At 43.8% G+C, this 144179-nt stretch overlaps 1 protein-coding gene across 2 annotated transcripts; it reads right to left on the reverse strand.

Annotated features, from left to right (window-relative positions):
• Positions 1-28025: 28025 nt before the first annotated feature.
• Positions 28026-113573, reverse strand: LOC148529127 (uncharacterized). Of its 2 annotated transcripts, none has more exons than XM_088468882.1 (20): positions 113381-113573; positions 99159-99311; positions 93303-93427; positions 89526-89655; positions 88272-88388; positions 76169-76230; positions 74341-74487; positions 63402-63587; positions 59844-59946; positions 58914-59055; positions 56592-56775; positions 55539-55638; positions 52812-52930; positions 49352-49389; positions 48892-49004; positions 47283-47431; positions 46951-47045; positions 42222-42300; positions 38489-38597; positions 28026-29156 (listed from the first exon to the last, which is right to left on the reverse strand). In XM_088468882.1, the coding sequence occupies exons 1-20, from the start codon at positions 113433-113435 to the stop codon at positions 29083-29085; spliced, it is 2280 nt and encodes a 759-aa protein (XP_088325008.1). In that variant the 5' UTR covers positions 113436-113573; the 3' UTR covers positions 28026-29082. The 2 variants fall into 2 exon arrangements, with proteins under 2 accessions (XP_088325008.1, XP_088325009.1); XM_088468883.1 differs by having other exon boundaries at positions 89547-89655; positions 113381-113572.
• Between the last annotated feature and the right edge of the window lie 30606 nt (positions 113574-144179).

Genomic DNA, 144179 nt, shown 5'->3' on the forward strand with positions numbered 1-144179 from the left:
GTTTCTACTCTCTGGCAACTAATCCATGACCATAACACCAGTCACAGATGACCATATGCTTTCATTAGAAACTGCAAAAAGCTTATCTCTTCACAGTGTGATAAATAGAGCCAATTTACAGTCCCCATTACCTGTATAGGCTATGGGAACATTGGAAGTAAGCAATAATAGCGGGACTGCAGGAGAAATCAGTGATTTCATCACAGTTTATCTCATAGGATGAAGCAGTGACAACCCCTTCACCGGCTTTGTGGCAAGTGAAACAGGTTGTCACTTTGATAAATAGAGCACTTTATCATTCAATATTTACAGTATATCCCTCGAAAACACCCATTTTCAAGGGATATCTGCAAATATTAAGTATGAAATTATACCTCTATATCTGCCGCAGTCCCTACATTTCCGACTGCACCAGCAGCCCCTATAGGTTTCTGGTAAATCTTGGACCCTGCTGCTTTCATCACTAAACTCTCATATGACAAGTTCTTATCTCTAAGAAATTGTCACATGCAACGCTGACCTCACACAACTCCGTGACAGGACATGATCTCCCCAAAAAATCAGCACACAAACAATCTGTGCATCTGATGATATGAATAGCTACAGATTGTTCGATCCACATTCACTTAAAAGCTGGGGACATTCCAGACAAGCAGACATTGAATACTGGTTGGTCGGCTGACAGATTTCCTGTCCTCTTTAGCATCTGCAATGGCTGGCATGAGTGACCCAATGGTCACTAAGCCAGCCGATGGAAACACACATGATCCGATGCTGCGTAAAATAACGCAGTTCGAATCAGTAATGCATTCAGGAGGCATGACGCCTCCTGCATTATCATATTACAGCTATGCTGACAGTTGCGATAGCAACTACGTCTGAAGCTGTATCACCCCCTAAGCCTTGGAGAGAGATAAAATGGATGAACATAAAGTATCAACCAATCAGCTCATGTCATTTTTCAAACACAGCCTGTAAAGTGACAGTCAGGCACTGATTGGTTGGTACATTTATCTTCGTCCACTCCAGGCTTAGAACATTGACCTCATAATCTCTCGCGTAGATTTGATACATCTCCCCCATTATGATTATGGGCCGTATTCAATTTGGAGCGAAAAGCAGTTTTCAGCAAACTTTTTCGCCGATGACGTTATTTTTGCCGATTTCATTTATCCCCATATTCAATTTCAGCGTCTTTTCGCCGGTCTGAAAACGCAATGCAATGTAATAGGTGAAAAAGTTTTGCCTATGAATACCCGCCGGAAAAAAAAAAGTGCAGAATTAAGGTTTTGGGGTGCAGAGGTGCGGAAACCACCCTGTACCCTTTGTACACCCCCTTGACGCAAATTGTGTAAAAAAACCGCAAAAAAAACACTTTGAAAAAATGAGCAAAAAAATTCAAAGTGGGGGTACAGAATAAAAAACTAGCAAAATAGCCTTTGGGGGGGTCTGCAAGTATGGGGGAGGTGTATTTTTGATTGCACCTCCCTGAAGGTGAATGCTGAAGGTGCGTTTTTGGTGCTTTTTAACGCTTGACTTTAGACATTTTAAAATATACTTGCACCCATGTTCATCTACCCCAAATTTGATGGGAATACTTATTTCCCCATAAAAAAAGTTGCAAAATGCTATTCTTCACCACTTTCTGAAAGACTCAAAATAGCACCTATTGATACCATTTAAAAAACCCAAATACCTTTAGCAGGGCTATTCGGGAGTACCCATAGTGAACCCCCATGTCAGAGCATCTTTAGGGGGGTGTCAGGATGATTTCCCCAAAACTGACAGAACTTTTCACCGATTTAGATTTCGCCGGGTCCCGGTTTCGCACATTCGGAATTCAATACGGGGACACACCGGGACGCGTGCGATACTTTTTCGCTGGCAATAATTTTTGCTGACGAAAAGTCCGGCCTCTGACTTTTCGCTCCAAATTGAATACGGCCCTATATTGTACTGCCAGCAAGACACAAAGATTGCACTGACAAATCAGGCAGGTTACAGACCACTGTATTTTACTGAAGAAACTAAGAATTTACCTTAAGAGACGCCTTTTTTGCCAATTTGCTGGTGGTGGCAGCAGCAATGTCCTGTGTAGAGCTGGGGTATAATTCACACTCCAACTACAAATAATAATATAGACGGGGCACAAGAAAACAAATATAGGAGAAAAGAGATAAAAGGTTCGTTCTAATTATACTTAACACAAAAGAAAAAAAAAAAAGAGTAAATCATGTAATTAGATCCAGCAGCATTACATTTGTATCACTGCATTTGCTTAGTAAATATACAGAATTTTTCTGCACAAAATTTATTCTCACTTGTCTAGAGCTCTCCGCCCCGCACGCGACACTGTCTGACACTACCTGGTTCTACAATACACTATCTGACAATCTACCTGGTTCTACAATACACCATCTGTCAATCTACCTGACAATCTACCTGGTTCTACAATACACCTTTGTATCTTGTTTAATAGATAATTAATTTTTTTTTTCTTCATTATGTTCCTTAAACAGATTTGCCTTGTACCAGATAACTGTCTAATAGGTCTATTCATCAAGCAGTGAAATGTGTGGAGAAGTTGCCCATAGCAACCAATCAGCTCCTACCTATTATTTTATAGATTGTACTTTATAAATTGCTGCTTCAAAGCAGATTGGTTGCTATGGGCAACTTCTCCACTGGTCCACTTCTCCACACTTTTCACAGCTTCATAAATAGATCCCTAAGTCTAAGGTACCCTAAGTGACTAGTAAAGTCACCCATCAGTAGTAGGTAGGAAAAGGATTACCTTGCTCTTGGACATTACACTTGAACATTTTTCTTCCTCTTCATTATTTCCTCGGTTAAACCCTAAAGTGCAAAATAGATATATAAAAATAGATTTTAGCATTCAAAGAATAAACAAAAAAAATACAAAAAGTAGATATGTCAGCACTGGTGAAACCCAAGTGCCAGTACAAGCAAGCAGTATAAGAGGGGTACAAACAAATTGTAAGAAATTTACCTCTTTTGCGAAAAGAGAATTTGGAGCATAAGCTGTCCATGGCTGTATACACATCACATGTACAACATAAAATGCACAGCATGAACTGCACAGCATCACAATGACTGCCATTTATGAGCTCATACATGTAAAAAAAAAATTGCATAATTTATGCAAGTGTTTACTATGGTAAAAAGAATGTATATGACTGCTAAATTACTATAGGGGGTAAATATACTAAAGTGAGAGTTTTTAGAAGTGGAGATGTTGCCCATAGCAACCAGATTCTAGCTATTATCTTCTAGAACGTGCTAGTTAAAAGTAGAATCTGATTGGTTGCTATGGGCAACATCTCCACTTCTAAAAACTATAACTTTAGTAAATTTACCCCTAGGTATAACAATGAAATCATTAAACAAGCAAGAAGTGGTCTACCTGTGGATAAAGGCAAAAAAAAGGTTCACAAAACACCCCAAGGCATATTTTTTTAATAAAATATTTATATATTTTTTTCAATATGTTCTGAACTAAATTATAGTTTGTTTTTTAATGACAATTTCTGATTTTGATCAATTCCTAAAAACAAATGTAGCCAGTTTTGTTAAGAAATAAGCCACATTTCACACCACAAATTGGCTACTAGGAGTATAGGCCAATTAGAAATTATATTGTTATTTAATTAAAATAAGCAGATAAAAAAAACCCTGTTCTCTCGGTAGTATAATGTGACAAGTAAATCCCTACTGCACCATTGGTCTGTAGGAGGTATAAACAAGTATTTTTAGGAACATTGAAGCAGTTTAGTAAGTTACTATTCTCCCTGCATGTGATGTAGAAAACGGAGCTCGTACTCCGTGTGCTGTCCTGTGCACAATACAGCTTCTTTTTGTCCATAGTTGTAATGGATTGCTGGGGACACTTTCCCAATCCCCGACATAATAGAGAAGAGATGACTGGGGTTCCTGTGGGAAGATCACATCTATAATATATAGTTGGCCGCATGCAAACCTTTCTCTGTTACAATGGGGTTGTAGCTTTATCTCCCCATTCATTTGCTGTGGTCCCTCTGACCTCTGCTCCTCCCCCCATCACAGTACTCTGCTCCCACTCACTTTGACCTATGCTCCCACCCCCTTAAAGCTCTTTGCTCTACCCCAGTACCATCTTAACATATGGGCACACTGGGCAACTGCCCAGGACCCCACGATTCTAGGGGCCTTTGAGCAGGGGTGGACAGGGCTAGGGAATCTGCCCCCTGGGATGGTGCCTCCAGAGCTTCTTGGGAGGCATGTAGGGAATGCTGCCCACCCGGCTGCTCAGGTTGTGTGTAATCCACAGTCAGAGCGGCTGGGGAGCATCTTTCTCTGCCTGCCTCTCAGCCAGCAGCACTATGCATAGAGCGAACGGCCACACGCCATGCATAGGGAAGCTGGCTGAGACAAGCAGATAAACGTGCTCCCTGGTCGCTCTGAATTACACACATAGGGCCTGATTCAGAGATGACGCAATGCTGCCATTTCCAGATCAAGCAATTGTTTGCCATTGCGTATAAGCGGCACTGCACACGCGCAGTGATTGTTTTGTGAAAACGCTCACACAGCGGATTCAACCTCAAAGTAAGTGACAGGTAGTCTGGTTTAGGGAATAGCGAATGCCTGATAATTTGAGTGACAGAAAGAGGCGTATGTGGGTGGTAACGGGGGAAGGTGCTTGAAAACGGGGAGTGGAGATCAGAACGCAGGCGTGCTTAAAGGTCAAAACGGGCGTTTTATGGGTGTGCATAATTAAAACAGCAGCGTCATTGACCACGTCACTGGGTTATTTTATAGTCGGAACTGCTCGCAAAATTGTGGTAGGAAAAACCAACCCCAAGAATAGCGAGTAGTTCATACCCTGGTCGATGTACTCGATTAATCTAATAAATAGCGGACATGACGTAGGATGCGAGCGGCCAGGGGGCGTATTTTTCCAAAAAACGACCGCAAGTTTTGTTCGCCCGTTCAGACCTAGAGGCGTGAACAGACCGCAAAGAGCGAACGGTTCATTTGAATAGCCACCCCTATTTTCTGGACGAGCGAGCGCTAATTGCGTCCGGCTCTGAATCAGGCCCTCTATTTGAGCGCCTGAAAAATTTCTGTGGACTGGATGGCACAGTCCTTAGATGGTTCAAATCATTTCTCACTAGCAGGTCACAGAGAGTTTCTTCTTGAGTAAACTCTTCATCACCAGTGTCACTTCCATGCGGTGTCCCACAGGGTTCTACACTATCTCCCATGCTTTTTGCAGTATACATGCTGCCACTGGGTGAAATAATCAGACGTCATGGCCTGGTTTACCACTGCTATGCAGATGATACACAACTGTACCTGTCCTTTGCTCCGGGTACAAATGACCCAATAACAACCCTAAATGGCTGCCTAGCTGAGCTTCAGGAGTGGATGAGTGCCAGTTGGCTGCGTCTGAACCCTGATAAAACAGAGGTTCTTATGATAGGTCACAGGACAGGGCTACAGCATAGTCAACCAACAGGACTTACGCTTGGGGGTTCAGAATTACAAAACACTAAACATGTGCGGAATCTTGGTGTTGTCCTGGATAGTGGCTTGACACTTAAACATCAGTTATTAGCCACAATGAAATCTTCATTCTTTCATCTGAGGAACATAGCCAGAATCAAGCACTTAGGGCCTGATTCAGAGCCGCTTGCTATTTGCGGTCGTTCGTTCAAAAAAAAGGGGTGGCTATTCAAATGAACCGTTCGCTCTTTGCGGTCTGTTCACGCCTCTAAGTCTGAATGAGCGAGCAAAACTTGCGATCGAAATTTTGAAAAATACTCCCCCTTGCCGTTTGCACCATACGTCATGTCCGCTATTTATTTGATTAATCGAGTACATCGAACAGCGTATGAACTGCTCGCTATTCTTGTGGTTGGTTTTTCCTACCACTATATTGCGAGCAGTTCTGACTATAAAACAACCAGGTGACGTGGTCAATGACGCTGCTGTTTTAATTATGCACACCCTTAAAACGCCCGTTTTGACCTTTAAGCACGCCTGCGTTCTGAATTCCACTCCCCGTTTTCAAGCACCTTCCCCTGTTACCACCCACATACGCGTCCTCCTGTCACTCAAAGTAGCAGGCATTCGCTATACAGCGAACAAACGATTTTCGGCCGCACAGACTGGTTCGCGCATGCGTATTACAATCCGTACGCATGCGCAGATGAGCGAACATCGGTCAGAACGAACGAGCGGCCGCTTACCAGCGGCTCTGAATCAGGCCCTTAATTCCCTCCGAAGATCTGCCTAAAGTCATACATGCATTTATATCATCACACCTAGACTACTGCAACGCCCTCTACCTCGGTCTCCCAGCAAAAGAATTACACCACTTGCAGATGGTACAAAACGCAGCTGCCAGGCTATTAACCAACCAGCCCCGTTCCAGCCACATAACACCCATTCTCTACTCCCTTCACTGGCTGCCTGTCAGATGGCGAATTGCTTTCAAGATTGGATTAATAACTTACAAAGCCCTTCATGACCATGGCCCAGGGTACCTGAAGCAGCTTCTGATTCCATACTGTCCCTCTCGATTACTGCGATCCGTTGATGAAGGACTATTAACAGTACCTAGAATCTCACGGAATTCGTCTGGGGGTCGAGCTTTCAGTTTTGTGGCTCCAACCTTATGAACTCACTTCCCCGCACAGTTCGAGAGGCCTCCACTCTAGAATCCTTCAAAAATAGACTCAAGACTCACCTATTCACCCAAGCATTTCAGTAATGTCCCTTGTTTAAGCTTGTTTGTATTTTGTACTGTAAATGTAAAGTACTTTGAGTCCTTTAGGAGAAAAGCGCTATATATATAAAATTATTATTATTACTTCCCTTAAGTGAAGCGTTGCATAGCAGGGATTACCCACATGTAAAAAGATAAACATAAGACAAATACAGTGTAACTCCGTTACACACATTTTAATGAAATAGCAGACAAAAACTGTGGACCATCTAATTTTTCCTAAAATGATAACCACATGAACAATAATGCAGATAGATGACTATGGCTCAGTCAGAGCAAACCATAAACTCACAATAAATGCATATGCAGTGGTAAAAAGGAAAGTCCAAAATAGCACCCGTACCAGAGAGCGATGTAAATAAGGCAGTGGTGTCTCCATATACTGCTCTGCATGTGTAACGATACCTCGGGCAGCTTCTGGTTACTAGATGCAGGTAGGTAGCTTGCAGTATTGTTCTGACGCGCTTTGAGCTGCTTTATGGCTAATTTATGCATACCCATGAAAGTGTGTTAATGGTCAGACACGCCTTTGTTTTCCTAGGCACCCCCCATTAGGCAGATACTAACATTTCCTACGTGTCCTATTATACAGGGGATTCAGGGGTTTCCCCAGCATCTGCACCCCGGCTGCATCTTGGGTTGTGCTAGGACGATCAGCACTTTGCACTTTCCATTGCAATCTCCTTGGCAGGATGAGAGCTCTCTGTGTGTCAGGAGAGACGCAGTGTTTGAGACAAGCAAGACTTGCCGCATATGATTCATATCTGCCTGATCTGAATCAATGTTTACGCTGGTGTGTTACATTGGACGGATATGAGAAGGCAGCAGTGGGCATACCAATGCTCAGATAAGCTTTGGAGACATTAGCATAATTTCGCTATTGTGAACCGTAAGAAATCGCAGCTGCAATTGCATTAGCGTACATCTCGGAATCATACCGGCCACGCAGCATGCTCTACCTGCCTCCCAGCCTGCAGCCAGACAGTGAATGGCTGTCAGCATGTTGACTGGTGAATGTATGTAGCTATCCACCAGTGCTGACAGCCATTCACTGTATTGAAGAACGTGGAAAGACGGCATGGGACCGAAGGAGGGGTAAGTATTGAGGGGTGGGGCAGTGGGTGTCCAATTGTAGGGTCCCCAGTGTGTTGCTTTGCCCAGGGCCTACGATGCCATTAAGAAGAACCTGCTCTCTCCAACTGATCTTTACTCCTTCCCCTCCTGTTCCTTGCTCCTTCCTTACACTGCCCTCTGCTACTTCCCCACATTTTATCACTTTTTGCCACCTTTATGGAAATGAAAGCACAGATCTGGAAAGCTTCATTCCAGTATCAGGGATACATTTTTGATAAATCAATAAATGTTTTTTTTTTTTTAAATGTAATTCTTGTGACAGTCTTTTCTTTATAATATAACAAGAAACATTAAAATATCAGACTTGCAATTAGAGATGTGCGCTGACTCCCATGTTTTGATTTTGGTTCTAATTAGTTGTCGGGTTTTGATTTTTGTTTTGCCAAAACCGCCCTCGAGTGTTTTGGATTGGTATTTAAAAAAAAAAAAAAAATTGGTAAAAACTGCTAAAATTACATAATTTGGGCCAGTTTTGTTCCTACAGTATTATTAACCTTAGCATTAATTTCCAGTCAATTTTGACCACCTCACAATACTGTTTTCACTAGATCATATAGGCCAAAGGCTGCAGCGATGAAAGAAACAGAATAAATAAACAAGCGCTGTCAGGAGTGGTTGGCTGGCTGGCTAAACTAAAACGACAGGGCAGCGGCACAAACGCACGGCAGTGTAAAAGAATATAGAACATCTATGAAATATTTCCACGCCGCAGGTGGCACACTGGATGGCAGTTTAATAAACTATAAAAATGTCAGCAATGCCCCAAACAGCGCATAATGCAAAGAAAAGAAGTGCACGATGGAATGGTCTTTGTGCCCTCCCACCCACTCTTTGTATATTAGACAGGACATGCACAGTTTAACAAACCAATCACTTTAGCGACAGGGACTGCCACAGTGGCTGAAGTGATTGGTTTGTTTGGGCCCCAACAAAACAAGCTGCAAATGGGCAGCTGACATTGCTGGCAATGATCTCTATGTACAGAGGCAAGATGTCATTACCATTATCATCCTCACCCTCATCAGTTTGTACATCATCTTCACACAATATTAATTTGTCTCCGCTGGAATCCACCATTACAGGTGCCTCTGGACTTTAACGTAGTTGCCGATGAAGGTCTTCCTGAAAACTGAGTACACACTGGAGGGTAGACAGCTAAAGTAAAGCAAAACCAGTTTGTGCAAGGGCCTCCAAATTGCCTTTTTTTCCTAATCAGCTTCCTCGCACATATAATGATGACATTTCATCCGTTCTAGCATCATTGAGCCATACAAGATGCCTATGGAGATACAAGACAATAAGGTAGTACATGCATCACACTGTGACATAAGTGAGTAGTGGCAGTATTACCTGTACAGTGAGCATATGGTATGGCCATTGTATAGTACTCTCCTTTACTAAGGAGCGTTATTCTACATTGTCCTTCCAGAAGAGCATGCAGAGAATTTGGATAGCTATAAAATGCATGCAGAAATATATAATAGAGAGAGCATACTTATTAGTTATCAAATGTATATAAATACAGTACTGTATATTAGATATAAGGGGCCTGCATCAGACTTGCACCCTGCATTACATGCACGGAAATAAATGCAGATATTAGGGGCCCATTTATTAATGATCGCATTTTGCAATGCGATCAGGGCATGCAGTATCGCCCCTGATCGCATTGCAAAATGCGATCCTATCTGCCGGATGTACTATCCGGGACATGCAGGGAGACGGGCTCCGAAAAGAGCCCGTCCCTGCGATGTCTCCGGAGGGCAGTCGGGGCTTCTGCGCATGCGCAGTCCCGCGGACTGCACATGAGCGGCGCCCATTGCCGGCGGAGGGATCTGGCAGATCCCTCCGCCGGCTGATATGCGGTAAGTGCCCATAGGAAACAGCGGCTAACGCTGTCTTTAGATAGCGTTAGCTGCTGGGGCCAATATTGGGAATGCTTCGCATTCCTGATATTGATACATTTGGCAGCGTCGCATCCCCCATAGAAACCTATGGGGGAGGCGGCTGCCGGCGGCAATGGAGGGATCGCAGCAGGTATCAGAGATACCTGCTGCGGTCCCTCCTTCATACATTCGGGGGATACTAAGTATTTGAGGTAAACCCCCGAAAACAGGTGTTTTCGGGGAATTTACCTCAAATGCACTTTGATAAATGGGCCCCTTAGTCTGTATTCTATGCAGCCCCACTGTCCCTATCCATCAGCTTGTGAACTAGCCAAGATCACTATCAGCGTCCATTTCCACCAGTCCTATACCTGGTGCAGGAGATCCATCTGATCTCAGACAGACCTTTGCGTATGCCTAATTCTGCATAGCCTGCAATTCCCCCTACACGCCCGTGACACTTCCTCAGAGCACTTAACCTATGTGCAAACGCACTGCTGTTGCCCTGTTACACCCACTCAGCTGCAGAGGGTAGTAACTAGAGATAAGCGGTCCAGTTGTACTCAGTTATAATCAGTTTTAAAAAACAGCATCTTGTGTGTCTATTTGGCTCTCACGTACTTGGATAGTCAGTAGCAGAGTACGACCCGGCGAAATACCGGGTCAAAAAACCCGGGACAGACCCGGGATTTTGGTGGAAAAGGGGTATTCGATAATTCAAAACTTGTGCTAATTTAGCAAAAAGAACCAAACTGCTCATCTTTAATAAAAACTTTGACATAACAGGGCTAAATAGCACCAAGGTAACTGACACCATGACATCATGCGAAGGGGGCTTGGCCAGCAACACCGGTAGGTGCAGCATTGATTGGAGAGTCCTTTGGACACTGTGATCAGCGCCACAGACTGCAAGGTGCCAGCCAGGAGCGCCTAAAAGATGTTCCAGTGGCACCGTAGCAGTGCCATTCCGGGCAGCCTGCTAGCCAGAAGCAAGGTGCTGCCCACAGAATCCTGCTCTCTGTGCGGTGGCATCAGTCGCATATCCCTAGTTACGGCCCTGGATAGTAGTGACATTAACTGTTTTTTTTTTTTTTTCCTTGTTTCTGTTATTCCTCTTCGGGGCACAAGTCAGACAGGTGAGTGAAGGTAAAAAAAAAAGTAAGCAGCAAGTAGAGATGCAGCTACCCGTTACCCCATCACCCACCATTCGCATATTACGCTGACATGTGCCCTCTCCGCTGTTCTATACCTGCCACATGATCCACCTAAGAGGCTAAGGAGCAGGAAGTTGGAACAGGCAGCTTGGCGACAAGAGCGATTTGCATACGGAACCGTCGGGCAGTTGGCACTGGCAGGCAGCCCCGCACAACGTCAAGCGGCAACAAGCTGCGAGCACTGTCCGCTCCTTGCTGACACCCATGAGGCACGGAACTCCTGGGTAAACAATCAACTTTGAATTCAAATGTACATAAATTTGATTATATACCCAGGAGTGCCGTGCTTGGTTTGTACTTCTAGACAGGGCCACCCAGGTGTCTGCTGATCATTCATAGGAGTGTAAATTTGTTGAATAATATATTGGTATGCTATTTTGGGTTGCGATTGTTATCCTATTGGTATGGTTGTGCTGCTGCACTTCTTGAAAAAGGTCATATACTGACAGAGGTATCAATGCACTGGGCCCCAAGATTTATTGCTGCTGGCCCTGGCCCAGTGTAAACATTTTTATAATTTAACTAAGTTAAATCACTGTAAGTTGTGTGCCCCTGGGCATATTGTATACATACACACAGGGCCTGGCGGTCCATTGCGCCAGGTACGCAGGCGCGTACGGCACCAAGCTGCAAGGGCGCCGTGTCCAGAGTCCCGTCGCTGTCCACCAAAGCAGAGCTGCTGCACTGCCCGCTGGCGCCGCCAGTGCTGCAGCCTGTACTGTTAATCACAGACAGTGTTCAGGCCGTAGCTAATCCAGCGGCACCATGATGACCACCGCCTCCTTCTAGTTCCCACTGTCTCCCAGAATGCCTGTGCGGTGCACCGCGTGATGTCATCACGGCCGCGCCTAGCATTCTGGGACGCAGGGGAGAGAACACGGAGCAGCCTGAAGAACCAAGACACGGAGGAGCTGCCTTTGCCTGGAGGGACACACTGCAGGTGAGTCACTGGGAAATGGGAGGATTAGGAGGCGGAGAATTGCTGGGGGGGAAGGATTAGGAGGCAGTGAAATGCTGAGCAGAGGGGGGGAGGCATTACATATGTGTTAATAAACAGATATTAGTTCTACCTTAGCGCTCAGACCTATGTATAATTTTCCTATAAATGATGTGATTAAAGTCAAGATATCTTAAAGAAGTTTTTTTATTTTTATTACAATCTTTGTATTATCTTAGTGTTAGAAATAGTGTTTATATATTAAAAATCAATGGTAATTAAATAAAATGTAAAAAAAAAAAAAAAAATGCATGAATGAACTGCTCTCTGAATGTCAGCCAGCAGTATGTTAATCTTAGACGCTCATTAAACAGGAAAATACTTGTGGACAAATGTATAACAGAGGGAGGGGGTGGGTGTGTGGGAATGTGCAAGGAAATACAGGGACAACTGTGATTAAGTGTTGGGGTAGGAAGGGATGAGGGGGAAACGGGATCAGATGCTGTATTTGGTCCCGGTACTTCAGTACAATATGTCCACAGATAGTCCTTCAAATGTGCAAGGGAAAGCTCTCTGATTGTAATAAAAATACAAAACTTCATTAAGATATCTTCACTACAGGGCACCAAAATCTATATCCGCTTACCAAACAAATTAGGCTTGGGCCGCCCCTGCATACATACACACACACACACATATATATATATATATATATATATATACATATACATACATATATACATATACACCCACACTACATGGGCATAACATTTAACAGAGGCAGAGATGGTACTTTTGACTAACAACAACTCTGGGGAGTTTTTATTTCTCTTGCGGTGCCGTGGTGCATGGTGTGGAAGTAGATTCTGGCTTAGTGCCAGACTCTACTGCGCATCTGTGGGTCTACGCCATTTTCTGAGGGACAGCAGTACTGCACGTCTGCCACCATTTTTCCAGTAACTTTTGCTGTTCTGAAGTGCCAGTCCGGCACTGCAGACAACGGACAGGCAAGTATAAAGAGTTAATGGGTGCAGGGTGTGCGGTGTGGGCCTGTATGCACTGCACATCCTGCACCCATTATAGATACACCCCTGCAAGATCTGCATAACACAACTACTTTTAAACCAGTCAGGTACACATCAGAACGACGTACAAAAGACGTGATTGGTTGTTCCAATTTCCCTTCATCCCAGAACAAACAATATAGAGTGTACACACTATGCAATCCTCCAAACAATAGCACCATATATTGTGTCGTTGGATCGCATAAGATTAATCGTTGCTTCTGTAAACACCATGCAGCCATCTTCTGGAAGAGCAAACACTCTTCATGATGTGCACCACATCATTTATGACATCTTCCCATCTCATGTGATGAACAAAGCAATTTAGCGTACACACTATCCGATATGAAAGCGATGTCGTTCAAATTTGCTTTAAAACAACATCATCCAATATATCGCCTAATGTGTATCCCACCTTAAAAACCCTAGCCCAATGTAAACAAAAATACACACACACACACACACACACAACTTGAATTATCTGCTGTATCTTACTCTAAAGAAATTATATCAATAAAGACAAGACAATTTTTTCTTTTCTGAAAATATAAAATAATTCACAGAAATAAAAAGGAATAGACATATATCCATAATAAAAGAGGTGGTAAACACCTCACAGCAAAGACAAAGTCAAAATAAAAAAGACTGGATAAAAGAAAAAACAAAAACACACAACCAACCCAAAATCATAATACATAATTAGAAAAACAATAAAAATCGGCAGGGAGGTGATAAAGGGGAAAACAAAGGAGAAGAAAGAGGAGGGTTGGGGCTAGTCCTCCTACATTTCAGTTGTATTACAGGTTAAGACAATTGTCTGTATAAATACCAGTTAGTTGTCTCAAATCATTTTAATATGGACACTTGGTTATGTGAATCCAACTCATCAATAAAGAAACTCACAAAACTTAATGACCCCCTTCTCTATATCAGGTAAAGTCACTCGCATATTATAGTACATCAATTGCATAAGTAAGCCTTTAACCAAGCCTAAGAAAAGGGGAGATTTCATAGTTCAATTTTGCATTAGCACCCTTTTCGCCAGCGCTATAATAGTTGTGAGCAGAGTGAGCGATGTCTTCTTATATGGGCCTAGAGACCAATTGTTGAAATTGGAGCATAACAAAGCCAAAGGATCTGCACATAATTGCAGAAATAACAAGTAATTTATAAACATTACTTTGCCCCAAAATTTACGAAATCTTACGCATTCCCATATATTATGAAAAATAGTAGTGGAAGTAAACTGACACTTAGGACATTGACCTGTTTCTTCAGCAAACATGCTTCCTCTGGGCCTGTGAAATATATATTTGATGTAATATCTTTACATGGGTTTCTTGTAGGGAAGAAGCAAAAGAAAGGTAGTGGAGTGTAGAATCAAAATATTTTAGGAGAGGATCTTGGTCCTCCAAAGAGGAGATTAAATTTTTCCAGCTACTCACTGTGGTTGACCAAAAAGAAGTTGCATTATGCTGTAATAAAAGTGAGGCGAGTCATCTAGTTATCATTTAAAGTAGCAAATGAGGAGAGTAAAGAAGCATGGTCGTCTTTATCATTAGGAAGAGACGTGCAAAGTGTCGGGCTTGTAGGTACATAAAAAAAACCTGTCCATTGGGAATTTTAGATTGGTCTTTGAGATCTTGAAAGGAAAGCATACTACCACCTAAATCAAAAATATTACAAATAGCAGCAATACCTTTGGAGCGCCATTGTACAAAAGTGGCATTGAAGTCCTGTCCTGAGGGAAAAAGTGGATTTCCCCAAAACAAGGTAAACCCAGAGTTACGGGGATTTCGTCGTAACTTACGATGTACAGCTAACCAGGAAAAATAATAGTTATGGCAGACTTACCCAAAAAATGAAGAGGGAATCAGTTACACAAAAAGAAAAGAACAGATCCCAACTGAGGCCAGGTGCATCAGGGTGGGTGCCCTGTGGACCCTATGAACCTCGAAGTAAAAGAGTTAACAAAAAGTAAGTCTACCATAACTCTTATTTTCTTCTTCAGGTTTCATAGGGTCCACAGGAACTACCTTGGGGATGTCCTAAAGCAGTTCCCTTAAAGTTGGGGACGCTCCTGAGCAGAGAGGAGAATCCGCAGCCCAAAGGAAGCATCCTGGGAAGCAAAAGTATCTAATGCTTAGAATTTGATGAAAGTGTGGAATAAAGACCAAGGCGGCGCCTTGTCTAAACGCCCACGATGGTCCCACAGACAGGCTGATCTCCCAGTTCAGTACACGGTAACAGCACATTCTACTCTGACTATACACATGAGAAATAATCATATGCAGCCACCGAGCAGAGTCTGCTTGTTAGCTGGCCAGCCTCGCTTATGAAAGCCATAGAACACAAAAAATCCGTCTGACTTCCTGATGGAGCTGGTACGATCCACTTGGATATGAAGAGCTTGAACCACATCCAGTGAAGCTTCACCTACAGAAAGGCCAGAAGATTGAAACGTTGGGACTACCATTTCTTCATTCATATGATAACAGAATACCACTTTTGGAAGGTAACCGGCCCTTGTACAAAGCTCTATTCTGGTGAAAAATCAAAAATGGAGAGTGACATGAAAGTGCTGCCAAATCAGAAACTCTGCGAGCAGAGGAGATAGCGAGTAGAAAAAAAGTGTCTTCGCTGTCAATCAATTGAGGTCCATTGTGCCCAAAGGTTCAAAGGGGGAGCCTGCACCACCCTGAGAACCAAGGATAAATCCCACAATGCCACTGGAAGGACAAGAAAGTGGCTGAAGGTGGAGAACACCCTGAAAAAAAGTTAACATCCGGCAGGAGAGTGATTTTGCACTGGAACCAAACTGACAATACAGAAACCTGAACTCTCAAAGTAGCCCGGCAAAGACGGGGTCTAGTCCAGCCTGCAGAAAAAAAAAAAAAAACTCGGGAGACCCTGAAAACCTTTAGGATCATATTTTCTGTGGGAACACTAACAAAAAAATGAATACCAAATCCTGTGATAGATGCGGGCCAAAGCAGGCTTCCTTGCCCTAAGCATCGTCTGGATCACGGAAGTAGAAAAAAACCTCAAAAAAAAGAGAGACTCAAGAGCCATGCCATCGAAGCCAGCCGAGGTAGATCCGGATATAGGCAAAGACCTTACACTAGCAAATCTGACAATAGAGAAAATGGAAGTGGACTGTCTATGGACATGTCAGATCGGTGAATCAATGTCTCCTGGGCCAGACAGGAGCTAATAGTATTATCCTGCCACCTTCTTGCCTGAATTTTCTGACGACGCTTGGGAGGAGAGAGATTGGAGGAAAAAGGTATGCAGACCTGAAGTCTCACCTCATCGCCAGAGCGTCCACAAAGGCGGTTGAGGGGTCCCTTGTTCTGGACTCGTACCTGGGGACCTTGTGGTTGTGACATGATGCCATGAGGTCTAAGTCCAGTAGTCCCCACTTGTCCACGAGGAGCTGAAAGACGTCCAGATGAAGAGCCCATTCTCAGTCGTGTATGTTGTGAGAAGTACCCAATCTGGGATCCATAAAGGGCAACCCTTGTTTAAATGAGTCATCTGCAGCCACCATGTGAGGGAGAGCCAAACCGCTGACGAGATGCGGATCGTTTGAGATCTGACTATCCCAATGAGACAGAATCCATTGTTGCAGGGACTGGGAATGGAATTGAGCATACTCAACCATGTTGAAGGTGGATACCATGGACTTCAGGACCTGTATTTCTGAGTGAACCGCCACTCTTCTATTGCGGAGCAATTTGCTAGTCCAGCTTGCTCTTGTTGACAGGCAATGGTCAGCTGGAGATGACCCAATATCAGGAAGTCATCTAAGTATGGCAGTATCCTGACTCCTTGCCGTCTGAGAAGTGGTCATGACTGCCATTATCTTGGTAAACACCCGAGGGGCTGTGGACAGACCAAAAGGGCAATAGTAATGTTGCTGACGAACAGCAAAACTCGGAAACCCATGGTGGAATAGTGCAATCAGTACATGCATATATGCATCCTGTATATCCCGGGAACCCTGAAATCCCCAGGTTCTACTGCCAGCATAATTGACTGCAGGGTCTCCATACTGAACTTGGGCACATGGATGAACCTGTTGAGAGATTTCCAATTCAGAATAGAACTCAGAATAACTCCTTCCCTGATAGCCAAAGGAACGGGATTATCCCCCCTGAACTGAGCAGGGCATGAATGGTTTACTAGAGGGCAAGGCCATAGATAGGGCATGAATGGTTTACTAGAGGGCAAGGCCATAGATAGAACCTGATGAGGGAGTTGTGCCAACAACTCTATGGATTTCACACCTAATGCACTCTCTCTGTGGGAGAGGATAAAAAGACTTTAGTCCATCTTGGAATCTGGAACAGTTTATCTGGGAGTGTTCCATGCTTCCCCCATAAACTCAGTGAGCTATTTAGATTGAGGTAAACCAGCCTAAATCACCTTCAGGTGTCTGAACACCAGGGTTATTAGGCTTTAGGAGCAGATACTTTATCGAAGATAAAGTAGGATTGAATTAACCGGCCCAGCTAGAGAGGAACATTCACTGATGAATTACGCCTCTTCTCAACTGAGATGCTGTAGGCCAAGAAGGAGAAAACCTGTGTATCCTCTGCCTCCTCAGATGACATATCAGAATCTGAAAGCAGGATGGACTGAGAGGATGATGCAGTCCATTTATGTGCTTAAACAGCTGATATCTTATTACGCCTGTAGCCTCTACAGCTAGGTAGATGCTAAAAAGCCAGATTCTGAATTGAGTGCAAATAATTCTCCATCCAGGAAGGATGTATGGGAAGAGGAAACATAACAGGCTGTAATCACTGTGGGAAAACCAAAGTGGGAGGCCGTTGTGGGGGTTTACAAAAAACAAAGAGAAAACAAAAATTTTTTTTTATTTTTTTTTTTTCAAACAGCAGAGCTATATTATATGCATTTTATGTGACATATACTAATTTGCAAAAGGGCAGTAAAATCAACTACCTAAACACACGTTTTTGGTAGGATCTACATGCATATAAATATATTTGCAAATAGGCACTAAATCGCAGTTACATTGGTAGGATACAAGTGCAATGCATACAAATGCTGGCAGATCGCTACTTGTGTATGCACAAAAAAGGTAAAGTACAATTTAACCCCTACACACATGGTAGTTAAGGGTAAAAATGGAGCATTAGCAGTTATAGTTATAACAAACAAATATATATGATACGCATAAAGGGGAACATGCAAGTTTTATAAGTACAATGGTAACAATGCACTTTTTTAGCTGGTGTACTGGATTTGGTGAGGTAGCAGTCCTATACCAGGGAGCACCAAACAATCCTATATGAAATCCTGAGAAGACAGGTCTGCTGAACAGGATTTACCTGACACCAGCCTGAGATCAAGAGGCCAAACAGGATTTACATGATGCCAGAACAGGAGGCTAAACCTTCTTTGCAGGTGCTGGAGAGGTGGCTGTTTACAGCAGACAACACACCAACCATCTTGCACAAAATCCTGCTTTGTATCACAGGAATAAAAAAGGTATAAATGCAAAGTGATAGTCTTCACAAGTAAATATGAAAAGGCAAATTAAAACCCCACACACCTGTACAGAGGGATGAGGAGAAACAGTGATGGATATATCGGACAGTTTAGAAATAAAAGGCAGTTAGCATTAAAGTCAGATACAATGCATATATACATTCAAATGGCCTCTGACTCAACTGACCAAACCCCCAGGGGTTTGGTAGGATATAGAGCACTGTATACCTGACCCAAGGGAGAGGCATACAGGAAGACTGACCCACACCTCTGAAAACAAACAGCTTTCAGAAGAGCACCATAGGTGGACTGAGTGTCTCAATACACAAGGTGGTCAGAAATAAACCAGATGTGGGAACCCTCACAGGAAGTTGCGGCCAGGGAAGCGCCTATCTTCCCTAAACTGCGTTAACGGCCCAGGCACAGTAGTAGACGCTATTAGTGCGTCTACTACCCATCCCCGGCGGTCTTAGTGACGAAGTGGCTTGCGGGTCCTCACTAGCAGCAGCCTCTGAAGAGTCTCCTGCACTGGAAGCCAGGACTGCAGGACACGATTCCCCGACAACGAGGAATCACATTACCTTGTCATCTCCTTGGATGCAGGCCGGGCCCCAGCATCGCTGCTAGCTAAGCTTCGCTGTGACCCGCCGAAATGCCCAGGGCCCATTGGAGAAGCTGGCGTTTCGGCATCAGCGGCGGTAGTAGGAGTCACAGTACATGCGTCCTATTTGGACGCCTAGTACTACCCAACCCAACAGTATAAAAAACTAAAGTAAATCAAAAAATAAAAAGCCTGGTACTGCCTAAGCAGTCCTGCTGTTATAACAGGTGTGTCTGGATACTTGCAGAGCACCAAACAAAGAAAACTGAATGCCTGTGACTGGGGGCATGGTATATAAGGAGGAGATCCTGTGCAATCTGGAGCTTGAAAACTGTAGTTGCTTGGTGCAATGTTTTACTCCAGCTACATACCCCCAAGGTAGTTCCTGTGGACCCTATGAAACCCGAAGAAGAAAATAGGTCTCCCTAAAAAGGATATTGTTCAATGTGTCATGGGGAATTAATGATCTAGGAGTATGTAATAGTGCTCATGGTGAGTACAGTGAAAAAAAAAAAAGCCAAGTCTAAAAAGGAGTAGTTCGAATAGGAGCTATGTCCTTAAATCCAATCTACAACATACCTAAAAACACTGCTCTAGTAAAGTTAACCAAATCTGGTACCCTGAACCCCCTAGAGCAGGGATGGGGAATCTCCTGCCCGGGGGCCGTATAAGGCCCTCGGAATCATTTGGTCTGGCCCTCGGAGCTTTTTTTCTGCTAGCCTCATCTGGCTAGCAGGGTGCCTAGAATGGTACACTGTAGCCAGAACCTATGCAGCAGTGCTGCCTGGAGTGTCCTTAGGACGCTTCAGATGGTCACACCGCTGCCCTTACAGCTCCCCAGGGGCTTTTAAGGTTTCTAAATAAATTTAGAGAAAAAGCATATCTCTCTATTAGAAAGACTTACCGGTAAAAGGCAGAATTAGAATTAAATAGAATAACTTGGGGAAACTTATACTCTTAAGTACCGCTACGCGATCCAGCAAAAGCAAAGGATACAATTGCCAACTATCCAATAAATGTCAGGTTTATATAAGGCTAACTTTACTCCTACAATAACTAAAATTGAACAATCAAGAAGTGATGGAGATGCCAAGGTATTTCATAGTTGCGCCCGCCCTGGAAAGCCAAGCCGCTAAAAATGGGGAAAAATCAGAAGTAGTCAAAGAACCCAGTGGCAAAAATTCGGACTTATGTAAGTTAACTTTATAATCCGCAAAGGAGCCAAAACTAATTAAAAGATTAATTATAGTAAGGACCGAAGTGGCCAGGTTGCTTACAAATAAGAGCATGTCATCCGCGAATAGAGCCAATTTAACTTCCCTTGACCCAACTTGGATTCCTGTAAAGGAGGCAGTGTGTATCAAAGCTACAGCCAGGGGTTCCAGGGCAAGCGCAAACAAAAGTGGGGAAAGGGGACATCCTTGCCTCGTTCCACCTGAAATGGAGGTGACAAATAACAATTACAGGTGATCTGAGTCGAAGGTGTAGAGTAAAAGGTTTGCAATGTTTGAATAAATGTCTCTGGGAACCCGAATCGACCCAGAACACTCCTATAAATTATCCCATGTCGAAAGTCTTTTCGGCATCGAAAGGCAAGAGGACAGCATCAGATTGGTTTCCAGCCATTGCTGTACTGCAAGCACTTTACGCATGTTAACCACAGAATGACTAGACTGGATTTGTCTGGGACTGACAATGTGAACAATGGAAGATCAATATAAGTCTGTCTGCAATAATCTTTGTGAATATTTTAAAATCTAAATTTAAAAAGATGGGATGATAAGATCCCAGGAGCTCCAAGTCACGACCAGGCTTAGGGGGGACTTTCAAAGTAGCAGAATTGAAATACAAGGGCAATACTTTCCTTTCAATAATATCATTATACATGGAAACCAATGTGTCACCTATACGGGGTTATAGGATTTTATAGTATTCCCCTGTGAAGCAGTCATGGCCCGGGGGCTTTAAATTTCTATTGCGCTTTTACAACGGCTGTGACTTCATCTAAGGATATGGGAACTGTCAAGGCCTCCGCCTGTTCCACAGTTATCTGGTAGTGTCATATCTTCCCAAGAAATTTTTTTTTATATGCTGCTGAGGCAATTGATTCAGAGGCAAAAATCAGAATAAAAATCCCGAAATATATCAGATTTGTTTACCAGAGTGAACATGAGACCCATTAGGCGTCTTTAGGGATTTGATTATTGAAGGTGAATGTGTCCCTTTTAACATGTGAGAGAGCAAGCGGCCCACTTTATTACCATGTATATGGAAACGAAAATCTCATTGAAAAGCGAACCGGTCACCAATTTGGGAGAGTACTGTATCAAATTCTAGTTTGGCATGTAAATATACATCTTTCGAAGTAGGATTAGGGCGTTGTTTATAAGCTTCATAAGCCTCTGTAAAGGATTTCTGTGCTGTAGCATAGGAAGTATTAATGTCCAAAAAAAATTGTTTTACAAAAGACAAAATAGCCCCTCGAATCACCGGCTTGGAAGCCTGTCGCAGCAATTAAGGGTTCTGCTGCTCATGGTCTATATTACCAAGAAGATATGACTGCCATGTTGCTTTCAACATGTTCCTAAATTTTAAGGAGTTAGACAAATTAGTATAAAATCGCCACTGGTGATGGGGTTCACGGTCTACAGTGGGAGTAAGTATGAACCACACTAGTGCATGGTCTGAGATGCTGATCAGTTTTATCGCCGAATCTGAAACTCTAGGTAGTAAATGCTTAGCTAATAGCAAGTAGTCAATCCGAGACAATGTACCATGCGCAGCAGAGAGACATGTAAATTCACAATCAATAGGGTGTTGCACCCCCCAAACATCAGAGATCTGTAACTATTGAGCAAAAAATGGCACACCAAATTTTGGTAGGGGAGAGCGATGACGTGGTAACCTTTGTCTATCCAAAGTACTAGAGGAGACTAAATTGAAGTCGCCCCCCATGATTAATTTTGAGGGAGAAGTAGTGGAAAGTTTGGCCAACAAACGTTTGAAAAATAACTTAGAACATACACTTGGAGCGTAAAGATTACAAATAATTATTTTGTATAGCAACATCTACGATTACAAATCTCCCTACAGAATCAGAAACAGGGGAATGAAGCACAATAGGAAGTAATTTGTTTAAAAGTATCATTACACCTCCAGCTTTGGAATTAAAAGAGGCGGAAGCAAGCAACCCTATTACACACATTTAGTTTAGCCATTTCTAAATCTGTAAGATGTGTTTCCTGTAAAAAAGCTACATCTATATTACATTTTTTAAGATATGTAAATATACCCTCTCTTTTCACCGGCGAATTAATGCCTCCTACATTCCACAAACATAGTTTTAATGAACCCATTTATCAAAGCATAGGGGAGCAAGAGACAATATCCCATTAGTAAAGGCAGAGATTAGAAAATTTTTACATAACAGACCATCAAAGTGTAATCTGCGTCGGATGGACTCAACCCCAGGGAACAAAGTGGGAAAGAAAAAGGAAAAATAAAACATTAAAAATCAAAAACATTCAAAAGTAACAAACATCAAAATAAAGTTGTTAATCCAATGAGACAATCTGGTCCAACATTACCAATCAGGAAAAAAACTTCCAATATAAATCAAAGCTATCTATCTACACAGAAATATATATATATAAGGGGTGAGCGGGTTCGGTTCTACTCGGTTCCGTTCGGTTTTAAAAACCGAATCTTATTGGCTATCCAAAACCCATGACAGTTGATAGCCAATGAGATTTGTTTTTTAAATCCGAACGGAACCGAGTAGAACCGAACCCGCTCACCCTATATATATATATATATATATATATATATATTTATATTTATATATTTATTCATATAATCTATACATATATAATACACTAACAGAACAAGGCCATAGGCTCCTAGCCGACCGCGGCTAATCTAGCTAAAATTTGCACACTAGGAGTAACACCTATACAGTTAACCAGGTATGAATATATAAAGCAAAATTACGAATAAGGCAAAAATTTTAAATGTTAATAATAGAAATATGTAAAAGTGCAAATCTCAAAAAATATCAACATTACAAATGGAAAAACATTAATGCAATATCCATATAGATAGAGCAGGGAAAATATAATAAAAAAATAAAATAAAAACGTGTCCATAAGGAAATCTCGTAACCAGGATCTGCTCAAGATGTATATATAGCGATTTGTCATCATTCAGATGAGGAATTGGAGCAATGTCCAGTTGATCGAATATCTACTTGGTAAGTCCATCATAGAATGAAGTAGTGAGCGAGTCAGGGAAGAACCGGACATCTCTGAGATAGGCAAGGGCATCATCCACTGAAGTAAAGTCCACCGGGGTGGTACAATCGAAGATTCGTAACTTAAACTGGGAAAGAAGTTTACCCTTCTATTTCCGGCTAATACGTTGAGAACAAACCGGTGAGTATTCTTTGCATGTTTTTGTCACTTCTGCAGACTAATCTTGGAAAATCAGCAATTTAGATTCTGGGTCACATCTGAGGCGCTCTCTCTGTCTGCCTCAATCATGACCCTGCTCAGGCCCAGACTCCCTTCCCCTACCTAGGCTGCTGCTAAGCAACAGGGCACATTGCTGCAAGGCTGAGGGCTGCTCTCTGAGACATTGAGAGCCAAACAGAGATGGCAATCTCTCACACAGGGCAATAGTTTTTCTGTGACTTGCTTCATTCCAAGCCCGTTTCAGATGCTCTCTTGCGGTTTCAGCATCCTGGCCAGCTCATATACAGCAGTTTGGTGCAAGATTTGTTTTTCTGTCTCTTGCTTCATTAAAATAGTCACTGCTCCCTTTTTTCATGGATGAATGGTTCATACACCTAAACCTTCCTTGCCCAATGCTGTATAGAATAGTGAAAACCCCATCAAAATCCATCCAGTTGTTCAAAAGATTAGCCCAAACAAACAGGCAGGCTTCTAAACTGGGGACATCTATTTTGAGAAACAAAATGTGCCTATCAATATTTTTCTAAGAATGTGGTATTGAAAGAAGAAGAAAAAAAAACAAAAAAAAACAAACCACCACACACACTGTTAAAGAATGTGTACACTTATAATTAATAATTAGTCTAAAAATGGTGATTATATGTAGGAATATTAAATTCTTATTTACTCAGTCACATATAGGAGTACTATATCAAAGCCCAGAAACTGGGTTGTCAGGGTCCTTACCATCTGCAAATCACATCCCACAGGTAAGGAAGGCGGGGGGTTTAGATCTCACACAAAGATCTCAGACACACAGTGACAGACACTGACCCTCAACTATAGCAGAAGGATGGGATTTCAACACTTCTCAATAGGGAAGCTGGCTCTTTTCCTCCCCAATGAAAAAGTATTTCTATCTCAACCCACACTGGGCTTACATGGACCTCGGTAATGGCATGGTTAATGGTTTGAGAAATAATACAGTAGTCTGGACAGTTGCCAACTGTATATGAGAGTCTGTAGTGATTTTTGTTATCTTACAGTAGATTATGTAATTACAATAGGTCTGTGGTGTGATCTAGGCCATATTATATACTGTATATTGCAGTTCTGTGGTGTTTTGTGTGCCAGGGGCAACATACAGGAAAGGAATTCATAGTGGAGTTTTTGTCTATTCGTATATCACAAGGTTATAATATTTTGCCCAGATATATTATATATATATTATGGATGGCTGGCTCTAGTATACATACAGTATATATTGTTGATTGTTAGATGTGTTATATAGTCAAAGATGGTCGATTCAATGTGCTCCTTCACCCCCCCCCCCCATTGAACCATGTGCTTGGGACAATAGTATAGCCTGGGATGCATAGGTTTGGTATGTGTTGTATTCTTGTGGTTTAGCTGTAATATGGTGTTATTTAGGAGATAATAAGATGGAATAATTATATTGTAATAGGCTCATAAGTACTATACACTGTACGATAGTTCAAGCCCAAAGGTATAGCTATGTGTTTGATTCAATAAGGGTTGTGTGTGTAATGTGATACCAGGGATGGATGCGATTGTATAGTTCAAATAAGTTTGTTATCCTGAGAGAGGAATATGGAATGGCATCGGTAGTTTGTTAATGTGGCCGCCACCATATGGGTTTAAATGAAGGAATCCATGCCCTCCCCTCACATTTCTTTGCATACATTTTTTTTATTATACATATACACATATATATATATATATATACACACACACATATATATATATATATATATTATATATATATACACACACACACATACACACATACATACATACACACACACACACACACACACACACACAACCCCATAAGTGTTATTTTAGATTACTGTGTCCCAACAGTCAATCATAAATATAGTCGTGCGGAAAGAACTCTTGTTCCCTGTAACACATACATCATACTCTTGACTGGACACTATTCTATTTTAAACTAGCTGGGATCCCAGCATTGCCCGGGTTGAAGACTGGACCCCGAAGTACACCTGCAGCCTTTATTTGTTTAAATTGTCCTCGCCTGTAACCCTATTCTATTGATCCTGAAGAGGACCCCACTGTTTGCCAACATGCAAACAGTGGCGTAACTGCCATGGGTGTAAGGGGCACGGCTGCTATGGTGCATGTCGGGATTCTGACTGCCGGGATCTCGAGCGCCGGCATCCCATACCCAACCCATATAGATAAGTGATGGGCTCAGAATAGCATACATGTGGCTCTTTGATAGTTTTCACCACCCTACTGTTGGACGCTTTTATAATATCCCATCAATAAATACATACACAGCGCATGTAATTACCATAAAAAGCATCCATATTATTTTGGAGACAGCTGGAAAGGGATTAAACAACAAAAATTATAAAATACAATTTTATTTTAACATTAAAAATTGGTTTAAAGGAGTAGTCATGTATAATATCTGCATCAATAATACCCTTTTTACACCATAGCAAAAACCTGGGTTATTGCTGGGTCTACCCGGGTCGCAGACCAGTGTAAAAAGGGTCCCTGAAAAAGCCCAGGTTAAGTGACCCAGCAATCCAACCCAGGTAGCTACAAGCGATGGACCTGGGTAATGGTGCAGTGTAAACGGCGCAACCCGGGTTATCCGACCTAAGTCATGCCTAAAATTAGCTGATTGGTGGTTGTGGTGCAGTCACCTCCCACTTTTTATGACCTCACAAGTTTAGCAGGGCAGACCCAGCTTTAGTGTGAACGGGGCTGACCTGAGAAAAACCCAGATTTATGGTGCTGTGTAAACGGGGTCTGATCTGGGTTGGAACCATGTCTGAAAACCCAGGTCGGACCTGGGTTTTTGGTGGAAAAGAGGTATAACCGTTCATTCACTTATTAGAGTAACCATGTAAACAGATTTCTGTAGTAATTAAATTAGACAAATAAAAATAAACATTTCACCGCCTTGTCTGGAGGTTCCTGGTCATTTTCCTCCTCTCCCCTGTTGCTTGTGGGCATCTGCTGGTGACGCAGTCTTGGTCTCAGAGTTCTTGTTAAGTCTTTGGGTGTTAAGGGATGTGACCGAATTGGTCACTGTGATGGAGGTTCTGATATTGCAGCAGGGATTGGTCTTGTAAGTACGGAAATTCTTCCCTGCTACAAATTGACCAGAAGATCCAGGCTGTTCACAATTAGTGTAAAATTTGTTGTAGATTCCTGCAAACTTGCAGCCATCTGGGATGGACTCTGCGCTTCATATTCACAGTCACCCAAGGATGCAGATCCATGCGACTTTGGACTGCTAATTTATCGCATGTTCAGAGTGATATTTCAGAAACTTACTCTCATTCCATCTGCGATATTTGTGACCGCCAGACAATATTGAGAGCATTTTAGTGACTGCCAGACGTTAAGGAGAGAGCATTTTATTGACCCTCCCTATTAGATAAAAATGCCAACCACCTAGAAAAAACACTTTTCACACCTCCACTGGCACCGATCCACAGGAGGATCTGTATCTCAGGCATGGCTCCTGTGCGCCTCTGCAGGGAGCGCCGACAGTTGCCTGGGTTCCTCCCCGTGAAGTCACAACCGACTCCGGGAAAATGGAATCAGTGGTGCGGCTGATGCATACAGATTAAGCCTGCCACCACTGGGTCAGTCAACAACCTCTGAGGACTGCCCAGCAAGTAGGTGCACTGTCTCCAGCAGATCAGTTCCGCTCTAGCTGCAGGGGCAAAGTGCAGGGGTTGCGGCAGCTTATTGTTACGGGATGGTGTTTTACCATTAGTTTGTGTGAGCATACTGAACACAATGCTTAGTGGTGGAATCGGCTGCAAGTTAAGGTGAACCTGCTAAAATCTTGCCTAGGGCTCCAAACTGTCAGGGTAGACTCTGACCTAGTGGGTCAAGCTGTGTTTTAGCAGTGGAGCCTACGTATAGACACAGGGCAGGGAAAAGCAGCAGGGATATAGGAAGAACAGCAGGGATGGAGGTCGGTGTACGTAATAGGTGGCGGGAGGGAGCAGACACCATCTTTATCAGGACATTTCCTGGGATGGATGTTGGCATACAATAGGTTCCATATATTTTGCCATTTTCCTTCTGAATTGTTCTAAAGGCTTGTTATCTATTCCATGCTCAATGCGAACCAGATAGTTAAAAATTCAAGCTCAACAGACAACACATTGTAAAAAGCATCTGCCTACACAGTGTTTATGCATGTATTCTGCACGTATTCCATACAGCAATATTTCTGGATTTATATAAGGACAAATCCCTATAAAGTTGGTTATATGATCTAATTTTTCCAGAAGGTCAATTGTTGTAAAACATTCTAGATTATTCACAAGGACCTTAGAACAGTTTTCAGCCTAGTGGCACAAGACAGCCTTTATGCAATTCTACCACATAACACAAACAAATACATTAGATAACCTCTGAGAAAGAGTGCTTTAATAATTATAACAAATCTTACATCTATTTACAGTACATATCTAGGTGACTGGATACTTTTATAAATATACACAATTTATTCTATTCAGTCATTCATCTTAGCAGGATACATAAATACCTTAAAATTCAAATATCAGGATAACATACTAAACACTAGATGTTTGTGCACTTAACTGGAATGAAAGTGTTTGTTTGTTTTTTCAAACCTTGCTCTCATGCTAAACATACCTGGAGAAATTAAGATTTAAAATCAGTCAATTTTTCAGATACATTTAACGTGACAGTTTTTAAATAAACGGAGTATATCTTATGTTAAGTTCATCTTTTCATAAAAAGACTGCCTCTAAGTGTTCTTCACTGGCACATTGCAACCCATACTGCTTTGCTGTAAAGAAAGCCGCTTAGATGCATTTAGCAGGTCCTTGTTAATCCTGTGCACCCCCACAAATAACAAAAGGTGTAGTGTAGGGAGCAAACTAGTGACTATTTCTATGTGCAGAACTTCTATAAATCCCAATGGTTGTCTTCCAAGACACACATTTTCAGCAAAGGTCAGCCAGAGTGTTGGTCCAACAAATGTATCAATTATACATGAATCTCATCTGGGACCTATAATATAGCATAACCCACAAGGGCTCAGACAGATCTGACAATGAAAGGTAGAGTAGTCCTCTCTTCAATGATTGGCACATACTAATCATTCTACTGCTGCATATAGAGGGTTATGACGTCTTGAGCAAGATTAGAAATAGAATAGTAAAAATTGCAGCATTGGATCTAAATCAATTATCACATGAAATCTGTTTAGAGACCTTCATTAGAGAGATTACTGAAGCATTAAAGTAATCTTCCAAACCGGATATTGTCATATATTGTCAGTCATTTTCATTTATAAAGAATATTTACATGGTTAATGCCAAACTAACAAGAACTGGTCATGTGCAGGAAATCAATTGCAACCGGTTCACTGGCAGTTCCAGTCTGCTAAGATTGTAAGCGCCTTTTCTCAACTGGGAGCTGAGAAGTCTGTTTCAGGAGATCCACATCAGCAGCCAACAGGAGATGGCGCAAAGAAATACATGGCAAGTAGTATGAGGTAAACCATGACCAGAACAGTTCCTGCAAAGAGAAAGTCAATGTGTTTACAGAAGTTAAAATGGGGTTTTATACAGCAACCTGGAGTTTGCTGCATAGTAATGATTTCCAATATATTGTGTATGCTTGAAAACTCAATTTAAAAACACATTTAAAACACATTAACCGCTTGCCTGGTGTGGTCGCATCTGCCAGACTGGGCACAGCCTGACATGGTCACATCTGATGCGACCAGTCAAACGCCCTGTGGACGGATGCTGGAAGGCATCTAGGCCCCCTCTGCTCCTACCGATCACTTCCAGGCTTGGTGATCTGCCAGCCCAGCAGCACCCCCCCACCCGTCGGCTGCAGAGAGCAGCAGCCACTGTGGACTGGTAATGAAAGAGCTGCTCTGCTCCTGTATACTCCCGGCAGCTGCTCCTGTCTGCAGCTGCCGAGGTTATGTAATGAAATGAGCTGCACTGCCTATCTATATACCCGGCGGCTGCTCTACTCGGCAGCCTCCAGGGAAATCCATTGCTGCCTGTGCCCACTGTGTGTGTATACCCGGGGGCTGCTGAGAGGAGCAGCCACCAGGCAAATACACACTGACCCACACTCTCTTCTCTGCAGCCGCCAGGAAGATCCCCACTGATACTGTATACCAGACGGCGGAATCGATATGCTATGCAGTTTTTCAGGATGCCTCCTGTCAGAATACAGACAGCAGCATGCCAATGGTTGGGGTTGGGTAAGTATACCTTCCCTCCTCCAACCCCCCCCCCCCCTCCCCTCCTCCCCTAACCCTCTCTTCTGGTAGCCTAATCCTAATCCTCCCCATTAGTTCCTGAACCTAACCCCCTCCTTCGTGCCTAAACCGAACCCTTCCCACCCCCCCCACAGCAGTGGTACCTAACCCTCCAACCCTCCCCCCTAGGGGGTGCCTATCCCTAAACCCCCCCCCCCAAAAAAAAAAAACCCTATTGCTAGCTCCGCTAACTGCCCTAACCCCCACGGTTAAGAGGACGGGCACCCCGGACTTGCCTCGTTCGGGCATCCGTCAGTCTGCTTTCCGGTGTCGGGATTAAGATTGGCATCTGCATTTTGACGCCTATCTTAACTCCCTTGTCGGGAGATCAGCGTCAACATTTAGACCAGCAACAGTGACTGACTACATCCCCCCGACGGCTGCAGAGAGGAACAGCTGCCAGGGAATTGTAAAGTAATGAGCCCTCAGTGTGAAAATATAGCAGTGCCTCTGCTCCCCAAACCCTCACCCCCCGTGCAGCAATTTTCCAATATATCCGATTCTCAATATATCAGGGAAGTTAACGGAAACTGATTTTTTTTTTTAAATTGATATCCGTACCAATGGTTCCATTAATCTTTTTGATTATAGTTAAATAGTTCAAGTTCATGCACAATTTACCATAAAAATGGCTATGGTATTTTGTGTTTAAGGTAGACTTACCTTAACTCTTTTTCTTCAAGGTCCATAGGGTCCACAGGGATAATGTGGTTGGAGAGATCCATGCACAAAGCAGTTAAAACTTTCAGCTCCCAGGATGCCTCGGGTCCTCCTCCATATATACCCCACCCCTAGCCAAAGGCCTTCAGTTTTGTTAACAAGCCCAAGGCAGGAGAAGGAAGAGCAAATCGTACACCAGAAGCACTCTTACAAAACATGAGGAAATTTGTGACAGAAAGAAAAAATTACCCATTGCAGCCAGGTACGTTAGGGTGGGTGCCCTGTGGACCCTATGGACCTTGAATAAAAGGAGTTATCAAGGTAAGTCTACCATAACTAATTTTCTTCTTCAGGGTCCATAGGGATCCACAGGGATACCCTGCAGATGTCCTAAAGCAGTTCCCCTAGGGTGGGGGACGCTCCTGAGCAGAAAGGAGAACTAGTCGCCCAAAGGAAGCACCTAGAAAGGCAAAAAGTATCAAAGACGTAGAACCTAAGAAAAAAGTGTGGACAGAAGACCACGTGGCTGCCTTACAACTGTTCAGCAGAGGCACCACGACTAAATGCCCACGATGACCCTACAGACTGAGCAGAATGTGCTGTGACCATGCTTGGGACAGGGAGATCAGCATGTCTGTACACCTGTCACTGTGCAGCCGAACCCGATGCTCACTTACCGGGTCTGGTGGCACTGGGGTCCAGGCTGGAAAAGGACAGAGTGCGGGAGATCCCCGACGCCCACCGTCAGCTGCTCTTTCTCCTCCGGCGACTGTGTGCAGGCTGCAGCGGCTCCCATAGGGACGAGTGCGCCGCTCTGTTAAAGGGTCAGGCGCGGAATTAGGGAATAGCTGATTGGGGTGGAGATGAACCCTGACCTATATAAGGAAGTTCCTGGGAGCACTCCAGTGTCAGAGTATTGGCTCCATTACCTTACTCCAGTGTTCCTGTGTATATCTCGTTACTTGCTCCTGACCTTGGCTTGTTTGGGACTATGATTTCGTCTGACCCCTGGTTCTGCATTGAATATCTGGTTTTAACCTTGACTACCCTCCGTGACCTGCATACGTTTGCTCCCTGGTACCATCCTGTCCGTTTGGTTCTGACCCTGCCTGTTGACTACGTTGAAAGTATTTACCGCTCCATCCAGAGTTCACCTATCCTGAGGGCCATGACCTGTATGCCAGACGCAGCCAAGTCCATACCTTCTTGCGAGGGTCCCTGGTGAATACCGCTGGCACATTAGACTCCGCACCTCAGAAATAGGTCTTGCCAATTCCCAAATACGGGCTGCATCCATTATCCACCCGTGAGTTGTGACAACACCTGAGAGATAGTCATGCGTAGCCATCTCACCAGAGTCTGCTTGTTAGCTGGCCATCCTAGTTTGTGAAAACCATATAATACAAAAAGTGCATCTGATTGTCTAACAGAGTTTGTGCGCTCCATGGAGAGCACGAACTACATCCAGGGAGGCTTCAACTACATAAAGATCTGGAGCCTGAAAAGCCGGAACTACAAATTTCTTCACTCAAATGGAAATGGGACACTACCTTAGGAAGGGAACCCTTCCTTGTACGAAGAACAGCTCTATCCTTGTGAAAAATCAAAAATGGGAAGTGACAAGAGAGCGCTGCCAAATTAGAGAGACTGCGTGCAGAAAAGATAGCGTGCAGAAGAGATAGCGAGGAGAAAAAGTGTCTTTGCTGTCAATCATTTCAAGTCTACTGAGTCCAGAGTTACAAATGGGGGAGCTTGTAGAACCTTAAGAACCAAAAGACAAATCCCACGGTGCTACTGGTGGAACAAAACGGAGGCTGAACTCGCAGAACTCCTTGAAAAAAAAATAAAAAATCTAACATCTGGTAATGAAGGAATCTTCCTCTAAAACCAGAGTGCTAGTGCAGAAACCTGCACTCTCAAAGTGGCTAGGCGGAGACCCTGGTCTAAACCTGCCTGGAGAAAAGCCTATACCCTGGAAATCCTAAACACCTTAGGATCATACTTTCAAAGGGAACACCATTGACCAAAAAAATGCCAAACCCTGTAACAGATGCGGGCAGAGGTAGGCTTTCGTTCCCTAAGCATATTCTGAATTACAGAACTGGAAAAACCTTTTGCTTTTAAAATGGAAGATTCAAGAGCCACGCCATCAAAGCCAAACGAGGTAAGTCCGGATGCCGGCAGGGACCCTGCGTTAGCAGATCCTGCCATAGAGGAAGAGGATACGGACTGTCTATGGATAGATTCTGAATGTCAGTGAACCAATGACGCCTGGGCCAAGCTGGAGCCACCAGTTTTACTGTTCCGCCTTCCCGCTTGAATTTCCTGAGCACTCTTGGGAGGAGGGAAATCAGAGAAAATAGATATGCCAGCTTGAAGTCCCAGCTTACTGCCAGTGCATCCACACAAGCTGCTGATAGGTCTCTGGACCTGGACCTGTACCTGGGGACCTTGTGGTTGCGACGTGATGCCATGAGATCTATTTCTGGTCCATTTGTTTACCAGGAGCTGAAACACTCCCGGATGGAGAGACCACTCTCTGGTGTTTATGTCCTGGCGACTTAGGAAGTCTGCTTCCCAATTGAGTACTATCGGTATGAATATTGCAGAGATAGCCGGAAGATGACGTTCTGCCCAAATCGGAACCTTTGTCACCTCTTTCATGGCTGCATAACTTCTTATGCCTCCCTGATGGTTGAGATAGGTCACTGTAGTCGTGTTGTCGGACTGGATCTGGACAGACCTCCCCTGGAGCAGGTCCTGTGCGCCATAAGTGCTTTGTATACTGCTCGCAGTTCCAGAATGTTTATTGGCAGATAACTTTCTTGATTTGTCCATTTTCCCTGTAAGGTGTGATGACCTGTCATTGCCCCTCATCCGTGAAGACTGGCGTCCATGGTGAGAAGCACCCAATTTGGAATCCAGAATGGGTCGCCCTTTGTTCAGATGGTCCTTTTTCAGCAACCACAGGAGGGAGTGACACACCTCTGGAATGAGAAGGATCCTCTGGGACCATAATAGATGATGCTGTCCGTTTGAGAGAATAAATTTTTGCAGAGGCCTGGAATGGAACTGAGCACACCCCACCGTGGACCTGCATCGCTGATAGAATGGATACCCCTCGCTTACATAGTAGTTTGCTTACTCCCAATTATAGGGCCGCAATCCTGTCCTCTGGTAGAAAGACTCTTTGTGCCCGAGAGTCCAGAAGTGTTCCCAGATGTACCATCTGCGTGCTTTTGTAGGCATGCTGTGGTCAGCTGAAGATTGTGTTGTAAAACAACTGGCGTTTGTGCCAATATCTGAAGGTCGCCCAGATATGGTAGTATTCTGACTCGCTGCCGCCTGAGATAAGCTGTCATGACTGCCATCATCTTAGTCAATACCCGAGGGGCTGTTGATAGGCCAAAGGGCAGCACCTGGAATTTGTACGGTTTGCTGTCCTACAGCAACATTACCAATTGTTGATGGGATGGCATAATGGGAACATGCAGATATGCATCCTGCATGTCCAGGGAAACCATAAAATTCACAGGTTCCATTGCCAAAATAATTGACGGGAGAGTTTCCATAAGTAACTTGGGTACCCGGATAAATTTTTTTTAGGGTTTTTAGATTTAGAATAGATCTGGACGAGTAGCAGCTCCAGATGATGAAAATATTGCCTTAAGACATGTTTACATTTTCCTAATCTGTAGAATCCTTAAGAGAAGATGCTGACTGAATAGGCAACGTAGCATTTCTGACTAGGCATGTCACATGAGCATCCACAGTAGGAGGTACCTCCCACTTAGTACATTCAAAAGCTGGAAAAGGATACAACGATGTTAATCTTTTATGCACATAAAACAGTTTATCTGGGTTACCCCATGCCTCTTGCATAATCTCGGTGCGCTGTTCAGATTTAGGAAACTCAGTTTTGACCATCTTCTGGTGTTTAGATACTGGAGCCTTCTTACTAGGAGCTGGTTAATCATCTTGAATATCTAGGATTGATTTAACCGCCCTCACTAAAGGAGGAACATCCACTGAGGACAGATGGTCCTCCTCTCCCGAACTAGACCCTGGAGAAGAACCATGCACATCATCCGATTCGTCTGATGATGCATCCGAATCCGTTTGATGAACAGACTGATAAAAAGATAAACTTGCGTTTAGGCACCTTAGTAACTACCGGTCTGTTTGCAACCGCTGATTGCAATTAGCACAGTGGCCCCCTTCTCCTGACTTGCCTTTACTTATTGACATATCAATTTCAAAAGGTAACAATGCAATGTAACAATCTTCACAAATAACAATTAAATGTGAAGTATAAGAAAACCCCCGTATACCTGCAACAGAGGGATGAGGAGAAAAACTGTGATAGCTATAACTGAGTCAGAAATAAAAGGCAGTATAAACAAAACAGCTAGTAAACAGTCACATACATCGCATACGCAATTTAGTTGCAATGGGCTCTGAATCAACTACTCAAAATACAATGCTTGTTAGGATATAGAGCACTATATACCTGACCCATGGGAGAGGTACACAGGGAGGCTGACCCAAAACCTCCTGAGACCAACAGCTACAGCAGCGCACCGATAGAGGACTGTGAGCGTCTCATATACACAAGGCGGGTAGGAGGAGCTATCCAGACGCACAAAAACCTTTGATGGGACAGTGTCTGGGTCAGAGCTGCTGGGGGAACGCCTACCTCCCTTAAGCTGCGTCAACCGACCGGGTACACTGGCCTCGTGGCAGCAGAAGAGTCTGCTGATGATCCCCAGCATCAGACGATAAGGCCCCGATGGACTAGTGAGGACGCGGACGCTCTAGGTCCTGACTGCAGCGGCTACTGGAGCGTATCCTACGCTGAAAGTGAGGATTCATCTTACCTCACATCTCCATGCGTCCGGTTGCAGTCTGGGTCCCAGCATCACTGCTAGCACGCTCACCCGAGACCCTCCAGAATCACCAGCTCTATTACTGGTGATGCGGCCCGGTGGAGGTAGAAGGAGTCGCAGTAAATATCTTAATTCAGACGCTCAGTACTGCTAACCCGAAAACATAGAAAATAAAACATAAAAACCAAAAGCTTAGGACTGCCTGAGCGGTATACAATCGGGAAGCCGGCCGCCTCAATACCGGCAGCCGGCTTCCCGACTGTCATATCCCGGCGAGGGTGAAATGCCGGGCGTTTATATCTAGACCCCTGTCATTTCCCCGACGCCGGGAGACAGGCGCCCGGCAACCCGATCGAAGGGATGCCGGGCGCCACGAGCGGAAAGCCACACGCGGGGGGGGGGGGGGGGGGGTTAGGGCACCCGGGGGGGACTTAGGGTCAGGCACCACCCCGGGAGGGTTAGGCTAGGGGGAGGGAGAGTTAGGGTTAGGCACCCCCGGGGGAGGGACTTAGGGTTAGGCACCCCCCCCAGGGGATTTAGGTTTAGGCAGCAGGGAAAGTGGGTGGGGGGGGGGGGGTTAGGCACCCCTAAGGAGGGTTAGGGGGTGAGGTTAGTAAATACTTACCTTAGGACGATCGGGATTTCCAGCGCTGTCAGCCTTCCGCTGCCGGGATCTGCTGGTTTATCGGGCTGCCGCTGTTGGGATTCGAACTCCCGGCCATGTGGCCGCCTGAGCATTCCCCTGCTACAAAAGGTGTATCTGAATCCTGCAGCACCAAATGAACAACTGAAGGCCTGTGGCTAGGGGTGGGGTATATATGGAGGAGGACCCGAGGCATCACTGAGCTGAAAGCTTTAAATTGTTACCACATTATCCCCATGGTATCCCTATAGACCCTGAAGAAGAAATAAAGGTGTTAGTTTTATTTTAATAAGGTCGTGTTGGATAAGTGTTGAATAGATGGACTTGACCTATCTCAATGTAAAAAAAAAAAAAAAAAAAAAAGCTAACCAGCACAGACAACTCAAAAAGTGGTTGCCATTTTTACTTTAGTCTTTGTGTGTGAGATTTGCACACACAAAGAGGTACGTGTGGAGAAGAGATGAAGATTAGTTGAGTGAAGAAATATGCCACTAACACACTGACTAAATGCACAGGTCTTTTATTTAAATTATAGATTGAAAGGGCAACTCTAGTGCTGCAAAAGTTCATTTGAGCAACAATTAAATATCCTATACATGGTTATCTTGAAAAATATTAAAGTAAGAGGTAGGCCGTAAAGGTGCATGCACACAACTATTTTTTTAACGATTATCGTTAACGATATCGTTTATCGTTCAAATGTTGAAAAAAATCATTCACTTTGAATTAAAACGATGAACAATTATCGTTCATGCGCGTTCACGTTTGTAGTTCAGTCAGACTGACCAACTCAACGATTTGCAGTAAGGGAATATGCAAAAATTGTTTGTAGTTCAAATAAATCGTTCATTACATTTAGTAAATGAACGATTTTAGTAAACGATTTTAGTTCATTTTTCCCTTGAAAAAATTAACGAAAATAGTTTACTAAAATCGTTCATTTACTAAATCGTTGTGTGTGTATGCAGCTTAAGTCATAAGCCATTTTACCAGATAATGGTTCTATAAAATGACTGCATTTTCAGGAGAGCAGCCTCATCCTCCCACTCCCACATGATGATGGGTAGGTAGTAGGAGAAAAGTTTATCATAAATGAGCTATTACACTGGACTTCTTCTGACCCATTAGCAGTGCACTAGGGCAAAGGGTAACAATGACACGCTCACATACTTAATTGGAAGTTGTACAGATAGAGGGGTTAATTCAATTACCCACGAGTCCCCTCGCGGCATGAGTAAGTGTGACTACATGCAGCACTTATTGTACATTCGGGCAATAGAGCTGCGTACAAAAATCAACGACTCTGGGACAATATCTGGATGCCAGTTGCGCTTTTCCACGTCTGACAAACTGCAAATTGCCCCCTGGCTAATTGAATTGCCCCCTACATTTGGAGTATGGGAGCTGGTGGCTATACTGCAATGCCATGTTATCCATCCTGGTGACAGTTGTGGGCCCTGTGAGAGGATATTTGTTACAGCAACAAGTAATATATTTTGCTGCAACAACTGATAAGGACGGATGCAGAATGACAGTGTGAGGTGTCATAGGCTTTCTATAATACACCGAAATATGGAAGCATAAAGTTGTACTTAGAAGCTAGGCTTCCTCCTGTAGACTCTGCTTGTAGAAAAAAAATTAACTACTAGCAACAAACATGGGGGCCCATTTATTAAGGATCGCATTTTGCAATGCGATCAGAGCATGCAGTATCGTCCATGATCGCATTGCAAAATGCGATCATACCGGCCGAATGTATGACCCGGCACATGCAGGGAGACGGGCTCCGAAAAGAGCCCGTCCCTGCGATGTGGCCGGAGCGCATTCCGGGCTGCTGCGCATGCGCAGTCCCGCAGACTGCACATGAGTGGCGCCCATTGCCGGCGAAGGGATCTGGAAGATCCCTCCGCCGGCTGAAATGCGGGTAAGTACCCATAGGACAACGCTATCTTCAGATGGCGTTAGCTGCTGGGGTCAATATCGGGAATGTTTCGTATTCCCGATATTGATACATTTGACAGCAATCGCATCCCCTTTAGAAACCTATGGGGGAGGCGGCTGCCGGCGGCAATGGAGGGATCGCAGCAGGTATCGGAGATACTTGCTGCGGTCCCTCTTTCATACATCCGGGGGAAACTAAGTATTTGAGGTAAACCCCCGAAAACAGGTGTTTTCGGGGAATTTACCTCAAATGCACTTTGATAAATGGGCCCCATGAATAGATGCACTGAGGAATATGGAGTCTGCATGGAAAGTGCATTGCAGCATACTGCTGCATTAGGGCAATGATCCCACACATTTTAAACAACTATCCAAATGTTTGAATTGTTTATTCAGTAACATGACCTGGAAAATTAAATGAAGGACAGTAGAGCCTCACCTTGAAAATAGTCACACTTCCCATCCATGAAGATGTAATTCATCAGGATCACACTAAACATACTGGCCCAGAGGTGCAAGTCACTGAAAATCAAAGTGAAACCTGTTGGCTAGAAGTAGAAAAACTGGTCAGTTTTGTACAAGACTAAGGGAAATATTCATCATACCTAAACTTTCTCTGAAGGTAATTAGATTTAGTATTCGCATTGAGTTCTACCTAATTACCGGAGGAATTAATCATTCCTCCTCCCTATAATTATCTATTCCGAAAAGCTGTCATTTTTGCGATGACAACTTTTCAGGAAATAGATAGTTTTCCCTCACTACACTAACTTACCGCAGCTGGAATCCGTGCTGCACATGCGCTGTTACATCTGTAAAACCAGCGAATGCAAAGCCCCGCCTACAAATGCGGTAAGTTTGTGTCCCCCTCTCTGCTCACCTGCCCCCCCTCCCCCCGTTCAGCACTTACCTGCCCGCGCAGCAGCCTCCGTCTCAGTCTGCTATGCTGTCACATGTTCTCCCAGCAGAGCACAGTACTGTTTAGAAAAAAAAAAAAAAGGTTTTTCTTCTTCTAAACTTTGTGTTCTGCTGGGAGAACACAATGTCAGCATAGCAGACGGAGCCATAGGAGAGACCAGAGAGCCGGGGGACCTGCCTAGTTGGAAGCAGGTAAGTGGCATATGGCAACACCATCAAATTCCAAAAATACATAATTTTCAGAATTTGATGAATACCATAATTTCCATATCCCCATACTAATGTATGGGGAGTGTGTAAATTAACGCAGGGGGACTTACCAAGGAGATATCAGTGATATCTCCTGGGCTAAGTGTGTTTATGAATACTAAAATAACGTTAATTAAGGAAAATGTCCTTAAAAACTTTATTTTAGTGTTGATGAATAGGCCCCTAATTCTCATTATGTAGCACTAGTATCTTTAAAAATATATTTTCTATAGATTGCTGTAAAGGCTACAGTTGAAGTTTTTATATTAATTCTCTGCAATCTATAAGAGGCAGGAATGTGTAAATTGCATGCTCAGATGACTTCGCTACAAAGCAGCATTACACACACACCTTGTTAGATTGTTAACTATGAACAGGGCCTTCTTCTCCAGTCATCTTGACCATTCCCAGCTTGTCTACCGCTGTGTTGTACTGTGCCTCTTGCATGTCCTCTATTACACTTTGGGAGTGATTCAGTAGTGGACAGAATTGCCAAGCCACCCGCAAGCAGCTCTGCAATTCCGTCCTTGCAAAAATGCAATTGCAGGTGTCTGGCACCCCCTGCTGCGTTTGCGATCCCAGCACTGCGCCCTAAGTCGCAGGGTGGGATAACCCTCGCGACCAGACGGCACCGGCCAGCTGAGTAAGCCTCAGCTTATGCAGGCTGGCCGGCTTGCGATGCCAGTAAACTGTGTCCGTGGACACAGATACTGGTCTTACCACTCCCGGAAAACGGGGGCAACACGTCCCCATTTCTGGAAATGCTGGCCTTCCTTGCTCAGTGCCTTAAATGCCTCTGCCTGACAAAAAAGGCAGAGGCTTAGCAGGGGCTGCGTGCGATCACGCAGGACCCGTGCCACATGAGCAGAATGGGTTGTGTGCAGATTCCAGATAATCGGCGACTGCATTCAGCATTGCACTAACATGCAATCCTGATTCAGCCTCTTTGTCCAGTACCTTGCCTGTTATCTGTTACATCTTGCAAATTGTGACGTTTTCGTATTACTGCATCTATGCAATTTGAATAGTTCTGTATTTTGCCTGGACCTCTGTTTTATACACAATATTCCTAGCATTTTTTGGCCCATTACATTTTTTGGTTTATAAGAAATGTCCACAGTATATGTCCCACTTTCCCCTTACACAATAGTCTCCTTGTAAATATCAGGCATTTCATACTCTATAGTTTGAGCCATGTTTCTATGATGACGGTTTACTTCCACATTTTGGAGGGTGAAACACCTACATAATTGTCATTTACGGTAATAGTGGGACTCTCAGTGGAGGCATCCCGCCTTAGTGCTATATCATGTAACCCCATCTTTAGTATTTTGGACAATACATAATGGGTTACTGTAGTAAGTAATGGGTTACTGTAAAAAACCAGGGCTTCAACCTCTCTGGGGTGAACCCTGTATATTGTCACCAGTGCCTCCACCAAGCTTCAGTTACTTTTCACGATGGGTTGGCTTGGGAGAACCCATAAAAACCTATGTTAAGAGTTTATCAAGAATTTAGTATATGCATAAATGTTTTGCTGTAGATATCCCAGAAATGACTGCACACCAAACAGAATAAGTAAAAAAAAAAAAAATACAAGCTTTATGGTTCAGCAAAAAACGGATTTCTTCTTGTCACTAGGAGGTAAATTTTAATAAAGTGAGAAGAAGATAATAGCTAGAAACTGAATGGTTGCTATGGGCAACATCTCCACTTCTAAAAAATCTCACTATAGTAAATTTACACCCTAGGTTTGAACCCTAGTAATAGATGCAACCCAATATTAATTCCCTAATGTCTGGAAGGTTAATTAACTCCTTTTCTATAAAAACGATCCACTTAGGCTATGTACACACTAGGCGACCCGCCCGTGCGATGCTAAATAGTACGAGGGTACAATATATCGGGCAGTCGATACACACTGTACGATCTGGTGAACAACCGCTATATTATATATTTATTTTACATATTCCACTTGCACCATTCCCAGCATTAAGCCCCTTTAGATATAAAAACTTCAGTCTCTAAACAAGATTCATATTATACAGCACACCTACACTTTCCCTTAACTACAGAACTCCGCAGTTGCAGCAACATTAAAATATATTTTGACCCAAATAACTAGTACCAGTACACACACACACTTTACAATGGACAGGGGTCATACAAGCAAATATTCACATATATAAATACAGTGCTAAAGAAGAAAAGAGGTTAACGAGATACACATACTGTAAATTAGTCCAGTAAACTGTTGCAAGTTCTATAACAGATATCGCTGTAGTGATCACTGATGTTTGTTGTGTATACTTTTTAGCTTGTAGATTAGCTATAGATGGCAACCCCCTGGACTCTGCAGTTATATTAGATCTATAATCTAAGCATATATAATAGTACAATTAGTTTGGTTTAGGCCTCCAGGTATTTAATTTCCAGACGTACTTTCAGGGACAAATAAATAAGTTCCTCAGCTATATCCGCGATACACTTATAGAGTTCTAATCTTTGGAAAATCTCCACAGATTATTAAGCAGATGGTGACTCTGTGGAAAGTTCAGCTGGCAGGGTTATGTATGTAAGCAGAGATCTCTTTGCCGGCTAAGACAGCTCACACATTATAACTCTGCCAAAGAGCAGTGTAAAAGTCCCTCTCCCGAGGTAAAATATATAAGAATTGCCAGACCCCTTCGATAGATAGAACTGGTTTATGTCTCTGTCTCACCCCCTCCCCTGATGTAAGGCTCAGGCTGTGATGCTCAGACCCAGCAATAATTGGCTATTTTGTGCACAATCACGGTTGCTTTGCAAAGAAAAAAAAAAAAAAATCAAATTTTAATTATTAGAAATGATATTTGATCTAAAAAGGCAAAAAAAAAAAAAAAAAAAAAAAAAAAAAAAAAAAAAAGAAGGGGGCGGACAGCGGACCAAGTTAAAGGATAAAAACAAATGTAAATAGGAAACAAGGAATCGATCACCATAAGAGAGAATGGAGATCAGTTACTTACATAGAACACAGAGAATAGAACCAGGATAGGGATCTGCAACATGCACACTTGTACCGCAATGCAGCTTCCAATCTCTATACTGAGAAATTAAACCAAACAGAAAAAAAAACACATTAAAAAAAAAAAAGTTGTACATCGAATACTTCTAGTCTAAATTAGCTAAAAAGTGCAACTTGTATCAAATTGAGGTGAGGCATTATAGTCATTTTATTCTCTTGAAGACTAATGTACCCAATTAGGGACATTTTCAGACCATTAGAAACCTGTGCAAAAATAGACCAGAAAACAAACAAAAAAAAAAAAATTGTTAAAAACGGCAATTTGATTATATACAAGTCCCCCAAACAGCACATTGTGTTTCTTGGACACTTGTTTAGAGCTTGTGCTAGTTTTGTTAGTTTATTCTTGTAAAATGTCAGGCTGTGGTTGTCCTAAAAAACCTCACATCTTTCAAGTTACACCATAGTCATTTATTTACAAATCACAGAAAAATCCCTGCCTGCCCCAATTAAAAGATATATATTTTCTTGAAAGAATGCTTAAAACATCTATTAGCATGAAAAACAAGTTTCATTTTAAGTTGTATTGAACCTTGAGAAAAGTCAGATTCCCATAAAGTACGGATCTCCTTTTCCATTTATAGGTCAGAGGGCAACTCTAGTGCTGCAAAAGTTCATTTGAACCACAATTAAATAATTAAATATCCTAAACTTAATTATCTTGAAAAAATATTAAAGAGGTAGGCAGTAAATCATGAGCCACTTCACCAGGTAATGTTAAAAAAAAAAAAAAAAAAAAAAGACTGCATTCATAAGATAGCAGCCTCATCCTCCAACTCCCACATGATGGAGATTAGGTAGCAGTAGAGAAAAGTTGGCCTAATCGCACTATTACTGTAACTGTCACAAGGAAACCGATCTTCACTGTCATCCGCTTCAAGCACTGGTTCAAACAGTGCATTTATTACTGCTCTAAGTATAGCATTTAAGTTCCAGGGATACTTCCCCGACCCATACTATCTCACTGATCTATAACCTTTTGTTGGCAGATGCCAGCCTCTCTCTCCCTAAGCTTACTGCAGTTTGGGACAGTGAGCTTGGGGTTGGCCTAACTGAAGAGGAGTGGAGGAAAATATTCAAATTATCCCATGCCTGCTCTTCTAGTGTTGGTGTCATGGAGACCCAATATAAATTGCTCTCTTGTTGGTATAGATGTCCAGATACCCTCTCTAAGATGGGGATTGGTGTTCCGAATATATGCTGGCGCTGCTCTGGTGCTCCAGGCAACCCATTTCATATTTGGTGGCAGTGCCCTATCCTTCAGCCCTTTTAGAATGAAGTCTTCAACCTTTCTGCACAAATTGTAGGCAAACCAGTCCCTGCAGAACCAACATTCTGGCTGTTTCATTTTTCATCCAGACCCCTCTCGAAATACAAGAAAAAAAACTTCATGTCATTTGAACAATGCTGCTAAAGCAGCAATTCCAGTAAAATGGTGCTCCTCCAACAGTCATGGAATGGTTTACTAGGATAGACATATATGGAAATGGATGATATACTGACTTCAGCTGATGCTGATTATGGTTCCGCTGGATGGACTTCAAAGATTCTGTGACCTTCAAAAGTATCCTATACTCTGCCCGCTCCTCTATTTCCTAGATCTGTCCTGGGTTGTAGTAAAATCTGAGCTTTTGCACCTGGTAAACAGGTTAAATTAAAGTTGTAAGATAACCTAAGAGAAAGCGACTGCTTTCTCTTTTTCAGATATACATTTATCTACTCCCCTTTCCCCTACTCCCCCTCCCCCTATTGTCTGGTTGTTCCCTTTGTTTTACTTTTGTATGTGTTTGTGATTTGTTTTATTTTTATGTCTTCTTATTATATTTGCGGGTTTTTGATGTTTTACGATGTCACCGGCGATTTTGGTTGCCGAGTTTTATCTCTTTCCAATGTATTGCTATTTTTGAACCATGTTTTCTGACATTAACCATGACACCGTTTCTATATATCTGTACTATTATTTTATTGTTTCGACAATTTATTAATAATAAATACATTTTGCACTAAGTTCCAGGGAGCCACAAACAACCTGATAGAGGGGTAAATTTCATTGCTTTGACCGAAAGAAAGAAAAAAAAATAATAATAATTCGGGGGACAAATTGGTTACCAGGAAGAAAAAAATAAATAAATAAGATTACATACCTCTGCCGTGAGTGCAGATAAAGCAAGACTCATACAGAATCCATCACTTCACATCATATAGGATGGATGAAATATTTTTTCATGTTGCAATACATTTATTTTGGACTCACTCCATGAAATAAAATCATCTGCAAACTAACACTACTGAAGAGCTTTATTTTCCTGTCTTTATCATTTAGTGACTGATACGCCTTTATTTTTGAGCAGCTCCTGGTTAATAAACAGGACATTAAATTTAGCTGCTCTATATTTGGGACCTGGCTCAATAAATCTGGATGAAGAGTTTGAGGCCATCATTCCTCCTGTAGCATCTAACAAGCTACTGTAAATCACGGGAATTTTTCGCTGATTTTCCCTGATGTTTTTTTCTCCCCATCCTATTATTTTATCTGAAATAGAATATTTCGGGCAAAAACACATATGATCCGTGATCAGTTCGCGGACCTATGTGTTTTCGCCTTTTCAGCGGTGAAAATAACTGCACTTTTCGTGGATTTTTTTTTCGGGTTCCCAAAGATTTTTACAAGAATCAATTTGGAAGAGAAATCTGATTGAAGGGGACTGAACCAATTGCTCTGGCATGGATTCATCTTTAGATGGTTTTGCAGATCTTCCAGTTCTGCAGAGTCTGATGAAGACCTGTACTGTAGCCATTTCTTATAATCTGTAAATTGCATTGGAATATGTCCATATGTCTGCATATTATGCCCCCTACTGGTGTTAGTGGGACAGATGCAACAATAGTCATTGTAGGGTTCTCATTTTGCCCTTCATATTAGATCTTGAAGGTTTGTGGAGGATGTCTGGAGATGGGAAGATAATACAATAGACTTTTTCCTGACATTAACAGCCACCATTTTGTACTTGAAGCAGTCTGTTCGATTCCATAATACAGAGGTCTTCTATGAAAAAAAAAAAAAAAGTCGTCCCTTCTTATGGGGACTATACTTTGCACATATTAAATGCCGTTATACCCCTTTACGTGTCCCTTATATGCCATCAGCTACTTATCAACCCAGGGGTCTGATTAAAATTTGGAACATGCAAGCTCATGAGTACACATAACACACTATACTGAAAATATTAAAATAGATGGACGGAAAAAAAACAGCTTCATATACTACGTGTTCTGAAGTATTACCCCTCTATTCACAGTTATAGGCTGTTCGATGGAACAATCCTAGATGTATAGGTCCCAACAGTAAGTGTGCTCAGGAGGACAGTGCACTGTGTATAGGAGACCACACTGACCTGCACAGGGTACATAGGTGGCCTCATACACCCAAGTTGCAAAGTACAGTACATGGCATGCCAAACAGGACTATTTGCTACGACTTGAGGATAGGTGAATGTGGGCACATCTAAGTCCAGCACTCAGCACACACTACTCCAGAACATGGGAAGAGTGCACAACTTTCAGAGGAGATGACAGGATAAAGAAGAGGTGCAATCCATACACCTAGTGCTTTGTTCCTGCTGCATGGCTACGTATGTATGGGTCACCTTTCTCCCAGGGACTCTCCCCCTCAGGTTATTTCTGGCTATAAATTATTATGTATAATAAAAAAGGTACAATTATCTATACCACTATCCAAGTGACAATTTGCTCTTTTAATCCTCCTTTGGTAATAAAAACAAAAAGCATCTTTCCTCCAGGCAAGCAGATTCTTAAACAGTTATGGAGGGTGACACCTTTCTTTAAGGGCTGAGAATTACACTTACTATATTTAACCTCTTTTCTATAAAAAAAAAATAAATAAAAAGTTTAAATTAAATCCTTTGCCTCACAAATGCTATGTAGATGTGACTTGCTAATCATTTTTCTTTACTGTAACACATAATCCAGGAGAATTAAGCAGAAAAAACCACCTTAATTAACTATGCGGCTTGGAATATGGATATAAACTAACACCCTTTACTCCGTAGTTTACCTGAAGCGGGTGTTTTTTGGCTGTCTGTTTGGGATTGGGCTCGGGCACATACCCAGATGCTGCCTCCATGTGTTATGTCCAGTCTAGGTTGCTTCTGGTACAATAAATGCTTATAGCAGTTCTGGCTCCCTCTGGCCGGTCCTTCCTGTGGACTGTAAACTGGAGGATGCATGTGTAGCAGCTCGGCTTTCCATTCAGACGTGGGATATTTGTATTTCCACAAATATAATAGTTCCCGAAGGCAGCAGACTGCAAGGTCCAGGTAGGCCAGCCTATCCTCTGATTGCAGCATGAGCAGGACGTGTCACACAGACCACTACCACCACTACTCCCATTACCACCACCACCCCTAACTAGAGAAAGGAAAAGATGCGAGATGGAGGCGCTCTATATTATATACACACACTACCATGGGGACGTTTTTATCTACCCATCTAGAAAGGGAGCTAACTCAAAAATTCCTATCTGCATGTTAAAATGTGGCAGTCATTTTTCTCTTGAAGATCATATACATCAATAAGGTCTCAAATCCTAGATCCTTGTGTGATGACTGCATTTAGAACCAGAAAATTGTATTTATCTGTACTCTACTAACCTTAGACTCAGGTTGTTCAGAAGAGCAAATTGTATCCCATTAACAATCTCCGGCAGCTCTGGGATCATTGCTAGGACTGTCACCCCTATAAAATACTGAAGGATGCAGAAATACATGAAATAACACAGCATAAAAAAAACCCACTACGCTACCAAACTGAGGTCAGGATTACAGTGAAATGACATTATGCATTATGTGTTTAGTAAGATCATATTAGTAATAGTACAACTTAATCATGTTTGTACTATACACATTTTAAAACACTACCAAAATGTGGCCTCTGTCCTTACTGTACAGCAGATGGCTAGAGCCATGACCTTGATTTCAGTTACCTGAGAGACTGTAGCTCCTGTAAGAATGGGACTGATGTGTTCAGTGGCCAGATCCGCACAAGCTGACATTAATAAAGTGGAGCCAATTAGAACAACCATTGCCCTCCAGCGGGACCAGTGAACAACAGGGCTGTGATGGTGCCCAGGGACTAAAGGGAAAGGCAGAAGCTAGTACAAGTAAGCATGGCTAGTACACACTGCATTCCACATTTTCACAATGAACATATTTCATGTAATTAAGTCTATGGCCCGTATTCAGTTAGTTTCGCACCCGCGATACTTTTCTGCTCACCGGACTTTTCCCCTACATCGCATGTTTTTGTACGCGCCCCTGCTATTCGCCGTATTAAAATCTAAAGGATGCGAAAACACCTCCTGGCAAAACTCATACAGGCGAAAAGTGCTGTCAGAGATGGGAAATCAGCCTAACAACCCCCAAAAGATATAATAACATTGGGGATCAGTATAGATGTCCCCGATTTACCCCCATGGAGCTATTTGAGGTACTTGAGTGCTTTAATTTGCCTCTATATAGTGTCTTTGCACAAGTGGTTAAGAATAGCATTATGCAGTTTTTTGTTTTTTTTAAATAAGTAGTCCTGTCAAATTTGGGGTACATGAAGAAAAAGTAGTCCTGTCAAATTTGGGGTACATGAAAATGGGTGCTAGCATGGTTTAAATTCACTAAAGTTTTAAGTGACGTTAAAAAACGCACCTTCAGCAAGCACCTGCAATAAAAAAAAACGAAAAAAAAAAAAAAAAAACACCCCCCCTCCCTCATCCTTGCAGACCCCCCAAAATTCTATTTTGCTACTTTTTATGTGTGTACCCCCCACTTTGTACTTTTTTGCCCCCATTTTCAAAGTAATTTTTTGGGGTTTTCCTTTTTTTTATGCAGTTATCCTTTGGGGGGCTGTCCCAAGGGTGCAGAGTGGCTTCCGCACCTTTTCCCCCCAAAACTGCAATTCTGCACTTTTTTCCGCCTGCTATTCATAGGCAAAACTTTTTCACCTATTACATTGACTTTCTGCGTACGCGAAAAGTCTTTGCAATTGAATACAGCGAAAAGTTTCCGCCTGGGGAAATGACGTCACCTGAGATACTTTTTCGCGGATTCAAACTTTTCGCCGACAATTGAATATGGGCCTATGTCGGGAAAAAAAGCAAAAGTTTGTATTTTTCCTATCCTGGATGTGGATGAATCAGAAGGTGCACACCATACTATGAAATGAAAGCCATGATCTACAGCTCATACCACACACACACGAACATTACAAGAATCCCCAATAACCTCAGTGTGTCTGCATTTTATTTCTGCTTACCATGGCTAATACCGTGCAACAAAAAACAGATTTAGACTGCAAGTATTACTTTGGCTAAAAGCAAAGAGGTGGGAACAGCCTACCAGTTACTCAAATTAGCAGGGCACCACGATTAAAAATAAATAAATTATGAAAACTATTTTTTTATAGCGAGTTTCTTTATTATGGGTATGATGGTGTGGCCACACTCCTGGTTGAGGGCTTTAGAAGGCCACTCATCAAAAAAAAGTTGGTCCTTGACTGTAACCTGCATAATCCAGAACAATTTAGAGCCTGCGTTCTCTTACCATGGCAGTCACTGATGTGAATATCATATATATGAGAATGAGTCTTCAATGTGAAGATGAGCCCAATCACATAGGCAAGAGGCAGCAGGATGCAAACTGTATATACCAAGGGCCTGAAAAAGAAGAGCCAATAAAGCATATATGATTTGTTATGCCTTGGGGAAAAAGTAATCTATATATAAAACTTTAATACAGCTTTCATTTCCACACAAATAAAAAAAATGATTTAAAAATTGTAATCAATAATATAAGTGACATTTTCATCTGTTAAATTAAAAAATAAATCCCTATTTGTGAAGCATGACCCACCCAAACCATCACCATTTCTTTTACATTACCGTCCTATTAACTTGTATTTTGAATGCATAACAACTTATTGTTTTAACAAGTTGAAGAAAAAAAAAAAACACCAAATATAGTGTGTAGCATTTTTACTACTATTTAAAAACGGCACACTTACCTGACCTCACTGTAGAAGAGTGTATTGTTTTGTCCAATCTAAATAAGATACTGGGAGTTACTAGGATACTGTTCCAGCAGTACATTTCCTCTTAGATTTACACTGCATCTTGCAAATAGAGCTGTAGGCTAGACCACAGATTGACACAACTATGCTGTGCACTTAAGGTGCGTACACACGGACAGATATATTGTTACGGTTGAACAATAACGATATCGTTTAACGATATATCCTTCATTTTTATGCAGGGAACGACCAACGATGCGCGTTCCCGCATGAACGATAACTATGATCGTCCGTGCATGCAGGCCAATCTGGACGATATAGTCTACTTTGCATGTTCAGAGATGTGGCAGGATGACTCACTGAAAGATATATCTTTCATGTCATTGGTGGTACAGATCGTCCTGTGTGTATGCACCTTTACAGTGGTGGTAGAAAGTCCTGCATCACTTCTCAGGATCATGCTTTTTTGTTTCAATGCATCTTTTAACAGCTTTTTTTTTTTTTTTTAAATCATATCTAGCAATGTGATACTTTAAGGTCTTTGTAAATTACCCAAGATCCTAATAATTGTTTATATTTACGAATTAAAAAGCATAAAAACCAAAAGAATAATAATTGAATGAAATACAAAAAAAATTCAAAATACATATGTAATTGCCCACCCTTTAGCCTTGATAATTGCAGTAGTGTGGTTCGGTATATAGTGCACAATCTTTTCCAGGAGATCGATCCAGCTCACATTCCAGTGCCAAAATAATGTAGTTAAAACAAAATAAGAAATCAAATGCCGAGATGTATGAAAAATAAAAGAATTCGATCCGGACTGATATTCTGCCTCCATTTTCAGGGGGGGGGGGGGGGGGGGGGGGTTTGTGTATAGATCCCATTCAGTAGATGTCCATGGAAGGGAGGTGGAGTGAGGGCGGAAGTGCAGTTCCATGCTCATTAAGGCCACCAAAAGAAGAAATTTGTACTCTTGCAGGCTCGCTTTTCTCACCACGCTTTGGGCACAGTGGTTCGCTGCACTCGCCACAGATTACAATTCCCACTCTATGTCCACGTGGATAGTAACCGATGTCAGGGTACATCTACTGGAGGGGGTTATATCTTTTACCATCCTTCGGGGTCTGACCTGGTCTGCCGAGGTCTTCTCTGCTCTCCTTGGGTCCACTCTCTATGCTCAGTACCCACTGCTGCAGTAAATTTCGGGCGGTAAACCTGGTGGCTTCCCAACTCCTCAGAAGGGACAGTTTCCTCCAGCATCACGGCTCTGCTGGACTCAGACACTCCGCATTCCTGGCTGGTCACCTCTAGGACCCTTCTTAGCGGCTGTGGGAGTCGGCATCTTGCAGCCTTGGAGCTCCAATTGGCTGCCATCTTGCCTGCACATCCTCAGCTGGGGGATTTTTCTGTGGGGGCCTGCACTCCTATAATCATGTGTCCAGTGTATCCTTGCAGCTTCCCTCTTCTCCTGCTGCTGTGCGCCATTGGCAGCTCCTGTCCACCCATCCACTTCTAGACTTAGTGAAGATGGTGGCGGGTGGGAGACCCCAGCAGAAACCAATTTCGCCATCAGAGCTGGTCTTTCTGGGGACCTAAAACCTGCTTCTGAGTGTGCTCTTGTGATCCTCTATTTCCTGAGAACTTGGATAACTGCTGTGGCACTCCAGTCTCTGGCTCAACGATACCCTATGGTATGTCCCCTCCCAATACTTACCTGCTGAAGCCTGGATGTCTTGTTGGAACGGTTACCTTTTGCTCTCACCTGTCTTGCTGACTTTCAATGCAAACATTGTGCAGCTCCTGGATATAATTAAATTGTTTGAAACTTGCTGAAGTTCAGGTACTATTACCATCCTGCTTGTTTGGCTCCCCTCGTCTCTTCGGTCTCCCATTCAGGGCTACCCTGTGAAACTTTGCTAATGCATTTTTTTTTATTTAGGCTACATTTTCAGAAACCGCTATGGAACTGCTTCTTCAAGCCATATATAATTCAGATAAAAGACTGACTGGTATATTTGTTCTGTCAAGAAATGCATGAGATAGAAGTTGGGCTTGGAGAACCTGAGTTTGGGTTACCCACCCTTGAGGACTGATATCCTTGTATCTGACCAATTGATCTCACTGGACTCTCATTTGGCAAAATACCATCCCAGGCTTATGGACGTGATTGCTTACCTTTGTGGTAATGGTATTCGAATGGTTGGATTGATTGAGAGTGGAGGTTTATTATCTGTGCAGTTCCTGAAATGCTGGTTGACGACTGCTTTCGGCCAACATTCCTTATGCCTCAGTTTGCTATTCTCCATGTTGGCTGTATACCAATGAGACTTTCTTCATTGGGAATTCCCCCAAAGGATAGTCTTTGTTAAGATTCTGCAATATCTGGACCGGCGTCTAAATTTTTTGGGCCTCGGGGTGGGTCGACCCTCTCTGATGGCCAGTCTTAAACTGCGGATCCCAGGATGGTATCTTGACTTCAGCGCACCCAAGTGGTTATCCTTGTTTGAGTCGGTCTGCCTTAATTATATGTATCTGGGTTTTTTTTTAAATCCGGTTTGTCATCTATAGTTAGGAGGTCTACATTTGGGGGTCGCTTAGTTGACCCTTTAATACTGGGCTGGACACTCCATGACCTTATAGTACAATGGTATAGTTACCCTCATTTTGCTTTCATTTTTTCGGTTGGTGGGTTAGGTAGTGTAAAGTAGTTGAATTGTATATTTGGAAATCCAAGTATGCCATAAGTTGGGGGGAACTGAGGGGTGGTTGTTAATTAGGTTTTATTGTCCATATTTTAGTACAATATTGGCCACTGTGTTCTATTTCTTTTACCACAGCCATTAAGTGCAGCTGAATAATAAGTAGAAAGAATATGGGCCATCCATTGTATTGGCTAAAAAAGGATGGCTGTAGGAATATGTAGCTATGGGCCCAGGGGGAGAACAGATCGGGTAAGACCACAGTCATATGTGGGCACATTCTTACTAATCAAATAGGAACACCATGGCAAATTGGATCTATACAAACTCACCAGCTTAAGATGGTAATAGATGTATTAAACTACCAGCAAAAGTTTTTTTTTGTTTTTTTTTTAAAAAGAAGTTACCAACATGGCAACAAAATCCAACAATAAAATTGTCGACAAATGTTTAATGACAGTGGAGATACTTTGATTGCTTTTCTTTTTTAAATGGATTCACAACACAGATGTCCTGTTCCTACACCCAACTTCGTGCTACCTACAGTAAGTTTACAAAATGTTAAGGAGCCAGAAGATACTTGCTATCTGCTATGCTGGTATTTTATAGTCAATGACAGACACTGGCTGACAATACATACTGTAAACAATGCTTCAGGGTACAGATTTTTATATTTTTTTTTACTCATTGGCTATTGGGCACCAATTACGGTAAAGTCTGCTCCATCTGTAAACAAGCATTTAATAACTTACCAACTCTGTGTGGCAGTTCTGGCAAAGGAACTTGTCTGATGCATTATGTCCAAGATTCACACACTCTCCACAGATCATTTTCCCATACACTTTGGAGAATAGGGTGGGAGCAAATACTCCTAAAACATCACAAAACTAGTGTTTTTGGAATAGAAAACCTTTTTATACGGTACAAACATTTAGTGAAACGCTTAGGAGGGCAAAGACAACGTTACATGTGTATATAGCAATGCTACAGATTTATGTAGTGGCTGGAACACCGTAAGAATGCCTAACAAAAAAGGCACATAAAGCGGTCTTTAAAGTTGATTCTCAAATATATAATGAATATATTCCTATGCTTAAATAAATTGTTTAAGCAGGAACTGAAGTTTTTGCAGCTTAACCTTTTACCCCACCCCCATAATAAGATTTTTCCATTGCAATATTCATTTTGAATCATGATTTGAGGTTGTCATTGTGTAGACCAGAGGTTCCCTAACTCTGTCCTCAAGGCAAACGAACAGTCCAGGTTTTAAGTATATCCATGCTTGATCACAGGTGACTTCATCAGTGCCTCAGTCAATTTCATTTAACCACCTGTTGTCAACTATGGATATCTCTAAAACCTGAACTGTTGGGGTGCCTTGATGACAGTGTTTGGGAACCTCTGCGATAGACTAATTACACCACTGAAAAATGTGGCTTTTAGTCATTAAGAGAAAATCAACACCAGCAATCATGATTTTATCAATTCTTTCAGTTAGATTTTTATATTGAGCAGTGCTCCAAACCTCTATGCCAGAGGTTTCCAAACACTGTTCTCAAGGCACCCAAACAGCTCAGGTTTTAGAGATAACCACCTGTGTGCAACCATGGCTAAATCAAATTGACTGAGGTAGTAATTAAGTCAAGCATAGATATCCTTAAAACCTGGACTGTTAGGGTGCCTTGAAAACCTCTGCTCTATGTCTATAGCTAGATAATGCAAGTTGAATGCACAAATTGTTTAGGCTGAGAAAACTATTACATTTGGGACAAGTGGAAAAACACACATAGTAAGACACCATGATATTCAATGCAAGGACAGTAAATGTATATCTGGGAGACACAGATAAGACAAGTGATCTAGTAAGTCTAATAGCCTGGGATGGTTCTCTATACATATTTAGTATCCTGTCCTGAAAGATAGCAGATCCTAGTGTAAGAAAGTAAAGCCATCGCAAATACACTTTAAGGATACCCATTTCCAAATCATTTTGGAGGACTAGCCTATGAGATTGGAAATCATTATCTAATGTTACATTTCATTTCTGGTAATGGGAATGTAAAAATCATAGTAATTACGAGGGAGGTTCAGTAAGTAAGGTAACAAGACCTCTCACATGTCTAATGTTCTCCAATTCATTCTAAATTCCCACCAGGCCAGAGCAGGTAGACCACTGCTTCCTCTCACAGCCATTAGACTGCGCCTCATATAAGTCAGTCATACTGTCCCACCATCAGTTGTAAGATGCCGGGGCTGGTGGAAACATGGTTACACATTGAGATGCATAGTGTGATTAGATTTCTGCATCTAAAGAGCATATCAGCAGCTGACATCCATCTCCAACTTGTTGCGGTGTACGGTGATAATGTCAGGTCACAGAAACAGGTTTGGGGCACTGCCTTTGACAACAGCAGGACAGACCAAGAAGAGCAGCGATCCGACCAGCCAAGCACACCCACCAAAGGTGACAATTTGTGCCGCATTGAAGGTCCGATTCAGGACAGACGCAGTACAGTTAGTGATATTGCTGACCAACTGAACATCTGTGGGTACTGTGCTGTGCACAACATCGTACATGAGCAACTAGAGTACTGGAGAAAAAAAAAAAAAAAGTGTTCACACTGGGTACAGAAAAACTTCCATAAGTTTGGAAAGTCTTTCACGCACTTGATGCGGTACCATGAGGAAGTGCAGTTCCTGCAGTGTATTGTTACAGGCGATGAAACGTGGGTGCATCATGTGACACCAGAGAGGACGCAAGCATCCATGACATTTAAAAACACGCATCGTCCCCACCTTCAAAGACATTCAAAACAACTTCATCAGCAAAGGAGGTCATGGCGACCATGTTTTGGAACCACAAGAGTGTGCTTCGTGTTGATTTCCTCACAAAAGGGAGACAAATGTGAATGCTGTCCGCTATTGTGACACATTGAGCTGGTTGCGGAAAGCAATTTGTCAAAAATGACCTGGGTTGCTGTGAACAGGCATCATACTGCTGCACGATAACACCAGGCCACACTCAGCTAAACACACGCGTGAGTTGTTACAGCGCTACCATTGGGAGGTACTAGACAACCCTCCCTACAGCCCTGGCCTGGCACCAAGTGATTTCCATCGCTGTGGCCCATTAAAGCAGCACCTGGGTACAAGGCGATTTGCAACAGGTGGTAAAGTTCAGCAAGCCGTCATGTCCTGGCTTCAGGCGCTTGACACGGATTTCTTCTATGATGAGATAGATGCCTTGGTGTACTGTTTGAACAAATGTTTACAAGTATGGGGACTATGTAGAAAATAATCTGTACCAAGACCATACTATTGATTATACATATATGTACGAGTTTACTAAATTTACGCAATGAGAGATTTTTACTTTATTTATTGAACCAACCTTGCACATATATGAAAATGTGAAGCGAAAAAAATAAATAAATAAAAAAAACAAGTGCACACAGCTGGGACCTTCTGAGGATTCTCACCTCCTACAGAAATGAAGAGCAGAGCCGAGCCCACACCAGCTGACCGGCTATTAAACCTCTGTTCTCGATGCTTTATTCCTCCAATGACCATACACAAGCCCTGTAAATAAAGATCTAAGATTATTGTACCTTTCTAATAATAACTTTACTATACTATGTTATGATATTATTCAATCAGTAACGCCAGTGCTGGAAACCAATCAGTTGTAACATAAATTGTAACATTTTTAGGCAACATTCCTTTGGAATTATGGGCCCGATTCAGCACGAATCGCAGCTGTGTAATCGCACGCAATTAAGCTGCGAAACATGCTAATGTCTGCCACCGCTCAGCCAGACGCCCACTACTGCTTCTCACATCCATAATACCTCGCAGTCCTGCGTATACATTGGTAACATTGGCCCCTCACGAACAATTACAGCAGGTTTGAGCTGTCTCAGAATTTGCAAGTCTTGTTGCATGCAGTGAGTACTCAGGATGCGTAGGCAATCGCAATGGCTAATTTATGCACGCCCACGTAATGGCATTCAAATGGACAGGCACGGCTGCGTTTCTCCAACCACTTACCAGTCACCACCTACAACTGCTCACAGCCTGTCACTCACTCTGTGATGGATGCCATAGTGCGGCCGTAATTGCCGTGCACTGCAATGCATGGGCAATACACAACAATCGGCCGATCTGCGTACGCAGTTGCTATCCATGCTGTATCAGGCCCTTTATTCGGTATATAATGGATTTCAATTTGTGGTGGATTTAGCCCTTGAGTGTCCAATAAGTTATTTCTCTGAGATGCATTTCTAATTTAGAAAAAGACAATCAAGCTAAATAAACACCCAAATGTGTTATAAAAAGGGACCAGGTGTTCCAGTACTGACAATTTATAGGAGGGCGAGCTAGATTGTAAACAAAATTTAGTTCAAGGAACAGAGATAACCAGTGTTCTTCAGAAAGATGCATTTTTTAGACATAACACATTCCCTATAGTGTAAATATAGGTTTCATTTTCAATGCAACACACGGAAATGACACACATGGTGCCAAAGACTCACAGGAACGAAGAGGACACATCCCAGAACCGTTCCAGTCAGAGCAGATTTCACCACTTCTTCATAGCACTTGTTATCCTCCCGTGAGCCCTTAATCAGTGCAGTGATGTAAAAGGTCAGTTCAATGATTGAGCCAAACGTGGCATTTACCACCGCTCCCAATGCAAAATTGCTCTGAGCTGAGATACTAAATCGTGCCACAAGATGGCAGCAAAGACAGAAGGAAAGAAGAGAAGTTAAAGCAAACCGTAAAATATATTGCATGTAAAAACTATTATCATATTTATATGGTACCAGAAGGGTATATATGTACATAAGGCTAAGCTCAAAAACTAAAATGTTTAAACTCTTATTAGAAAAGTTCATAATTTTAGATCTATACATAATTAATCTGCACAGACACAGAGGGTGGGGGGGGGAGATGTGGGAAGCATACGCTGGAATTAGGAGGAAGGTTGGGCTTGACTGAAGAGATGAAGTTTAATGGCACATAAAAAGCTGGGAGGATTTCTGAGCGTGTCAGGGGATCCCATAGGTCGGGAGCAGCATGGGAGAGATCATGAAGCCGCTAGTGGGAAGAGATAATGAGTGAGGAGGTGAGGCCAGATCAAAGTGTGCTGAAAGTAGTGTGAGTGGAAATGAGGTGGGAGATGTAGAGCGAAAAATGGTTTAGGACTTTGTAGGCTAGTGGGCGGACTTTATTTCAATAGGGGGCAGGGAACCAATTAAGGGACTTGCAGAGGGGGGTAGCAAGAGAGAAAAAATAATGAGGAGAACAGTGTTATACAGGACAGACTGAAGAGGAGCAAGGCGGGAGCTAGGATAGGACAAAAAGAGGAAAAGGTTATAGCGATTGACGGGAGAGAAATGTTCTGTACCTAGCTGTAATCTTTTACATAGCATGGTAACAGTAGTTTGCACTTACGCCGCCACCCCCCCCCCCACAGTCCAAAAGCGGCTGACTAAAACGGACCCTAGTTACAGGTGTGTAATTGTGTGGTAGAACGCTTACACTATAATCCTCAATTGAATAGAGACTAGTTTGGATAACATTCTGTGTAATGTGCTGCATAATATGGTGGCGCTATAAAACTATCATGGTATCATTTATTAAATGCTTCCATAATGGAGCAAATCTAGTGATTGATTCATAGTTAGGAAAAACTAATTTTCTTCTTTTGCGTGCAGGATAAATACTGGCTTCTTCTGCATGTAGCCCACAAATACTGGAGAGCTTTAGAGTTACAATGCAATTTAGAGCTCAGAATAGACACCCCTCCCAACTCAATTAAATCTCAGCACATTTGTAATCTGCCCTATCTGCAGCACAACATGGTTATGCCAGAGGGCAAATTTGCTCTTTTTTTTTGCCCATCTCTCAACTCTGAATTAGTCCCAGAATAGAACAGTAAAAAGTTTGTAATTAAGCGTTACCATTAGGCTTCTATATTTCAAATATTTCCTACTTAAGGCCGAGAAATGTGAAAAGTGTATAGAACTCAATTTCCCCTTAAGGAATATTTGGGGTTCTGTTACTGCTGTATTCCCCTTAAGGAATATTTTAAAATTACCGAAACAAGCAACGACCATTTGTAATTTGGAAGAAAACATGTCACAGCCAAGAAATTTGCAAGACAGCAGGTGATTAAATTGTATACTCCGATGCGCTTGTACCTTTTAGTCCTGTCAACAGTAATGTTACACATAACGTATCAAATAAGAACTCTGGTGTGTTTTTGAACAGTGCCTGGAAAAGAACATACAGATGTGCCCGCATACATCTATCCTCCGTGCGCTACAAGTCGCGCTACACAATGCGGGAGCTCAGTGTGACTCGGTAGCGCCGTGTCTTTTTATGCATCTTTTTACCTTCAAATGTGGCTTATTCATTACTAGATAGCACATGCAGCTTCTGATGATTAAAATGACATGCAGCATGCCTATATTGTGTGTGACTGCGGGTGTATCTGCATGCTAAACACTAGGTTACAGTTTTACAACCACTGACACTGTAACGTAGCATTTTGCATGCATATACACCCGCACTCACTCACAGAACATAGGCATGCTGCATGTCATTTTAATCATCAGAAGCTACATGTGCTATCTAGTCGTATAGTTGTGCAAATAAGACGCATTTGAAGGTAAAAAAGGACACTCTGCACTACAGAGTTACGCCACAGCATGGCGCGACTAGAAGGGCTGTTTAACGCGTAAGGAGGCTAGATGTATGTGGACACATCTGTAAGTCAGATTTGCCTTTACTCCCCAACAAAGGTAGTAATGATGAAGTGCAATCTGTCCTGTTGGAATAGATTCACTTACCTAGCAATTGCCATTCCAATGTAGTAGGACAGCGGCATTATGGAGAGCAAAGAGAGCGTAAATTTCACTGGGGAGCTTGTGTAATCGTTGTGGCTGTCCATATAGCCAAGAACCAGTGACACAATCACCAATACGATTAGATCTGCAAGAGGCAGTTAGGGAGGTTTCTTTCAGTTTGCTGGATTCCAATATGGACATGTTATGCTGGGTACACACTGGCAGATATATTGGTTCAATTGAACGGCCAATATATTGTTTGTGCGTTGGCCAGTGTATACAGGCAATAGGTAGTTCAGACAGTGTCGGCTGTGTAGCACAGCCAATGGCAGATATATCGGCACATCATGCTGTGTGTACAGGCGGTCAGCTGATCGCCCATACACTTGCTGCAGAGGCCACAGGTATAAATGCCTGCCCAGTTGTTGTGTCATATCTGACATATCAGACCACTGATTGGAAAGAGTGTATGCACTTACACATCAGATAGGAAGGCGGATCGGCTGTCCGGCATGTTTTTCCATTTATAATTGCATACCCCACTTCACAATGAATTGTAGCAAGTCAATAAACACCACATCTAATTAATTTAGTGAGAATATTTTTTCGGAACATGAGCAAGTTGCTAGACAGCCAACTCGGCCATTGGATATAGTGCACTTTATTGAGCATCTCCATTTTATATCACTCTTATACAGGACCTTTCAGTTTTAATGTGTCTGCTTGTTGAGAATTCAATCATTCTACTATAAGCTAATTTAGCTATGAAAAGTATCTATAGCATGAAATAGTATACATAATATGCCAACATGATCAGCACATTTGTATTTAGCTTGTCCTGCTAGTGCCATCAGGAACTCGCACCACTGACCATTCACACGTCTGCATAATGTTAAAAAAGCTAAGAACATGCACTTGTATAGTAAAGGATACTGACAGCAAACACATTAAGTCCATCAACCGTGTACTTGTAGTAATAGAGGTTAACAGCAGAATAGCAGCATAGGACAATGTCTGTATCGTAGGAATCTTCCACCTAGCAATTGAAGCAAAAAAAACAATAAAAAACAAAACACATCCTTTACAAAGTAACCACACACTATCTTATTTGGCATAAATTGGGCGGGATGCATCAATACCGTTTTTGCGGTCAAACCTACCTAGCATTTTCAGAGGTTTGGACGCTCACCACATATACACCAAGCCTCAGAATGTCATACACCCCGGGGCTTGGATGCTGCTGGCAGCGCCATCTTAGATGGAGTTAACCAGTGGAAGCCTATGGTTTTCTATTCGCAACTCCACTGTGATGCCAAGGGTAGTAGGATGCATTGCATTCCGCCAAAGACTGAAAAGGAATTTTCCACCACCCAAATCTACAAAAATAGTTTTGTGTTTTTCCTACTGTGAAATAAAATATAGCACAAGATACTGATTTGCAAGATACAACTGCCACACAGATGTTTTGACTGAGTACAAAAGTCTGTTGTGCTGAAAGTAAATTGGAGTGTGTATAAAAAAGAAGCCTAAACTGCAGAATGTTAAAACTTGCTTGATACAGTTTATTCGAATTCTCCAGTAGCAAAGTGGATAGTCAGCATCTACAAACCAGGCAAACTGCAGCACCACAGCACAGCATTTCCAACCAACAGCACATAGAAAAAAAAAAAAAAAAAAGTGTGCGCGCAATATATATATTATACACACACACACACAAAGCTGCAAATAAATTACATACAGCAGGTAAAATAAAGTATTGAACATATCAACATGTTTCTCAGTAAATATATTTGTAATGGGGCTATTGTAATGAAATTTTCACCTAATGTCAGCAACAACCCATACAATCCACACAGGCATAAAAATCAAAACCCTAGATGTCCATAAATTAAGTTACGTGTAATGTGAAATGACACAGGGAAAAAGTATTAAACATGCTTACTGAAATTTATTTAATACCTCGTACAAAAGCCTTTGCTGGTAATGACAGCTACAAGACGCCTCCTGTATGGAGAAACTAGTCGCATGCATTGCTCAGGTGTGAATTTGGCCCATTCTTCCACACAAACAGTCTTCAAATCTTGAAGGTCCTTGACTGTGTGTTTAGGATCATTATCTTGCTGAAATGTCCACACTCGTTTCATCGTCAGCATCCTGGTAGATGGTGTCGAAGCTGGATAATTTGCTGAGACAAGATCAGCTTAAAATAAGATCGAAATTACGCCATCTTGCGAATGGCCGCAAGACACCATTTTGCGAATGGCCGCTCAGCGCCATACCTCATACACACATTAATAGACACAGTTGCGCTGTTAACATGTCGCATATTAGTCAATGCATAAGGCCCAGTATGAAAACGCTATTCATTAGCTTAGTGCGCACACGCATCTGCCCGAAGTTAACTAGCGTCTTTTCCCATATCCCTAATATTTACATAATGCACACTCACCCAAAAGGTTCCATTGCTTTAAAGTATAAGATCCAAGTTTTATACATTTATTAGAAATGCTGTGAAATAAAGACTATTTGGTATCTAAGGTTTAATACGTGATAAGTAAGCAGTGTTTGGTATCGTACTGATCTGCACTTCCTCAACAGCTTTCCGGTGTCATCGGTGAGAAGACCGCAACATCCATTCGCAACTTATGGACCGTAGAGACTTAAAGCACCAAAATGTACATTGTAAAAACCAACAGCCAAGATTTCCATGAGGCGGGAAAACGGAGGCAACAAGCTGTTAGAGGCTGTTCTGTGTCCATTTGAATCAACCCGTTAAATGCCCTGTAACAAACGCACTGTGATAGGGAACCAATGGGATCAGCAACAAACCTCTCTATTGTGTTGCCTGTTTCTGTAAGGGTATAAATGTGTGTGGTGTGACCCCAGTCTGGAGTCTTCTTGCTGATTGATGGAGGTTTCTTGCTGATGTCGGTATCTGGTCCAGAGCGCGTGCGTATGTATAACTGTATCTTGGGTTTGTATAATTCTTTGCGCTAAATTGTACTTGGATCACAGCGTGTAACTGACTGTACTTTGCTTGAATAATACTTTGCGCTTTGGAAACACATGTTCAAGGTCTAAAGTCTTTATTTTACTGTATGACTGCGTGTACGCAAATAGCGCCAATTTTAGAGGTTTATAGGTAGGTTTTAGAAGGTATAGGTAGGTGCGTATAGAGGTTCAAATCCAGTATCCTTAATGGCAGCAGATTTTTATCAAGAATGCCTCGGTACATTTTTCCAATCATCCTTCCTTCAAATCATATGAAGTATTGTATGCCAGTACCGTATGCTGAAAAACAGTCCCACACCATTATGTTCCCACCTCCAAACTTCACTGTTGGTCTGGTGTTTTTGGAGTGATGTGCAGTGCCATTTCTCCTCCAAACATGGGGTGTATTATGGCATCCAAAGAGTTCAATTTTGGTCTCATCTGACCAAGTATTTCACAGGCTTGTCCAAATGTTGTGCAGCAAACTTTAAACGAGCTTCAACATGCTTTTCTTCAGCAATGGAGTCTTGAGTGGTGAGCATGCATATAGACCATGGCGGTTGAGTGAATTACTTATGGAATAATTGTCGCTGCTAATTCCTGGTCTTTAAGAGCCAAGGACCACTTGTGGAGAGCTTCAGAGAGGAGTGAATATAATCAATCAGAAGAGTTGTCCGTCAGAAATCTTGTGAGGAGCAGCTTGTCGTGGCCGGTTTATTGTGAAATGATGTTCTTTCCACTTCCAGATTATGGCTCCAACAGTGCTCACTGGAACATTCAGACGTTTAGAAATCCTTCTGTAACCAATGTCATCAGTGTGTTTTGCAAAAATAAGGTTGTGAAGGTCTTGAGAGCTCTTTGGTTTTACCTATCATGAGAGGTTTCTTGTGCGACACAATCAGTTGGACTGTACAAGCTTATATTTCTTTGCAATGACAAGGGGCAGGATTGCTTTCTAATTACTGATAGATTTCAGCTGGTGTCTTGGCTTTCCATGCCTTTTTGCACCTCCCTTTCTTCATGGGTTCAACACTTTTTTCCCCGTGTCATTTCACATAACTTAATTTATCGACATCTATGATTTCTTTGCATGTGTGGATTGCATGCGTTGTTGCTGACATTTGGTGAAAATGTCATTGTAATAGCCCCATTACATATATATTTACTGAGAAAAATGTTGATGTGTTCAATACTCATTTTACCCGCTGTATAGCACTTGCATAGAGAAACGCTAATCATCAGTATGGGCCACTCGTACACAAATGGGAGCAATTACGCATGCACAACTTCTCTCCAATTTTCATTTTTGGTATATGGCACCTAATGTACACCCGCACAAAAAACATTAATACCATCGTTTGGCGGAAATAAAGACAGTCAAGAAGGATTTGAAAATCATGTCAAATAAGGGACTGTGATCCTTGCACATTCAGTTATTTTGAAAGGGGTCATGAACCTCTTAGTCAAGTCTCTGCATTGCAGATCTTATTTAAATTTCACCTTGTTTGTGCTGCAAATGTGTACATGTTCCGGAGGCATTAGCAGCACAGAAAACAAAACCCTGGCATTCATCTTAGAGATGGGAATAAAAAAGACGGAGATCCAGGAGATGAAGCAAGCCAACCCATGGGCTACTGCAAGCACAGGAAATCCTAGTAGGAGCCACAGATAAGTGCTGATGCGCCACTGAAATAAAGACAAGATACATAGGGAGATAGGATATATATGTTACTCATGACAAGTAATCAACACCATAGTAGGACAATGAGTCAATATACCTGTTACTGAAACACTGGCTGCTGAACCATCCCGACTGGTGCTGGTAAGTATCCTAACCCTCCACTCCCCCTCCCTTGGTTGTCCTAACCCTAAAGCTCCCAGGTGGTGCCTAACCCCAAGTCCTCCTGGGAGTGCCTAAACCTAAATTCCCCCCCCCCCCTCCCCACACACTAAACCTAACTCTCGGGGGGTATGCCTAACCCTAACCTCCCCCCAGTGGTGCCTAACCCCCTCTCTCCACAGCCCAACCCTAACCCCAAGTCCCCCCCGGGGGTGCCTAAATCTAACCCTCCCCCTCCGCGGCTAACTGCTAAAATGCCCCAGACTTACCTTGTTTGGGACGGCATCCTTCTGCATTCTGGCGTCGGGATTAAGATAGGCGTCTGTATTTTGAAGCCCATCTTAAGTCCTGTGTCGGACTTTAGCCGTCAGGATTTAGACCGGTCTAATAACTACATCCCACTATAACATGTACATGATGATGCTTTTAAATTTGCCGGTATCCATCACATTGCACAGATGTGTCCACATACACGTATCCCCAAATCTAGCAAAATACCTGTTTGGTGCACCATGCAACATTTTGTTCAAATTTATGCAATGCGAAGTCAAAATACTTACCACTAATAGTATGCCATTAGCATATTAATGCGCAAAATGCAGGAAAATAGTATGTTACATCGGTAAAAAGGCAAAACACACTTTATGCAAATTGATTACACTATTAGGTACTTCGTACATTAGCAAAACTCAGGGAAAGAAAGTGCATAATCTGGGTAAAAAGACAGATCCTATACGAGTAGCTAGCGCCATGCATAGCTCGGCTTAATCTGCTAGGGTATAACAAGCCCTTTGCCACAAAAAGTACTAATCCTAAGCATGGTACCTAAGGCCTGATTCACTAGAGATCGCTATTCTGCTTATATGCACGCAACTGCGTTGCGAATATCAGCTGTGTTATATAAAAGCTTGCCATCGCAATGAGAATCTCTATAAAGACGCCCACTTCTTCTTACTCCCATCCATATACTTGACCAACATAGTGAAACAATTGGTAGCATCGAACAGTTAAGGAAGCCCAGACCTTACTCAGGAATTGCTTACTTATGCGCATGCTAGGACGCCTCAGGCGTCATCTGGTATCACAGTGGATAATTTATGCACGCCCATGCAATGGCGTTGAAATGCACTGGCACACCTGTGTTCACCCAGACCACCTCCCCGTCACCACCCACAAATAGCACTTCCCGTCAATCACTTTGCATTCGGAACTGCAAACAGAGGATACGCAGAGACTGGCTTGCCCACGTGCACTACACTGTGTACGCATGCACAGCGCAAATTAATCGGCCGATTGCGTGCATATAAGCAACTGCGTTCCTTGCTGAATCAAGCCCTTAGTACAGTATTAGAGAATTCGGACGCAAAATTGGGGAAAAGGTCCTCAATTTATTTTATTTATTTATTAACAGTTTCTTATATAGCACAGCATATTCCGTTGCGCTTTACAATTGTAAGCATTAATAGAACAAAACTGGATAATAACAGACAGATATATAGGTAGGAAGGCCCTGCTCGCAAGCTTACAATCTATAGGGAAATAGGCATTGATACCAAGGATAGGTGCTATATATTGTATTTTGGTCCAGCCAGAATGCACAGTTTCTTGGTTGGCTGCATGATCCAGTCACACAGGAATGTCGACCAAATGTCATGAGGATGTGAGAGAAAGACGATGTGTGAGATTGTGTGTGGACTGTAAAAGGGGGATGTAATTAGATATGGAAGCTATGAAGGTTATGTGGGAGGTTCTGGAATCTGATAAGCTTGCCTGAAGAGGTGAGTTTTCAGGGAACGCTTGAAGGATTGGAGACTAGAGGAAAGTCTTATTGTGCGAGGTATGTTATTCCATAGAGTGCGTGCAGCGCGAAGAAAGTCCTGTAACCGTGATTGGGAGCAAGTAATGCATGGGGATGAGAGACGTAGATCTTGTGCTGAGCGGAGAGGTCGGGTTGGGAGATATTTTGAGATGAGTGAAGAGATGTATGTTGGTGTGGTTTGGTTAATAGCCTTATGTGTAAGTGAAAGTATTTTGTATTGAATACGGTAGAAAACCGGCAACCAATGGAGGGACTGACAGAGCGGGGCAGCAGAAGAAGAACGTTTTGCAAGGAAGATAAGCCTTGCAGCTGCATTCATAATGGATTGTAATGGTGATGGCCTGTTTTTGGGAAGACCAGTAAGGAGGCTATTGCAATAGTCAATGCAGGAAATAATAAGTGCATGGATTAGAGTTTTTGCAGTGTCTTGTGTGAGATATGGTCGAATTTTGGATATGTTTTTTAAATGTATGCAACATGATTTTGAGACAGATTGAATATGGGGAACAAAGGACAGTTCAGAGTCAAGGATGACACCAAGGCAGCGAGATTGTGGGGCAGGGTGGATGGTCGAGGTATCAACAGTGATAGAGAGATCAGGTTGGTAACTGTTATTGGCCGGTGGAAATATAATTAATTCTGTTTTAGAAATATTAAGTTTCAGGTGGTGAGATGACATCCAAGATGAAATGGCAGAAAGACATTCAGTGACACGGACCAATACAGATGGAGATAAATCTGGAAAGGATAGGTAGATTTGAGTATCATCCACATACAGATGGTACTGAAATCCAAAAGAGCGGATTAGTTTGCCAAAAGAGGTGGTATAGATTGAAAATAGTAAAGGACCCAAGACAGAGCCTTGCGGTACCCCAACTGATAGAGGTAGCGAAGAGGAAGCAGAATCAGAAAAACGAACAGTAAAAGAGCGATCAGATAGGTAGGAAGAAAACCAAGAAAGAGCTGTGCCCTTAAGACCTAGGGATTGCAGTGTTTGTATGAGAAGAGAGTGGTCAACAGTGTCAAAAGCAGCAGAGAGATCTAGAAGAATTAGGAGTGAGTAATGGCCTTTAGCCTTGGCAGTGACAAGATCATTTACTACCTTAGTCAGTGCTGTCTCTGTGGAGTGTTGGGAACGAAAGCCGGACTGAAGTGGGTCCAATAACTTGTGTGAGTTAAGAAAGTGTGAGAGGCGGGTGTAGACAAGTCTCTCAAGTAGCTTGGAGGGGCATGGGAGCTGGGAGATAGGACGGTAATTTGAGAGAGTATTAGGGTCAGAATTTTGTTTTTTCAGAATGGGAGTAATCACTCAAGCAAGAGAATTGCTGCCCGTTGAGGGGCGTCTGTTACACCAAGTGTCATATGATGCACGAGGATACATCTGTATTTTGGTATCATATTTTAGGTTTGTAATACTACATTTAAATCAGACAGTGTAGTGTCCGGTGACCCAACAACTGAATAAAACACACACAGTAAATAATGTGGATTAGGGGTTAAGGCCCCCATACATCAGCAATTGATTGCAGCAATCGTGCAATCGATGAAAAAGGGAAAGAGTTTTATGCACAATTGCTGCAAACAAATTCTGATAAATGGGGGCCTTTAGAAGGTGTCTTTTACCCTTGTGAATCCAATGCAGTCACCCAACAATTCTATAACTGGCAGCATACAGATGTATCCACATATATCTTGCCTCCGTGCGCTACAATTCGTGCTAAACATAATGCGGAAGCGACGTGCGACTCGGCAGCACAAAGCATCATTATGTGCAAATTTTTACCTTCCAATGAGTCTTATTTGCAAAGCAATGCAAATAAGATGCACAGACAGCTTCTGCTGATTAAAATTATATGCTGCATGTCTATATTCTGTTTGCGTCAGTGGGTATATGCTACATTGCAGTGTCACAGCCACTGACACTAACGTAGCATTTCACATGCAGATACACTCGGAGTGGCACACAGAATATAGGCATGCCGCACATTATTTTAATCAGCAGAAGCTGCTTGTGCATCCTATCTGCATCACTGTGCGAATAAGGCTCATATGAAGAAATTAAGTCACACGAAAAGACGCTCAGCGCTACAAAGTCACGCCACGGCGCGACTAGAAGGGCTGTTTAACGCGCAAGGAGGCTAGATGTACAGTACGTGGACACATCTGTAACCATCATACCTTACCTTGACGATCTGATAAAAGGCCTGACTGTGGCCATCCTTCACTCATGTCCGTCTGACATATTACACGCTCATATCTCATGGGTGGACTGTGCATTTCAAAAAGTCCAATCGGACGCCATCTCTGAAAGTGCCATACCTAGAGATGTTGTTCAGACATAAGGCACTGTTCCTAGTGCAGGCATAGGGCACGGTTTCACTTGAGCAGGCATAGGGCACATGGGGAAATGCATTTCTAGGTTATCTAAGCCTGAAACATTTTACTATCCTCTGCATCATTGGTGTAAATGGCACAACTTCATGTGGCATATGGATGCACTGTTAAACAGCGCCCATAACAGATACTGTACGTGATCATGGGGGGGATTTCAGGTTATGGAATCAGTATCTGCATGCGAAATGCTACGAAACAGTGTCAGCGGCTGTGACACTAGCATAGCGTTTCACATGCAGACACACACTCACTCAGTGGCACACATACCATAGGCATGCCGCACATCATTTTAATCAGCAGAAGCTGCTTGTGTGTTCTATTTGCATCACTTTGTGAATAAGGTGCATTTTGAACGTAAAAGACGCCCAGCGCTACCAAGTCACGCCACAGCATGGCGCGACTAGAAGGTGTGTTTAACAGGCAAGGAAGTAGGAAGTGGACACATCAGTAATAAAAAAAAGAAAAAAAAGAAAACAAAAAATATGAGATATGGTAAGAACTTACCCTTGTTATCTCTATTTCTACGAAGTCCATAGGGTTCCACAGGATACCTTGGGGTATAGGTGTGACGTCAGTCGCAGGGCACCAAAGAGTTAAGCTTTCAGCCTCCCAGGATGCACTAGGTCCCCCTCCTATACCCCGCCCCCAGGCCAAGGCACCTCAGTTAGTTACCAAGCCATAGGCCGGAGGAGGAGAAGGAAGAGAGAGAACAAAGATCTGGACACATACAAGAATCACATTCTCACCAGAGGGAGACGGAAAACCGGTGACCAGAGCAAAGCCCATCTGCAGCACAGGTGCGACAGGGCGGGAGTCCTGTGGAACCCTATGGACTTCGTAGAAATAGAGATAACAAGGGTAAGTTCTTACCATATCTCATATTTTCTACTTCAGGGTCCATAGGGTATCCACAGGATACCTTGGGGATGTCCCAAAGCAGTATCCTTTAAGGGTGGGGACGCTCCTGTGCAGAAAGGAGAATCCGCCGCCCGAAGGAAGCATCCTGAGAGGCGAAGGTGTCAAACCTGTAATACCTCACGAAGGTATGGACAGAAGACCACGTAGCAGCCTTGCAGATCTGAACTGCCGAGGCACCACGTCAAGCTGCCCACGAAGGACCCACAGACCTAGTGGAATGAGCCTTCAGAGAAGGAGGGACCGGTAGGCCTTCATGAAGATAAGCTTCAGAAATAGCCATACGGATCCAGGCTGCCAAAGTTTGCTTTGAAGCAGGCCAACCCTTTTTACAGAAGCCATAGAGGACAACAAAGCGTCCGACTTCCTAAACAAAGAAGTGCGGTCCACATAAGTCCTTAAGGCCCGCACAACATCCAAAGAGGCCTCACCCACGGAAAGACCCGGTGAGTTAAAGGCCGGAACAACTATTTCCTCGTTAACCTGAAACTGGGAAACAACTTTGGAGAGAAACTCGGGCCGAGTGCGGAGCACTGCCCTGTTCCCATGAAAAAACCAAGAAAGGGGGTCTACAAGAAAGAGCCCCTAACTCAGAAACACGTCTGGCTGAAGCAACGGCCAGAAGGAAAACAGTCTTAGCTGTTAGCCATTTAATATCCACTGAGCCCAGTGGTTCAAACGGCGGTCCTTGGAGAGTCCTCAGGACCACAGCCAAATCCCAAGGCGCCACAGGTGGAACAAAGGGCGGCTGAATACGGAGAACACCTTGCATAAAGGTGCGCACATCCGGGATTGTAGCAATCCTACGGTGAAACCAGACAGATAGGGCCGAAACCTGTACCTTCAAAGAAGCAAGGCGAAGCCCATGATCTAGTCCCGCTTGCAGGAAGGCGAGAATCCGAGACAGACGAAACTCCCGCGGTGCATAACCTCTCGGTCGACACCACTGGAAGAACGTATGCCACACGCGATGGTATATCCTCGCGGAAGACGGTTTCCGAGCTCGTAACATGGTACACACCACAGAGCTGGCAAACCCCCAGGACCTCAGCATGGCCGTCTCAACAGCCACGCCGCCAAAGACAGCCGAGTCAGGTCCGGGTGAAGACAAGGACCCTGAGACAGAAGGTCCGGTCGTAGCGGCAACCGCAGAGGACTGTCCACGGACAGACCCTGAAGGTCTGAGAACCAGTGCCGTCTGGGCCACGCGGGAGCTATCAACAGGAGCGTCCCTCCTTCCTGTTTGAATTTCCGGATTACCCGTGGAAGAAGGGAGACCGGAGGGAACAGGTATGCGAACCTGAACGTCCACCGGACGGACAGAGCATCCACCAGAGACGCCCCTTCGTCTCTTGTGCGAGACCCGTACACCGGCAACTTGTTGTTGTGCCGGGACGCCATGAGGTCGATTTCTGGAAGACCCCACCTGTCCACCAGTAGTTGAAAAACGTCCGGGTGCAGGGACCATTCCCCTGGATGAACGTCCTGGCGACTTAGAAAGTCCGCCTCCCAATTTAGCACTCCCGGGATGAAGACCGCTGATATGGCCGGAAGATTGCGCTCCGCCCAAACCAGGATCCGAGAGACCTCTACGAGAGCCGCCCGACTGCGAGTTCCTCCTTGCCTGTTTATGTAGGCCACGGTGGTAGCATTGTCCGACTGGACCTGCACCGGGTGACCCTGGAGAAACCGCTGTGCCTGCAGGAGAGCATTGAAGACCGCACGGAGTTCCAAGATATTTATTGGAAGCTCCGCTTCTGTCGGTGTCCACCTGCCCTGGAACAAGTGTGGACCCGAAACTGCTCCCCAGCCCCGAAGACTGGCGTCCGTTGTCAACAGGACCCAATTTGGAACCCAGAACGGACGTCCCTTGTTGAGGTGGGTCATCTTTAACCACCACGCAAGGGACAGGCGAACCTCCGGGGTGAGCACAATCGTCTGGAACTTCAGAGACTGAGGCAGCCCGTTCCACTTGGACAGGATCAGGTGCTGCAGAGGTCTAGAGTGAAACTGGGCGTATTCCACCATGTCGAACACGACACCATGGAGCCCAGTAACCTCATCGCCGAGTGTAAGGACACCCGGCGGCTGTGCAGACAACTGCGCACCCTTGACTGTAAAGCAGAGATCTTGTCCTCCGTCACGAAGATCCTTTGCTGTCCCGAGTCCAATAAGGCTCCAAGATGCAGAATCCTCCGAGACGGGATTAGAGTGGACTTCTGCCAGTTAATTAGCCAGCCGTGCCGTTGCAGCAGTGCAATGGTCAGGTCCAATGGTGTAACAGGAGCTCTGGAGATCCTGCCACCAATAACAGGTCGTCCAAGTACGGCAACATGCGGACTCCTTGCAGCCGCAGAGAAGCCGCCATGACCGCCATAGCGTCCTGTATGTCCAATGACACCATGTAGTCCCCAGGTTCCAGCGCCAGAATGATGGACCGTAGGGTCTCCATCCGAAACTTCGGGACCCGCAAAGACTTGTTGAGTGCTTTGAGGTTGAGAATCGGACGATATGACCCATTGGGTTTCTGTACCAAAAATAGATTTGAATAGAAACCCTGGCCCCTCTGGGAGAATGGAACAGGCACTATAACTCCAGCCTGGAGCATAGTGTGCAATACCTTCCGCAGCTCCGTAGCCTTGTTCCGGTCTGATGGTAGACCCGTGGTGAAGAATCGAGCCGGGGGTCTGTGCCGGAAGGAGAGGGCGTACCCGTGAGAGACCACCTCCAGAACCCAAGTGTCTGTCGTAGTGAACTACCAACACCGGGAGAACTGCAGCAGGCGGCCTCCCACCCTGGGATCCCCCAAGGGGAGACCCGGACCGTCAGGCCGCAGGATTGTCATCTGGCTTGGGGGCCGGACGTCTGGTACTCCATGCCTGTTTCCGGGGCTTGACCGATTTCTTAGGGCCAGCCTGTCGAGGAAACGACTGTGGTTTGGGCCTGCCCTGAGCCCTAGATGACCGAAAGGACGATGGTCCAGAACCAGAAGGAGCAGCGGCCGACGGGAGACAAGCAGATTTGGCTGCCGCCAGCGTGGCCACAATCTTATCCAGATCCGGACCGAAGAGAACTTCTCCGGTAAACGGCAACGCTTCCAGACCTTTCTTGGATCTGCGTCCGCCTTCCAGGATCGCAGCCACAAGGTGCGACGAGCAGCTACCGCTGCTGAAGAAATTCTAGACACCAGAGTACTAATGTCTAGAGCCGCCTCGTTGATGTAGGTGGCCGAATCACGGAGATTGCCAATCAACTCCGCTTGTTCGGCCGGACAGTCGGATTCAAAAGAAGCCTCTAATGAATCCGCCCAGCGCTCCATCGCTCTGGCAACCCAGCAAATGGCCATAGCCGGCCGTGCTGCCCCCCCTGCAAGGGAATAAGCGGACTTCAGGCAGATTTCTACCTTGCGGTCCGTAGCATCCTTAAGGGAGGACATGGATGGCATCGGCAATGTGGCACTACGGACAAGACGGGTCACGTGAGAATCCACCTGTGGAGGGGATTCACACTTAGCAAAATAATTATCCGCGAACGGATAAGCCACCGCCAGGCGTCTCTGCGGCTGGTATCTTTTGCCGGGTTGTTCCACGCCTCCTCTAAATGGTCCACCAACTGACCCGAAAGAGGAAAGACTGTGGCATCGCCCTTCACATCTTTGAAAAAGGCATACTTAGATTTAGCCGCTGGGGGAACTTCGTCCTCAATCACCAAGGCTGTGCGGACCGCCCGAATAAGTCCAGGAATATATACTTTGGACTTAGCATCAGCGTCCTTAGTATGGAAAGGTTCCTGATCGTAAGGATCCAGAATCTCCCCATCATCAGACGTCCCTTCGTCATCCTCATAAGGAGCGGACAGAGACGCCACCGGCCTTTTATGAGGCCGCATCACAGACTCCCCTTGCAATACATCCGACAAGTGCTGTAAAGAACTAGTCAGGGAGTTAACCCACGCTGGCTCCTGAGAACCCGGGAGCGGGGAAATAGGGAGACTGTGGGGTACCACCAATTGTCGTGGGAACCCCTGCATGGGTGACGACACCACAGACTGCTGGGACAAACCCATCGGAGTAAACGCGGGCTGCGGAGCTAACTGGCCCACTAAAGCTGTTAACGCCTGAGCGAAACAAGCCCAGGGCGGCTCCTGTACCGGTGCTGTAACCGTAATAGGCCGCGCCATGGACAACACTGCCGGCAAAGGCCCTCCGCGCTACCCTCCCCCTCCGCTAACGGTACTTTGCACGTGGTACACTGTAGCCGGAGGGGAAAATCACTTTCAGACATGATGGCACCACGTATGTGACCTCTCTCACCAATTAAGTATTAAATAGGCGAGAGACCACCCTGCAGCACCGCACCGCAAGGGCTTTAGCAGAAAGAACAGGGACAGTAATAAAGCTGACAGTTTAGTGAAGAATAGTTACAGGCAGCGCTAGCACAGTCACATACAATGCAGAGAAATAACAATTCCTGCACTAACAGCGCTGATCACTCAACTACACAGACACAGGGCCTGGTAGGACACAGCGCTGCATACACAGACCTGAGCCACAGCGGAGGAGAGGTATGCGGGGGGACCCAGACCACGATGCTTCCTTCCAGACTTCCAGCAGCGTTCACCATGCGTTGCAGAGAAGATGGCCGCCGAGGAGCAGAGAGAAGCTGGCCTGGGGGAGGAGCGCTGACACAGGACCAGTCAGCACAGTGCAGAGAGGGCTGTGTGCAGCGGGGGAGGCGCCGGCTGTGAGACAGGGAAGGCGCGCTCCCCTGGCATGCATTTAACCCCTGGGACGCCGCAGCGCTACCGCTCTGCTGCGGTCCGCTGTCCCAGGGGGTAGTGGAAGCGCAGGTTGGTCGCCTGGCTCCACGCTGCAGCCAGTCCCCAGGGAGCCCCCTGCCTGGGGACTTAGGACCATGTGATCAGCGGGGACCCACCGCGGGACCCCGCTGCTTACCTCTGTCCCCCTTGAATCCGGCCATGGTCCGGAGCATCTGGGGTCACCGCTAGCTGTGACCCCAGACGCCCACCAGCATCCCCGGATCAGTACCGGCGTTCTGGTACCGGCGGGGTGTAGGGAAGACAGCATGGACGTCAGGACTGACTGTCCATGCTGTTCATCCAGATGTGCAGCCACAGCTGCATGAAGAAAAAGCTTCAGGGGCTCTTCTAGCCCCCACTCCAACAGGTGCACCCGACTCCGGCCGGGCACCAAACTAAACTGAGGTGCCTTGGCCTGGGGGCGGGGTATAGGAGGGGGACCTAGTGCATCCTGGGAGGCTGAAAGCTTAACTCTTTGGTGCCCTGCGACTGACGTCACACCTATACCCCAAGGTATCCTGTGGATACCCTATGGACCCTGAAGTAGAAATAAAAAAACGCATTATGCCAAAGATAAATGAGTGATTGTGGCTTATGAAATAGAACTGTGAAAATAGAAACTTACAAATTGATTAATAAAGTGCTGGACTCACCCAGTAGCTGACCTCTGGACCCTGGAAATCTGCATGTATCCGGTCACATTTCTGAATAAGGAGGGTCTTCTCCATTTCATCAGCCTCTGGTATGGCATCACACTTTGTAAACCTCACACAGCACTTTCTGGTGTGTGCTACACCACTCTAGACAGAGCAGACAGACGTGCCTTAATACAATATTGTACAAAATTATTAGATCTCAAATGAGGAATCTGCACTACAAGTGAAGGATATATTCCCCAGGAGATCTTCTTTACAAGTAAGGTTTTGAAGGCTTGGAGAGAAGTGCTTCTAAGGGACCAAAGAGACAGTACATTAATGGATTTGCATGCTGCACAGTATAGGTTCATGCTTATATGGACATGCTATTAAGCCAGGGGTCGTCAACCTTTTAGACAGTGTGGGCCACATTAAAAAATTAACAAAGCCCGAGGGCCACTAAACCATACTGCGGTATTTAGACTCTGCCCCTTCATCACACAATTATGTCCCATAAGTGCCCCCTCCTACAATTTCAATTAGGTCCCAGAATGAACCCCCCACCTCCCCCTCCCACAATTATAATTATGCCCCATAACTGTCACTCCATTAATTACGTCAGATAATTGTCTGAGGATGGGGGAAACTATGTTCCATAACTGCCTCCCTCTGCAGTGCCCCTTATATAAAAAGCTCCCAGTAGTAGTCCACCGCCCCCAGTAGTAGTACCCCCTAGGCAATGCCCCCAGTGGTGGTCCCTCCTATGCCATGCCCCCAGTGGTGCTCCTCCCTTATATAGTACCCCCAGTAGTAGTATCCCCTATGCAGTGCCCCTTACATATACAGGACAAAAAAAAAAAAAAAAAAAAACTTACCTGAATCCCCGCACCTGTCCGCTCCTCCGTCCTCCCAGCCCGCTCTGCACTATGGGAGAGACGTCATGGCGTTCCTCCCATTACCCACTGCGGGAGCCGGAAGGTGGAGCTCATGAGTCAGCTCCAGCCAAGGGTGCAGCATCCAATGAGTGTATCTGACTCTCATTGGCTGCCAAAACAAACACCGCCACCAGGTAGTAAGAGTGTACTACCCGGCGGTGGTGTTTGCTTTGGTGTACTTCGGTGTGGTCCCCACTAAACTAACCATCGGCAGGCCACAGGGAACCGCTCCGCCGGGCACGGGTTGAAGACCCCTATATATTAAGCGATAGTCTAGTCCAGTGGTCTCCAACCTGTAGCCAGCAAGCTACCGGTAGCTCGCGGTCTTAATTTTGGTAGCTCACCTAGCTGCAGTACTGCCGAGTCAACTAGGAGGAAGTGACCTCTGACCTGTGCTCCCTCGTGGCATCGACGCCACAGGGAAGCATGTCAGGTGATTGCCACAGCCTCTACAGTAATCACCTGAAGTGCTTCCCCGTGGTTCGACCCACGGAGTCTACGTTACGGTGGAGTGAGCGACTCCCGCCCAGCCCTGCAGGAAAATCCCACAGCAGCCCTGCCTATATCTTTTGCTCCTCTACTGCACTTACCTCCTTGGAACCAGTAATTAACAGTGAAATGTGCATGTGCTTACATTTTATTTACAAACTACAACAATATCATTGTAATAATTAAATGCATTGTTGTTTTCTATTAAACTTTTTTTTTCCATTTTCATTAAATGACCTTTAATTGCTCGGTTATTAGCCAGATTTTTTTTTTTTCTACAATTTTAGTAGCTCACACCTCAATTAATGTTGGAGACCACTGGTCTAGTCAAAGCAGTGCAGGTCAATTATTTTGCAATTACCATATGTGCACTGTAACACACACACACACACACACACACACACACACACGTCTGTTTTTACCTTCAAGATAACTTTTCCAAATGGCCAAATAAAGTATCCTGCAAGCCTCCAACACAGTACACCTGCATATGAAGTAACACCAATTAACTTACTCTCATAACATTTTTTTTTTTTTTTAGCAGTTTCGTGGAAAGAGAGCAAGACCACAAACTAGTGCCAAATTAACTTAATCAACAATTGTATGCAGGAGAAAAAAAAAAAAGTATTAAAGTACTAGGAAGGAGTGAATCAAATTCCATAACCTGACCCCCATGATCATGTACAGGATCACTTATGTGTGCTGTTTAACAGTGAATCAGTATGTCACATGAAGTTGTGCCATTTATACAAAGGATGCAGCGGATCAGAAAATGCTTAAGCCTTGGACACGCTAGAAACGCATTTCCCCATGTGCCCTATGCCTACACAAGGGGAACCGTGCGCCCTATGCCTGCACAAGGGGAACCGTGCGCCCTATGCCTGCATAAGAGGTCACCATGTGACTGCAATGGTGGACAGTATTTGTTTTGTATGGGGACATTAAAGAAATCTATAAATAGGACAATAATATGAGATATGGTAAGAACTTACCTTTGTTATCTCTATTTCTACGAAGTCCATAGGGTTCCACAGGATACCTTGGGGTATAGGTGATGACGTCAGGCATCGGGCACCATAGAGTTAAGTTTTCAGTCCTCCCAGGATGCACTAGGGTCCCCCTCCTATACCCCGCCCCCGAGCCAAGGCATCTCAGTTAGTTACCAAGCCATAGGCCGGAGGAGGAGAAGGAAGAGAGAAAAAAAAGATCTGGACACACACAAGAATCACATTCTCACCAGAGGGAGACGGAAAAACCAGTGACTAGAGTAAAGCCCATCTGCAGCACAGGTGCGACAGGGCGGGAGTCCTGTGGAACCCTATGGACTTCGTAGAAATAGAGATAACAAAAGGTAAGTTCTTACCATATCTCATATTTTCTACTTCAGGGTCCATAGGGTATCCACAGAATACCTTGGGGATGTCCCAAAGCAGTATCCTTTAAGGGTGGGGACGCTCCTGTGCTGAAAGGAGAGTCCGCCGCCCGAAGGAAGCATCCTGAGAGGCGAAGGTGTCAAACCTGTAATACCTCACGAAGGTATGGACAGAGGACCACGTAGCAGCCTTGCAGATCTGGACTGCAGAGGCACCACGTCGAGCTGCCCACTAAGGACCCACAGACCTAGTGGAAAGAGCCTTCACAGAAGGAGGAACCGGCAGACCTTCATGAAGATAAGCTTCAGAAATAGCCATACGGATCCAGGCTGCCAAAGTTTGCTTTGAAGCAGGCCAACCCTTTTTACGGAAGCCATAGAGGACAAACAAGGCGTCCGACTTCCTAAACGAAGAAGTGCAGTCAACATAAGTCCTTAAGACCCGTACAACATCCAAAGTGGCCTCACCCACTGAAAGGTCAGGTGAGTTAAAGGCCGGAACAACTATTTCCTCGTTAACATGAAACAACTTTGGGAAGAAATTCAGGACGAGTGCGTAGCACTGCCCTGTTCCCATGAAAAATCAAGAAAGGGGGTCTACAAGAAAGAGCCCCTAAATCAGAAACACGTCTGGCCGAAGCTATGGCCAGAAGGAAAACAGTCTTAGCTGTTAGCCATTTAAGATCCACTGAGCCCAGTGGTTCAAAGCCCTGGAGAGCCCTCAGGACCACAGCCAAATCCCAAGGCGCCACAGGTGTAACAAAGGGTGGCTGAATGCGTAGAACACCTTGCATAAAGGTGCGCACATCCGGGATTGTAGCAATCCTACGATGGAACCAGACAGGGCCGAAACCTGCACCTTCAAAGAAGCAAGGCGAAGCCCATGGTCTAGTCCCGCTTGCAGGAAGGAGAGAACCCGAGACAGACGAAACTCCCGCGGTGCATAACCTCTCGGCCGACACCACTGGAAGAACGTATGCCACACGCGATGGTATATTCTCGTGGAAGACGGTTTCCGAGCTCTGAGCATGGTACGCACTACAGAGCTGGAAAACCCCCTGGACCTTAACATGGCAGTCTCAACAGCTACGCCGTCAAAGACAGCAGAGTCAGGTCCGGGTGAAGACAAGGACCCTGTGACAGAAGGTCCGGATGCAGCGGCAACCGCAGAGGACTGTCCACGGACAGACCCTGAAGGTCTGAGAACCACTGCCGTCTGGGCCATGCGGGAGCTATCAACAGGAGCGTCCCTCCTTCCTGTTTGAATTTCCGGATTACCCGTGGAAGAAGGGAAACCGGCGGAAAGAGATAAGCAAACCGGAATGTCCACCGGACGGACAGAGCATCCACCAGAGACGCCTCTTCGTCTCTTGTGCGAGACCCGTCCACCGGCAACTTGTTGTTGTGCCGGGATGCCATGAGGTCGATCTCTGGAAGACCCCACCTGTCCACCAGCAGTTGAAAAACGTACGGGTGCAGGGACCATTCTCCCGGATGAACGTTCTGGCGACTGAGAAAGTCCGCCTCCCAGTTTAGCACTCCCGGGATGAAGACAGCTGATATGGGCGTAAGATTGCGCTCCGCCCATACCAGGATCCGAGACACCTCTACGAGAGCCGCCCGACTTCAGGTTCCTCCTTGCCGGTTTATATAGGCCACGGTGGTAGCGTTGTCCGACTGGACTTGCACTGGGTGACCTTGGAGAACCCGACGTGCCTGCTGGAGAGCGTTGAACACTGCTCGGAGTTCCAAGATGTTTATTGGAAGCTCTGCTTCTGCCGGAGTCCACCTGCCTTGGAACAAGTGTGGACCCGAAACTGCTCCCCAGCCCCGAAGACAGGCGTCCGTCGTCAACAGGACCCAATTCGCCACCCAGAACGGACGACCCTTGTTGAGATGGGTCGTCTGCAACCACCAGGCAAGGGACAGGCGAACCTCCGGAGTGAGCACGATCGTCTGGGATTTTAGAGACTGAGGCAGTCCATTCCACTTGGACAGGATCAGGTGCTGCAGAGGTCTGGAGTGAAACTGGGCATATTCCACCATGTCGAATACCGACACCATGGAGCCCAGTAACCTCATCGCCTAGTGTAGAGACACCCGGCGGCTCTGCAGACTACTGCGCACCCTCGACTGTAAGGCAGAGATCTTTTCCCCCGTCACAAAGATCCTTTGCTGTCCCGAGTCCAATAAGGCTCCGAGGTGCAGAATCCGCTGAGACGGGACCAGGATGGACTTCTGCCAGTTTATTAACCAGCCGTGCCGTTGCAGTAGCGCAATGGTCAGGTCCAAGTGACGTAGAAGGAGCTCCGGAGATCCTGCCACTAATAGAAGGTCGTCCAAGTACGGCAACATGCGGACCCCCTGCAGCCGCAGGGAAGCCGCCATCACCTTGGTGAAAACACGTGGTGCTGTCGCCAGGCCAAAAGGTAACACCCGGAACTGAAAGTGGTCGTTGCGGATTGCAAACCTGAGGAACCGCTGATGGCGCAAAAGAATAGGGACATGCAGGTAAGCGTCCTGTATGTCCAATGACACCATGTAGTCCCCAGGTTCCAGCGCCAGAATGATGGACCGTAGAGTCTCCATCCGAAACTTCGGCACCCGCAAAGATTTGTTGAGAGCTTTGAGGTTGAGAATCGGAAAAAACGACCCATTGGGTTTCTGCACCAAAAAGAGATTGGAATAGAAACCCTGGCCCTTCTGGGAGAATGGATCGGGCACTATAACTCCAGCCTGGAGCATAGTGTGCAAAACTTTCCGCAGCTCCGTGGCTTTGTTCCTGTCTGATGGTAGACCCGTGGTGAAGAATCGAGAAGGAGGTCTGTGCCGGAAGGAGAGGGCATACCCGTGTGAGACCACCTCGAGAACCCAAGTGTCTGTCGTGGTGACCGACCAACACCGGGCGAACTGCAGCAGGCGGCCTCCCACTTTGGGATCCCCCAAAGGGAGGCCCGGACAGTCAGGCCGCAGGCTTGTCATCTGGCTTAGGGGCCGGACGTCTGGTACTCCAGGCCTGCTTCCGGGGCTTGGCCGATTTCTTGGGGCCAGCCTGTCGGGGAAAGGACTGTGTCTTAAGGCCTACCCTGGGCCCTATAAGACCGAAAGGACGGAGTACCTGAACGAGAAGGAACAGCAGCCGACGGGAGACATGCCGATTTAGCTGCTGCCAGCGTGGCTACAATTTTCTCCAGGTCCGGACCGAAGAGAACTTCTCCGTTAAAAGGCAACGCCTCCAAACCCTTTTTGGAACCAGCGTCCGCCTTCCAGGATCGTAACCACAAGGTGCGACGAGCAGCCACAGCTGCCGAAGAAATTCGAGACGTCAGGGTACTAACATCCAAGGCCGCTTCGCTGATACAAGTGGCCGAATCCCGGAGATTGCCGATCAACTCCGTCTGCTCAGCCGAACAGTCGGAATCGAAGGACGCCTCCAACGTATCAGCCCAGCGCTCCATAGCTCGGGCAACCCAGCAAATGGCCATAGCCGGCCGCGCAGCCCCACCCGCAAGGGAATAGACGGACTTCAGGCAGATCTAAACCTTGCGGTCCGTAGCATCCTTAAGGGAGGACATGGGTAATGTGGCACTACGGATAAGGCGTGTCACATGAGAATCCACCTGAGGGGATTCCCACTTTGCAAAATAATTGTCCGCAAACGGATACGCCACTGCTAAACGCCTTTGAGGCCGATATCGTTTGCCTGGCTGTTTCCACGCTTCCTCTAGGTGGTCAACTAATTGCCCCGAAAGAGGAAACACTGTGGTATCTCCTTTAACATCTTTGAAAAAGGCGTATTTGGACTTTGATACCGGAGGCTCCTCATCCTCAATAACTAAAGCAGTACGGACTGCACGAATAAGACCAGGTATATACACCTTTTCTCCTTAGACTCTTTAGGGCGGGAAGTTTCCTGGTCAGAAAGATCCAGAATCTCCCCATCATCGGACGTCCCGTCGTCATCCTCATAAGGAGCAGACAGAGACGCCACTGGCCGCATCACAGACTCCCCTTGTAACACTTCTGACAACTGCTGTACAGAGCTTGTTAACGAATTAACCCACGCAGGCTCATGAGAGACCTGAGGAGGGGAAATAGGGAGACTGTGGGGTACCATCAATTGTCTTGGGAAACCCTGCATGGGTGACGGCACCACTGACTGCTGGGACAAACCCATCTGAGTGAGGGCAGGCTGCGGAGCTAACTGGCCCACGAGGGTTGTAAGCGCTTTGGCAAAACAAGCCCAGGGCGGCTCCTGTACCGGAGCAGTGACCGTAATCGGTCGCGTCAACGAATAACACCGTCGACATAGTCATTCCGCACTGCCGTCCCCCTCCGCTATAGGTACCTTGCATGTAGTACATAAAATCTGGAGAGGAAAATCACTTTCAGACATAATGGTAAGTATGTGACCACTCTCACTGATACTCGTTAGTATAGTGTGAGACCACCCTGCAAGCACCGCACCGCAAGGGCTTTAGCAGAAAGAACAGGGACAGTTAAATGCTGACAGATAGAAAATGAAAGTACAGGCAGCAGACGCTAGCATAGGTCACATACAATGCAAAGAAATCAATTCCTGCACTATCAGCGCTGATCCTCAACTACACAGACTCAGAGCCTGGTAGGACACAGCGCTGCATACACAGACCTTATCCAACGGAGGAGAGGTATGCAGGGGGACCCAGACCACGATGCCACCGTTCTTCAGCGTCCAGCAGCGCTCACCATGCTTCTTCCAAAGATGGCCACCGAGGAACAGAGAGGAGGCCGGCCTGGGGGAGGAGCGCTGACACAGGACCAGTCAGCGTGTGCAGAGAGGGCTGTGTGCAGCGGGGAGGCGCCGGCTGTGAGACAGGGAAGGCGCGCTCCCCTGGCATGCATTTAACCCCTGGGACGCCGCAGCGCTACCACGGTCCTGCTGTCCCAGGGGGGTAGTGGAAGCGCAGGTTAGAACCTGGCTCCACGCTGCAGCCAGTCCCCAGGGAGCCCCCTGCCTGGGGACTTTGGACCATGTGTTTCAGCGGGGACCCACCGCGGGACCCCGCTGCTTACCTTTGTCCCCAGATGTCTACCAGCATCCCCGGATCAGTACCGGCGTTCTGGTACCGGCGGGGGTGTAGGGAAGACAGCATGGACAGTCAGTCCTGACGTCCATGCTGTACTTCCAGATGTGCAGCCACTGCTGCTTGAAGAAAGCTTCAGGGGCTCTTCTTAGCCCCCACTCCAACAGGTGCATCCGACTCCGGCGGGCACCAAACTAAACTGAGATGCCTTGGCTCGGGGGTGGGGTATAGGAGGGGGACGCTAGTGCATCCTGGGAGGACTGAAAACTTAACTCTATGGTGCCCGATGCCTGACGTCATCACCTATACCCCAAGGTATCCTGTGGATACCCTATGGACCCTGAAGTAGAAACTAAGGTTTGTGTGATATATGGAGGTGTACATGGAGACTGTATGAAGCATATGTGGAATATAGGAGTGACTGGCTGTATATGTAATGATATGGCACTGCATTAGTCATTAGGACATACTGATATGTAGGAGACTATGGAGTATAGGAGATACATATAGCAATGTTAGATGTAGTGGTGTCCTGATAATAATAATAATAATAATAATAATAATAATAATAATAATAATAATAATTTTATTGAGAATTAGAATGGAATGCACACACACAAAGCAGATACTTATACATACAGTATAAATAATTCAGAGAAAAGGAAACTTGACTTGTCCCAACTACAGAGGTGTCCTCATACACCTAGCCTCAGTACACCACAGATAGCAAGATGCCTGGTGCAAGTGAGCCACCCTAGGGGTGTAGTGTCTTTTTCGACCGAAAATGCCTCTGTCACAATCAGATGCGACAAACCGCTTCCCGAGACTGCACTGATTAATTTGATGTGTGACGCTTGTATATAGAGTATGACAGAGTGTGAATACGAAGCACAACAGAACTTGGCGTGGATGTAAAAGACGCAGCAGCTTGATGGTAACACTTTGTATACTGAGTCACTCAGTCACAGTGTAACATATCAACCAAATCAGTGCAGTCTTGCAGAATCAGACATGCCCAGAAGGGCTGTTTGGCACAGCTATACTAATAGTCTATTAGGACACATCTGTATGCTAAACGGTTTTAGATCATATCATAGGTTACTGGTTTTAGATAATCTTGTTCTGTTGATAAGATTCTAAAGGTTTTAAACATTATAAATTGTCTTTACACCTGGGTAATAAGCTTCTATACAGAGACCTAAAAGCACATAATACAGGAGAACTAATGGTTATTAAATCTATATGGATTTAGACCATAGTTACAAACCACACTTGCATTTTTATTATGCACATTTGTCAAACCGCTTCTCTTATTTAATATAAATACACTAATATACAGGAGTGATAATACAGTCTTTATGGAACAGTTTTATTTTGTATTCAAACATGTTTTTATTGTTTGAATCACCACAATACAGTCATTGAAGATACATATTCTCATTAAACAATAAAGAAATCATATAGCCATAACATTGCATAATCGCATTAATGACTAATTAAGACATAATGTAACAGTAAATAGTGACATACAATCCAAAATATCTGTCAAAATCTTGTATACATCCATAGCAAATATAGGAAAAAGGAATAGTGTAATGGTGCAATGGTCACAACAATATATATTAAAAATATAAAATGTATTCACTTATTTAAAACAATTTTAACACCAATTAGTCAATATTTACAAATCCATATAATCTGAGGCTTATGTCTGTTCCAATCAATGAGTGGTTAAGGAGAGTCTACATTTGTGCTAACGGCTATATCAATTACAAAGAGTTTCTCTGTTTCACATCACTGCCCAATATATTAGAATTATATATATATATATATTTATTCTAACTACATAATCAGTGAATAGCGGTATACTAATTGGGGGTTATATTTACCATTCGGCAGCCACTTCCATACTAGTGGTTGAAGCACTTCTGTATTAATTTGGGGAATTATATGTAACAATTATCATTCTCTAAGTACCTAAAGGTTGAGAACAGTTAACCTACAATTGCATTATTTCAATGAATGATGTAACATAAGATTTTTAGAATAGCCTTCTGTAGTGCATTGTTTAAAAGCAAACGGCTAAACTACACAAGCATTACAGCACTGATAACATCTAGAGAAACAATGTTTGGATAACCTTGGCAGGAGGATGCCAGTGAATATCTGAGGTTTATTGTCCGTTAATCACTGTGCCTAACCATCCGCTCACACTACACGGTAAGGTTACATTATTGTCAGTGGGTTTATTAGCTCATTAACAATCCCTTAATGTTTAGGGATGATATGATCGTAGACAACAAGCATTTGTTTCCCACAACACTGGTAATGATATATATTAACTGAATATACATAAGTGGAGACGTAATAATAATTAAGTCAGGGATACTGCATGATTTTGCAGCTGCTGAAAATAATGAGACATATGCTGCAGAAGTATCTGACAGTGTTTAATTATAACTCTCAGTAATTGATATACACACACCACACTATAATAAATGTTGTTTGACCATTTCTGTACAACTACATGTAGAGGACATCACCATTTAATAGTTTATAAGACACTGCATGAGAGTGCTTATTACACGATAATAGTGACCTATAGGTAATGATAGGATTATATAATCCCATATACAACTTCAATTAGTACCGAGTACGAATTATAGAGATGGTTTAATTTTAGGACAGACAGTTACTTAACTATGTATAATACCCATTTAAATTCCCTTCAGCATAATTAACTGATTTTTTTACTAACCCGGCTCAGGAAATAAAGTGCAATAAAATGAATGTCATGACAACACACGGAGTATACAATAAATCCCCATCTCCATGTAGTTTATTTCAGTGGAGATTTATAGTGAGAGATTGACAACAGTATACCATTTGAAAGGTGCAACTAATGTTGCAAGTACAGCCAAATACTGGTTAAGTTTAAACATTGTTTCTGGAGATAAGTAAAGAGGTTATGAACTGCTAGCTATAAAGAAAATAGTTTTGTTATGCATGTGCTCTATGAATCACTGTCAAGATTTTAGAAATAATTTTCTCACCTTATTCAGGAAAATATGATATACCTTATGCAGAGTATATGGATATAGAGATTGACTAATTGGTGTTACAATTATTTTAAATAAGTGAATAAAAGTAATATTTTAATATATTGTTGTGACCACTGCACCATTACACTAATATAATATAATCTATACACACACACACACACACACACATTGTCTGTGAGATGTGGGATCATGGAACATTGGGGGTCATTCAGACCCGCTCGTGAGCGTCAGGACGCTCGCAAGCAGGTCGATGTTCCCCACTGCGCATGCGCACGACGGAGGGAGCTCCGTCGTGCGCATGTGCGAGACCCGGGGAGCGACGGGCTTTCCATCGCTCCGGGTCTCGCACCAAAGGGAGCGTGCTGTCGATGTTGATTGACAGCACGCCCCCTTTGGTGGGCGTGCCGGGGGCGTGCCTGCCAGACGGAGGCGTTCCCTACCGTCTGAAGCCGGCCCCACTGACATCACTAGTGATGTCAGTGGGAGTGATTTTGGCTTACTCCAGGGCTTGTGGCTGGGAGACCCTACCGCAGGGTCTCCGTCGCAAGTCCGATGGTCGCGATGGTCAAGACCATCGCGACCATCTTTTTGGCCGCTCGCATATGCTGTGGGTGGTCACCCACAGCTATACGAGCGGCCAGGAGGCCGCTTCATTTTCATGGAGGAGGGCCCTGATTCAGAGCGAGCACTCTGCTCAGAGCGTTCAGCTCTGAATCAGGCCCATAGTTTATTAGAGGTAACATTTTAACTGCTCAATTCTTTCCCTGAACCATCTGGCACCTTCTCTTCACTTGATCCTACAAATAAAACATGAAGTATCTGTTCTTCTCATATTCCTACTCAACTACCTCTCCTTTTGATCGTCTGTCACCTGTACTTCTCCCAAGCTTAACTAAAATCTCTTCTCGCTCTCTCTCCTGGTATCTTTCCATCATTATTCAAGCATGCAGTGAATACTCCAAAATGTCTGACCCTTCTGCTCTCTCAAATTACCATCCCATCTCTCAGCTGTGCTGCCCCTTTAAAGCTTATTGAAAGACTTGCCTACATGCTTTTATTCCCCAGCTCTCCACTGCAACTGTGCACTAAGCCAAGTTTTCAATAATTTTAGATCACTGTAAAATTAAAAGGCCAGTACTCGCTTCTAAACCCTTTTGGAACTCTTCAACATATGACACATTCCTTAGGTCTTCAGGACCTCTACTATACTGGTTCCATCCTACTTAACAAATTGTCATTGTTCGATTTTCTGGATCCAACTCCACTGTTCCTATACAAGTAGGAGAACCACAAGGCTCAGTTCCTAGGTCATCCAATCTAACTATACCACCTGTCTTGGAAAACAAATACTTTGTATCATCTATGTGGATGATACCCAAAATTACATCTCGGGGTGAGTTTTTAGAAGTGGAGATGTTGCCCATAGCAACCAGATTCTAGCTATTATCTTCTAGAAGGTGCTAGTTAAATGTTTAGTAGTATCTGATTGGCTGCTATGGGCAATATCTCAACTTCTAAAAACTCGCACTTTAGTTGATATACCCCCTCCTCTCCAGATCTCTCATCATCTGAGTTGGGCCGTGTTACTGACTGTCTTTAAGCCATATTAAGTGTCCTCTCATCACCTCATGCTTAATCTCTCTAAAAAAAACAAAAAAACAGAGCTAATCGTTTTGGAAAACAGAAGTTCCCTTCCTGACATTCTTTGTGAAAACACATCAACCCTACTTCTCAAGTATGCTGCCCAAGTGTTAACCTTGACCCAGAACTTAATACAGTGAGCTCCAGTGCATCACTTGGAATTGGTTCTTACTCATCTAATATAGGTACACAAGGAGAAAAAGTATGGTTCAGTTTAGTTGGCTTATCTACTCTTCTGAAAGCTCTTGGACACTCATTTTTCACATAGTCCCCCGGAGCACAGGGTCTCCCAAATCGGACCCACTCCCTAGCGAAATGGACAGGATGGGGAGTTAATAGCGGGAATTGCAGGTAGGCATCGGCGCCAATAGGATGCAATTCTACAAGATGACATTTTAGCTCATCCCCCTCCCGTGGACTACAATTCACAGCATTTTGAAATGATGAGGGCAGGGTTTATTGAATTGAAGCACTTATCCCCGTAGTGGTCATCTGCATCTCCTCTATGGGCTTTCTCCGGAGAGGAAAAGGGAAAAAAAAAAAAAAAAAAAAGGTCGGCAGGTATGAACGGCGTCCTCCGCAAAATCATGAGATACTATACAACAATGTAAGCTTGGTTGCCTCACTTATAATTTTCAGGGAGAGGTTATTATATTATTCACTGAGCTATTGCGGTTCCTATGCATTATGTAGTGGTATAAACAAGTGGTTAAACAGATTAAAAGGGATTAACCATTACATGTCATTAAAGCATTTGCCTTACTATTAGCCACTTTTAGATATTACCATGACCTTTTACAGGGATTCCTTCTCAAAAATGTTAACAGGAGTCACCTGTGGCTTAAGCTGCCCATCCACTAGGCGATTTTGACAGGCGACTGCATGATAACGACGTCGTTATCGTGCGATCGCTTGCAAATCGCACATGCATCAGGCATGTTTTGGCCGGAAACAACCAGCAATGCGCTAGCCCTCTGGTAGTTTCCGACATCCATCATCGCCCGTACGATCCAGTCAGGTTCAGCATGTGCGGGGATGACGGATGTGCCTAGACTGAACGATCAGTGTAGGCACATCGCTAGACATGGAAACGACAGCACGATTACAATGTCATAATCGTGCTGTAGTTTCTGTGGTCTGCTAGTGGATGGGCAGCTTTAGACTAGGCCTGTGCAACCTGTCACTTGCCAGGTGTTGTCATCTGGCATGTTCTGCCAACTGACATAACCTAAGAGCCTCAGGTTGTACAGGCCTGGTCTAGAGACAGAGCAGCCATTTATTGGTTTAAGGAAAATAAATACATTTACACAGAAAATAAATAAATAGTGTTATATACTGGTATCGTAAAACCAATTCTACTTTTAGCAGCTAAGACATACTGTACCATATGGCGCTCCCAGTATGCAGAGGAACATCAGGAGGGACATGAGCAGGTACAGTAGGGAGATCCACCATCCACAGAAAAGTACATAGAGAATGTTACCAAATGTTATAAGGGAGTCTATGGGTAAGAAAAACAAAAAAAAAAAGTAGGTAAGCAAGTAGACTGGATTATAAGAGAATGAGGGTATGAAATCACAAATATATAGAATATGTGCACTGTACACCAATGCGCACAGAGCATGCATGTTTGTAAGTGCTGCAGGGGAGAAGACATTTTCATACTATGAACACCTTCATGTCTGGGACCTCACAACACACCTTAAATCACAATACTACCAAAGATAAAGGGCACAAACTGGAAACATGAAATGTTCCCATATACTGACTACTAGGATGGTAAGACAGCTCTTTGTACACTGACCAATATAAACACTACACCCAGCTATCATGTGCCCCATATCATTGTATTTGCCAATCACAGGTGCAAACACCATTGATACATGGACAGTACTGATCACTTACTGTATGCTTCTACACCCAGGCATTAGATGGCAATGTAACCAATCTGTAGATTACACTGATTGATTCTGCATAAATAACACAATTTAAATGAAATTACAATATCACTTTTAGATTTTATTCCAAAAACACAATTTTAATGGTAAGAACTGAAGCAGAGATTGCAGACCATTTTGTTTCCGGCAACATTGTGCATCTGGGCAAAGAGGTATTTGTGTTAAGGGGCACATCCACTAGGTGACTAGTGAAGGACTGAACGATAACGATACCGTTAATTAAACTATGCAGTGCCCACACTGAATGATATATTGTTCAGTGTAGGCACCCTCCCCTCATCCCTGAACATGGTCAATCTGTCATCATCAGCAGATTGACCGGCATGTTCAGGCGATGATTGAAGTCGGAAACGACCAGCGGGAGCGCGCATCGCTTGTAGTTTCCGACATTTAAGTGGCCGATCCATGCACGATTAATGAGAGATATCGTTAAAACACTCATTAATATCACCTAGTGGATGTGCGCCTTTAGAGTTTTCTGTTAAAAAAAATTTAAGTGCATAAACAATAGGACATAGCAAGTATAGCAAGCGCACGTTGTATGTAACTGGGAACACTCAACTGTATGATCACAAAAGAAGCAAAAAAACAAAAACAAAAATCTGTTTGTTTAATTTTGCATCATTTTATTTGATCAGGGTTTATAAGCGTTGTTCATACATAAACATTAAACCATTTACATGAATTACAGTAGGTCATACCACTTGAAGATTTCACCACATTCAGGTCAGAGTATAGTTCTTTCACAATCTCCGAACGATCCTCAAATGGTCGCTCGGTTATATGGCTTTTCCATTTTTTAAATCCAAACTAGTATTTAAAAAAAAAAAATAGAAAAAATGAATAGTTCTGAATTAGGGTGATCAATTGTGTAACTGGAGGAGATGGAAACATATCAACTGGTTTGAGCAAACCACTTCATTTGACCTGCACATGAACACTTGCCATCTATTACAGTAGTAAATCCCAGCCGCTGTGGCGCAGCGAAGTATGATGCGACTGGAGTGCTACAAAGAGGTGCTCACAAGCCATTTAGGAGAATACAAAAAGGGGCCTGTCAAAAACAGAAGCACCATGACTATACAAAAACAGCATACAGTCCTCAATATAGAAACCAAAGACATCTGTCCTTGCCATTTCCAAATGATGTGAGAAGCATTTACACCACACTAGATCCTTTTACCTGCAAAATATATACAAAAACCAGCGCTGGCTGAAAATTTATACAAAGATATCTAATATAGGACGGTTTGGTCATTAAAATATTTTTTATTCATTCCAACCAATAATAATGGTATGAAAAGAAATGTTTTAAATAAAAAGTCCAAGCATATATATTTAAAATCAACCACCTTTATTGCTCCTTATATAGCTCACTGGATTAGGACCTCCTCCTTATGCGGTGGGCAGCAATGTTCACCAATAGGTGTTGTGGTTCCCCAGAAGTCAATAAGCACTCAGTCCTTGTAAATTGGATGTGTCGATGGACTCCTGACTCCTACTCACGGATATTTATTTGGACCATTATTTTCCTGATCGGATTGCGGCTTACCACCTATGGACACCGACAGAGCACCTATTTACAAGGACTGAGTGCTAGTTGACTTTTGGGGAACCACAACAACTATTGGTGAACATTGCTGCCCACCGCATAAGGAGGAGGTCCTAAACCACTGAAATGTTTTTTGCACACCATTATTGGTTGGAATAAATGACAAAACTGTAAAATATTTGATATCATTATATAGCTCTGGTTTTTGTATATATTTTTCTATGATATTGTAGAGGACTTACAACCCTCTTACCAGGTGCTATTGAAAGTGCACTTGAATTCACTTTGCACAATTTTACCTCTTACCTGCAACCTGGTTACCTTTAACAAATTATAAAACGGGTCACAGTTTTGGATCTTTTACCCTTCTTATATCGTTGGCTTGGGGAATTTATTTGCATCTGTGCTCAAAACCCCTCCACACTGAGTACTTCTATGGTGAACAGAAAATCAGCATGGAAAGAGAGCACTACTGAGAATCAATGGTTTCTACTGACAGTTGTGCAAGCATTTTATATATAATTATATACAGTATGCTGTAACAAAGTTTGCTGTCAAGTTATGGGCATCAATGGAGACTTATGGACTGGTGTTTTATAGCAGAGTGGGACTGTATTGGGGTTCTTGATTAGTCTGTGTTTCATAGTGATGTACTCCTAGAGAGTCGTACTATATTATGGATTAAAATATATATTTTTTTTAATTTTGGGAATGTGGTTTAGTGCTTGGATGATACATTACACAATAACAGCACTCTTAGGTATTCTCTTGTGCTCTTTTTGTCAGTGACTAGCAGTTCTCGATTGTGATTAGCTGCCATTATATTCAAAGTTTTTTAAAGGGATATTTTAATTTATTTTCTTGCACCTTATTTTCTACGTTTTGCATTTATCAGAGAAAAGGAGATACAGGCAACCTACAAATAAAATTAAGTGCCCCCATGTGCTCAAAAACTTGAGTTGCATTATTCAGACTGTGCAGTGAAAGGAAAAATTACAGAACAGAGTTATAGATCCCCACATCTGAAGCCAAAGGCTATCAATTTCATGAACATCGAACATCATAAATTAAATAAAAACACGCTAAATTAGATGCACTAGTAGCAACAAACTATGTGTTTTGAAGTAGATGGCTCCCTACTCAACTATGGGCCAGATTAAATAAAAACACGATGAATTAGATGCACTAGTAGCAACAAACTATTTGTTTTGAAGTAGATGGCTCCCTACTCAACTATGGGCCAGATTAAATAAAAACACAATGAATTAGATGCACTAGTAGCAACAAACTATGTGTTTTGAAGTAGATGGCTCCCTACTCAACTATGGGCCAGATTAAATTAGCATAGAAAAAGCAGCGTTTTGGCAAAAAGTTTACACTTGTGCGAACTTTTCGCCAAAAATGCGTATCGTACGACCCTATTAGCCGTGGCTTTTTGCACATGTAAAATTGCGCAGCTAAAAAGCAATTTTTCTCACCTGCTCTGAGATGGTGAAAACAAATGTGCAAAACCCCTATTTTGGGCAAAAAATGTGGGGACTTGGTTCAGAACCCCTTACACCGTCACCCCCCCCCCCCCCCCTAATGACTAGGCACAAATATATATTTTTTTATTAACTTACTTCCCCCTAATAATGACATGTCATTTTCGGGATCAAACTGTAAAGAAAAAAAAATAAATAAAAAAAGCGTTGGAAAATGGGTTTAGTAGAGTGGTAGGTAATTTGGGGGCCTGTAGGGATGTGACAGGTGTTTTGGAGGATTGCAGGTGGTTGAAGCAGGTGTATTTTAACTTTTCTTTTTTAAAAAAAGCACTGAAAATGACAAAAATATACTTGCACCCATTTTTATGTACCCCTAAATTAACTGCAGCATTTATTTTGCAACCCAAAAAAAACTTGTTTTCTATAATTATTCCACTGTTTAAGAAAAATACATAAAAACAACCATTTCACACAATTTAAAAACCCCAAAACCCTTTGATTTTGCCCAATAATACACTTCTAAACTATTACCCAATGTTATTTACCTATTTTTTGGTACAGGCATATTTCCCCATTGTCATGCACACATTTTTGGCCGTATTTTTTTCAGGTGAATGCCGTAATGTGTCTTTTGTAACAGGTTTGCCCGAAAACCCGCATGTGCAATAGCGACGAAAAGCAACACATTCAGACAAAGGGTGAGAAAAATTCGCACATGCGAAAAAACTTTTCACATCTAATTGAATTCCCCCCAAATTCCTTTATCCAGGAAAGCGAGATAATTTAGGGTTTGCTATCATTTTCACATATTTGAAAGGATTACTACACTTTTATTCATTCATTTTAAGATATATTTGCCAAAGCATATGACAAGCACATGTACTAAGATAGCAGACATCACCCTCCACTCCCCACACACTAAAAAATATATTACATTACATATTGATCTGTGGGAGCCCTTATTAGGGGGACCTGACACTCTGGAAATTCTAGATAATGGTTTAAGACCTAATTTAGAGAAACAGAATTAAAATTACTAGGAACACATTTCTAAAACCACACAATCTTTCCCTGCACTGCCCTGGTATTCCCCATCTTATTTATTTAGCGCACCTCATAGTAACAGGAATATACACTTGTTGGTCTGTGTGCATGGCTAAAAAAGAACAAAAAAAAACACACCACACACAAATAGGATGTTTTATTTTTTAACTTTCTAGGTTATAGATTGCAGCATAATAGGTAGAGTAGTTCAGGATGGGGCCACTTCCAAAACCAATAATTATGAAGACTATGGGGAAAGGGTAGTGTGTAAATGTAAATACAAAAAATGATTCTCTCATCTTGTGACTGTCTCTCTTGTTTTTCATTTCTAAAAATAAAGAGATTAAAAATAAAAAAAAATAATTACTATAACTCACCTTGTAGTTGTTAGACAATTTAAGAGCTTCAACCTCATTCTCAGCAGTTATTGTGGTTTTTACAAGACAGAGATCACAGACTTCCTCTGATGGATGAGGACAACAGGATGGGGTGGAGGATGCCCCTATGAGAAAGACCATGATTTCCATAAGTCCTCTCACTCCCACGACATGCTTTTTGCACATTTAATATAGACATAGGGAATTTAGCATAGAATATGTAAATTGGTGCGCTGAACACCCAAGGGGCAAAAAAAACCCCCCAAAAAACCTAAAAACAAAAAACACCTTGTTCCTCTTATCTATAAGCAGATTTAGTTCCAATTTAAGGGGCACATCCACTAGCAGACTGTGAAACTACTGCACGATTACGACATTGTAAGCGTGCAGTCGTTTCACAGTCTGTGCTGGGCATCCACTGAATGTTCAGCCGTTCAGTACAGGCACCCTCATGGCCAATCTGTCGTTATCGGCAGATTGACCAGCATGTTCAGGCGATGACAGATGTCAAAAACGACCAGCAGGAGCCCGCATTGCTGTTTTTTTTACATTAAGCTGCCCGATTAACAAGTGATTGAATGATAATGATGTCATTATCGTTCAATCGCTCTGTTTAATCGGGTAGTGGATACCCACCTTTACTTTTGCAGCTCTTTACTACCAGAGAGGCAGGATGGCAGGAACCAGGTTAAGTAAAGTATGGGTGAGATTGTGTAACCGCAAATGGATACAGACCTGAACAATGATGCAGATATGGCTGTGGTATATTTTGTCAGCATTCATAATGTCCTGGCTCCGCCTCGCCTCTCCCATCTCGTAGCCTCACCCTAACCCTGCCCCTAGTGCCTAATCTCCCCTCCTGCAGCCTAACCCCGATGAGCTGGGCCTGAAGCACAAAGAGATCAGTGCGTCCATACTGGGGGGGGGGGGTGTGGACTGAGCCACAAGAGCCGCTCCGTCCACACTCGCTATGCCCCTCCCTCTGTGGAATGGCTGATCTCTGGTTTAATCATACAGTTGGATGAACATTTTATTGACATATCTAAAATTATATACAACATATATCATAAAATATAGGATTTTGTAATGCCTGTTATAGCTAAACCATTTCCTTGGGGTAATCCAAAAAAAAAAAAAAAAAAAACCCACCTGGTTGTCGTGTGAACCAATAAAAGTAAGGACCAAGCTTCCACTGCTCATATGAAAAAAAGACCAAGGGCAAAATTTACTTAGCGGCAGGTTCTAAACCCCACCACTTACTATATTTTGCCCCAAGTGTGCAAATCAGCCTGACAATTTGCTGCTGGCAAAATTTATTCAATTCCATCAGTCTATATCTACTAGAGCGTCACCTTACTCTTCCACTGGTTGTCTCACAAAGGCAAGATCTCACAATTTTATTTGTAACTTCAACTCCCAGGGGTCAGCATGTTGTTTAGTCAAAGGGTGCACAGAAAGCAACAAGTACTGGGCATTGTTGGTCAAAGGCTACCACCTCTAACCACCAAGCCTGTGGACTGATTGAGATCCTACAGGATTGTCTGTCTACTCAAAAGATCAGTTCCGAACAACACTTAATGCCCCTACACACTAGACTATTTTGTTAACGATTTGGCCGAATCAGACGCATCGGAACGACATAGTTAAAATAGTCTAGTGTGTATGCACTATATCGTGCATTGCGCGCTACCGTGGTTGTGTCAGCCGCATCGCCTAATCATTTGTACATGGTCAAATAAGGCGATGCCCGATCCACATCGGGCGGACACCGGATCACCCAGTGTGTTTGGACTGTCCAATATGCCAGCCTGTCGGTAGGGGAGGGGGGTGGTTTCCAGTCATTGTTTGAAAATAGATATACCAGACAATTTCCAAGTGAGTAAATTCGGGAAGGCATGGCAACTTAAGCTTGCAGGCTTTGGGGCAGATTTTGAGTCATATGCAGCCACGTCCGTTTTTGCGTCTATTGCCGGACTAAAACACCCACTGTCAGCATCCATAGACTCTGAAATACCGATATGGTGTCTCTTTAGAGGCACCATTAAAACTTGTACCAGTCCTATGGCAGGTGCAGTCTCTCAGTCACAGTATGACATCCTATGTGAGCAGCTGAGCATCTGTGTATGCAATCATTTCCCCATGGAATCAGAGAAATAGATTTTAAAAATAATCCTGTTCTTCATCAACAGGGGGACACTGGAGTACACTGTGGACATTCCAAGCAGACCTCACGAGAGGGAGTTCGCTACGGCTGCACGAAGCACCCAGCACCCAAAATTAGTCTTCTTGGATGCAAAATTGTCAAAAAGAAAGAATGTGACAAACATGTTCAGAAGACCAGGAAGCAGTCCTACACAGCTCAGCAGCAGAGGCCGAGTGGAATGATCTGAAAACCTGGAGGCACTGGTTAGCCGCAGGCAAAGTACACCTGACAAATAACCACCCAAAGCCACCAAGAGACTGTTTGCTTTGAGGCCGGTCTACTCCAAGGGCCTGAACTACATTCAAGGGATCACAAAAGAATCACCACTGGGAAGAACCGAAACAGGTTGATTGATGTGAAAATTAGAGATGACCTTCGGCTAGAGGAGGGTTTTATAAGGAGCAGCTGCTGTACTAAAATATGCTAATGCTGCAGCCGGAGGGAAATACATTGCCTACTGATGGCTTAGCAAGTGTGTACAAATATGCAGCCGCCGTCGCAGATTAAATAATCGGGCATCAGAGCAGCCCAATGGTTATGCAGAATGGCCGCCTGAACTGAGCCACTTTATATACATACAGGATCGCAGAAGTAAACTACGACGCGCTGCGAAAACAGCCAGGGCACGCCTGTGTTTTATGCCACACTTCCCCCAAACGGTCCCTGCATATGCAGTCAATCAGATCATCTTACACCTCTGAATCAGGCCCTTAGCTCAGACACTCTCCTCACAGAAGCAGCCGCTAGGAAGAAGACAGTCTTCCAAGTATTGTATGTCAAGTTCAGAGTCAAGCGATTTAAACAGAGCCGATTGCAATAGGGGTTGGAGATGGACGACTCACTGCATAAACGTCTGCAACTCAGGAAGCAAGGCCAAGCAGCACTAGAAGACTGAGGGGGTCATTCAGAGCCGGTCGTAAACGCTGAGCGCTCGCAACAGACTCGATATTGCCCCAGTGGGCATGTGCACAACAGAGCCGGCTCCATCGTGCGCATGCGCGAGACACGGCTAGCGACGGACGCTCGGTTGCTAGGGGTCTCGCAGCAGATGGGGCGAGCTGTGGATGGCGAATGACAGCTCACCACGTTTGAGAGGCGGGCAGGGGTCGTGCCTGCCCAAACGGAGGAGTTCCCGCCGATATGCTTGCCATTTGGGGGCGGCTCCACTGACATCATTGCTGAGGTCAGTGGGCAGCTTCCTGCTCGATCAGAGCAGGAAGCTCCCTGGGGCTTACGAGTGCCCAGACCCAACCTTCGTGTCTGGTCATAAGCCCCAATGGTCTTGACCATCGTGACCATCACCCATGTCAGTCGCTCGGTCGCTAGAGCTGTGGGTGTTAACTCACAGCTTAGCGATCGACAAGGAGGCGGTCGTTCAGGATGCAAGCGGCCGCCCTGATTCAGGGCGACCGCTTGCAACTAACGACCGCCTCTGAATGAGGTCCTGAGTGCTGAAACCTTCACCTTCAAGGATCAGACGCAGACCCACATTCAGACCTGCCTGAAGAAACAAAGGACGACGGGAGATGCTGCAGTAATGTGTTGCAGAGACAAAGTTGCGAGCCTTAAGCAAAGTCAGAATGAAAGCCTCTGGAATGCTCTTCGCCCTTCAAATGGAGGCCTCAACAGCCACTCCATTAAATGTATCCAAGGTAAGGCAGGGTGGAGGAATGGCCCTTGTTGCAGCAGGTCTGAACAGTTCGTCTCACAGAAGATGATCTCGAAGATCTGCGTACCACGACCGACATGGCCAATTCAGAACCACCAGAATCACAGTCGCTCAATTCCGCTTGATGCATATCAGGACCTGAGGAAAAAGCAGATATGGCGAGAACAGGTAGATCAGACAGAAACACGGCAGAGTTAGACAGTCTGCTGCCAGAGCTGCCGGGTCTCATTGTGGAGCAGTAAAGAGGGACCTTGTGGTTGAGGCAGAACGCCATAAGATAGACGTCGGTAGGCTTCATTGTGCTACCAGAGCCTGAAAGACGTCCAGGTGAAGAGACTACTTGCCAAGGTAAAGGCCGATACAGGACTTTCTGCCCACTAGAGGAGGAGTTCCAGGACAATGAGGGCCAACATCGCTGCCTGCCAATACCAAACACCCTGTAACTGATACTGGTGAACCACCACTCCCCAGCCTCAGACACTGTTGTCAGTGGTGACTAATGCCCAATCAGAGATTGTGAACCAGCAACCGTCTAAGAGATGTTTGGTGGCTGGTCACCAGAGAAGGGACAGACGACCTGAGGAGGGAGGCAAATGACTAGGTGAAGACGAGACCCATTCCACTCTGACAGCAGGTCCAAATGTAGCTCCAGGGAATGGAACCTGTCGAACGGGACAGCATCAAAGGAGGAGACAAGCTTCCCCAAGAGACTCATGCACAAGTGGACAGAAACAGCCCCTTTTCTGAGAACCAGCCTCACTAGTGACTGGATGGACAGAATCTTGTCTGGAGGAAGAAAAATCCAACGCAAAGACATGATGAACAACATCCCTAGGAATAGAGGTCTCTGAGTCAGATCAGACTTTTTGAAATGCACAATCCACCCAAGAGATACATGAGCATGTGATGTGTTAGACGGACATGAGCGTGAAGGATGTACGCAGTCGGGCCTGTATCAGATAGTCAAGGTAAGGGACGATAGTTACATCCAATGACAGAGGGTGAGCCACCATTACTTGTGGAGAGACTGGAAAGGGCTCTGTATTGAAAGTGGGCATCCAAATATCCAGAGATACCAGAAAGTCTTTGTTCATTGCCATCACAGAACACAGGGACTCGATCTTGATTTCCTGAAAATGCACATGCACGTTTAGGGCTTGAGATTAAGACTGGGTCGTATTGAGCAGTCCAGCTTTGGTACTACAAACAAGTTTGAGTAAAAACCTTGTGATCTCTGCACCTTTTTTGGAACCAGGTGCAAGACTTCATCTGTACTACTCTATCTGCTTTGCCCCCCTTGACCCACTTATTTTGTTTTGGTTTCTCCCTTGAAGAATTGTTTGTTTGAGGTCATAACCTATAAGTATGTTTTCAAGTTGTTATCCTTGTATTATCCTTAGTATTATAGCACCGGCATGGCTCAGGGTTGATCCTCCTCTTTTTCACAGTTGGGCCTCAGTTATTGATACCGTTAACCACGAAAGATTTCTGTATACAGCTAGAGGAACTTTGCCCAAATTTCACAAATTATGGTCACCATGGTACACATCTCACTATGGTCGAAAGGGTAACGCCTTCTCCCTGCCTGATTTGGGGGGCTGCCAGCACTTGCTATTGTACTATGTTATTTGCTGCCACACAGTTTTAATATTTTGTTTATTACTGCATCTGGGCATCCACTATACAATTTTCTGTCAGATATCTGTCCAATCTGGCTGGGTGGAATGAAAACCTGGTAATGTATGGGAGCAAATGACAATCGTCCATTTGCTCACAAACACTGGAAAATAGCCAAAAATGGTTGTTCAGACACTGGTTAAAACACATAATTTTAACAATTATTTTTTGTCCTTTTTTCAGTGTTTAAAACCATCTGATCAACTGTCATTTGCTCCCATACATTACCAGGTTTTCATTCCAACCATCCAGATTGGACAGATATCTCTCAGAAAATTGTATAGTGGATGCCCAGCTGCTGACTCACCAGGCAACAATCTTGGGGTGAGCAGACTATGCTGATGTGATCCAGAATGTGTGTCTACCAGATCGGTCTGGAAAATCATGGCACAGTGTCTGTCACAGAGGGAACCCCTTCGATGGTGAGCATCGGTACGGTGATCAAATTCACGTGGGAATTCTGCAACAGAAGGAAAAACAAACACAAAAAAAAAAAAAAACACACAACATTAAACACTTAACTATTGTCAAATTAAATGTATCAAAGCAAATGCAAAGCCATATTTGCAGGTATTTTAAGTTTATTTTTCCGTTTGAGTGCAGTGAATTAACTTTAATGTACATATGGTTATGTAACATGAAACACACAAAACACCTAATGCAACCTCTCAGTCCTCAGTCAGTTACTGGTGCATACACACTGTCAGATTGATGAACGACTTTTACAACGATTTGAACAATTTCATCAACTATGAACGATTTCTGACAGTATTAAAATGAATGAAATCATCCAAATCTGTCTGCAAACAGTCGATGTCAGATATCACTATCTGACATGCGGGACCGCGCATCGTTGGGCGATGCATGCCCTACATGCCAAATATATGAACAATTTTTAAAATAGTTATCGTTCATATCTGACAAGAAATGTGACAGTGTGTATGCACTATGTTATTATATAGAAGATCATGTCCTCCAAAGTGGTTGCAGAGGAGAAATATTGTTTACAAAACAAAAAACAGTATGATGAAAAACTGTATGATTAATAACAGTTAAGCGAATTATAAAACAGTGAAGTGTTATATAAGTGTGTCGCATAAGCTCACATGGTTCAGTGTGAAAAAAAGACCAGTAAAAAGGTACATTAGCAGCGTAAATTACTAATCTATTAGTTCTGCTACGGTAAACTAGACCAGATAACAGCAGTCATGTGTGTGTCTTGTTAAGTGTTACTACTGTACATAAGTAAATGACCAAAAACCAAGTAAAATTTCAGGTCTGATGACAGGATGGCAACGCCAAAAACATGATGAGCGTTTGAAGTTTCAAGCTGATAGGCAAACAAATGTATGTGCTCTGTTGCATGACATAACAGACACATCCTACATTAAAAGTATTGGAAATTTTTTAAAATGCATTTTATAATGTTAAAAACAAACAATCTCGGGGGCGTGGCTTGGTGGCCTAAGATGGTGGGTGCTTTTCACTGAGCTCCACATCCAGCATCCCCAAGCAGACTCCCCTGCTGATTTGGGGGGACAAAAAATACCAACCTCTACCGCCCAGAGCCCCGCTGAGGACACAGGGGTCCTATTGAGCACATTTGTGGGGCTCCCTGTCGGCGCCTCAGCCCGCTTCCCCACACCAGAGGCCTGCCCTAGGAGCCTCCCGGCACCATTACCCCACGCACTCCAGCCTCCTCATCTGACCTGGAGCGGCATCCGTACCTGGACCTGCACCGCCGACGAGGTGACCGGCTTCCCTGCCGGACGCCGCAGGTCCTCACAGCCGCGTCACCATCCGCCCTCCTCGAGTGCTGCAGCTGGCGTCTGACGCCTTCGCGCCCTGCACTCTGGACCTCCCGCTGCCCGCTCCTGGCTGCATCCGGTTGAGTCGCTGCAGTTAGCGGGCACAGCATCACCTCCTGCCCCCCCTGGAGATTCTCCCGCCAGCGGCGCTCATCTCTGGTGGCCCGTGCTCCCTGCTGGGCCAGCTGACTACCTCCTTCTGGAAGCTCTGCAACCCCCCCCCCCCCCCCCAGTGACAGCCATATACCAGACCAAGATTGTCTCTACTAAGGTCTGTACTGCAAAGTTAAATTGGAGACCACTCTTCATATATGTCCACCTCCTTGTTACAGATCCTAGATATCTCACAGTATCCCTCCATCTCCACTACATCAACTATATGAACACACTGCTCCTCCTTTTTGCATCTATATTATAATTATGCAGTGATTGTGAGGACACATTGCTCTTTTTTGCATATATATTATAATAATTATACAGTGACTGTGTGGACACACTGCTTCTTTCTGCGCATATATATAACTATTACAAGAAGAACTTTTCACCTGGTCTCTCATAGTAATATTAGCTGCCTTGCAGAGTATTTCCAGATGGTTCTCTTGTGCTGAAGCCCTACCTAGTGGCCACTGTCTACGATTGCATCCCATCTGCAACTATCGAATATGCTGTAGTTACTCAGACCCGCTATCAGGGGTCTTCAAACTTGGCCCTCCAGATGCTGTGGAACTACACATCCCAGCATGCACTGCACATAGTTTTAGCATGCTGTTATATCAAATAGGTGGCAGTGCATGCTGGGATGTGTAGTTCCACAGCAGCTGGAGGGCCAAGTTTGAAGACCCCTGCGCTATATAATGGGATAATTCCAACCATACAACCTCCAGGTGTGCCTTGCTGACAAGAAGTTACAACCGCTCCCGACCTCCTCCCTACGTGTTTCTATACCCTATGTCCCTCTCCACCAATATGCCTAGAAACAAAAAATCGGGTTCTCAAAGCCTTGTGTCCTATTTTAAAGCAAACCAGGTCAATGACTCTCAAAGACCTCCTTCTACCCAGTCTCTAGGTGGTGCTTCTGATGTCGAATCGGAGGCAGATGATCTAGCGGCCCCATCTACCAAAGCAGATATTGCTGCAATCCTCACTGAGATGCGTAGTTTTCGTCAAACAATTCATGACGAAGTCCACAAGGCAATCTCCGGTCTCCAGTCTGAAATTACTGACATAGGTTCCCGTGTGGATGCCAGAGAGGAAACAAGAAGAGATTATTAATTTCCAACAGATGTCTGAGCAAGATAATATGCATTGCTCGCTAACAAACAGGAGGACCTTGATAACAGGGGGCGAAGAAAGAACATCAGGATTCGTAATATTCCTAAGTCCGTGGAGCCTGCCCACCTGGAAGATTATTTCCTATGGCTCTTCCGCTCCCTTGCCCCTACCATCCCAGATGATATGCTCCTCCTCGACAGAGCTCACCGGGCCCTCCGACCTCGCTCCCAAACATCGGAGTCACCGAGAGACGTAATTCTCCGTTTCCACTATTTTAAGGCGAAAGAGCAGGTTTGCGCCCAGGCCAGACGTTCTCCGGATATTGCCTTTGAAGGTGCCAAGCTGTTAATCTTTCAGGACCTTTCTCCTCTCACCTTATCAAAACGACGTGAAATGAAGGACATTACCAGAATACTACGTGATCACAACGTTCGCTATCGCTGGGGCTTCCCCTTCAGTCTGCAGGTTCGATCGGGAGACAAATTCCTCACTGCAAGGTCTCCAGATGAAGCCCTACGTCTACTCTCTCAATTACACCTCCCTCTCCCTGGACCTCCCACCACAAATGGTCCTCCCAAGAGCGACATGAGGCCCTCACCCTCAAAAGGTCCCCAGGTCCCCGATGAAGGATGTGGGGCCCCTACCCCAACGAGCCCCGAAGAATACATGGCATGCAGTTAGCGATAGCACTAATCTTTCCGCAGTGACCTGACTTATCTATCGTTCCCTATCTGCTATCTAATACTTTTCCCTACTCGGGAACTAGGTCCTTTTATTGGACTCTAAACTTCATCACGACTCAAGAATTTCTATTGCTGATGCAGATCTCAGGTTATATTTCTAGTTTTGCAATATTCTATTTCGTTATTATCTAGAAATAATGTTTTGGTTTTTTTTGTTTGTTTTTTATTTCAGTTACCATGTCCTCCTGGGTAACCCACTATATTTCTTAGATTCACTGTTCTCTTATGGAGTAAGTTATCCCCTTAACGTGTTACTACCAATATCCCCCATAGCCTTATCCCAATTATTTTTATAAGTTCTGGGGCAATCTATACTGTAAATCGAAGTTATATTATTCTGCCTCTGAGGTTCCTACAGGTCATCAAATTTTATTATATGCCGTATCTATTTTTCTAGAAATTTTCATAAAAGTTCTATGCTGTTAAACTTGTACATTTTGATGACTGACAATTTTTTTTGACCTATCCTGGCTAATGCCCTTCCATATAGTATTTAAATTATAAATGTGGCTCCTAGGAATACTTACTGTTTTGTCTACTGTTATGTTTATTTTATGGTGCTGCAATAGGCAGAATACTTTGTTGTATTTACTGTTATTGAGCTTTATTACTTCTATTGTACTCCATTCTTGCCTTATCGACCACACCATTTTTATATGGCCTCTGTAGGTTGTCCTCCCCCCTCACCCTCTCTTTCCCCTCCTCTTAACCAACTGTATTAATCACCGACCCCTCCTGACCACCCTCCCAGTGGTGGTTATATTGCCATCCTCCTTCCCCTAACTCACAGGGTTGTTTTCTTGTGTCGTCTTTATTATTGATTCACACCTGGAGCTTGTTCTCCACTTTACTATATCCTTGTAGATTAGTGCCACTCCTTTGGCACCTCTGACCACTCACCCCCAAGCGGTCATAATCGGCCTCGGACATTCTAGGCTTTTTAGCCAATTACTTCCGTGGGTCCGACCACAAGGACGGGGCCTTCCCCGTTCCTCTTCTTCTCTCCTTTTCTTTCTTTCTTCTTTCCCCGAGACCGAAGTCCGGACTTTCTGGTACACTAATCACCTACTCTCTTTTGACCATTACTTGATAACCATTTTATACACACCCCCATGACCACCAAACTCATCACATTTAACGTTAGAGGTTTGAACAGCCCACCTTGTTCCATACTCTTCGCCAACTCCAAGGCGACGTTATTTTTCTACAAGAGACCCATTTTGCTGGCTCTCGTCACCCCGAATTGAAATCCAAATACTTTCCCTCCACTTATGCTTGTGACCCTTCCTGTAAAAAGAAGGGTGTTGCTATACTATTCTCTCGACGGGTCACCTTTACTCCCTCCTTAGTTGTTCGGGATCCAGAGGGGCGCTACCTTCTCCTGGTTGGGGAACTGGAAGGTACCCTTTTCACGTTTGTTAATATTTACGCCTCCAACTCTGCACAACCACGTTTTTTTCGTACCTTGAGTTTGCTGCTGTCCCAACATAGAAGAAGTAGAGTGGTCGTGGCAGGTGACTTTAATACTTCCTTAGATTCCCGGCTTGATAGATCTAAACCTCCACCACGATCGTCGGCTAGCTCGGTTCGTGCTAATTCTGACGCATTACAACAGTTTCTTTCCCAACACCTCCTATTTGACGCTTGGCGTGTGAAAGAAACTACTGCTAAAGACTTTACATTTTATTCACCTGTCCATGATGTTCATACAAGGCTGGATATGATTTTTCTTGGGATTGACCCCGCACAACTAATTCTAGACGCCAGCATTCACCCCAGCACCTGGTCAGACCACTCCCCATTCTCAGTAGATATTGAATCTCCCTTTCCTCGTAATAATTCTCATATTTGGCGCCTAAATGATAGGCTCCTTATGAATCCTACCCTGCGATCACAACTAGCCTCTCAGATTACAGAATATTTCTCTCTAAATTCTAACCCTACAATCTCTCTCCAGCTTCTCTGGGATGCCCACAAAGCAGTGATCCGAGGGTCTTTGATTAAGTGAGCGGCTTTTGCCAAGAGGGCCAGAAACAAGAGGCTTCTTGAGCTTATGGATCTCGTTGCTCGTCTAGACAAAATTCACAAAACATCAGGACTGGCGGATGACTATCGTGATCTTGTAGCTGCCAGAGGTGAACTTTGTCTCCTCCATACAGCAGAAGCTGAGACTTCTCTTATAGCTTAATCAAACATTTTACGAAAAGGGGGATAAAGCTGATAGAATACTGGCGTGTAGACTACGATCCAAACTCTCGCAGAACAATGTTCTGACAATTAAATCTAGCTCAGGTGTCCCTATTAGAGATCCCTTACATAATACTGAGGAATTTTGTACATTTTATACTAATTTATATAACCTCTCGTCTTCTTCAGGCAGTTCATTGCCTGCTGTGGACTCAGTACAAAACTTTTTAGCCAGCTGTCATTTACCTAAATTATCCTCTTCAGTCCTTGAATCTTTAAACGTTGCAATTGAGTCGCAGGAGATCTCAGAGGTGATTGGGAACCTTAAAGCAAATAAGGCCCCTGGCCCTGACGGCTTTACAGCTACCTATTATAAATCCTTTGCCCCCCTGCTCTCCCCCCATCTTGCCGCGGTGTTCAATGGTGTGATGTCTGGTGGTTCTTTCTCCAAAGAGGCCCTTGAGGCCAGGATTATTGTTACTCCCAAAGAAGGTAAGGAGCACTCCAATTGTGCCCATTACAGACCCATCTCACTGTTGAACACAGATGTCAAGATTTATGCAAAGATACTTGCCAACCGCCTGAATTCAGTGCTGCCTGACTTGGTCCATAACGATCAGGTTGGCTTTATACTAGGGAGGCAAGCAAGAGACAACACTAGGCGAGTTGTTAGTCTCATTCACTATCAATTCTACTCGAACCCCAGCCCTGTTGCTCTCCCTGGATGCTGAGAAGGCCTTTGACCGGATCTGTTGGCCCTTCATGTTTCAAACTTTGAGGGCCTTCGGCTTGGGCGGTAATTTTCTCCAGGGCATCCTGGCCCTATACTCTACCCCTTCAGCTAGGGTCTCCGTCAACGGTCTTCTCTCGTCCCATTTTCGTATAACCAATGGCACTAGACAGGGGTGCCCTTTGTCGCCCCTGATCTTTGCCCTTGTCATTGAACCCCTTGCAGCACAAATACGCCTTGACTCGGATATTAGGGGTGCGTCACTTGTAAAGTCTGAATAAAAAAAATCTCTTTTTGCTGATTACGTACTCCTAACCCTAACCTCTCCTCATACATCTCTCCCGAAACTTTTTCAAGTTTTGACTGACTACGGCTCACTTTCGGGTTATAAGGTCAACTTTTCTAAAACTGAGTCTCTTGCACTTAATATGACACATAGGACCCTGGATCTCCTGCGTCACAATTATAACTTCTCCTGGCACCTCTCTAAAATTAAATATTTAGGAGTCTACATAACAAACAGTTACGACACTTTATACTCTGCAAATTTCCCCCCTATGCTTAAACAAATTAAACTGGACCTTCTTCGATGGCGTGATCTAATAATTTCCTGGTTAGGCAGGATAGCAGCAATCAAGATGAACCTTATGCCTAGATTAGTCTACCTTTTCCAGACCCTCCCTGTTGCTGTTCCCAAATCAACTTTATTGCAAATACACAGGTGGTTTGTCCAATTCGTATGGAAATCCAATGTTTCCTCCATATCTACAATCATAGGCTTGGCTTCACCTGATAGACCCCAATCTGCTCGCTCACACCCGGTTATCTCCTTTACATGCTCTATATGGGATTACTGTAAATCACATTTTAACACCACCACCTACCCATCCCCCATTACCCCTATATGGTCGAACCCAGCATTCTCCCCAGGCTTCAACCTTGCCCGTTTTTCTCCATGGATTAAAGGTGGGGTCAGGGTGGTATCTGATCTGAGTCGGATAGATGCGCCCCTCTGGATTCCATACAGAATAAATTTAATATATCTTCTGTTAATACTTTTACTTATATTCAAATACGTCACTTTATTAACTCTTTTCCCATTAAGTCAATTGTTAGATCTTTAACACCTTATTCTTTATGTCTCCGTAATCCTCTTATGAAAGGCATTATATCTGTCATCTATAATCTTTTAATCTTGTTAATATATCAGATGCACCTGGCCATGAACTTCAATGGGAAAAGGATTTGGGGAGCCCACCAGATGAGGGCACATGGTCTGTGGTGCGAGAGAGGGTATCCAAATCTTCTATTTCCACCTTAATAAAGGAAAATGCCTACAAGATATACTACAGATGGTACCTGGTGCCTGCCCGCCTGCATAGAATGTATCACCTAGCATCTGATTGTTGCTGGAGAGGTTGCGGTGAGGCAGGCATCTACATTCACATATGGTGGTCATGCCCTAAAATAGCCAAATTTTGGGATGAGGTTGCTGTCCTCCTTTCGGAAATACTAAAAATACCACTGACTAAATCTCCTTGGCTGTCCACTTGAGGGCCTCAATCCACATGCTGATAAGCTTTCTTCACATATCTTAAACGCAGCTCGATGTTTAGTTGCAAGGCACTGGAAAGATATCAACCCTCCTCCTCGCCAACTCATAAATAAAATCTGGCATGTGGCGGCCATGGAGAAAATTTCAGCTTACCTCCATAACACCTCCCATAAGTTTCTTATAGTTTGGGGTGACTGGTTTCTTTACAATAACACCACACCACATAGATCCCCACCCTCAGGCTTTTCGAACCTTCAACAGATAATAGGTGGATTATAATCATTAAAGTAGAAGTCTGGTCTCCTCTCTAACTCCCATATCCCCCTCAACATATTTTTCCCCTCTTTTCTCTTCTTTCCTTCTCTTTCTTTTTCATCTCTCTACCCTCTACATAGTTCTGCTTTCCATGTATATTTTCCAATATTTTGTATTGCTCTATATGATCTATTCTAATTAGTTTGGATTGTTGATATATGTGCTAACATGATATCATATTGTTTTTTCGATCTGAATATTTCATATACCTCTTTATTGGATTATGTATAGTTGTAGATTTTACAGAAGTGAAATAACACAAATAAACTTGTTAAAAAAAACAAACAATCTCATTTGTAAACTTTATGGTCTAGAGCACAAGTCCAAGCAGAGACAGCAAACTCCTTACCCCATCCAGAGTGACTCCATCACCTCCCATTCCCTGCACTATTTTGATCAATGTCTTCTCCCCACTCTCTGAATACACCAGGTAAGCCACATTCATACACATCTCATTTAACCCCACCATGCACCTATTCAACTTATCTTCTCTTTCTCCTATTACCTTTCACCACACTTCTCTCCCCTATCTAGCATCCTACCCCCCTTCCCCATTATTATTCCCTCTTCACCATGACCTTCCTCGCAAGCCGGCACCCATGAACAATTTAGTCTCCGAACCTGCCGGCACACGTCAGTTAGCAATAATAGACCTCATACACATAAAATCTTCGCATAGCCGCTTTCTTGACTTGCTCCTTCTCATTGCTGAAGGAAACATCTCACAACCATAGGCAGCTACATACATACATACATACTTTTCTGTTGTCTTTGAAAACATGCAGAAAGTAGCCATTTCTAAATCCCCAAAACCATTACAGGAACCTGGATTACCACAGGCTTATTTTTCTGCCATGTATTGCCCTCCTCGGGTATAATTTCCTATCCTTCGATGTGACTATGATCATTCTAAGGTCGAATTCAATTAGCCACAAACTATGCAGCAATTATTTTAATTTGATAATGTGGTCACATGAATATGCTATACAATTACAAATCCACATTAAAATTAAAATTGCATCTCCAGACTAGGTGAAGACAAAGACATGGTGCAGTACCTATTGTTAATTCTAGGGTGGGCAGGAAGCAGGGCAGCTCTCATTGAAGGGCATGATGCTCCCTGAAAAAGGGGTGTGGCCACTGGAAAAGGGGGCATGGCTTTGAGATGTGCCCCCTTTTCATTACTGTAGGGGGCACAGTAGCCCACAGGTGGGGGTGCCTGTTTCAGTGGGTCACATTTCAGCTATTTCAAATTGGGCACTGCACAGCACCCCTCTGAAACAGCCTAGCAGGAACACGAGCAGTACCCCAATATTTTGCTTATTGCTACTAACACTCTTCTACACTATCTTGCTTTACCTTTTTTGGGGTTGTTATTTTCCCACTCTTTCGTGCAGTTCACATAGTTTGGACCCAGCGGATTTAAAGTGTGACATGGGCGCAATGCCCATAACTTGTCAATACTACAGGTTGAGTCTGCGATATCCAAAATGCTTGGGACCAGGAGTATTTTGGATAACGGAATATTCCGTATTTTGGAATATTTGCATATCATAATGAAATATCTTGGAAATGGGACCCAAATATACACATAGAATGCATTTATGTGTTATATACACCTCATACACACAGCATGCAGGTCATTTTATACAATATTTTCAATAATTTTGTGGCTCAAACAAAGTTTGTGTATATACATAAAATTCAGTTATTTTTCATATACACCCAGCCTAAAAGGTAATTTTATACAATAGACAAAGTTTGTGTACATTGAACCATCAAAAATCAAGGTTTCATTATCTCAGTCAAGCCAAAAATATTCCGTATTTCGGAATATTTGGATATGGGAGACTCAACCTGTAATTGAATTGTACAGGAATTGGGAGAGTAGCTCATGAAATTATCCTGCGAAGTGCGCAATAATGTGATTTCTCTAATTGAGGTAAAAGGTAGGAAAAAAAAAAAAGATACATGACCACACATAACAGGAAGCGTTTAACCTGAAGCTTTGAAGAATCATCACTTTACCCTGGTCAGCTATTAATTTTAGTTTTGGGAAAGAAACGTAACCTAGCTCACATTATTTGTCACAATTCCAAAACTGATCTACAATAATTAATATTGCAGATGACTTGCATACGGAAGACCATATACATGCAACCCATTTTATCCTAGGCAACAAAATAAACATCATTGAGGAACAGTGACCAGTCCTAATAATAAACTTTCATGAATGAAACAGCAAATATGCCGGCTTCCCATGCCCAGCACAGGGAGACAGGATGAGGGGTACAGTGTAAGTGCATGCTCCCAATGCCCCCAGAACTTAGTGACCCACCTCCATTGCTCAACCAGGCAGTCTTTGTTCAAATGAACATCCTACCAATACAATATAATTACAATTACTATAATGAGTTGGTCAAGCAGGGCAGACTACATATGTTGATCAAATCCAATATAGGTTTATTAGTAAGGACATAAACTGCTGCTGTATCTTTTAGCAGATGTTTAAGCAAAATATATTACCCTTACACACCAGATTTTCATTTCATTTTAATAATTTATTTATATCAAGAGGTACATTCATATTATCAATTAACAGAAACAAGTAGCAATTGGACAATCTAAAGCAACAAATACAAAGAACATAAAATTAAAAAAACTGAGTAAGCCCCAAACTGACAAACGATGCTAGTTCTCAATGCAGATTTTTGTAGGTGAAACAGAGTAATACAGGGGATAACAGGTTTCAGGTGGGGGAAAGTACTAGAGCACCAGCTTTGTGGCTGGAAAACACTTTCGATAGATTATGCCAGTGCTTCCCAAACTGGGAGCCGTGGCACCCATGAGTGCCTCAGGACACCTGCAGGGGTGCCACAATTTGGTGGTCCAGGGCCAAATCAAAAAGATTTATGGTCAGTGTGATCTGCAAAACCAGCACTGGTAACTACCAATCATAATGTTTGTGGACAAACAGAAGCGCAACCCTGTCCACCACCACAAAACTGAACCAAAGGATGACAGGTGAGCACAATTTGCTTCATTTTATATTTCTGCTTTGACTCTCAATAAGAAACTTTTGGCCTACGGGTGCCGTGAAGACAATGTTGATATTCTAGGGCGCCGTGATTCAGAAAAGTTTGGGAACCACTGCATTATGCCCATCTTCCAAAGTGTTCAGGCGACTGGACTAAATTCCTGTTTCTAGAGATCATGACATGAGAGAGCTGGACACATCTACAATTCTTTAAGAGCTCTCTTGCTCCTCGGCTATCTGTACCACAGACACAAGGCCATTTAGGGAGCCGAAGTAAAACATATCTGAACTTTGTCTAGAAGGAGCTTTATGGGCAACTAGGTTCAGTGACTTGGCCTTAGGTCCACAGAATAAGTGGCAGGCAAAAAGTCTCACAATATTATACAGGACAGATACTTCCTCCATGATGTAACTTCCAGATCTGAGAGGTTATAGCCAGTTGGGTACTTATCCATATCCCCCTTTGCCTCTATTCAGAACCTTATTAGGAGGACACCAATTCTGCAGATTCTATAGACAGCCCGTGTGCTCACCCAAGTAATCAATGTCAGCTTTTCACCTCCTTGAGCGTGATGCACGTCACCTTTCATGTCACCAGTTTTTTATGGCTACTAGGAAGACCAGTGTGGAATCTGCAGCATCCTCTTCACAAGCTTTTATTAAGCTGGTCAGAATCTCTCATCTGTTTTGGTTCGAGCATATTGACCTGTGCCATTTGTTAATCTCAGCCAGCTCACTTCAGTAGAAATACTGTATAATGGCTCTCGGGTTTATCCTGATTTTATTTTGGAAAGTGTCCCCCAATTTATTGCCAATGTGTTTTTTTGGGGGGGGTGGGTATCTTAGCAAACATGGAGCTGAGAGCTCTACAAGAACATGTCCATTTATATCTGGCATCCACTAAGCCTCTATCCTCTCAGGGTTTGTTTTTCACCAACACTTATTCTAAAAGTTGTTGGGAGAGATAAAATTGTACAAAAATAAAATTACCAACCAATCAGCTCTTAACTATCATTTTTTAAACAAAATGTAAATTGTAAGCTGATTGGTTAGTACTTTATCCCTCACAATTTTATCTCTCCCAGCTTTGATAAATACCCCCCTAAGGGGCCTATGTATTAATAATCGTGGCACTGCCACAATTATTAACAGTCCAACTCGCTGTGAAAATATAATATTATATTTTATTTATTTTTTTTGGATCACAAAATTTTATTTTATTGAAAAAATGACAAGTAGATTTGCAGGAGAGTCTACATCAGTAATATCAATAGCATTGTAGACAATATTAACACTGAAAACTATAAATACAGTAGAAAACTTGTCTATAGTAAATATTAACAACATATAAGAGAAGACAAATGATAAGACTACTGGGAGAAAAAGGTGTGGGCTTATGAGGGACAGGAGGAACAAGAATAAAAATAAGAATAAAAAAAAGAATAAAAATAAGAATGTAAACTACCGGCGCTAAACTCCAAAAAGCTTTGTTTTTTGGAGTTTAGTACATAGGGGTCTGATCGTAGATCACACTGATAACAATGGGGACTGCGATCTGCAGGGCTAATTAGTATTAATTATATGTACTAATATTATGCAGAAACTGCAGTTTCTGCATAATTTTAAGCAGAAAATGGCTTGATACACAGGCCCCCCAAGGCCACCAATTGTCAGACAGCTAGCAACACTTGAGAACCACAGAGAAAGCGGGATGATATTGGGATGTGTATGCTGAAGAGGCAAGGAAAAGTATACAGTATATAAATTGTATGTATTGCTGTATATGGGACATGTTTTTTTAAATCAATATAAAAAAAAGTGGCCTGATCAAAAGAACTTTGTGTATTGTCCCTTGCCATTATTGAAACAAATTGTGAGTCCTTTGTGTAGTAAACAAGAGAACCTGAGCAAGGAAGACTAATCTAGCTGAGCCACAGAAACATGAAGAACTAACTAGTTCATATCAGGTATTTGTTAAGAAATTCCACAGAACTCAACAGAAAAAAAAAAAAAAAAGCACAAAAACATGAGCATTTAGTAAAAGCAGTGGACATACTTATATATCGTTTTATAACCTCACAATACTAAGAGGTCTATTTACTAAGCAGTGTTAGAAGTGAGAGTGAAAAGTGATAAGGTGCCAGCCTATCAGCTCCCAACTGTCATTTTTCAAACACAGCCTGTGAGATGGCAGTTGGGAGCTGGCACCTTATCACTTTTCACTTCTCCTAACACTGCTTAGTAAATAGACCCCTTAAAAACTGACTTCAGTTAAGTTTTTGATTGACAGACTATGATTTATAGTAAAAATAGAATGAATGCACCATTTTTGTCCAGGTAGTTACCCCACCTTGTGTCTTGTAACCGAACACGGTCCTCATGTTTAATGAAGAGCACAAAGCAGCTAGATAAATGTCCCAAAAACCCCACAATTCAATACAGCATCACCCATTACACATACAAATCAGAGCCTCGTACATTGTGGAAATTTCATATAGTGAATTTCGATCTCAAGTCCTGAAACATACAGCAAAGGCAAGCTTTGGTAACCGTGACTTTCTAGCTCCTGGTGAACTACAAGTCACAGAATGGCATGCTAGAAATTATACTTCCTAAAAAGCTCACAACCACAGAATGTCTACACGTTAATTACTACTGCCAAACGAGTATGGCTCTAGCTAGCAAAACACGAGAACACGGAGCAATAAGTGACAGTGTAACTGTCGGAGGACAGCAGTAACTACACAGCACCCATTTACACACTGAACCCCTTGTTGCATGGAAGCGGTGGGATGCGATCACCTACCCTCTGCCATTGCAAGTGATAAGGTGCACATAACAGGCACCGGATTCACACACACACACAGCACTATTATCCTTACCGAAGGCGTCATGTGTGTATCTCCTGCGCCGGGAGTACTCTACATCCGTGGACATGACTGCTGTGCTCCGCCGCTATACTCCTGCAACCTTTGCCAACCCCACCGGTGACCATTCCCCGCACACACACGCACCAGCCAGCAATAGCTCGGAGATTTATAACGCACATCAATGACAGGCGTGTGCGCATGCGCAGAGGAAGAAGCACGCCGGGATTTGTAGTTACCCCTCCTGATTAGTTTTAGTTAGTCTTTGAATGACTTTTATAGTTCATGCATGGCATCGCTCTCACTAGTATATGGTATGTGTTCTGGATTTATCTATGAAACGGAGGGATGTACAGTCCCAGGAGTTTGTCACTGATTTTGATTTGTCTGGCAATGTTTATATTTGTATTTAGTATTTACTAAATTGACAGCATTGTATGTAGAGGAATCGAAATGAAATACTGACGGCTGAATAGCCGCCGGTTCTCATACCAACGCCAGAAGTCCCAAGGGAGGATATCCCGACAGCGACAGGTAAGTGCTCTAACCCTTTCCTTTCCCCCTCCCTAACCTTTCCTTAGGGTTGCCAGCCTAACCCTAACCTCCCCCCAGTGGTGCCTAACCCTAAGTCCCCCCCTCCCCCAGGGGTGCCTAAGCCTAATTCCTCCTTCCTGCACCCTACACCTAAGCCTCTGGGTGGGGGTTAACTCCCCCTTCCCCTAACCTAACCCTCCCCAGGGGGTGCCTAACCCTAAGTCCCCCCCGGGGTGTCTATATCTAACCTCCCTCCCCTCCGCGGCTACAAGCTAACTCTCCCCGGCTTACCTCGTTCGGGATGCCAGGCGTGGGGATTTCGGCGTGGGGCTACAGATAGGTGTCTGCATTTCAACGCTTATCTTTAGTTCCTGGTCGGCCTTCCGACGTTGGGATTCCGACAGCCGGCATTCCGGGCGGCGGCAATTTAACCGCATTCCGCATGTAGATTGTAGTTGTCAGTGATCACATATTTACCAATCATGGGCGTTCTTTGTTATGCATCACATCCACTAGGCGACTAGGGAAAGACAGCATGATTACAACATTATTATCATACCGTAGTTCCCCATCCCCTGCAGTGCCTACACTGAACGATTAATCGTTCAGTGTAGGTTCCCTCCCTCATCCCTGGCATGTTCGGGGCGATTATTGATGCCGGAAACGACCAGCGGGAGCGCACATCACTGGTCGTTTCTGACACAATGTGTGCACGATTTATGAGGGATTGCACGATTCTGATGTCGTAATCGTGCAATCGCTCATTAATATCGCCTAGTGGTTTTGCACCTTTATTCAGGGTTAGACATGCTGGGTACAAACTAGACTAATTTTTACACAATTTGGCAGATTCCAATGCATCGGAACGACATATTGTGCAGTGTGTACCCACTATCATGATGCCTAGGAGCTCCCACGGATCGTTTGTCGTATCCTCAGATCTTCCCTACATGCAGAAAGATCTGGCAGTCTCGTTAACGATTTGGCGCAGATCGTTCGTGTTTTGGCGCTACCGATCAATCGAACTATATATTGTCTGACCAGTACAATGCGGCGTCACTTGACTGGCATTTCCCTGGATAGCCATCTGTAGAGACCGTGTGTATGAGAACTCCCAGTGATTTGATCTTAACCAGGGAAACTACACATATCCAGGGAAACCAGTATAACACCCGAATGAATGAATATATATAAGAGTGCTTTCTCAAATTTATTATGAATGTTTACTGGTTACAATAACTACTGGTCATGAACGAAATCACATCCTGCTGACAACATAATTACTATTAACATGATACACGCAGTTGTTATGGATAAATATTGAAACTGTAGCAACTTGAAGGACGGGATTATCTATCACAGAGACCGCTATATATATATATATATATATATATATATATATATATATATATATATTTTAAGTTCTAAAAACCTGCCTATACCTTCTTAAATTGACGCTATTTGTGTACGCAGTCATACAGTAAAATAAAAACCTTAGACCTTGAACATGTGTTTCCGAAGCACAAAGTATTATTTCATGCAAAGTACAGTTAGTTACACGCTGTGATCTAAGTACAATTTAGCGCAAAGAAATTATACAGACCCAAGATACAGTTATACATACGCACGCGCTCTGGGACCAGATTCCGGCATCAGCAAGAAACCTCCATCAACAGCATCAGCATGAAGACTGGGGTCAGAACACACATATTTATAACCCCACAGAAATAGACTACACAATAGAGAGGTTTGTTGCGATCCCATTGGTTCCCCATCACGTTGCTTTTACAGGGCATTTAACAGGTTGGTTCAAATGGACACAGACCAGCCTCCGGCAGCTGGTTATCTCCGTTTTCCCGCCTCATGCAAATCTAGGCTGTTGGTTTTACAAAGTACATTTTGGTGCTTTAACTTTCTACGGTCCATAAGTTGAGAATGCATCGGGAAGCTGTTGAGAAAGTGCAGATCAATATAACACCAAACACGGCTTATTTATCATGTATTAAACCTTAGATACTAAATAGCCTTTATTTCACAGCATTTGTAATAAATTAACAAAGCTTGAATCTTACACTTTAAAGCTATGGAACCTTTTACGTGAATGTGCAGTGTGTGAGTGTTAGGGGTTTGGGAAAAGACGCTGGTTAACTTAGGGCAGATGTGTACACACAAAGCTAATATACAGCGTTCGCATGCGGGGTATCATGCATTCGCTAATGTGCGACATGTTAACAGCGCAACTGTGTGTATTAATGTGTGTATGGGGTATGGTAAAAGATGCGATCGTCTGATGCTAATAATAGCATCGCCATATGTACTTAAGTGTGAGTTTAGCTAGAATGGCGCTGGGCGGCCATTCGCAAAATGGCGTCTTACAGATCTCATTTTCAAGATGGTGTCTTGCGGCCAGTCGCAACATGGCATCCTTTCGATCTAATTTTAAGCTGATCTTGTCTCAGCCAATTATCCGGCTTCGACAATATATACACATACATACTGTGTATGTACAGTCAGGTCCATAAATATTGGGACATTGACAAAATTTTCATATTTTGTTCTCTATTCACCACCACAATGGCTTTGAAATGAAACAAACAAGATGTGATTTACCTGCAGACTTTCAGATTTAATTTGAGGGTAATTACATCCAAATCAGGTGAACGGTGTAGGAATTACAACGGTTTCTATATGTGCCTCCCACTTTTTAAGGGGCCAAAAGTAATGGGACAAACTAAACAATCCTAAATCTAACTTTCACTTTTTAATACTCTGTTGCAAATCCTTTGCAGACAATTACAGCCTGAAGTCTGGAACGCATAGACATCACCAGACGCTGGGTTTCATCCCTGGTGATGCTCTGCCAGGCCTCTACTGTAAATGTCTTCAGTTCCTGCTTGTTCTTGGGGCAGTTTCCCTTCAGTTTTGTCTTCATCAAGTGAAATGCATGCTCAATCGGATTCAGGTCAGGGGATTGACTTGGCCATTGCATAACATTCCACTTTTTAGCCTTAAAAAACTCTTTGGTTGCTTTTGCAGTATGCTTCGGGTCATTGTCCATCTGCACTGTGAAGCACTGTCCAATGAGTTCTGAAGCATTTGACTGAATATGAGCATATAATATTGCCCGAAACACTTCAGAATTCATTCTGCTGCTTTTGTCAGCAGTCACATCATCAATAAATACAAGGGAACCAGTTCCATTGGCAGCCATACATGCCCACGTCATGACACTACCACCACCATGCTTCACTGATGAGGTGGTATGTTTTGGATCATGAGCAGTTCCTTTCCTTCTCTTCTCTTCCCATCACTCTGGTACAAGTTGATCTTTGTCTCATCTGTCAATAGGATGTTGTTCCAGAACTGTAATGGCTTTTTTAGATGTTGTTTGGCAAACTCTAATCTGGTCTTCCTGTTTTTGTGGCTCACCAATGGTTTGCATCTTGTGGTGAACCCTCTATATTCACTATTGTGAAGTCTTCTCTTGATTGTTGACTTTGACACATATACATCTACCTCCTGGAGAGTGTTCTTGATTTGGCCAACTGTTGTGAAGGGGTTTTTCTTCACCAGGGAAATAATTATTTTGTCATCCACCACAGTTGTTTTCCGTCATCTTCCGGGTCTTTTGGTGTTGCTGAGCTCTCTGGTGCATTCTTTCTTTTTAAGAATGTTCCAAACAGTTGATTTGGCCACATCTAATGTTTTTGCTATCTCTCTGATGGGATTGTTTTGATTTTTCAGCCTAATGATGGCTTGCTTCACTGATAGTGACAGCTCTTTGGATCTCATATTGAGAGTCGACAGCAACTGATTCCAAATGCAAATGTCACACCTAGCATCAACTCCAGACCTTTTACCTGCTTAATTAATAATGAAATAATGAGGGAATAGCCCACACCTGTCCATGAAATAGCATTTGAGTTGATAGTCCCATTACTTTTGGCCCCTTAAAAAGTGGGAGGCACATATTGAAACTGTTGTAATTCCTACACCGTTCACCCGATTTGGATGTAATTACCCTCAAATTAAATCTGAAAGTCTGCAGGTAAATCACATCTTGTTTGTTTCATTTCAAAACCATTGTGGTGGTGAATAGAGGCCAAAATCTGAAAATCCTGTCAATGTCCCAATATTTATGGACCTGACTGTATATATATATATATATATATATATATATATATGTATATAAAAGAAAAAAACACTTGGCGCTAAAGTGTATACAATATTATTAAATATGTGAAAAAATGTATAATACAAAGGTCCAAGATCAATCCAATAGGATATAGTTCCAAATATGCATAGGAAAATCCACGTGAAGGGCGGCAACACAGCTCCTTGTCTAGATCCACACCACCTCCTTTATTCTGTAATATATAAAATGACAAAGGCGCCTCCTAGTGCAATAAAGTGCAAATGCCACCAATATGTGCTCAAAAAACTGATAAGTGGACCCGTACCAGAATAATAAATGAATAAGCTTATCTCAATGTTGTTTCCACATGTATACATGAATTCATCCACCATAGGATTATTCATAAGTATTTAATGGAATTCCTTGTACTTCATCTTTACGAAATCCCCCTAGGCTGGAGTTACTATGTAGCTTGCATTGGAAGATACGCTGCTGTGAATTGTGATCAGGAAGCGCAGTACAGTGCAATGAGCACTCACTCTAGTCTCGTCTCAGTCACCACTGAGTGCTGCAGTGGTGACTGAGGTGAGACCAGAGTGACTGCTGCATGCAAGTCCAGGTGCAGCCACAGATGACAAGTGAAGTATCTCCTCTGGCTGGTCTGGGTCTTCTGGCATAGCTGTGCTGGGTGGTGTTGCGCCTGAGAAAATTGTGCAGAACACAGCATGCCAAGACGACCCAGTTAATCTTGTCCACACACAGGTTGATGGCAGTGTGGAAGATGCAGAAGCAGTTGCTTATGATTTCAAAGGTGTTCTTAACAATACTGTGTGCCCTGGAAAGCCTGTAATTGTAGATCCGCTTCTCCTTGATCAGGCACCTTTGCGCATATGGCTTCATGATGTGTTTGTGTAGTGCGAACGCCTCGTCAGTCACAAACCCAAAATTTAGGCCGTGTTTAGTTTCCTCCACAGTCGACAAGTTAAGGGTCTTAGAGGTGAGCCTCTCGTAGAACCCACCATCTGAAGCACGCCCATTCTTGCCAACATCAACAAAGAAGAATTCATAATTGGCATTCACCTCCACCATGAGAAGGATACCGAAGTACCCATTATAATTATAATAGTAAGATCTGTTGTTTGCAGGTGAGGTTATGCGGATATGTTTCCCATCGATGTCTCCCCCGCAGTTAGGGAAATTCCAATGCCATTCGAGTTCCTCATAGATGGTTTTTCACTCCTCCACGTTTGTAGGGAACTAGAAAAAATTGGTTAGAACATGATCTTTATGTCTTGTTTTTTCTCTCAACAGTCTCCCACCCCAGACCTGGAGTTGGCGAATACCCCAGACCTCAGCCTGATAGGGGAAAGTGAGGGGGAATCCTCACTGGCACCTAGCCCACCACTGCCTAAAAGACAGCGTTGCAAGACCAAAATCCAGCCGCAAATAAAGTCAGGCGACTTCCTACAAAGGGCCGAGGAAGTGCTAAGAAACCCCCGGAACACTTTGACCATCTAGCCACACATATCAGTAGCTCCATGCAGCAAATGGAACCTGATATGCAAATAGAATTTGAGAGGCTTGTGTACGACCTTATGAGCCGGGGGGGGAAAAGCGATGCCTGACTCCAGACACATACATAGCGGAGCCTCAGCCTATGCACCTTCCTATCCCACTACAGTGCTAACTCCCACCCCATCACACACTACTCACATCACACCCAGCCACCTAACCGTCCTCCTCATCTCACACTATATATAGTGTCTTACTAGAGGCAGATGACGATGCTCCTAAATTTTATAATTTCTAAAAAAAAAATATTTCTTTTTGTACCGCAATTATCAACTAGTTTTATAATTTTCAATAGCTACTCTATGATATATGATGCTTCTGTCGCAGATTGAACTAGGTCAATAAACACATGACGTAATGCCAGATTGATGGGACTGGGACCACACGTGTTTATTGCCTATTCAAATCAGCGCCAGAACCACCATATATCATAGAGCACCATAGTTATTGGGACTGATAAAACGTGTTGATAATTTAGTTTTACTATTGTAATGCCTCTATATTGTATAGTATTTTACATTTCATATTTAAAGTTGTATAATAAAAAATGCAGCCATGTTGGCAGCCAAATTTATAGTTTTAAGGTGTTTTACACTTAAAAAAAGCTTCCCTCATTTAAAAAAAAACCTGAAAAAACAGTTTAATAAAAAAACATTTTTGCTTTGTCAAGAAATAAAAGTGTGGTGCATCAAAATAGCTTTGCAGGTCTCAGGGATGATGACGCCCAAAGCTTGAGGGACCTTCCTGTAGCCAGGTACCTCAGGGTAGCCACCAGCCTCTCCTCAGCAAGGATGGCCCTCCGCATCTTGGTATTCTTCCTTTGGATGTAGTGAGTCACCAGACGCAGCAACTGCTGGAAGGTGACGTTATCCATGGGCAGGAAGTTGTGGGAGTCATCCGGATTGTTCTCCCAAATCTCCATCAGCAGAGGCATGTGATAGCGAGTTTCCCTCTGCAGCAGCCACTCCTTCGTCCAGCAGGACCTCAGCCTCCTCCTTTGCTGGGCCCTCTCCTTCTCAGCTACCACCTTAGCCTCAGCATGGGCTACCAGAATTCTATACCAATAAGGATCCATCACCACAGAATGCAAGATAGAATGCAGGATTCAAGCACTTTGTTAAGCCAGGCAATACAAAGCAGAGCACAATAGCAATGTACAGCATTCAGCAAAACCTCACTAGTCACAGAGCAGAAGTGCGCAGAGCTAAAATGGTGCCCGCTTTATATACCCTCTAGTTAGTCCAGCCCATTTTAGCAGAAATCTTTAAGGTAATCATCAGGTGTTTTGGTACGCAAACGCTATATCGTGAATGATCTAACGATTTAGAAATCGTTAACAACACACGATATATCGTTAGGTTGTTGGGCAGATTGCAAAGGGTGTATGCACAATATTGTTTTTCCGGGAGTACCGGAGACTTCAAGGGAAATCGCTGACGACATCGTATCATTTGCGAGTCGTCTAGTGTCAGGATCTGGCCTGGGATCGGCCTTTACTCACCGCCGGACTGGTGTCTTTAGGCTCCGAGGCGTTCAGATGTCAGTGGCAGTGGTTGCTGAGGATTCTCCCTGGGGTCCGGTAGGACTTTCATGCGTGCGTCCTGGCTCCTGTGTTACCAGGCATGGGCGCAGCCGTGTTGGTTCATCTCACCTGACCAGTTTCCTCCAATGGCAGTCCTGCTTGTGTCCCAGCTGATCTCATGATCCAATGACCAGCTGCCTAGGGGTATTTAGGTCCGACACCTGCAGCAGGAAGTTGCTGTTCAAGTTTACCATATGACTTCACGTAGTTATTCCTGGTGACAACCGGCTTATGTCCAGAAGCAATATTACTCTCCTCGGTGTTCCTGGTTCCCTGTGTTTTCCTTGTGACCTCCGTGTATCCACCCTATGTTCACCACGAGTTCTTCATGTGCATCTCACTTGCACCGCTGTGCATTCCGTTCCTGTGTTTCCGTACCGATCATTAGTTACCCTGCGTGTCTCCAGTTACAAGCCTGTGTACAATCTCCAGTTCTTCTAGTAAATCCGGAGTCGCACCTTAGTGTACAAATACACACTCCTGTGTACGAATCTCCTCATCTGCCATTGCGTCCAGAACCGCACCTTAGTGTACAAAATACACATACCTGTATACTAATCTCAAGTCATCTGCCAGTGTGTCCGGAGCCACACCTTAGTGTACAAAATACACATCCTTGTGTACTTCATCCCCATGTTCTATACAAGTCCTGTCTACTCTCCCAGTGCGCCCCCAAGTGGCATCATCATATACTGTGTTTCAGTCCTTTCCATTCCCTTATGATACTCCCAATGTTCCCTGTGTTAGTTGTATTCAATATATTACTCCGGTCTCTTGTCACTCCCAGGTACCTTCCAGAGGGCCGCGACCTGCTCACTTGGTGCAGCGAAAACCATATCCCAATTGGAGGGTGTCCCTGGAGAAAACCACCAAGTGAGTTAATGTCAGGGTTCAGCCTAGGATCAGCCATCTCTTACCTCCATGCCGGCTTCCCCTGACTTCTCATGTGGTCAGACGTCTGGTGTGGTGTCGGAAGAGTGGCTGAGTATTCTCCCTTAGGTGCTTGCAGACTTCCATGGCCGGGTGTGTGTCGGGGATTGGAGTTCCCGACATGGGTGCCGCCATTACAGTTCCTCTCATGTGACCCAATGGTAGCATGGTGTGGGTCAGCTGACGTTATCCACCAATGACCTGGTATAAAGGAAGTCTCCAGACAGAAGGAAGTTGCCTGAGCAATGTTGTCATTTACCAGTATCTGCTGATGCTACTTCATTCCAGGTCCTTCACTGTGTTACTCCTGTGATTACTAGTGCAGACTCTTGTGCTCCTGTGTGTTCAGAATATCTCTCCTGTGTTGCAGCAATCACCAATTCTTTGTGCTCCAGTGTGTTCAGAATATCTCTTCTGTGTTGCAGCAATCACCAATTCATTGTGCTCCAGTGTGTTCAGAATATCTCTCCTGTGCTTGCAGCAATCACCAAATCATTGTGCTCCAGTGTGTTCAGAATATCTCTCAGATTCTCTCCTCAGCCCAGAAACCTTAGCTTGCACCTCTCAAAAGGGGATTCCATGCAGTCGTGACAGAATCCGCGCCTCTGGGTAGATCTCGCCAAACCTGGGTTTGACCGCAATTGGGAGACTTAGTCTATCACTCCCGTCATTTGCCTGCAAGTATCCAAAACCCCTCGGTTTCTAACCTCATCAGAGGTAGTCACAGTACCCGGTTGTGACAGTCTAGTGTGTAGGCTTTAGGGGCCTATTTATCAATATTATTTTTACTAAAAAAGTGAAAATTGTGTTTCACATTATTTTACCACCAGGGCTATATTTCTGGAAAAATAGGTTCAGGAACTGCAGGTGGAGCTACTGCGGGTGGAGCAATAGAAAAACAATTATACACACACACACACACATACAGTCAGGTCCATAAATATTGGGACATTGACAGAATTTTCAGATTTTGGCCTCTATTCACAACCACAATGGCTTTGAAATGAAACAAACAAGATGTGCTTTAACTGCAGACTTTCAGATTTAATTTGAGGGTAATTACATCCAAATCGGGTGAACTGTGTAGGAATTACAACAGTTTCAATATGTGCCTCCCACTTTTTAGGGGGCCAATAGTAATGGGACTATCAACTCAAAAGCAATTTCATGGACAGGTGTGGGCTATTCCCTCATTATTTCATTATCAATTAAGCAGGTAAAAGGTCTGGAGTTGATTCTAGGTGTGACATTTGCATTTGGAATCACTTGCTGTCAACTCTCAATATGAGATCCAAAGAGCTGTCACTATCAGTGAAGCAAGCCATCATTAGGCTGAAAAATCAAAAAAACCCAGCAGAGAGATAGCAAAAACATTAGGTGTGGCCAAATCAACTGTTTGGAACATTCTTAAAAAGAAAGAACGCATCGGAGAGCTCAGCAACACCAAAAGACCCGGAAGACCACGGAAAACAACTGTGCTGGATGACAAAAGAATTATTTCCCTGGTGAAGAAAAACCCCTTCACAACAGTTGGCCAAATCAAGAACACTCTCCAGGAGGTAGATGTGAAGTATTCTCTTGATTGATGACTTTGACACATATACAAGAGTGAATATAGAGGGTTCATCGCAAGATGCAAACCATTGGTGAGCCACAAAAACAGGAAGACCAGATTAGAGTTTGCCAAACAACATCTCAAAAAGCCATTACAGTTCTGGAACAACATCCTATGGACAGGTGAGACAAAGATCAACTTGTACCAGAGTGATGGGAAGAGAAGAGTATGGAGAAGGAAAGGAACTGCTCATGATCCAAAACATACCACCTCACCAGTGAAGCATGGTGGTGGTAGTGTCATGGCGTGGGCATGTATGGCTGCCAATGGAACTGGTTCCCTTGTATTTATTGATGATGTGACTGCTGACAAAAGCAGCAGAATTAATTCTGAAGTGTTTCGGGCAATATTATATGCTCATAATCAGTCAAATGCTTCAGAAATCATTGGACGGCGCTTCACAGTGCAGATGGACAATGACCCGAAGCATACTGCAAAAGCAACCAAAGAGTTTTTTAAGGCTAAAAAGTGGAATGTTATGCAATGGCCAAGTCAATCCCCTGACCTGAATCCGATTGAGCATGCATTTCACTTGATGAAGACAAAACTGAAGGGAAAATGCCCCAAGAACAAGCAGGAACTGAAAACATTTGCAGTAGAGGCCTGGCAGAGCATCACCAGGGATGAAACCCAGTGTCTGGTGATGTCTATGCATTCCAGACTTCAGGCTGTAATTGCCTGCAAAGGATTTGCAACAAAGTATTAAAAAGTGAAAGTTAGATTTAGGATTGTTTAGTTTGTCCCATTACTTTTGGCCCCTTAAAAAGTGGGAGGCACATATAGAAACCATTGTAATTCCTACACCGTTCACCTGATTTGGATGTAATTACCCTCAAATTAAATCTGAAAGTCTGCAGTTAAATCACATCTTGTTTGTTTCATTTCAAAGCCATTGTGGTGGTGAATAGAGGCCAAAATATGAAAATTCTGTCAATGTCCCAATATTTATGGACCTGACTGTACCTGGACTATTATTCTTACATGTATATATATATATATATATATATATATATATGTAAGAATAATAGTCCAGCACTCTCCTACAAAATATTAACAGCCCTGGTGCCACAGTCAACCATGGGTTAAATAAGTAGAAAACAGAGAGAGGGCACTCAATGGGACTTATGCAGCAGATGTAAATAAATTAGGTCAAACCAGAAATGCTGTCAACATTTCAGCAACTTAATGCTTTTAGCATTAAGTTGCTGAAACGTTGACAGCATTTCTGGTTTGACCTAATTTATTTACATCTGCTGCATAAGTCCCACTGAGTGCTCTCTCTCTGTTTTCTAGTCTTATATTGAGCGGGTTCGGTTTTACTCGGATTTACTCGGATCTTTAAACGGCATTTTATTGGCTATCGCCTATCGTGTTTTGGATAGCCAATATAATAAATCAGAATTTGCGGTAAAGTGGCGATAAGAACCGAGTAAATCCGAGTAAAACCGAGCCTGCACATCCCTAAATATATATATATATTTTTTTACAAAGGAAGGCACTCAAAAGGGAGTTTAAAGTAAAATTTGGAAAATACATTTTAGCCCAGTTATAGTTAATGAGAGGTTGCTTGTTCCTGCTGAAAAATAGCACTGAGTATCACATAAATTTATTAAAGGGCCATTGGAGTGGTTTTCGTGAAAAACTACTCCAAGCCCTTCAATTCACTTATTTTTAGTAAGCAGATTGCATTTCCCATACTTATAATGGGAAATGTGACCTGCTCAGATTTACTAAAAATAAATTGGGAAAAATACCCGGGGAAGTCCTGTGATCAGAGCTGTCATCAGGAATTGTGGGGCCCGGGACTGACAAAATAAGCAAGGCATCCTATTTAATCTAATAATTTACAATAAACTTTCCGGTGGTTATATGCTGTTGGATTTTATTTGATATATTCAATTATTCATTTATTGTTGGTATTAACTTATTAATTGGCTAAGGAGGCATACAGACAAACTATTTAGTTCAGAGGTTCCCAAACATGGTCCTCAAGGCTCCCCAACAGTACAGGTTTTAGAGATAACCATGGTTTAGCACAGGTGACTTAATTAGTACCTCAGTTAAGTTGATTTAACACCTCAACTATGGAGATCTGAAAAACCTGTATTGGTGAGGACCGCGTTTTGGAACCTCTGACTTAGTTGCTTTAGCAACCTTGCGTAATAAGTGCTCTTGCTTTTAATATAATAATTTATAATAAACTTGCCGGTGGTTATATTTATTATAGGTATTGACTTTATTCATTTATTAATACAATTTAGCCCAAATAATAATAAAAGCAATCATTAAATGAAGCAGTATAATTGTAAAGCAATTATTAACGTATCACTCCTGGATAAAATGTAACTAAATTGCACCTATCCAATAGGGTTTGTCCCATTCTGTGAAACAGCTGATGAATATGCAGTATCTTCCAGATTGGGGTTTGACCAGGGTCGCATATGGATGCAGGGTGTGTGATGCACAATACTACGTTACAGTGTCAGCAGCTGCTGACGCACACAGTATCATCATGTTCCTCACTAATTATCCATATTATCATTGCCCACATCAACCCCACTTATCACAATGTTTCAAGAAATCTTCAGTATCGTCATTTGCCATATCAATCATTCCCCTTCCTTACCAGGTAGGTTGACTTTCTAAATGTGGACAACATTTGACTGACAAGCCATTTGTTACTTTTGTTGCTACCTCTACTACTCTGGAAGATATGCCAATGGTCCACATAGTATAATAATAGTCAAAGATGATCAGCCCCTTTCCGTCAGTCATAAAAGTGAATGTTGTAATGAATTGTAGGCTAAATCCTACCAAGTTGTATTCGTTAATTCTAAAATAAAGTATTTTGTGCTTTGTTTTATTTGTGTTGTATGCTCAGTAGTATGCTTTCCATTAGCATGTGTATATCCAGAAGTAGCAGTCATATGAATACTGTAAATGTTGGAATAAACCTTTAGCTTCACCATATCATAAATTCAGTGTTATCTATGAAATGATATGGTGAGCTGGAAATGTTATGTGTCTGTCACAGTCCGTACATAAAATCATTTTTATATTCCATGTTGGCACAGTCATTGAGGTCTCAGAGTTCTCAAACTGACACAGGTTGTGAAATGCAGATGACATGGGCAGATGCATTGTCTCATTTCAATATGTAACCATTCAAATGAATGTCGTGACCAGTGGAGGTCCATTTGTCCAGTTGTGAAATGCAACCAATTTTGCGACATTCAAATGCATGTGGTAATAGACTGGGAGCATATTAACAATGGTACACAAAATGTCTGTGCCAAATGCAATGGTCCAGTAGCTGCCATACCTGCCAGATTATTGAGTTGCCTATGCCATTAATACACCTGTATGCAGATTTTGCTTGGCTGACTACGACCTCTAATTGTGACCTTTAATCTTACATCACTAATTAGTTTTTTGTTTTACTCCACACAACAGTGTTTTCTTCATCGTAAGTATATCAGTGTACAAGTCCTGGGGGCAATCGAACACTAACAGTTACTAGTATGTCTAACTATAAGGGAATGGTGGCAGCTGGAGGGTACACTAGCCTTAAGCCGTATATGCAACTCTGAGTTTTGCACTCCTTATGGATAGAGGGTCTGATTCAGACCCGGACGCTAATTTGCGCTCTCTCGCTCTGAGCAATGGTCTTTATACACTAGCGAGCGCTTATTGCCGGGGTTCACTAAGACATTAAGGGCGTCCTTACGAGACGCAGTGCGAGCGCTTAATTTAAATATCCGGCCCCTTTTTGCCAGCGAGCGGCCGCAATTTGCGAACGGGTCTGAATCAGGTCCAGAGAGTTTGAACAGGGGACGGAATGAACAGTCTAATGTAGGCCTAGTATAGGAAGGGCATGTTCACGTGATTGGGCAGTACAACACGGGAATGCAGTTACATCTGCCAATAGCCATATAATTTGCAGATGCAAGAGAGCAGGTGCAGATACACGATTAGAAAATCACAATAATAACAGGACCATACATGCAATGGGCAATAGTGCATGACAAAAATATATCACAAGAAGAAATAAATAGACTGTACATTGCAAAATTGCATACATCAGCCCAAATATTAATAAATACAGAAACAAAAATAAGGACAAACAAGGGAATGGACATTAGGGACAAGGGAGAGGGGATTCTAAGATGAAACAGGAAATAATATACAGCATTAATATATCTAATATTTAAACCAGAAGGTACCGTAAGACACATGCTCAAGAGTAGTCTGCAATCTATGGAGCAAAACCAGTCAGTGAATTTTAAAATACGCATAACTGGTTTCTGTGTGCGATAACCCAGAGATTTAGTATAAGGACCATATTTATTATAAAATAGAATGACACTCTTTTTAGTAACAATAGTTTTACAGTCCCTAAAAGAAGGGAAGACAGATAAGTCCATATAAGGAGAAACACCTTTTTGGGATGCACTGTAGTTGGCATCCTGGAGTACACAATGCCAGCAGTCAGAATCCCAGTGCCAGAATCCCAACAGGAGTCAAAATGTATTTACGCTGCCTGGATTCTGACTGCTGGCATTATCAGCGCCAGGATTGCATACCCAACCCAACTTTTGTGACTTGAAACTGAATGGCAATTACTAAAATTTGCACATGGGGATCTAAGTGCAAATGTAAGGAGAAACTAGAATTGAGAAAAAGGAGAACCTTATTCTAAAACAGCCTAATTTTAGTAGATTCACAGAACTTGTGTAAATAATGCATTTGGAACTTTACATTTTGGGCATTGGCCAGTTTCCCCCATGACCATGTGTCGGTGTTGATGGTGACCCAGAGATATATTATATATATATATATATATATATATATATATAATATACACACACAGCCGTGGGCAAAAGTTTTGAGAGTGACACAAGTATTGGTGTTCACAAAGTTTGCTGCTTCAGTGTTTTTAGACCCTTTTGTCAGATGTTACTATGGTATACTGCAGTAAAATTACAAGCATTTCATAAGTGTCAAAGGCTTTTATTGACAATTACATTAAGTTTATGAAAAGAGTCAATACTTGCTGTTTTGACCCTTCTTTTTCAAGACCTCTACAATTCACCCTGGCATGCTGTCAATCAACTTCTGGGCCACATACTGACTGATGGCCACCCATTCTTGTCTAATCAATGCTTGGAGTTTGTCAGAATCTGTGGGTTTTTATTTGCATAAACTTAATGTAAAAAGGTCTCCAAGCACTGAAGCAGCAAACTTTGTGAAAACCAGTACTTGTGTCATTCTCAAAACTTTTGGTCATGGCTATATATACAGTCAGGTGCATAAATATATGGACATTGACAGAATTTTCATATTTTGGCCTCTATTCACCACCACAATGGCTTTGAAATGAAACAGACTGCAGACTTTCAGATTTAACTTGAGGGTAATTACATCCAAATCAGGTGAATGGTGTAGGAATTACAACGGTTTCTATATCTGCCTTCCACTTTTTAAGGGGCCAAAAGTAATGGGACAAACTAAACAATCCTAAATCTAACTTTCACTTTTTAATACTTTGTTGCAAATCCTTTGCAGGCAATTACAGCCTGAAGTCTGGAACGCATAGACATCACCAGACGCTGGGTTTCATCCCTGGTGATGCTCTGCCAGGCCTCTAATGCAAATGTCTTCAGTTCCTGCTTGTTCTTGGGGCATTTTCCCATCAGTTTTGTCTTCATCAAGTAAAATGCATGCTCAATCGGATTCAGGTCAGGGGACTGACTTGGCCATTGCATAACATTCCACTTTTTAGCCTTAAAAAACTCTTTGGTTGCTTTTTGCAGTATGCTTCGGGGCATTGTCCATCTGCACTGTGAAGCGCCGTCCAATGAGTTCTGAAGCATTTGACTGAATATGAGCATATAATATTGCCCATATTGACCATTGCGACCATCACCCTGGTAGCTAGCTAAGCTGTGGGTGGTAACCCACAGCTTAGCTTGCAACCAGGAGGCCGCACAAAAAAAAAAGAAGCGTCCACCCTCATTCAGAGAGAGCGATCGCTTCTTGTGACTGCCTCTGAATGAGGTCCAGAGTACCTTCTTTGCTGACAAGTGCGCAAGAAGAAAGAGTAGATGATATAATATATGCCTAGTATTGATATGCTTATAATTTCTGGCATTGCAGTGTCACTGGTTGCATGCTATAGTTAAATTTTGTTTCCTTTTGGATGATTTGTTCCGTAAAATTGAATGTAATTTTTATAAAAGGGAAGTCAGGCAGGTTGCTCTGCCAGCTGTATAAAGAAACTGCAGACAGCTGATGAAAGGAAAACCACAAACCACAGCTACATATAATCTCCAACACATCACAAGTGTCTTTAGCGGTCTTCCTGTCCCAGAACCAAGCTTCAGATTGTTTTATATTTGTACTGTCACAAATTAATTAAACATGACACAAGATGGCAATATGATATCCTTCATCATAAAGGGGTACGGCTCCTTATGATCTAGTCACAGGACATGGTCAAACAAAGGTGCCATTTTTATTTCCTCTATTGTAATTGTTGGCAAAATTAGATTGGGAGTATAACCTAATGATTTTATAATATTCTCAAAAATTAAAAGGAACACTGTAAAGAAAAATGTGTTTTTTGTTGTTGTAAATATGTGTGTACAGACATGAGGATATAGCAGAGATTCTGTAAACAACAGTGTATGCCTTACAACTACTGTACAAACAGCCCAGTTACTTAACCAGTGGATTGGTTTATTGATGTTACACAGTGTACATCCGTACTCACTGTTATATACACACTCGTCATGGAGCAGAGCAGGATGTCATACAACTCACCAGCCGTGTATTCAGCTTGCGGGTAGCAGTGAAGGGTGTTAGAAACACTTTTAGATGCAGGTGATCACAGTTCTCACCAGAGCCAAGTATTGACTGCTGTTTCCCACTATGGCACTGTGCATGCACAGTACTTAGGTCAGCACACATATTGGAACAGGGAATGAAGCGTTATTGAAAGAACATGGAGTCTGCGCAATAGCACACACAACATTATTTTAATATTTTATACTTTTAAATATATTGCACTGTAACTCATCAACATTATACAGTTATCTCTATTTCAGAGGCATTTCCAGGCACACCTTGCTGTTGAGCAGATTTATTTGAACACAACATGCTATGCAATTTCATGCACCGCACATCTCATAATGACATACATGACTTGGTAATGTATATAGATTTATATAATTATCTTTGCTTTTGTTTTCCCATAATGTTTATATTGAATTTTAAGAATATTGTATAGAGTAATACTGGGCATACATTATACAATTATCTGGCTGATCCATCAGATATTGGGGGATCGGTCAGGTAATTGTACAGGGTATTTGAGCGACCAATCACTAATTATCGGACTGTCGTACATGCTGAAGCACCCGGCATGTCCGAAAGATCTCATCATTTGTGAGCTGCTAGTCATCCGCATTGGGCAATTGTACACTCTTCCCTGGGCGGAGCGATTGACATTTCCCCCTGTTCCTTCACAGAGGAGGAATGGGGAAATGTCTCCTCCCAATGGAGGAATGCAGAAATATCTCACAGTGTATGACCACGATATCTGCAGGGTGTTAGGCTGCCAGATAAAATGTCTGTCAGTCTCATAAACATTTTAGTGGACAGCGTAAGCCCAGGTTAAGTGGACGATATATGCAGTAGATGAGGATTCGTTTACAGTACATTTATTATCAAGCAGCAACTGTCTTATAGAATGAGATGGAATGCAAATCAATATAATATCAAAGTATGGGAATAATATGTGGAAGGAAAGACAAGGGAAGGAGAGGTAGGGAATAAGTGGACACACAGTTCCTCCTGATAAAAAAAACTAGAGCAGTGATGAGAAAACCATAAGTTTCCCATAAGTGATTGATTAAAAGTGAATCAATGGATCATTGAAGAGAAGTCTAGTTTCATACCAAATTTATCATTTAAAACAGGTACATATTTGCTGTTTAATCTCTTTTGGACTGGCAGATACAACTTTCCTAAATAGAAAAGAACGTCTCAATCTATTGCTCTATGTAGGTGTAACACCCTTTCACAGGCCCTAATGATGAAGTGAGGTGTGTGTTATGTACAATTAACTTCTAGAAAAGCTAACTCTTGTCCTGACATCGTCTTATAGTGCCCCCACCAAATCTTGACAAGTAACCCCCTGACCAACACTGTTATTACTCACACTCATACAGTAATCAGGGGGACACAAAATAGCTTCAAAAACTGCACTGGTATGTTTAATACAACTGTGGGAGATGATGGTGTCTAATAGAGAATCTTATTTCTTTGAATACAGGGAGGTACAAATAAGTAAATATCACTTAGCAGGAAAAACTAAAAGAACATGCAGGAGACAAATGACAAATATAAATCAGGTGGATTGATATTTGACTAACACATGGATGATAGTAACTATTAAATGAATGGGCATTGAGGGAATAACTCTTTTAACCAAGGTGCTTGAGCTGCAAACTATTTGCAATAACTAGATACACTTTACTAGATACTTTCAGATCTGAAATAAATGTGACTATTCGATGGCTTTCAGTTCCAGCAAAAATGACATATCACACACCAGTCACGCTATACAGAAGCCCCAGTCTGTTGGTGTATGTTGGAGCTCAGACTTATGAATCCTTGTCATGACTGCATCCATAGTCCCCAGATCGAAACCCCGGCACCTACACATACTGGTGCTGAGGGGCTGTCAGACCCGCTGCTATTTGTGGTCACATCCACTGTTTAGTGCCATGTCACCCCTTCAGCTCCGGCCGCCGACGGCACTTGGTCTCTCTGAACTCCGACAGTTCCCGCTGTCTCCCAGTGCTGGCTGCCCTAGCATCCCATGTGTGTAGCTTCCTGCCGGTGCCGGAGTATGGGCGTCGCCATCTTTGGTAAGGTCAGCTATTTGCCATGGCAAAACTCCTGGTTCCTGGTCCAATCAATTCACAGGCTGTACTAGAAAAGGACTTCCTGCCACACTGTCTAGTTGCCAGTGCAATGTCTTTCACAGATCTGCCTGTGCCCAGGCTCCTCAGAGGCTTGTTCCTGAGATCTCTTCTGTGGAAGGTGCTTTCAGCTCTGGTTCCAGTTTGGTCCAGCGAAACGCCATCACCATTCCTGATCCAGCCAAGTTCAGATCCAGTCCGGTTCAATCCAAGTGCAGTTCAGTCCAAGTCCGGATCCAGTCCGGTTCAGTCCAAGTCTGGATCCAGTCCAGTTCACTCCAAGTGTGGATCCAATCATTCACTCCAAGTCCGGATCCAGTCCAGTTCAAGTCTGACATCAGTCGGTTACAGCCCATATTACCCAAAGTAGTTAGGGGCTTCAAGTCTTGTACATTTGTTCGGGCCCCGGCTACATAGTTACCTCTCACAAACTCCTCCAGCTTCCTTCTCTTATTCTCTTGCGCATCTCTCACAGATGCAAAGAAACTTCATCAAAGCCAGTAAGTGTTCCAGCATACTGTATCTTCTCCTATTTCCCTCACTGAACCAAGTTTGCACTGGCCACATGGATTCGGCTAGTGGTCGGGTTAGGAGCAGGTCTCCTACAGAATATCGCAACTCGTTTGGAGGGATTGGAGGCGTCTCAAATACAGTTAGCTCAGTGTCTGCAAGAGTTATCAATTCGTCAAGATACGATGCAATCTAATCTATCCAGGTCAGGAGTCTCTGCTAATTCTGAGCCACCAGCTTCTTGTCCAGTATATCTGCCTTTGGCTTTGCCCACTGCCCAGATCCAGCTTCCTGCACCTGACAAGTTTGATGGGAACCCAAAAGTGTGTCGTTGGTTCTTAAATCAATATGAGGTTCATTTTGCCCTACAATCTGCACATTTCCCAAGTGCCAAGACATATGTAGCATACATTATTTCATTGCTTACCGGACAAGCCTTAGATTGGGTCTCTCCATTATGGGAAAGATCCGACCCGCTACTTTCCAATTATTCAGAATTCATTCCACATTCTGGTAAATTTTTGATGAGCCTGGAAGAATTACCTCAGCCTTGACAGACATTATGCATCTTCACCAGGGGAAGATGCATGTAGGTCAATATGTGGTTTAATAAAAAAAAAAGAAAAGAAATTGAGCAAAATCTTCTGCTGCCTCTTTATAGTTGTTAGAATAGAGTATCCGCATACTCCAATAAAATACAATACATAAAGAAACCTTTACATACATATAAAGGCCGGCTGAATTGTGAATCTAGGTATGCTTTTCTTCACTACTCAAGTTTGAACTACACACCGGGTGAACATTGTATTGGGAAAAAAAACCTTTACATGTCTTCACACCACCGGCTATAGAGTGAGTGGGGTACACTATATAGCTAAAGTTAAAACAAACTCTGATACTTGTGGCTTATAGAAGAAAATGGACTTGAATAGACTTTCACTATTGTCCATTTTTTATGTTTTATCTTTTTCATGTTGTGAATTATCTGCATAAGTTGTATCATCAAAGACATCCATATTTGGATCATTCCATAAGTCTAAGTATTATTGTATATTAACCAGCGCCAGCTTTTGTTCAATATGTGGTTTAAGGTGTCTACACACTTAGCCAGGGGCGGATTGGGCCGCCGGGACATCGGGCCATTTCACCGTTGGGCCGGTCCCTTTGTTCCCTGTAGTGGCCGACGGCCACCCTTTACTCACCCCTCCTGCCGGCTGCCACAATCGGAGCTCAGCTCTGCTCCGATCGGGCAGAAGTAGGACACTGTAGCTAAAAAAAATGGCCGTCGGGGAGCTGTTGCACATGCCCAGCTGCAGCAGCTCCTCCTAAAAGCCTTTGCGGAGCCAGTCAGTCACCACTGACGGCTCCGCCTCCAGCCCGACCTAGGCTCGCCTCCAGGACATCTCCACTGGCACTCTCCAGTCCATTTGTGCTCCACTATGCTGATGCTCTGACTGATCTGCATCTGCACACATAGCTGCAAATATTACCCACCCCCAATCACGGCACCCCCCTACACACACACATAGGTCCCCTAACCTCACAGATCCAAACACTTTCCCCACTCCCATCTGTGGCACCCCCGACAACCCTCCTCCCTCACACAGGTCCCCTTTCCTGCTCTCTCCTCACAGCTCCAAACACTTCACCCACCCTCATCCTTGGCACCCCCCATCCCCCCTCCCCCACACAGGTCCCCTTAACTGGTAGAATAGTGTAAGTGCCTAGGGGCATCATTTATTAATGAGTTTTATCATTCACAACGAGTGATAAAACTCATTGCATATGATAATGGTGCTCCAGCCAATCACCCTCCCAACTGTCATCTGTTTGAAAAATGACAGTTGGGAGCTGATTGGCCGAAGCACCGTTATCATACGCAATGAGTTTTATTACTCGTCGTGAATGATAAAACTCAGGTGCCAGCCAATCCCACTGTAATTTTTCAAACACAGCCTGTGAGATGACATTTGGGAGCTGATTGGCTGGCACCTTATCACTGTCTTATCACTTTTCACTCTATCTCCTAACACTGCTTCGTAAATAGACCCCTTATTCTGAGTCAGATGCAGCAGCAATGTTGGACGCAGTTGAGTGGTGTTTGTTGTCTGAGTTACACCACACATACATACTGAAGGTGTTTGTACAGATATGCAGTACAGATTCGGACACACACAAAGAAGTGCATCAGAAATGTGTTGGCCGTTCCTGTTTGGTTACACGGGATTGGCTAATCAGATGCAGATGTAACGATGGGCGTGTTACTGGAGTGACACAGGTGTGCTGAGGAAAGTGGTTATGTACAGAGATGCTGAATCGCTCACATTGGAGACCATACTTATTTGGGTGATCTGCCCCTAGCATAGGGCTGGTGCAAGTTTCAATGGCGCGACTGTCATTGGTGTCTAAAGATGCACAAAGCATGAGTGCAGCGTCTGTGCATACTGACAGTGGGTGTCTTTTTCCTTGCACATTCAGATGCATGGATTTACACCAGGGAAGGGCTTTGTTGGCATTGGTATTAAGTCGCAGACGCAACTGCATCAAATGACACATGGTCCGCCTCTATGGGAGGGAGTATATCGCTCCCCTCAACAGTCCCCACCCCCTCAGCAGTCCTGCCCCCATTAGGGCTGCTACCAAAATTTTCCCGGGCTGGTTTTTCATCCCAATCCGCCCCTGCACTTAGCGATATTTTACACAACATGCCCGATTCCGACGCATCGTGACTACAAATCGTGGAAAATATGCCCAAATCGTGAATGTCCACTCATGATCACAATGCCGATGCGCATCCCTACAGGTCGTATATCGCATTTTTAGATCTGCTGTGCTGTAGGGCAGATTTGCCAATCTGGGACACGATACACTGGAAAAAGGATGCACGATAGATTGTTTGTCACATTGGACACTTTTTACGCCAAATCGTGTGAAGGACTGCCAAGATGTCGGATCGTGAGCACATCGCCAAGTATGTAGGCATCTTTAGTTTCAGACCCTTGTCTCTGAACTCCACTGGAACAAAGAAGCTTCAATTTCAGCATTCTGGAATAGACTTTCAGACAAGATTAAAGATGACATTGCAACTCAGGCTTTGCCCAACAAATTGGATGAGCTCATTTGTAATAAAGTGACTTACGATTTAGTGTCTAGCAGAGAAAAACTGAAAGGTTCAAGTTCTGACCTGCACCTAGATCTTACCCTTCACCTTCAAGTGAGGAACTAATGCAAATCAATCGCTTTCACCTTACCGCTGAAGAACAGCAGAGACATCACCGAGAAAATCTTTGTCTAATCTGTGAAGAATCTGGTCATTTGGTCAGCTCCGGCTCGTGACGGCTGGGAAACTCCCAATCCTAACCAGTCCTGGAGAAACTAGGTTAGGAGTAATGTCCCATTCTTCATCCAATTCTGATCCAGTTCTTACTGTTATATTGGAACATCCTAAAAGTCCCAAGAAGGTTCTGGCCTTATTAGACTCTGTAGCTGCAGAAAGCTTTATTACTCTTAACTACGTTCAAATATATCAACTCTCTACGCATGCGCTGCCCCAGGTCATTATGTTTATCTGCAGTAGACAGCAGCCCTATGTTTAGTGTGGTAATACAGTCCGGTGCATAAATATTGGGACCTTGACAGAATTTTCATATTTTGGCCTCTATTCACCACCACAAAGGCTTTGAAATGAAACAAACAAGATGTGCTTTAACTGCAGACTTTCAGATTTAATTTGAGGGTAATTACATCCAAATCAGGTGAACAGTGTAGGAATTACAACGGTTTCTATATATGGCTCCCACTTTTTAAGTGGCCAAAAGTAATGGGACAAACTAAACAATCCTAAATCTAACTTTCACTTTTTAATACTTTGTTGCAAATCCTTTGCAGGCAATTACAACCTGAAGTCTAGAACGCATAGACATCAGCAGACGCTGGGTTTTATCCCTGGTGATGCTCTGTCAGGCCTCTACTGCAAATGTCTTCAGTTACTGTTTGTTCTTGGGGCATTTTCCCTTCAGTTTTGTCTTCATCAAGTGAAATGCATGCTCAATCGGATTCAGGTCAGGGGATTGACTTGGCCATTGCATAACATTCCACTTTTTAGCCTTAAAAAACTCTTTGGTTGCTTTTGCAGTATGCTTCGGGTCATTGTCCATCTGCACTGTGAAGCGCCGTCCAATGATTTCTGAAGCATTTGACTGATTATGAGCATATAATATTGCCCGAAACACTTCAGAATTCATTCTGCTGCTTTTGTCAGCAGTCACATCATCAATAAATACAAGGGAACCAGTTCCATTGGCAGCCATACATGCCCACGCCATTACACTACCACCACCATGCTTCACTGATGAGGTGGTATGTTTTGGATCATAAGCAGTTCCTTTCCTTCTCCATACTCTTCTCCTCCCATCACTCTGGTACAAGTTGATCTTTGTCTAATTTGTCCATAGGATGTTGTTCCAGAACTGTAATGGCTTTTTTAGATGTTGTTTGGCAAACTCTAATCTGGTCTTCTTGTTTTTGAGGCTCACCAATGGTTTACATCTTGTGGTGAACCCTCTATATTCACTCTTGTGAAGTCTTCTCTTGATTGTTGACTTTGACACATATACACCTATCTCCTGGAGAGTGTTCTTGATTTGGCCAACTGTTGTGAAGGGGTTTTTCTTCACCAGGGAAATAATTCTTCTGTCATCCACCACAGTTGTTTTCCGTGGTCTTTTGGTGTTGCTGAACTCTCCGATGCGTTCTTTCTTTTTAAGAATGTTCCAAACAGTTGATTTGGCCACACCTAATGTTTTTGCTATCTCTCTGCTGGGTTTGTTTTGATTTTCCAGCCTAATGATGGCTTGCTTCACTGATAGTGACAGCTCTTTGAATCTCATATTGAGAGTCGACAGCAACTGATTCCAAATGCAAATGTCACACCTAGAATCAACTCCAGACCTTTTACCTGCTTAATTGATAAAGAAATAACGAGGGAATAGCCCACACCTGTCCATGAAATAGCTTTTGAGTTGATAGTCCCATTACTTTTGGCCCCTTAAAAAGTGTGAGGCACATATAGAAACCGTTGTAATTCCTACACCGTTCACCTGATTTGGATGTAATTACCCTCAAATTAAATCTGAAAGTCTGCAGTTAAAGCACATCTTTTTTGTTTCATTTCAAAGCCATTGTGGTGGTGAATAGAGGCCAAAATATGAAAATTCTGTCAATGTCCCAATATTTATGCACCTGACTGTAACTCACCAAATGCTACCTTTAAAACTACGAGTTGGTGCTCTCCATTGGAAGAAATTGTCTTTTTAGTGATTCCGAAAGCTTCACATGTATTATGTCTTCTGTGGCATACGAAGACATAATACACAAATTGACTGGACTTCCTTACAAATTTTATCTTGGGGCCAGTCATGCTTCAAGTCTTGCTTACAACCAGTGATCCCACTATGTGCTTCCAAAGCCTCTTCTAAATTACCCCTTCCATACCAACAGTTTTCTGATGTGTTTACCAAACAGGTAGCTGACTCTCTTCTTCCCCATCACGAATGGGATTGCCCTATTGATTTGATCCCTGGGAAGACTCCTCCTAGAGGATGAACGTATCTTTTGTAAGTGCCTGAAACAGAAGTCATGTCCACATACATAACAAAAACCGGAGAAGGGCTTAATTCATTCTTCTTCCACGCCTACTGGAGCAGGTTTCTTTTTTGCGAAGAAGAGAGATGGGAGTTTAAGGCCATGTATCGACTACAGGGGAGTAAATTAAATAACAATCAAGAACCGGTATCCATTACCATTAATCACCAGGGAGGCAATCGGGAAGCCGACTGCCTAAATACCGGCAGCTGGCTTCCCGACTGTCATATCCTGGCAAGGGTGAAATGGCGGGCGTCTAGATGTAGACGCCCGTATTTCCCCAACGCTGGGAGACCGGCGCCCGGCATCACGATCGTAGTGATGACGGGCGCAGCGAGCTGACAGCCATGGGGGGGGTTAGGTTTACGGCTCCCGGGGGGGACTTGGGGTTAGGCACCCCCCCGGGAGGGTTAGGGTTAGGCTAGGGGGAGGGAGGGTTAGAGTTAGGCACCTAGGCACCCCTGGGGGGTACTTAGGGTTAGGCACCCCCCCAGGGGACTTAGGTTTAGGCAGCGGGGAAGGGGATGGTTAGGGTTAGGCACTTAGAGGGGGGATTAGGGTTAGGCACCCCTAAGGAGGGTTAGGGGGGTTAAGTTAGGTTAGTAGATACTCACCTATCCACGATCGGGATTTCCAGCGCTGTCGGGCTTCCGCTGCTCCGAACTCTGCTCATGTTGGGCTGCCGCTGACAGGAATCGAACCGCCGGCCGTTCCGGATGACATACTTATTTTCTCCCATGACCTTTATTCTCTTTGCCTTTAAGTGAAAGAAGTCATCCAGAGACTACAATCCAACCAACTCTATTGTAAACTGGACAAATGCATCTTTGAGGATCTTAAAATGGACTCTGGAAAGGTTCAAGCCATTATCAGTTACACCCAACCCACTACCCTAAAGGCAGTACAGAAAGTTTTGGGATTTGCAATCTACTATTGTATATTTATCAAATGATTCTCAGTGTTAGTGGCACCAATCACAGCTCTCACCAGAAAGGGAGCAGATCCTTCCCAATGGTCTGTTGAAGCTAGCTGTTGTCACAGCCCGCAACAGAGACCCCAGGATCAGACCCCGTCCCTTACCTTTGCCGGCGCTGACCCGCGGTGTCTTCTGGCTCCCACACTGTACACTGGCACCTTCTTCCTCAGGTGCCGGTCCCGATGCTGCCCTCTCTGACGAGTCCCGCTGCTCTCTCGCTTCTACACCAGCTCCTGCTGACTGCCTTGGCCCCAGTGCTCATGTCCAGGAAATGCTGTCCTCCGGTCCATGGGCGCGGCCATCTTGATTTTGCCCATGTGATTCCTCTACCACCAATGAGGATGGTTTGCTTCCTTTCTCAGCCAATCAGCATCCTGTAGATACTATAAAAGTATTCCCTGTTGCTCTCACAAGTTGCCAGTGCAACAAGCCCCTTAGTTTTCTCAGTGAGCCTCCTCACTATGCTCCCTAAGTTATTACTACCATCTAGTAATCATTTCACCCAATGGCTTCCCACCTGCTCCAAGCAGCCCGTACTGCCACCATTCACCTAACGGCCTCCCAGCCGCTCCAAGCAGTCCGTACTACAACCATTCACCTAACGGCTTCCCGGCCATTCCAAGCAGTCTGTACTGCCACCATTCACCTAACAGCTTCCCGGCCGCTCCAAGCAGTCCGTACTGCCACCATTCACCTAACAGCTTCCTGGCTGCTCCAAGCAGTCCATACTGCCACCAATCTCCTATGGCTATCCAGCCGCATCAAGTAGCTTCCGTGATATCACCATCCTCCTTACAGCTATCCAGCTGCACCAAGTAGCTCCCGCGCTACCACCATTCTCCATACGGCTTCCCAGCTGAATCAAGTAGTCTCTATGTTTTACCAACTCTCTACCAGTCTTCTGCACCCTCACATGTGGAGAATCTTCATAAAACCAAGTCTCCTCCAGAAAGCATCTGAGTTGAGTAATACAGGTCCAAGGCCCAGCCCGGGAACACAGCCTCAAAATCCCTTGTCTGTGACAGCTGTTATGCCATGGGGGGTGACTGAGGGTGTAAACTGATTATCGCCTTGAGGGCAGGTAATTCTTGGCAGGATGCGGCTGTACTTCAGCTTTGGGAGTTGGACAACGTCTTGGCAGGATGGACCTAAAGGCCGTGAAGATGAGGCGGCCTTTGGGCTGTGCAGCAGCCTTGAGGGCTGGTCGGCCTTGGCTAGTTGCAGCCTGAGGGCCAGAGGTGAGATGCAGCCTTTGGGCCATGCAGCAGCTATGAGGGCTGGTCGGCCTTGGCTAGTTGCGTCCTGGGGGCCGGAGGCGAGATGCAGCCTTTGGGGTGTGGAAGCAGCCTTGAGGGCTGGTCGGCCTTGGCTAGTTGCAGCCTGGGGGCCGGAAGTGAGATGCAGCCTTTGGGCTGTGGAAGCAGCCTTGGGGGCTGGTCGGCCTTGGCTGGTTGCAGCCTGAAGGCAGGAGGTGAGATGCAGCCTTTGGGCTGTGGAAGCAGCATTGAGGGCTGGTAAGTCTCTGATGGGATGAATACAAAGAGGTGACGTGTCGCCGGGTTGACACTTGCGCAGGCACGCTGAATTGCGCAACAAGGACACTGGAGTGCGGCCAATGTCACCGGGTTGACACTGGTGTAACAATACTGGATTGCGCCCTTGGGACACTAAAGTACGGCCAATGTCGCCACGTTGACACTGGCATTGGTATACTGAATAACATTCTGGGGATGCTGGAGTGGTCCAGCGAAATGCCAGCATCATTCCTGATCCAGCCAGGTCTGGATTCAGCCTGGTTCAGTCCAAGTTCGGATCCAGTCTGGTTCAGTCCAAGTCCAGATCCAGTCCGGTTCAGTACACATCCGGATACAGTCCGGTTCAGTCCAAGCCTGGATAGAGTCCAGTTCAGTCCAAGTCCGGATCCAGTGCAGTTCAGTCCAAGTCCGGATCCAGTGCGGTTCAGTCCAAGTCTGAATCCAGTGCGGTTCAGTCAAAGTCTGAATCCAGTGCGGTTCAGTCAAAGTCCGTATCCATTCCGATTCAGTCCAAGTCTGTATCCAGTCCGGTTCAGTCCAAGTCTGGATCCAGTCCGGTTCAGTCCAAGTCCGGATCCAGTCCGGTTCAGTCCAAGTCTGACATCAGTCAGTTACATCCCAAATTGCTCAAAGTATTTAGGGGCTTGAAGTCTCTTACATTTGTTCGGACCCCGGCTACTTAGTTAGCTCTCACAAACTCCTTCAGCTTCCTTGTACTATTCTCTTGCACATCTCTCACTTCACACATGCAAATAAACTTCATCAAGCCAGTAAGTTTCCAGCATACGGTATCTTCTCCTATTTCCTTTACTATACTCTGTCCAAATTCACAAAAACCCACCAGAGAGTGACAAGGCTTAAAAAAATTAAGTAAAACTGAAGCTGATCTTGGTTCCAGTTCTCTAACTATAATAAGTACAATAACTGTCCCACATTTTGTAGAGTATTTGTGTCCTTGAGGTAGTCACAATTAGAGCAGCAGAGAAGATTTTTTAGTGCCTGAAGGTAATTAAGTTGTAGAACTGCTGAAAATCATTGATATCTCCTATCAATATGATACAGGATGAAGCTTTGGATGCAAAATAGAAGATATGTGTTTGAGCCTGGCTCTCCACCCACTCCTCTCTCTAGTTGGAGAATCAATTAAGTCTGCCAGCCCAGTCTCCCCTCTCCAGCAAATGCAACTCCCCCTCTCTCTCTCTCAGGTGCCCTTTCAGTTCTGCCTCCCATCATTTTTTCACTGTTTGCTGGCTCCAGTCCAATTAGTCCGCTGTTTGAGGACAGTTGCAACGCTGGGGTCTCTGGGGAATGTAGTTCAGGGGCCCCTGCACATCACCTCCCATTTGCTGCACTGACAGCTGTCCTCCATGTGGGTGGCCCCCACCTCCATGGTTCCATGGTGACTCCCGTCACTCTCTGGATATGCCCCCAACCAGTCAATTTGAAGACTTAAAAACAATTTATATTTAAACATGTCTAGGAAAGAAGAATTAGAGTGGATCCATTGTTGTAAAATACATATTTTTTTATAAGTAGTAGCCTTTTGGAGAGATTCTAGTGCCAGTAGGAACAATGCCCAAGATTTCCCACTCAGTGGACCAAGGATCTCATTCAGACCCGCTCGCAAGTCCTATACGCCCGCAAGCGGGTCGATGTTGAGGCCCTGCGCACGCGCAGCGGCTGCCCTGTGCGTGCGCAAGCCCTGGAGCGGGAAATTCTCTCGCTCCGGGGCTATCTACAAAAGGGGTAGCTGTCGATGGTGATTGACAGCTCGCCCCATTTTGTAGGCGGGGGGGGGGGGTGGCTGGCCAAACGGAGGCGTTCCCAACAGAACGCCTCCCGTTTGGGGCCGGGCCCACTGACATCACTCGTGCCGAAAGATAAGATAGATAATAGAGCCGAAAGCTCACTGGGGCTTGCGGTAGACGAGACCCTACCACAAGGGTCTCGTCGCAAGCCCCGATGGCTTGCGACGAGACCCTTGTGACCATCAACCTGACCGCTCGCTAAAGCTGTGGGTGGTCACCCACAGCCTAGCGAGCGGCCAGGAGGCCGGCTCTGAACATAGAAGCGGCCACCCTCATTCAGAGCGAGCGCTTGCACTTTGCGAGCAGCTCTTAAATGAGGTCCCAAGTCTGAGGTGACATATTGTTTGAGTTAAATCCAGTATCTTTTAATAGAGGAACAACAATCCCAATGATAAAGTAAAGCCACTGTCTGGTTACATTTGGGACAGGCTTTGGAGCCAGCAAGTCCAATAAGATGACAATGAGTAGGAAATATCCGTTATAAAAGTTACCATAAATCAGGGGTATTCAACATGCAGTCCTCCATCTGTCCCTGCCTTAAATCATCTCTTTATAACTAGGGGCAACTAATAATCTGTGGATTGAGGGCCTGATTCAGAGCCACTCGTAAGCGGCCGCTCGTTCGCACAACTGCACATGGTTATGGGTCGTAATGCACATGCGCAAACCAGTCATTGCGGTCGGAAATCGTGCCCTCGCAAAACAGTGAGGGGCTGTTAATTTGATTGACAGAATGTACCGTTTGTGGGTGGTAACAGGGGAAGGTGCTAGAAAACGGGGGAGTGGAGATCCGAACGCAGGCGTGCCTAACGGTCAAAAGGGCGTTTAATGGGAGTGCATAATTAGTAAAGGAGCGTCATCGACCACGTCACCTGGTTGTTTTTTAGCCTGAACTGCTCGCAGTGATAGCGGTAAGAAAAATCTACCACAAGCACTGCGAGCAGTTCAGATGCCTTTCGATGTACCCGATTAATCTAATAAATACCG

This window comes from Taudactylus pleione, unplaced genomic scaffold, assembly GCF_031769625.1.
Source record: "Taudactylus pleione unplaced genomic scaffold, aTauple2 ptg000086l, whole genome shotgun sequence".
Taxonomy (NCBI): Eukaryota; Metazoa; Chordata; class Amphibia; order Anura; family Myobatrachidae; genus Taudactylus; species Taudactylus pleione.

Bases quoted from the DNA above. Each gene is read 5' to 3' on its own strand.
- LOC148529127 (XM_088468882.1), bottom strand. From the start codon at position 113,435: ATGTCCACGGATGTAGAGTACTCCCGGCGCAGGAGATACACACATGAC. The intron at 99,312-113,380 runs GTAAGGATAATA...CTTCTGTTGCAG, and splicing joins ATACACACATGACGCCTTCG to AATTCCCACGTGAATTTGAT. The intron at 29,157-38,488 runs GTGAGGCTCTAC...TTCTCTTTGCAG, and splicing joins GAAGTGTGACTATTTTCAAG to GAACTGTTCTGGTCATGGTT.